Source organism: Bufo gargarizans, chromosome 5, assembly GCF_014858855.1.
Source record: "Bufo gargarizans isolate SCDJY-AF-19 chromosome 5, ASM1485885v1, whole genome shotgun sequence".
Classification (NCBI taxonomy): Eukaryota; Metazoa; Chordata; class Amphibia; order Anura; family Bufonidae; genus Bufo; species Bufo gargarizans.
The window spans coordinates 125,341,738-125,463,633 of record NC_058084.1 but is presented as its reverse complement, the minus strand read 5'-3'; the positions used below and the strand labels follow the sequence as shown (position 1 = coordinate 125,463,633).

At 44.3% G+C, this 121,896-nt stretch overlaps 1 protein-coding gene across 3 annotated transcripts; it reads left to right on the top strand.

Annotated features, from left to right (window-relative positions):
* Nucleotides 1-572: 572 nt before the first annotated feature.
* On the top strand, nt 573-60,280 carry LOC122939164 (desmoglein-2-like). Of its 3 annotated transcripts, XM_044295167.1 has the most exons (16): nt 7,180-7,804; nt 9,213-9,316; nt 41,183-41,218; nt 41,719-41,847; nt 41,992-42,150; nt 42,685-42,829; nt 45,023-45,183; nt 46,868-47,005; nt 47,322-47,507; nt 48,590-48,921; nt 50,744-50,886; nt 52,441-52,668; nt 54,949-55,179; nt 55,816-55,937; nt 57,399-57,746; nt 58,820-60,280. In XM_044295167.1, the coding sequence occupies exons 2-16, from the start codon at nt 9,275-9,277 to the stop codon at nt 59,825-59,827; spliced, it is 3,408 nt and encodes a 1,135-aa protein (XP_044151102.1). In that variant the 5' UTR covers nt 7,180-7,804; nt 9,213-9,274; the 3' UTR covers nt 59,828-60,280. The 3 variants fall into 3 exon arrangements, with proteins under 3 accessions (XP_044151103.1, XP_044151102.1, XP_044151101.1); XM_044295168.1 differs by lacking the exons at nt 7,180-7,804; nt 9,213-9,316 and adding an exon at nt 573-650; XM_044295166.1 differs by lacking the exons at nt 7,180-7,804; nt 9,213-9,316 and adding an exon at nt 23,038-23,167.
* The last annotated feature ends 61,616 nt before the right edge of the window (nt 60,281-121,896 follow it).

Genomic DNA, 121,896 nt, shown 5'->3' with positions numbered 1-121,896 from the left:
TTGCGGACGTGTGAATGGAGCCTTAGACTGTATATGGATACAACCCCATGCGGTAACAGTCAATTTATTTCTAAGTTTCTATTAGCAATAACAGAGGAATGGCACAACACAGTTCTAAATGGAATATTAAAGGAAACTGTAAGTCAATGTGGTCTATTGGTATCCATCTGGATCCATTGGAAAACTGATCTGGCATAGCTATCTTGGCTCGGTTGTAACCAAAGGCCATGAAGCTAATGTGAACAGAGATTAACATATAAAAATCAAATTTATTTTTTATTTTTTATTATTTAGGAAAGAACTTTGCAAAACATAGTCTGCTAACTTAGATTAGTATTACTAGTAGTAGCAGTAGTTGTAATAGAACTTCATTGGACCATTTTCAGTACTTCCAATTGTAACTATTACAGTTCCCCTACGTGACATAAGATCACAGATACAAAGCTTACATGTCATTGTGGTAAATGGTAAGTTCACGCCGCTCAACAGGGAGAGATGGTACTGAGACAGACACATCACAGGTATGATAAGGGTTCTTTGTCATAAACTCTAACTATACAATGTAACTATAGCTTACAATAAAACTAACAAAGCTTTCATCTCTCTGCAGAGACTAACAGGACAGGATGAAAGACAATGCCAACCCTGTGGTAAGTGATGTCCCATGTGTACACAATATATATGATATGTAACATTATGTTATATAGTCTTCTAACGTAAATATTTTTATCTTATTTGAAAGATGTAATTAAAGGGGTATTACGGGGGTATAATATTGATTATCTATCTCTAGGATAGGTCATCAATATCAGATCAGTAGGGGTCCAACTCCTTTTGTTTGAAGAGGCTGCAGTGCTCTGGAGCTGTGGCCTCATCACGGTCATTGGTCACAAGGCCTATCTGCAGCTTCAAGTGAATGGACTTGGGCCGCAATAGACAGCACAGCCTCTATACATACGGTGCTGCGCTTGGTATGCTCTGAAGAGGCCACAGTGCTCATCGGAGTACCACAGCCTCTATACAACGTACGGTGCTGCGCTTGGTATGCTCTGAAGAGGCCACAGTGCTCATCGGAGTACCACAGCCTCTATACAACGTACGGTGCTGCGCTTGGTATGCTCTGAAGAGGCCACAGTGCTCATCGGAGTACCACAGCCTCTATACAACGTACGGTGCTGCGCTTGGTATGCTCTGAAGAGGCCACAGTGCTCATCGGAGTACCACAGCCTCTATACAACGTACAGTACTGCGCTTGGTATTCTCTGAAGAGGCCACAGTGCTCATCGAAGTACCACAGCCTCTATACAACGTACAGTACTGCGCTTGGTATTCTCTGAAGAGGCCACAGTGCTCATCGGAGTACCACAGCCTCTATACAACGTACAGTACTGCGCTTGGTATTCTCTGAAGAGGCCACAGTGCTCATCGGAGTACCACAGCCTCTATACAACGTACGGTGCTGCGCTTGGTATGCTCTGAAGAGGCCACAGTGCTCATCGGAGTACCACAGCCTCTATACAACGTACGGTGCTGCGCTTGGTATTCTCTGAAGAGGCCACAGTGCTCATCGGAGTACCACAGCCTCTATACAACGTACGGTGCTGCGCTTGGTATGCTCTGAAGAGGCCACAGTGCTCATCGGAGTACCACAGCCTCTATACAACGTACAGTACTGCGCTTGGTATTCTCTGAAGAGGCCACAGTGCTCATCGGAGTACCACAGCCTCTATACAACGTACGGTGCTGCGCTTGGTATGCTCTGAAGAGGCCACAGTGCTCATCGGAGTACCACAGCCTCTATACAACGTACGGCGCTGCGCTTGGTATGCTCTGAAGAGGCCACAGTGCTCATCGGAGTACCACAGCCTGCCGAGAGTCACAACCCCACCGATTAGCTATTATTGACCTATCCTGAGGCTACTACATTAGGTGCATCTCACTTTGGCCCAGGGAGATCAAGACTGGCATATGGGAACGCCAGTCTTGATAAATCCCCTCTGTTGTGCACATGCTGCCCAATGAGCTTCCTGACAAGATGAACCACTCAACATAAGTGACAATTAGGAGAGAGTCTGAGAACAATGGCACAACCTGACAGGGCTGCATTCATGTGTGAGGGGAAACAACCCTGCATTTGTAGTTTTAGGATAGAATATTTGCCCAACTGATGACCCTAACGATGTTTACAGGTCAGCTTCAAGACAGCGAAACCTGAATCCTAGGTGTGGTACCTGACAAACAAGCTACAGAAGGCATTACTGACTACAGTGTTAGTGTGGAAATATAAAAACAGGTCTTCATACTATTTTCTGAGACATATTGAGCAGATAGATTTCTTCTATTGAGGATCCCCATTTCTGAAATGCCCAAATGAAACAGGTCTATGCTAGATCACAGGCACTTCTTGTCGGTGCACATACCTTGAATTCAAAAATGTATTCTCCAGCCAAAATTAAAAAAGCAAGATATTAACTTTTCAGTGCATTTTGAAGGTGGAGTTGTGCCAATCAAAAATACCATAATACAAAATCACGATATTAGGTAAATGCATTAACAATACCCCATTGATTATGGAAGGTCTGAGTTTTCATTACAGTTAGGGCTCATGCAGATCCGAAAAACACGGATTCCGGCCGTGTGCATTCCGCATTTTGTGGTACAGAACATCCGGCCCATGATAGAACTGTCCTATCCTTTTCTGTAATATGGACAACAATAGGACATGTTCTATTTTTTTTGCGGAATGGCCATGCCATTACTTTAAAAAGGGTTCTGCACTTTGTTTAAACTGATGATCTATCCTCTGGATAGATCATCAGCATCTGATCGGTGGGGTCTGACATCGGGGACCCCCGCCAATCAGCTGTTTGAGAAGGCAGCGCCGCAGCCTTCTCACAGTTTACCGCAGGCCCAGTGACGTCACGACTAGTATCACTGGCCTGGGTGCGGCTAAGCTCTGTTCCCTTGAATGGAGCTTAGGCCCGCCCAGGCCAGTTGATACAAGTCGTGACGTCACTCAGCCAGCGGTAAACAGTGAGAAGGCCGCGGCGCTGCTGGAGTGCCGCTGCCTTCTCAACAAGCTGATCGGCGGGGTCCCTATCTATCAGAGGATAGATCATCAGTTTAAGCAAAGTGCAGAACCCCTTTAAAGGAAACCTGTCACCAGTTTTATGGTGTCCTAACTAAGGGCAACATAAATAAGTGACTGATTCGCTTAGCAAAATGCTGGGTCACTTTCCTTAATTGACCCAGTCAATCTGCCAACATCATGTATTGAAAAGCTCCAGCTGATAATGATGAGTCCTGAATATTCATGAGCTCCTGACTCTCCCCGCCCACCTGCTGCTAAATGACAGTTTGTTTCCATAGGAATCAGCAGCAGGTGGGCAGGGGAGTGGCTACAGCTCTGAATAAAAAAAAAACGCTGGACTCACTGACATCACGCTGGTCTCAAATCAGCTCATTAGCATACAGTATGTGGCATCTTTCTGTGAATATTATGAGGTAACCATCTGTCACACCAGTAAGTGAATACATCTAAGGCACTTTCTAGTAGTTAATGATTGTATATAATTAGTTAGATTATAATCAAATATCCACATGACAGGTTCCCTTTAATTTACATATTGTAGGTATTCTTTTGATGCAGATGAATGTAAGGGATTTCTTCTGCTTTTAGAATATATGGATTTCAAGAGAAAATGAGCCTGCTGGGACAACACATTTGATAGATGCATTCTGAACAACCAACAAAACCAGCTAAGTCACTTTTCAAGGAGTGTCTCGTCTATCAGACATAGGTGTGGCAGTATCAGCTTTCTTTTATGCTGGCTCCTTGCCATTGCCCTCATGTTATACAGAAATGACGGATAAAGTGATAAGTGATCGGTTTAAAAAGATGATGACATTTGCATTTGTTTCTTAAAGTGCCTATGCATCTTCAATAGCCGTCAGTCAAACATCTCTCTCCTGACTCCCCCCCCCCCCCTCGCATACGCACTCATTTTAGCTGAGCATGCATGTGAGGCTTGGATCACACACAATCCTTCTGTCCTCTGACATCATCTGTCAGAGAAGAGTTAGAGGCTCTCCATATAGATTCTACTGCACTGAAATTGCAATATCAGGAAGGACAAGCTGTATGGTTATGCAAATCGAGGAAATAGCAGGTGCCACTAAGATCTGCAAATAATCACATTTTCAGGCACCTGGCTCCAATCTGTGGCATATGGGAGAGACATGAAACCTCAAAAATTAGATCAATGTGCAATGCCTCCTGTTCATCGACATGCCAGTTATCGGCAGTTGTCACAGAATCAGGGGCGGATTGGCCATAGACCCTACAGGGAAATTTCCCGGTGGGCCGATGCCCCAGGGGGCCACCCAAGTCCTCCTCACTGCCACTGACCGGGTACATAATGAGCTCTTGGCAGTAATTATGCTGTGAGAATCAAGTACTCATGTACCCAGCCAGAGACTGCACATGCCCTTCTGCATTCAACTGCTGTGGCCCACATCTCAACTCTTATGCCATCTGCTCCATAGACAACTGGAGGGTGAGGACATAAGATGGTAGCTATTGATGGCCACCACAGAGGGGTAGTTTATTGTGCTACATTCAGGGGTGTAGCTATAGGGGAAGCAGGGAAGTGGCTGCTTTGGGGCCCTGACCCAGAAGGGGCCCATCCAGGAGGATGAGGACTAAAAGATTTTGTCAGGGCCCGCTCAACAGTATTACACAATGAAATTATATACAGTGGCAGTATAGACGGATGGAACAGCTGCCAGGCCTGGTCTGAGAGAGTGATCTTTACTAGCCACAGGAATTGGGGTGGCATGAAAGGAAGGGGTTGCGAAAAAATTACTGTGGAATGGAGCCCCATTCAATCCAAGTTGATGTGGGGCCCAGTCATTTCTAGCTACACCACTGGCTACAGTGTGTTATTTGGTTCTGCTGGGATGGTATTTGGCACCATGGTATTGCTGAATCTGCCTACTTGTATTGCTCCACCTTCTGTTAATTTGGGCCTGACTACAAAATGGGGCCACTTTTAGTTTTTGTTTCCAGGGCCACTTTAAGTTCCCAGTCCGCCCAGAATCCTTGAACTGAGAGACCTCGGTTTATCACTCCAGCAGATTGCTGCACACCTAGGCTGAGATGTCAGCACTGTTCATTGTTGTGTGTCCCAGTGGTTGGGAGAATAACAGTAAGGGGTGCACAAAGGTGAACCCCTGCAAGGAAAACTATTTCCCGAACTTGGGTTTGGTTCCAAGTGGTACCTTGGAACCGAACCTGAGTTCGGGAAATGTTTTTTTTTTTTACAGTAGAAATTGATTTATGAAGTTAAGACTTTGCAAAGTAATAACTTCGGCTCATAGGGGCCAATACATTCCAATACCGTACGGAGCGCTCGCTCAGATGTTTTACTGTTAAATTCATTAGTTGGGCTGTCTGAAGGTTTGAAGTTTAGTAGCTTCTGTGAGCCCACGAATGCTGATCAAAATTGATCAAACTTGCCCGAAAGGTGTCCATGACCTTGAAAGTCCGATCAGCCTTTTACCTGCATACTCCATAAAATAGTTCTGGAGCACTGATTTCCAGATTGTGCCATTCCATTGTTATCCTCCTCAAAATATAGTAAGAAATTGGCACTGATTGTTACCATTAACCCCATCAACAGGGTGTGTCCTTAAAGCTGTCAGCACCGACAGTGTCAACGTTTATAGAAACGCAGCCTATAGAAAAGCAGAATGGTAAAGCAAAAAGCGTTCTAAAAACATATGATATCAAAACTGCAGAGTGTGAATAAGTCCAGCATATTCTTAGACGTCATTTATCTATTTATTGTTGTAGCATAGGAGATACTCAAAAACCCTCTGTATTCAATAATTTGACTGGGCTGGTTCTTTCTCACTTTAAAATCCCTTGGTGTTAGGCTCCTTTCACACTAGCGTTCGTCGGTCCGCTCGTGAGCTCCGTTTGAAGGAGCTCACGAGCGGACCCGAACGCCTCCGTCCAGCCCTGATGCAGTCTGAATGGAGCGGATCCGCTCAGACTGCATCAGTCTGGCGGCGTTCAGCCTCCGCTCCGCTCGCCTCCGCACGGACAGGCGGACAGCTGAATGCTGCTTGCAGCGTTCAGCTGTCCGCCTGGCCGTGCGGAGGCGAGCGGATCCGTTCAGACTTACAATGTAAGTCAATGGGAACGGATCCGCTTGAAGATGAGCCCATATGGCTCAATCTTCAAGCGGATCCGTCCCCCATTGACTTTACATTGAAAGTCTGAACAGATCCGCTCAGGCTGCTTTCACACTTAGAATTTTTTCTAAGTTATTAATGCAGACGGATCCGTACTGAACGGAGCCTCCGTCTGCATTAATATGATCGGATCCGTTCAGAACGGATCCGATCGAACGCTAGTGTGAAAGTAGCCTTAAATGTATAATATCAGACTGAATGTGAATACCAGAGATTGCATTACATAGAGCAGGGATCAGCAACCTTCAGCACTCTGGGAGTTGTAGTTTCTGAACAGCAGCAGTGCCGGAGGTTGCTGATCCCTGACATAGAGCTTGTGCCACTGCTGTGTGAAATAGCTGCCTACTTACTGACTGCCGCTCCCACATTTAACATTGGGTTGTTAGCATGGCATGAAAAACGTACTTTACAAAAGCATTTTATGCCAGATAGCTAGTCTTTAGGTTTTGCACGTTGATATGATGCACAGAGGGAGCTAGAATATTCTTCTGCAGCAGCACTGAACTATTTTGCTGTATTTAGGCTCTATTTTGTATGGAGCTGTATTACAGCACCTATAGAGGTGCAGGGGGCCTTCCTGCATCAACATATTTCTGACTTCATATATCATACATAGATTTGTAACAATTCCATTCAACATTCCAACAGCAAAAAATGTGTCCGTCATCACATATATTACTGCAAATCTGTTCTCCCCTAGTAGTACTGGTTATAGTACAGTTCCCTCGGAGCATCACACAGCAGCATGCCGAATCTATAGCTGGAGTCACTGGACACTCCGGGGGAGATTCATCAAAAGTGGTGCAAAGGAACACTGGCTAAGGGCGGGTTCGCACTTGCGTTATGGCATTCCGATAGAAGTCTATGGGCAAGCATAACGGATCGGTCTGGTTTCCGTTATGCAGGATGGAAAACAAATTCCTGTTGACAGGACTTTTTTTTTCGGAAGAAACAGATTGGAAAAAAGGATTAAGTTTCACGTTCGTTTTTATGCTGCATTCACATCTACATTTCAGAGATCGGGCAGCCTGAGCTGGAGCAAATAAAACCGTTGCATGCAATGGTTTTTGTCCGACCGAAACCCGCCATTTATGCAAGGATTCGACCGGATCACCGCCAGACCCCATTGCAGTCAATAGGGATCCAGCGGTGAAGTCGAGGATCTGGCAGGCTGCTCTGTGCCGCTACAGCCTGCCGGAGATGTGAACGAGGCCTAAGCGGTAAACAAATAGGTGACATATTCCTTTTAATTTTGGGAGGAGATACTCTTTCGTTTTTAAACCCAACTGTAAGCCAGTCACCAATAACAGGAAACTTGGACATACATTCCAACACATTTATTCAAAAACCAATGCAAGAAACCATGACGTAAAGTCTGTATCTCAAAAGTAGGAAAAAATGTAAGAAAATGATTTGATTTTACAGCCGACCGTTCTGCATTTTTCATTTCCCCCCAGCTACAAAGCAGCAAATACAAAAGAAAACAGCCTGGTTTCTATGGGGACAGTGTGACTCACCGCCACACCTGTGATTACAGTATCTGCAGGTTAGTGCAGCACATCCACAAGCCATCCACCGGCTTTATCTTTATATGGCAGAACAAAGGTCCAATTTAATTCCCCTTTGTGCCATTGCTTTGTTGAAGATAATAGTACTGTGAATGAAAAAGAAGGGCTGGTACAGAAAACCAGGGAACGTCTACCATGAGATTTTATTTAAAAAAGTAATAAAAGGTTTTGCAGCAAAACATTTTCAGGACCATAAAGGAGTTGGGGGAATATTAACCAGTCCTGAAAATTGAGGCTGGGTCCACACTATATTGTCAACATGCCCACAGACTCACGGGCTGTCTGAGTGCTTAATATTGATGACCTGCCCTCAGGATAAGTCATCAATATCAGATAGGTGGGGGTCTGATTCCCTGCACCGCCACCATTTAGATGTTAGAAGAGGCCGTGGCACTTGGTGAGCACTGTAGCCTCTTCCTAGGCCGGTGGTGGTGAACCTATGGCACGGGTGTTCTCTGTGGACACCCACACCCTGAAAAATTCTAACTACTGATGAATGAAAGGTATACCACGGCACTCTCGAAACTTCAGCGTTTCAATATTTATTGACCAATTCTCAGCGATGTTTCGACCAGTGTGGTCTTTCTCAGAGAACGAAACGTCGCTGAGAATTGGTGAATAAATACTGAACGCTGAAGTTTTGAGAGTGCCGTAGTATACCTTTCATTCATCAGTAGCTGTGAAGGGGTGCTTTCAGACACTGGCATCTCACCACTACAAAATCCGACCGTTGTGCTGCTGCACCCTTCTACTTTTTCCTGAAAAATTCTAAGGCGTACCAGTATGGCACAGAAAGAAACAGGCAGCGCACTGAATGTAGACAGGCTATTATAGCTAAATGATAAAGTACATGGGATATATACTATATTGGACTGTAGTATTCAGGTTAAATTGCCGTGTTGGTACTTTGCGATAAATAAGTGGGTTTTGGGTTGCAGTTTGGGCACTCGGTCTCTAAAAGGTTCGCCATCACTGTCCTAGGCCAATGACGTCACGTTTATTAGTCACATGGCCTAGACTCAGCTCAGTCCCACTCACATGAATGGGGCAGTACTAAGCACAGCCGCTATCCAATGGACAATGCTGTGCTTGGTAAACGGCAAGGAGGCCAGAGCTGAGTGACAGTGGTCCCAGGAGTTGGACCCTCACCAATCTGATATTGATGACTGAGGATAGGTCATTAATATTTTAAACACCCCTTTAATAAGTAAACCTTTTTTATTGCAGTCAATGGCAGATGTATGCAATTATCCAGCATGGTATAGTAAGAAATTTGGTGAGACTTTCAAACTGTTCTATATTTCACACAGGTCTGGATAACATACTCTTATTTTGTTGGGATTATGTACATGGCTGTACCTGAGCTGCTTTATTTTCTAAAAACAGGATAACATCTGACCAGAGGGGAAAATAAAAAATCTTCCTAAAAGATTTTCCTACTTCCGCCAATGGACAACCATATTACCCAGGAGTATGTCAGGTACAGCCAGGTAAGAAATACCTTACTTGTAGATTCATGCATGGGGCCATATAACAGTTCTGTCAAGGAACGAGTTGTACGAAACCATAATATGGCATGACGGACCATGCTCTAACCTATCGGAGGGCGTACTTACAAGATGTAATAATGTAATATAGCGCTGTAAACTACATTCTCCCAGGCTTCTTTGGCACAGTTCTTCTGCTGACTTCTGATTTAAAGGGGTTCGTCGGTCATTTAACCTAACCAGTATTTGGTACTAAGGGCACTTTCACGCTAGTGGTATTTTTCTCCGGCATTAAGTTCCGTCCTAGGGGCTCAATACCGGAAAAGAACTGAGCAGTTTTATACCCATGCATTCTGAATGGAGAGCAATCCGTTCAGAATGCATCAAGATGTCTTGAGTTCAGTCTTTTTGACTTTTCAGGACGGAGATAATACCACCGCATGCTGCGGTTTTATCTCCGGCCAAAATTCCGGAACGCTTTCCGGAATGCCGGATACGGCATTTTTCCCCATTGAAATGCATTAATGCTGAATTCAGCCCCGAGTGTTCCTGCAAAACGGATCCGGCACTGAGGTCTGCGCATGCTCAGACCGCAAAAAAAATAAAAAATGAATAAATGCCGGATCCGTTATTCCGGATGACATCGGAGAGACGGATCTGGCATCTCAATGCATTTGTCAGATGGATCAGGATCCTGATCCGTCTGACAAATGCCATCAGTTTGTATACGTTTTGACGGATCTGGCAGGCAGTTCCAGCAACGGAACTGCCTGCCGGAATCCTCTGCCACAAGTGTGAAAGTACCCTAAGGAGAGAGAATTGCTGGAGGAGACAGAAGCCCATAGACTTTCTAATGCTTCATCTCTGGCGGCGAAGAGAGAGAGCGCTATGCAAGCATTTCTCTCCTCGTTTTAGGGACCGCCACCGATCAAAACCTTTGACATGCTGCTGTGACACAGCAAAAGTTTTTTGAAAGTACAGCAACACTTTAACCTTAGCTTTTTCTGTAAAAGGAATCTCACCTCTGCTTCCATCGTATGGCCTCTGCCATAGAGTCAGACTGGCCCACCAGAGGATCCTCTTGTGGTCCCAAGCTCAGACACAGTAATGGGCTTCAATTGAAACACAGCCTCAAAGGTCAACTTGATCTGAATTGATATGCCATAAGTGCAGTCTGTGCAGCTGCACTGGGGCCCTGTAGGGCCCATCGCCATCTAATCAATAAAAATAGCAAAGCTTCAGAATGTATAAGCATGAAAAGTACTGTTAGCTACTAGGTTTTACTGCTATATAACAAGGGGCCCACAAACTTTTCTTGCACTGGGCTCTTCGCAGTCTGTGTCTGAACCAGATATCCTATTGAATCTTACTGATGATACATCCTGCATGTGCAATAACATAAATTACTGTCGTCATACACACGTCCTGTATACATGAAGGGTGGGCCCTCAGAATAATTTCCTCTGGTGGGCCCAAGGAACTTCAGTCCAACACTGCTACGCTATATATGTTTCAAATGGGAATATCCCTTTCATTTATTTATTTAATGCACTTATATAGCGCTACTATATTCCGCAGCGCTTTACAGACATTAGCATCCAACTGTCCCCAGTGGGGCTCACAAGCCATCAGAAAGTTTTGTAGCAAGTCAGGTCTTGTTAACATTTGAAACTGATTAGCAATATGGTCCTTTTTGGACAGAACATAATTTCTTCTCTTGTTTTGGGAATGCATAGGGTCACTTCTATTAAACCAATGTAAAATGAATCTAAGCTTGGATTTTAGTGAACCGCATATACAGCAAATCCATAATCCACTTTTTATATTACCCTCAACAGAGAAGAGGATATCAGTAAAAATACATGGGGTCAAAAGGGGAGCTGAATGGGACGTGGATGTGTTGCCAGGTCCTGTGTCTGTCTCGTCGTGCAGAGCGATCATCAGGTTGGAGGGATGAGTCAGGCGGAAGCTATTTCTCATTTTCGAGCAGGGTGGTTCACACAGTTTGAGACTTGTTCTGAAAACAAAATGCTGACAGGGCAAGGATAATGGTTAGCGATATTTTAGAAAAGGAAGAAAACATGTCTTCTATAGTTGTAAGAGGGAAACATTTGAGGGGTTGTCTCACTTCAGCAAATAACCTTTATCATCTTGGTAAAGCTAATACAAGGCACTTACTAATGTATTGTGATTGTCCATATTGTCTCCTTTGCTGGCTGGATTAATTTTTCCTTCACATTTTATGCTGCTCGTTTCCATGGTTACAAGCGGTGGCCATGCTTGCACACTATAGGAAAAAATGGTGGCCTCTCTGGTGGCTAGGACCGTGAGAGCTCACATGGGCTGGTGCTTTCTCGCTGATAGTTTGCAGGGTGGTCGTAACCATGGAAACGAGCAGCGTATAATGTGATGAAAAAAAATGAATGAAGCCAGTATCAGAGTCAATATGGACAATCACAATACATTAGTAAGTGCCTTGTATTAACTTTCTCTACATGATGAATGGCATTTGCTGAAGTGAGAAACCCCCTTTAAATGGTTGTCCGGGCTCAGAGCTGAACCCGGACATACCCATAATTTCACCCAGGCAGCCCCCCTGATGTTAGCATTGGAGCATTTCATGCTCCGATGCTCTCCCTTGCTCTGCGCTGGATCACACAGGGCAAGGGCTCTTTTATTTACAATAACACAATGCCGGGTGGAGGCTTCCGCCCAGCAGAGTGTTCGGTGACATCACCGGCTCTGATGGGCGGGCTTTAGCACTCCCCTTGCCGTTTTACAGGCTAGGGCAGCGCTAAAGCCCACCCATCAGTGCCAGTGACGTGACTGGGCTCACTGCTGGGAGAAACCCTCCGCCTGGCAGCCCAACGGAGAGCCCGGTACATCACTGGAACTCCAGAAAATGCCTTTGCCCTGCGCGATTTAGCCAGGGCAAGCACTAGGGTCAAGGATGCTGACTATACTACTGACCACCAGGGTCAAGGATGCTGACTATACTACTGACCACCAGGGTCAAGGATGCTGACTATACTACTGACCACCAGGGTCAAGGATGCTGACTATACTACTGACCACCAGGGTCAAGGATGCTGACTATACTACTGACCACCAGGGTCAAGGATGCTGACTATACTACTGACCACCAGGGTCAAGGATGCTGACTATACTACTGACCACCAGGGTCAAGGATGCTGACTATACTACTGACCACCAGGGTCAAGGATGCTGACTATACTACTGACCACCAGGGTCAAGGATGCTGACTATACTACTAAGCACCAGGGACAAGGATGCTGACTATACTACTAAGCACCAGGGACAAGGATGCTGACTATACTACTAAGCACCAGGGACAAGGATGCTGACTATACTACTAAGCACCAGGGACAAGGATGCTGACTATACTACTGACCACCAGGGACAAGGATGCTGACTATACTACTGACCACCAGGGACAAGGATGCTGACTATACTACTGACCACCAGGGACAAGGATGCTGACTATACTACTAAGCACTAGGGACAAGGATGCTGACTATACTACTAAGCACTAGGGACAAGGATGCTGACTATACTACTAAGCACCAGGGACAAGGATGCTGACTATACTACTGACCACCAGGGACAAGGATGCTGACTATACTACTGACCACCAGGGACAAGGATGCTGACTATACTACTAAGCACTAGGGACAAGGATGCTGACTATACTACTAAGCACTAGGGACAAGGATGCTGACTATACTACTAAGCACTAGGGACAAGGATGCTGACTATACTACTGACCACCAGGGACAAGGATGCTGACTATACTACTAAGCACCAGGGACAAGGATGCTGACTATACTACTAAGCACTAGGGACAAGGATGCTGACTATACTACTAAGCACTAGGGACAAGGATGCTGACTATACTACTAAGCACTAGGGACAAGGATGCTGACTATACTACTAAGCACTAGGGACAAGGATGCTGACTATACCACTAAGCACTAGGGACAAGGATGCTGACTATACTACTGACCACCAGGGACAAGGATGCTGACTATACTACTAAGCACTAAGGACAAGGATGCTGACTATACTACTAAGCACTAGGGACAAGGATGCTGACTATACTACTAAGCACTAGGGACAAGGATGCTGACTATACTACTAAGCACTAGGGACAAGGATGATTATATACCACTGACCATTAGGGGATGGGAGGGGAAGGGAAGAAGCTGCTGCCCTACACCTCTGGTAGTGACTGATCAGGATCAGGGATGCAGAAATCCAACATAGCCAACCCATCATGGAAGAGTCTGGTGACCTCATATACATAAGGTGGCCTACTGCTGGACTCACTAGGGCCTTGGATTGTGTCCAGCATGCACTTTTTCAACAATGTGGGGTACAGCAGTATTTCAGTGGGATCTGACCAGGGGACTTAATGTGGTTCTGTAAAAAAATCTAAAAGTGGACTCCTATTGTAAAAGAGTCTACATTGACAGCAGGTGGGGTCAACAGAAGAAGAAGGGTCAGCAAACCATCAGTCATAGCCTTATTAGTGGTAGGTGAGCTAATTTAAATATCCCTTTAAGCCAATAGGGCAGAGCTTACTGACCCTTATATGCAGCTCCATAGTCAAATAAGGAGCCACAGGTTTATCTGCAGTCTACAATGATATATGGAGCCTATAGTCCTATAGTAAGACAAGAAAACTAGAAGTATACATAGAGCTGTATAGTAATATGGAGCGATATTATTATACATAGTATAATAGGACATACTAGGAGCACTATCATGGCTATGCCCATTCTTACACTAATGTAATGTCTGAACGGATGAGGAGCAGTATTAGTGATGCCTAATAGTGTACTAGAGCTGTTGCTCTGATCTAATGAAGAATTTTTAGGAACAGTCAGCCTTATGACATCGAAACCTGACTGGCCCACCGTGTTTTCTCCCTTTAGAATGAATGGCCAATCAACCCAGGATAAGGGCCCATTCAGACAGCCGTATGAACGGATCCACACCTGTTCTGCAATTTTTTGTGGAAGGTCTGCGGATCTATTCATTTCTTTGGGCCCTCAAAAGATCCGGACAGCACACCGTGTGCTGTCCGCATCCGTTATTCCGTACCGCGGCTCCGCAGAAAAGATAGAACATGTCCTGCGGATTCGCAAAGCACTACGGCCGTCTGAATGTGCCCTTAGGCTTATATTAGACAGGCAGATCTTCAAGACGATTGGCTTTCTTCCCAGCAATCGCCTGCTCACAAGCGGAGGAGACCGCTGATATTACATGTAGCGATCTTCTCCTCAGTATGGGGAGGCGCGAACGCTAATGCCATCGCTCGTTACTATACTGAATCACTGTTTGACGGCAGCAGATGGTGATTACACAGACTGCAAATGATAACTTTTCAACCTGCTGGAATCAGCGGCAGTATTACACTGCCAGATCATCGCTAATGAGCATTCATACAAACGCTTGTTAGCGTGGATCTGAACAACTATCTGTAGGTGTAATATCAGCTTAAGGTAGGCTAGCCTTCACTCCTCACCCATGACCCAGTCTATAGTCATTAGGATGTCCTTCCTTGAACCACTTTTAGTATCAACCCACCACTGACTACTGATAATACCTGCCCTGACCCAGTCATCTAGCCATCACAATTAGGAATGTATTGTACAACTTGTGCCAGTTTAATGGTATAAAATATTGGAGCACTGCATTTTTGAGGGGGAAAAACACATGACTTTTTTCAATTTTATGCATCACTCTGCAATTTTCATAAAAAGGTTGTCAGGGCTTAATGGGAGGGGACCGGGCCCAACAGATTTACTTTCATTTGTGCCAAAAACTGGCATAAATTATAGTACAAATCTATACCAGCCCAAAAGCTGGTGTAGATTAGTTTTTCTGATACAACTGACAGAAGTTGCACCAAATTTAATAAGAAGCGTGCTCCTCTTAATAACTCGGCGCATCTTACTCTATGAAACATCTGTGTGGCCGTTACACAAATTATAATTTTCTGTGTGTCCATACTGCGGAAGAGAACAGTCATTTCTATTGATGGGAGTGAGAAAAATGCAGAACGCACACAGAAGGCATCTATATTTTGTGGATCCGTGGTTTGCAGACCAAAAGACGGACATGGCCGCGGGCATGATGCCTTAATAAATGGCGCCTATCAGGTGCAACTCAATGCATCTGCAGCTCAGACATGTAAATTAGATGCGTTTTGGTGTCATTTTGATATCAGTTATGACACTTTGCAAAAGTGAATGAGGATATAAGTAGTTATGCAGCTCTAGCAGAATTTCCCCATTGACATCTACTGGAGTGTGACTGTCCTTTCCCAGGATGAGGAGTCTGGCCGTCTGACAGGACACAATGGAATCATATGGTAGATGATGCAACCCACCAGACCTGCAGGGTATAGCGAAGTGAGGTCACGGTTATGGGCAATCAAGGGTTGCTCACTGTATTGGAGAACCCTGGGCAGGCATGTGGCAGTGAAGGAGAGGTAGACACGGTTCCTCTGGGGCACACTCTGTATGTAGGGACCAGGCCTGATGGTGGATGAGGTGCCCTGGATGTTACGGGTATTTTGAGTGCCTGGGGCAAGGTCCCTTTAAGGATTCGTGACGCCAGTGCCTTTGACGGTGGCACACCGGTTGGTAGTTGGAATGATTGAGGTACACAGGTAGTATAGTGAACCAAACGTTACTTTACTGAACAGTCCAACTTTGTACAAGCAGGTGGTACACAGTCCTTCAAATCACAGTTTCACAAGTAGGCTTTCTCCACAAAATGGCAGGTGTTAATTATGCAAGATACGCAGAGGGTAAATTCACAATGCACTCAGAAGCAGGTTGTACCTTTCCTCAGAAATAGTGTACACTGTTCTTTCTAGAACTCCTGTCTGGCTTTCCTTCCCAAGGCCCGGATGCCTAAAGGGTGGCTTAAATCCTTGGTAACTATCTCTTCCTCTGGTATTAATTAAATCCTTGCTTTACTTTGTAATGCATCTGCCCATCAGGGTTACTTATCTTTCCCTGGGATGTCCTTACTTGGCTGGTGGATGACTGTGGGTTTCTCCCAGGAGGTTCTGTCCTGCTACTGGGGTGACTTCAGAGCTAACTAAGGCTCTCTTGGCTTCAGGCAGGCTGGATCTTCTCACTAGCCTCCTGGTCATAGCTAGCAGCCAGGGCTATCAAGCTGCATGTCAGGAGAAGGCTTTACCTCTGTCTTCTCAGACTCCTGACTCTGCACACCCTCCCCCTGTCTGGGCCTGGACATTTATACTAGGGGCTTCCTATCTCCCTCTAGTGTCTGGGATGTCTAACTACACCCAACTAGGCCTGCTATTGCATCATACAGGGGAACATTGCATATAAAAACACATTAGAACATACATTAAATACACAATTAAATATAACATTTCTGTTCCTTGTGAGTAGGAGTAACGCGCAAACCAATTGACCCTTGTGTAGTGCCCACCCCTACCTAGTGGGACACTACAATGATACTTTACTTCATACAAGCAGAATTCCTTAATAATAACATTAGATGCAGAAACTGAATACTTTACATGTAGAAGGAGCTATTGTATCACCTTCTTTTTAGGCCTCATGCACATGACCATATGTATTTTGCGGTCCGCAAAAAACGGATCCGCAAAAAATAGGCATGACGTCCATGTGCATTCCGTATTTTGCGGAACGGAACAGATGGCCCCTAATAGATGAGTACTATCCTTGCCTGTAATACGGACAATAATAGGACATGTTCTATTTTTTGCGGAACGGAAATACGGACATACAGAAACGCACACGGAGTACCTTCTTTTTTTTTTTTACGGAGCCATTAAAATAAATGGTTCCGTATACAGTCCACAAAAAAAAAACACGGAACGGACACGGAAAGAAAATACGTTTGTGTGCAGGAGGCCTAAGGCTACATGCACACAACCGTTGTTTTGGTCCGCATCCGAGCCGCAGTTTTGGCGGCTTGGATGCGGACCCATTCACTTCAATGGGGCCACAAAAGATGCGGACAGCACTCCGTGTGCTGTACGCATCCGTTGCTCCGTTCCATGGTCCGCCAAAAAAATATATCCTGTCCTATCATTGTCCATTTTGCGGACAAGAATAGGCAGTTATAGTAATGGCTGTCCGTGCTGTCCCGCAAATTGCGGAACGCACACGGACGCCATCTGTGTTTTGCGGACCGCAAAACACACAACGGTTGTGTGCATGTAGCCTAAGTCTGATGTTGCTCGATGAACCACAGACAAGCAAGGTGTCGGGGCAAGGAACCCTACAGAAGTGCTACGGAGTGCTTCAGTGGGGTTCCTCTTCGTGCCTCTGCACCGCAAAAAGATAGAACATGTTCTATTTTTTTGCGGTGCGGATGGATCATGGAGCCATTCAAGTTGAAGTCCCCAATGCACGGAACGGCCGGCACATGTTTGTGTGCATGAGGTCTCAAACGGATGCCTCAGGCTAATGCCATATAGTGGCGTAAAAAAAAATATATATATTTTTTTACCGGACTGTGCAGGATACAAGGACGTGGTGTGCTGGATTTTGGAGTCCTTTTTTTTTCTAATGTATACGTCCATAAAACGTGCTGTGAACCCACCCTAATGTGCATGGTGTCCCTGAAGCCTGATATCAGGGACAGTGTCAGGCTTTAGCACCAGTGATGGTCAGTTCGCTGTGTTCACCAGTGAACACATGCTGGCTGCCATCTTTAGTAAGGTAGACTCACCCGTCCGGCGATGCTCAGGTAAGCCCTTACCTGTGCCATGAGCTGGTCTAAAATAAAATGCAGTCACTGGGAGCAGGCACTTCAGAGAACAGCCCGATGAAGGCCCCAGGCGGCTTTTCTCGGAACTGCCTGCATTTCATTTCTGACCGGCTCCCGGCACAGGTAAGGGCTTACCTGTGCATCGCCATACGGGTGAGTCTACCTTACTAAAGATGGCAGCCTGCATGGCGAATACTGCGAACTGACCATCACTGTTTAGCACCACATAATCCACGCAAATGCTTGGGGCCCCAGGGATCAGGGATTCACAAGCAGATGGCAAAAAAACTGACCAAACCATGGGCAGACATACTGAGGAAGATTTATCATCTCCATTGCACCAGAAAAGTGGCTTTAAAAAGTCACAAAGTGTGTGTTTGCCCCTTTTTAAATGGGACATCGCCCTCACCACTTTTCCAAAAATGGGGGGTGGAAATGGCAGGGAAGGGGCATGGCTACTAGACAAATGTATCTTCATTCACTCCAGCTATGGTAGATTTCTGTTGGGGTACACGGACTGCCGGAGGATGCGCCTAATTTATGATGAGGCCTGCAAAGAGGATGGGATATCAAGATTGGCGCAGTCTTGATAAATCTCCCCCCACTGCCTTTGTAGTCGATTCAGCTACACAAGCCCTGGTGGGAGAGAGGCTTCCCCAGCTGTAGAGCAATAGCAGAAGTGCTGGGCTGCTAAACTGAGGGCGGGGCTTATGGGGCAGAGATTAGCGGGCTGATGGGGGAGGGGCTTTGTGGAGTAAGGGCTCATGCACACGACTGTATGTATTTTGCGGTTCACAAAAAACGGATCTGCAAAAAATACGGGTGACGTCCGTGTGCATCCTGTATTTTGTGGAACGGAACAGCTGGCCCCTAATAGAACACGATGCGGACAATAATAGGACACGTTCTATTTTTTTGCAGAACAGAAATACGGACATACGCCAAACGTTTTTATGCCAGGCACGCGGACTGCCATAGATGAATCTAACGGCAGCGCAAAGGGGGAAACTACGACCGGTGTAAAAAGTAAATGTGCCCCACTGGATTTCAACATCGAACTCCTTTAGATTTCAGGCCATCTGCACGTGCGGCTGATCTGCCGTGTGGATTTCCAAATCTGCGGCATGTCAATTATGTTTGCGGTTTTAGCTGCAGATTTCACCCTTTTCCATCGAAGGGTGAAATGTGCGGCAAAACTGCATCAAATCCGCACCAAAAATTTAAGGCTACCTGCATACAAGGGCGGGTGAACACACGTAAGAACCGCACACGTTTCTGTGTAGATTTACAGACGTGGACAAAATTGTTGGTACCCTTTGGTCAATGAAAGAAAAAGTCACAATGGTCACAGAAATAACTTTAATCTGACAAAAGTAATAATAAATTAAAATTCTATAAATGTTAACCAATGAAAGTCAGACATTGTTTTTCAACCATGCTTCAACAGAATTATGTAAAAAAATAAACTCATGAAACAGGCATGGACAAAAATGATGGTACCCCTAGAAAACACAGAACATAATGTGACCAAAGGGACATGTTAATTCAAGGTGTGTCCACTAATTAGCATCACAGGTGTCTACAACCTTGTAATCAGCCATTGGGCCTATATATATGGCTCCAGGTAATCACTGTGTTGTTTGGTGATATGGTGTGTACCACACTCGACATGGACCAGAGGAAGCAAAGGAAAGAGCTGTCTCAAGAGATCAGAAAGAAAATTATAGACAAGCATGTTAAAGGTAAAGGCTATAAGACCATCTCCAAGCAACTAGATGTTCCTGTGAGTACAGTTGCACATATTATTCATAAGTGGCCGTGGCCGCAGGAGGAAAATTGATGACAAATCTAAGAGACGGATAATCCGAATGGTAACAAAAGAGCCTAGAAAGACTTCTAAAGAGATTCAAGGTGAACTTCATGCTCAAGGAACATCAGTGTCAGATCGCACCATCCGTCGTTGTTTGAGCCAAAGTGGACTACATGGGAGACGACCAAGGAGGACACCATTGTTGAAAACGAATCATAAAAAAGCAAGACTGGAATATGCCAAACTACATGTTGACAAGCCACAAAGCTTCTGGGAGAATGTCCTGTGGACAGATGAGACAAAAATCGAAGTTTTTGCCAAGGCACATCAGCTGTATGTTCACAGACGAAAAAATGAAGCATATCAAGAAAAGAACACTGTCCCTACTGTGAAACATGGAGGAGGCTCTGTTATGTTCTGGGGCTGCTTTGCTGCGTCTGGCACAGGGTGTCTTGAATCTGTGCAGGGTACAATGAAATCTCAAGACTATCAAGGAATTCTAGAGAGAAATGTACTAGCCAGTGTCAGAAAGCTTGGTCTCAGTCGCAGGTCATGGGTCTTGCAACAGGACAATGACCCAAAACACACCGCTAAAAACACCCAAGAATGGCTAAGAGGAAAAAATTGGACTATTCTAAAGTGGCCTTCTATGAGCCCTGACCTCAATCCTATTGAGCATCTTTGGAAGGAGCTGAAACATGCAGTCTGGAAAAGGCACCCTTCAAACCGGACACAACTGGAGCAGTTTGCTCATGAGGAGTGGGCCAAAATACCTGCTGAGAGGTGCAGATGTCTCATTGACAGTTACAGGAAGCGTTTGATTGCAGTGATTGCCTCAAAAGGTTGCGCAACAAAATATTAAGTTAGGGGTACCATCATTTTTGTCCATGCCTGTTTCATGAGTTTATTTTTTTACATAATTCTGTTGAAGCATGGTTGAAAAACAATGTCTGACTTTCATTGGTTAACATTTATAGAATTTTAATTTATTATTACTTTTGTCAGATTAAAGTTATTTCTGTGACCATTGTGACTTTTTCTTTCATTGACCAAAGGGTACCAACAATTTTGTCCACGTCTGTATGTGGTTTCTGCACCGTATCCGCACCAGAATCTGCAGTTTCCAACATCCACTTTGCTGCTGGTATTGCACATAATCTATATGAGGTGCGCAGGCATGGGGGGGGGGGGGGGGGTTCTTATAGGGGTTGGATAATCCCTTTAACAACCCCACTGAAGTCTACACAAAGTGAGGATCGCACCAATAATTGACATGCTGCGGATTTTAAAATCTGCACAACAGGACAATTTCCACACGATGGAAGCTCACCAAGGGCGCATTAGATTTGGTAAATCTCATTCGCTTGGCTGGTACTGGATTACGTTACGGATTTTCCACCCCGGAAATCCACGCAGAAGCCACACCGTGTGTATACACTCTTAGGCCCCTTTCACACGGGCGAGTTTTCCGCGCGGGTGCGATGCGTGAGTGTTCATCTGCACTGAATCCTGACCCATTCATTTATATGGGGCTGTGCACATGAGCGTTGTTTTTCACGCATCACTTCTGCGTTGCGTGAAAATCGCAGCAGAGTCTGCGTTTAGGCCCCATAGAAGTAAATGGGGTTGTGTGAAAAACGCATGCCATCCGCATGTCACACGCGCGGGAAAAACGCAAGTACGCGACGCAATCGCATACTGAACTGACAGCATTCGCATGAAAAATTGCAAGCTTTTCACTGAACGCATCCGGCCAAAAAACATGACGCCCGTGTGCAAGAGGCCTTATAGTAACAGTGCTTTACATTTTACCCAGCCACTTAGGGGTTACAGTATGATACAGGCTATGACATAGAGCCTGGGGGTCAGGGGTGCCAACCGTCCGGAAATTCCTAGACAGTCCGTAAAAATAAGGGACTTTTTTCCAGTGTCCGTGAAAAAAATGAGATGTGTCCGTAATTCTTTTTTTAGGCTGGTGGTGCTTGAGAGGGTCACTTTGTAAGGGCTCATGCACACGGACGTATTTTCTTTCCACGTCCATTCTGTTTTTTTGGCGGACCGGAGCCATTCATTTTAATGTGTCCGCAAAAAAAGTTACTCCGTGGGCATTCTGTTTCTGTATTTCCGTTCCGCAAAAAAATAGAACATGTCCTATTATTGTCCGCATTACGGACTGTTCTATTAGGGGCCAGCTGTTCCATTCCACAAAATAAGGAATGCACACAGACGTCATCCGTATTTTTTGTGGATCCGTATTTTGTGGACCTGCAAAATACAAAATACATATGGTCGTGTGCATGAACCCTAATTCTCAGAATTTTAGAGCTCACAGTAATCATGCACACGAACGTATATATTTTGCGCCGGATGATGTCCGTGTGCATTCCGCATTTTGCGGAACAGAATAGCTGGCAGCTAATAGAACAGTCCTATCCTTGTCCGTAATGCGGACAATGATAGGACATGTTCTATTTATTTATTTTTCGCGGAACGGAAATACGGACATGCACATGGATTACCTTCCGTTTTTTTTTGATCCATTGTAATGAATGGTTCCACATACGGTCCGCAAAAAAAAAAGGAACGGACAAGGAAAGAAAATATGTGTGCATGAGGCCTTAGTGCTGCTAGTGCGCTGATTATTAGTATCTGACTTAAAATATATAATTATTATAGTTCATTATAGTTTTTCAATTTGTCAGTAAAAGATGTCAGCAGTCTGTAATTTTTGGATATACTGAGGTGATGTGTCCAGGACATACATCTATATTATTATATTATTGTGTCCCCCCCCCACTGGCTCCTGACAGTACTGGATGCTCTTCCAGCTCCTTATGACACATCACACAGTAGTCCCTGACGTGATGAGGGTAGTAGTCACCGCGGTAGTCACCAAGGTCCCTTGTAAATAGAGAGTAAAACTTCTGTCAGGAAAGCGCAGTTTCTGACACACCTGTGACTACGACCTGGATGACGTCACGCTGCTGGGCGGGAAATATTTACCTGGAGCACAGCACTGGGGAAAGTGTCGCCCTCCCCTTCCAGGGCCGCCCCTCCCCCCGTGCCCGAGCTCCCCACCCCCAGTCTCTACACCTTTCCTCCCCTCACAGTCAGGGCTCCATTTTCCTCGGGCTCCGGACTGACTCTCGGATTGCTGGGACTTTGTGTGGCCCTCAGTGGAGTTGAGAATGAAGCGGACCCCATCCGGAGGAGGCGGCTCCATGCTGGTCCTGCTAATGGTGAGTGACCACTAGTCCTGCACTTTGGGCTCTGTGTTACCTGTGCGGACCACACCCTGTCACCGGGCAGAGCACGCTGGGAGTAGTAGTCGCACAGCAGCAGGTGGCAGGGTCCTTGGCTCCTAGTTTGCTGTGAGTTTTTCGAAGCTGAGGACAGTGTAACACAGGGAGCTCTGACTACTACCCTCATCATACTCTATCTCCACTTCTCACATACTTCTAGTTGCTGCAATGTCATGGCTACCATCCTGTCCCATCCCCCAATGAGACAGGACTCTGTCTCTTTACAGATCCAATCTATCCTGGATTTCCCGGGCACCTCCTCCTGATATAGGGTGGCATTCACACCCGGATCCGAAGATGATCAATTGGGACTGAAGTTCCTGATCCTTGACATGTAGATCACGTTAATATCCTCCTATTTGTAGCCACAAACGTTTTGTTTACCCTGGGGCCACATGGTGATGTGCCGCCCAAATATTTCTGTGACACTACTACTTTAACAGAACAAAACGGCAGAAAAGTCGCAGTTGAGGCAGAGTTCACCTCACCTCTGTATGTTTCCGTTTATTCTGCTCCAACAATGAAAATAACGGAAGTGCCGGATCCGGGATATAACTGACCGTTCAGAGTCCGTATTTTTTATTTTTTTTCTGCTTGTGAAAAAACCTCTCCATTTATGCTGCATTTCCTTCCAGAACAGCAAATGTCACCCAGTAAAACTGAATGACAAAATCGCCTTAGATTACGGCTAGGGCTAGACGGCGGCGCTGGTCGCAGCCTGGTCTGCTGAGTAACCGTGATCCCATAGATATGAATGGGATCACCATGGCAATCTCAGGAAATCTAGCCATATTGGAATCCTTGCAATCCCGTTCATTTCTATGGGATCACCGCTACCGTGCTATGCTGGCCGCAACGGCTGGCGCGCGACCAGTGTAATCCTAGTCTAACGTAATTCAAGTTTGCGGAGTGCTTTCCCTTGCTGGAAGGAAATACAGATATAGGCCTCTTGCACACAAAGGTATTTTCTTTCCGTGTCAGTTTTTTTTTTTTTTTTTTTTTTTGCGGACCGTATGCGGAATCATTTACTTAAATGGGTCAACAACAAAAAAAAAAGGAAGTTACTCCAGTGTGCATTCCGTTTCCGTATGTCCGTATTTCCGTTCTGCAAAAAAATAGAACATGTCCTATTATTGTCCGCATGGTGGACAGGGATAGGACTGTTCTATTATGGCCAGCTGTTTCGTTCCACAAAATACAGAATGCCCACGGATGTCAGAGCGCAAAATACATATGGTCGTGTGCAAGAGTCCTTATTGTTATAAAAACTGCTTTTTTTTTTTTTTGCTGCATCCAGAACGCAGCGCAGCCGCGATGTGTGGCGGTATCCTAATACGCAGTCCATGTAATGTCTGTTTTATAGTATCACGTCGGTCGGCGCCCGGTCTCTACTTGGACCATTCAGCTGCTTCCTGTGAAAAATGTGAGGAATGCCAGGAAACAAAAGCCTGAGAGGCTGCATTGTCCTGGGCGGGGGCTTCAGTCACTCTGGGGGGGGGGGCTTTATGGTTCCTTCTGTGTTTTTATTATACCCTGGAACAAGTAGAAGATACTGGGATCAGTGAACGCTGGAAAGTCTTCTTCAGGATACAATATGTGTGTGTTCTAGTCCACGAGGGAGGCCGACAACGGACACAGTTTAGTGGCTGAGGTTTTGCTGTTTCTTTTCACGATTCCCATTGAGGTGTTTTGCTCATGGACATTTAAAGCGGTTTTTAATATTTAAAAGGATAAAAAAAATAACATCTTTGGTTACCCCACCCCATCTGCTGACTTGTCCCATGAGTGGGCGGCCAGTCCCTGTGACATCACTACTGCGGGGGACACTTACATCTTTCTACAGAGTTTCCGCTGAGGCTACATGCACATGACAGTATATGTTTTGCTGTCCGCAAATTGCTTATCTGCCCCAAAAAAAAAATATAAATGATGACATCCATTTGGCGGATCCATTGTAACAATGCCTAAGGCCTCATGCACACAAATGTTGTGTGTTTTGCGGTCTGCAAATTGCGGATCCGCAAAACACGGATGGCGTCCGTCTGCGTTCTGCAACTTGCGGAACGGCGTGGACAGCCATTAATATAACTGCCTATTCTTCTCTGCAAAACGGAGCAACGGATGCGGAAAGCACACGGAGTGCTGTCCGCATCTTTTGCGGCCCCATTGAAGTGAATGGGTCGGCATCCAAGCTGCAAAAACTGTGGCTCAGATGCAGACCAAAACAACGGTCGTGTACATGAGGCCTAAAACGGACAAGAATAGAACATGTTTTTTTTTTTTTGCGGGGCTACGGAACGGAAATTCAGATGCGAACAGCACACATCTGTGCTCTCCGCATTTTTTGCGGACCCATTAAAATGAATGTATCCGCATCCTATCCGCAAAAAAACCTGCAACGGACGCGGAAACAACACGTTCGTGTGCATGTAGTCTAAAACGCACAATTTTCATTTTTCTAGAGGGGAAACACCGATTCCCATAACACAAAAAAGAAAGTTGTGATTCTGACTTTATAGGCTAAGTTCACATCTCTGACGGCTTGAGCCAGCATTGCCGGATACTGCCGTTCACCGCCAGTCCCCGTGGACCATAATGGGATCCGTCAGGGATCTGGACACTTTCCGGCATGATTGCCAGGCTTCGTCCAGACTAGGGATGAGCAAATCAACTTTGGATGAAACATAGGGATGAGCGAATCAACTTCGGATGAAACATCCATTGAGTACTGTATGAAGCGAGTGCTCCGTACAGTATTGGGCACACAACCGTATGGCTCTTTCAGTATTTTGCAGTCCATTTTTACATAATTTTTTATTTTTTTTGTTTCAGTAGTGTTTCCGGCTTCCATTCCATCCGTTTGCGTTTGTGATGTGTTTTTCTTTTTTTTTTTTTTTTGCGGAACCGTTGACTTGAATGTTCTATCTTTGAATGGAAATACGGAAACGGAATGTACACGGAGTACATTCTGTTGTTTTTGTGGACCTATTGAAGTGAATGGTTCCGCATACGGACTGCAAACGGAACGGGAAAAAAAAGTTTGTGTGCAAGAGGCCTTAGAATGTATTGACTCCAATGAGCCGAAGGTATTACTTTGCGAAGTCTCACAAGACTTTGCATAACTTCATAAATTAATTTGTACTGTAAAAAATAATTTTCCAAACTCAGGTTCGGTTCCAAGTAGTACCTGAGAACCGAACCCGAGCTCGGGAAATGTGTTGTGTGCGAGACTTTGTGAAGTAATAACTTCGGCTCATCGGAGCCAATACATTTTCTAATACTGTACAGAGCGCTCGCTCCGTACAGTGTTGGAACGAGGTTTCATGCGAGTCGACTTCGGATATTGCAAGTCGATTCGCTCATCCCTAGTCCAGACAGAAACCATTGGATGCATCAGATCACTGGAGATGTAAATAAGGCTGCGGTGACTAGTGGACGCACCGTTTTGCAGATTAAGGGTCCATTCACACGACCATAAGTGTTGCGGATCTGCAAAACACTGGCACCATCCGGTTTGCGGTCCGCATTTTGAGGAAATTACATGGCCAGCCCTATGATAGAAATGCCTATTCTTGTCTGTGATTGCGGACAAGAATAGGACATGTTCTATAATTCGAAATTAATGTATCTGCACCCGTTCCGCAAATTTGCAGAATAGATGCGGACCCAGAAATGTGTTTGCGTGAATGGACCCTAAGTGTCAGAACGCGGGTCTGCAAAAAGTACGGATAAAGTCCATGTTGCATCTGCTTTTTTTGTGGACCCATTGGAACAATGCCTTTTGTTGTCTGTAAAAAGGTCAAGAATAGGACGTGTTCCATCATTTTGGCATCACTGCAGACCAGACATACAGGTTATTTGGGCCTCATTGGAATCAATGGGTCCACATCCCATACAGCTGTGGGAATAGGTCCTTTTAATGTGACTGGTTAGCAGCAGATTTGATTGTGGATTCCGTAGAAGCCAATTGGGAAGCAAAAAACCTCACTCAAAAACTCCACTAAAACTGCCTCTAAAATCACTGAGGATAGGTCATCGGTGTAAATCTCCTGGACAAGCCTCTGACCGTACACTTACAGGTTTAACCACAAGTTTACATACACTATAGAAAAAGACACATGCATGTTTTCTCAATATCTGACATGAAATCAGAATAGAGAATATGCCACACCTGTGAGGTGGGATGGATTATCTCGGCAAAGGAGAAGTGCTCACTAACACAGATTTAGGCCGAATGCACACAGCTGTCCTTTGTGTATGTAGAAAATGTTTCAGATCTTTGAGTTCAGCTCATGCAAAATGGGAGCAAAACCCAAAGTGTTGTGTTTTATATATTTGTTCAGTGTAGTTTTTTCAGATCGCAGGACGTCTCAAAAAATGTAGGTCTTTGTTCCTGTGTCCATTTGCGAACATTAATCTGGCTTTTTTTATGTTTCTTTTGGAGTAATGGCTTCTTCCTGGCCGAGTGGCCTTTCAGCCCATGTTGATACAGCACTTGTTTCACTGTGGATAGTGACACAATCTTACCAGCTTCCGCCATCCTCTTCACAAGGTCTTTTTCTTTGGTTCTTGGGTTGATATGCACATGTCAGACCAAAGCACGTTCATCTCTGGGACACAGAACCCGTCTCCTTCCTGAGCAGTATGATGGCTGGACATTCCCATCTTGTTTGTACTTGTGTATAATTGTTTGTACAGGTGAACGAGGCGCCTTCAGGTATCTTGAAATTGCATCCAAGGTTGAGCCAGACTTGTGCAAGTCCACAGTTCTCTGCTATTACACTGCTTTATGATGTTTTCACTGCCTGGCCCTGTCAAAGTGCAGATGGTGTGTCCGTTTCAGAGAGCGGAGCCTCTAGGTGTAATAGCACCGCCCCTGTTGCTCCTAGAGGTTTATTTGCTTATATTAAAAACGTCATTTTTCTCAGCAATGCGGGCCCATGGGACCAACACAGATGTCTTCAGCTGCCGAGTGCACGTGGAACAGGTCCGCCAGTGTCATAGGTAGAAGTCTGCTGATGGATGTCCTTTAAACACCTCTGGAAGCCCTTAGAGGATTAATGCACGTAAATCAATTGCACAATGCAGTAATGTTTCCTGTGTGCCATCCATTAGTCACGTCCTGTAATATTATCAGTGGACAATATTCTTATACCTGGAATACTTTACAAGTTTATTGCCACGGATACCGGCTGTGTGCATCCCGCACTTTCCACGGGCCCTATCGTAGAAATGCCTATTCCTGTCCGCAAAATGGGCAAGAATAGGACATGTCCTAAAATCTGCGGAACAGTCCCCGGATGCGGACAGCAAATGGATGACATCTGAGTGCTGTCTGCGTTATTTGCGGCCACATAGAAATGAATGGGTGTGTGTGCGGCCCACGAAAAGTCCTGAAGGACTAGTTACACATGAGGATTTTCATCAAGTTCGTGTCGGAGGTGTGGCAGTGATACGGCTGCCAGTGGCGTTGGGTATGCCTGGTGGAGGCTGATCACTGCCATGTTTACCCAGACCACTGGTCGGGAACCAGCATTTTGGCCAGTTATGAACCCATGTAAAATAGCCAGTAGCAGGTAGACCTATCTGAAATGACTCCAATGTTGAGCTCATAGCCCAGAATAGCACCATATGGACAGCAGCGTGTTCGCTGTTAAGGCTACTTTCACACTCGCGTTTGGTGCAGATCTGTCATGGATCTGCACAAACGCATCCGTTCAGATAATACAACTGCATGCATCAGTTCAGAACGGATCTGTTTGTATTATCTTTTAACATAACGGATCCGTCTTGAACACCATTGAAAGTCAATAGGGGACGGATCAGTTTTCTATTGTCAGAGAAAATGGATCTGTCCCCATGGACTTACATTGTGTGTCGGGCAGAGTTTTGGTGTCCTCCTCCAAAGCGGAATCGACATGGAACGGAGGTAGACTGATGCATTCTGAGCGGATCTTTATCCATTCAGAATGCATTAGGGCAAAACTGACCGCTTGTGAGAGCCCTGAATGGATCTCGCAAACGGAAACCAAATCTGCAGTGTGAAAGTAGCCTAACCCAGTCCACACCTTATCCTGCAGAATTTGTTTAAAAGTGGGAGATTTATCAAAACTGATGTGAAGTAGAACTGGCTTAGTCACCCACAGCAACCAGATTCCACCTTTCTTTTTTTTTTTTTTAGCCCCTTTGGAATGTGAAAGGTGGAATCTGATTGGCTGCATGGGAAACTTAGCCGTTCTTCCATTAGCCCAAGTTTGATCAATCTCCCCATAGTGCAGACTGAGTAAAGCACATTTATGACACAAAAGACACATATCGTATTAATAGGATGAAGTTGAACTGTCACTGATGAAATGCTAACACCGCACTTTTTGGGCTCAAGTTCTTACATTTCTCATCAGAGTGGAGGTCTGCGTCTTATCTGTAATCAGGAGACCTGTTTCTGTATCTTGGCAGTGTCTGTACTGGTTTTCAGGCTCTTGCTCTTGTGATATCAGACTACGGGTCCATTCACATGTCCGTAAGGCTGGTTTCACACGGGCGTTGCGGATTGGGGCCAGATGCGTTCAGAGTGCGTTCAGTGAAACTCGCACTATTTTGCAAGCAAATTCAGTCAGTTTTGTCTGCGATTGCGTTTAGTTGTTCAGTTTTTTCCGCGCGGGTGCAATGCGTTTTGATGTGTTTTTCACGCGTGTGATAAAAAACTGAAGGTTTACAAACAACATCTCTTAGCAACCATCAGTGAAAAACGCATCGCACCCGCACTTGCTTGCGGATGCAATGCGTTTTTCACGCAGCCCCATTCACTTCTATGGGGCCAGGGCTGCGTGAAAAACGCAGAATATAGAACATGCTGCGATTTTCACGCAACGCAGAACTGATGCGTGAAAAACAACGCTCATGTACACAGACCCATTGAAATGAATGGGTCAGGATTCAGTGCGGGTGCTATGCGTTCACGTCACGCATTGCACCCGCGCGGGAAAACTCGCTCGTGTGAAAGGGACCTAAGTGTTTTGCGGATCCGCAAAGCACGTACACCTGCAATGTGCGATCCTCAATTTGCGGGCCGCACATCACACTATAATAGAAAATGCCTTTTCTGGTCAGCAATTGCGGACGAGAATAGGACATGTTCTATTTTTCTCAGGAACAAAATTGCGGATCCCGAAAAAACTGATGCAGATCCAGGAAATGTGGATTTGCATCCGTTCCAGCCCCATTGAAAGTGAATGGGTCCGCAAATTGTGGAACGAATGCGGACCCAAATTACGGACGTGTGAATGGACCCTATAGGTGATGAACCTACAGCTCCTATACCAACAGTTCTAAATATTTCATAGCTACCTACCTAACCAGATGTAGGTGTCACTGATATCCAGTGTACGACTAACTAGTCTACTTTCACACTGGCGTTTTGGCTTTCAGTTTCGGAGATCCGTTCAGGGCTCTCACAGGCGGTCCAAAACGGATCGGTTTTGCCCTAATGCATTCTGATTGGAAAAGGATCCGCTCAGAATGCATGTTTGCCTTCGTTCAGTCTCCATTCCGCTTTGGAGACGGACACCAAAATGCTGCCTACAGCGTTTTTCTGTCCGCCTGACGAAGCGAAGTCAAACGGATCTGTCCTGGCACACAATGTAAGTCAATGGGGACGGATCCGTTTTCTATGACACAATCTGGCACAATAGAAAAAAACTGATCTCTCTCCCATTGAATTTCGATAGAGTTCATGACGGATCCGTTTTGGCTATGTTACAGATAATACAAACGGATCCGTTCATGAATAATGCATGCGGTTGTATTATTGTAACGGATCCATTTTTGCAGATCCATGAAGGATCCGCCCAAAACGCGAGTGTGAAAGTAGCCACTCTGCGTCTCCCACACCTGCTGTATAGGGATGAGTGAACTTGTGTTCTTAAGTTCTGCGTACAAGGTTTGGGTTCTCTAAGAATTCCGTTATGGAGTCCGCTATATCTTATAGTCCGTGGTAGCTGAATCCATCGCAGAATTCTTAGATAACCCGAACCTTGTACGTAGAACTTGAGAACACAAGTTCACTCATCCATACTGCTGTACAAGGGCCTGGGATAAGGCAATGTTCTATTTCCTCACAGAAAACCCTTTCTGGAATGAATATTATTGTTCCTTTCTCTTTGTATAGCGATTATTTTCTTCTCCTTTCAATAGGAAAGGATAAAATGTCCTAATTGTCCTAGCATTTTTATTTTTGCTCCCTGTGTGTGTTAGTCCCATGTTCTTATGTTCCCGCATTGCTGAGGAAAAATGTTATGCAAATGAGTTGGCAGCTGAAGACATCTGTGTTAGTCCCATGTTCAGATGTGGCAAATGAGCCTCTAGGAGCAACGGGGGCATTGCTATTACACCTAGAGGCTCAGCTGAGCCTCTAGGTGTAACGGTAACGCCCCCATTGCTCCTAGAGGCTCATTTGCATATGGCAAAACATAATGTTTCTCAGCAATGTGGCCACATCTGAACATGGGACTAACACAGATATCTTCAGCTGCCAAGTGCACATGTAACAGTCGTCCAGTTTCATAGGTAGAAATCTACTGACAGATGCTGCCGCCACAATACAGTAATACACTGGTATGATCTATACCAGTGTATTACTGTACTGTGCCGGCAGCAGGGAGCGCACGGCGTCATAGCAACCAGTGACGCCGTGCGCTCCTGCTCTCAGGAGGGATCCAGGCCGCGGTTCCACGGCCCGCACACGGCTGTGAAACACGGCCGTGTGCATGGGGCCTTATAAGTCCCAGCATGCTTTGGGTGTGACTTTTTTTTTTTACTTTTTCAGACATTTCCCATAGACTTTTTTTTATCGGAACAAAAAGAGTGGCTAAAAGGGAATGTGTCATCAGAAAAGGATCAATTGTGTAAATCATGTTTTTATCTTAAACCTATTTTTAAATCATTTTTGGCAGTTGGTTTGAATTTTCCATGTCAATATCTACTGGTATATAATTTTTTTTTTTTTTTAAATAAAATCCAACTTTTTTGCACTGGCTACTATCTTGCAGGTCACCTCACTGCACTATCACTGTTATCTGCTTATCATTATAGGCAGGGATAGTCTCTCAACATGTTAATAATCATTTGCTGGCGGCAGATTGTACGGTACAATCAGCGCTCTGCTGCCGGCAATGGCATTAGTGATCTCTCCTTCCCATACTGAGGAGGAGATTGCTGCATGTAATAGCAGCGGTCTCCTCCGCTACTGTGCAGGCGATTTGCCCGGAAGGAAAGCCCTCCCGACAACCGCTTGCAGAATCTGTAGGTGTAATGGGCCCTTATGTATAGCCACAGGATCCACCATTTACAATATGCAGTTGGCAATCTTATCTATTCTGCAATTGTGATGTGAACTCTAGTAAAGAGCCCTTTACACGGACCGAGAATCTTAAAGAAAATCGCTAAAGAGTAGTCATAGGAACGCTCGTTGGCCATTATCTGGCAGTGTGAATGTACTGCGGATTACCTGATGAATGAGTGACACGCTCGTTTATAGGGTACTCCGATCCTTTGTAAATGCTTCCTTCCCAATAATCTGCTGTCCTGTTGCCCCTTGTAAAGGGACCTTTTAATGTCCCTCAATGAGTCAACTCCTGTCCATTTGTGTCTATGGGCCATGGTGGCTACTATAAAGCATATCTATAAATGCTGTTAACAGCTCAGGCAAGATGGCCGACCCCCATAATCGTGTTCAAAATTTGGAATGAGAAAATCTGCAATCAGAAAGTAAAAACCTGCGACCGCTTGTCCCCACAGAGAGTCATTGTTTCTGGCAGCCGATCCCTGTTTAGACCGCACATTCTCCTTCCCAGAAACGCCAGCAACAAATGGGTGATCAGCGGCACCTTCACACAGGGCAGTTATCGGGGACGCTGCTTCCCAGTCATTGCCCTGGTTGTCTGCCTGTGTAAAGGGGCCTTTAGAAACACCACCTAAAAAAATCACTTGTAAAAAATGCCAGAAGTGTATGACCTGTTTGTACAAGCCAAAAAAAAAGCACTACGGAAAGGACTTGGTGTGGCAGAGGCCTATGAGAGGTGGCAAGTTTAGGGTAAGAAGGTCTGCTCAAGGTGAGACAAACACCCCTGTACTCAGTGGAAACCTGTTATGTAAGAATTACACTGGTCTGGAAAGGTATGTGACCGCTTGCCTGCGGTGTGGGAGGAAGAAATGGAATTTTGCCGCTGCTAATTTTAGCTGGAAAGTGAGTCTCCAGAAAGTTAGCAAAAATGAAGTACAGCTGAAATTGTAAGTAGAAACTGGTTACAACTAATGGCTGTTATAGACCTGAAGGAAGATCAAGACCTGCTATCTGTATCTACAACGATGAGGGGGACTATAATGCAGGGTCCGTGCCAGAGGTCACAATAGCACCTGTACAAGCGTCGTAGACTCCTGTTCAGGCCATTTTGCTCCCTAAGAAAAGTCTGACGCATACCAATACGCCTTAGGAACAACGGATCCATGAAAAACAGACCGCAAAACACTGAAAAAGCAATACGGTCGTGTGCAGGAGGCCTTAGACTTTTCCTTGCCATCTATAACCGCAGGGCGTGCTGTGAAACGCACGGGCAGCGCAGCGATACTGCTGGTGCCTGAAATAACCAATAACAGAGCTTTGTTAGTGGTTGGTTTGGGCGCGCTGCCAGAGCGGTATTGTGTTATGTATCAGGGGGCAGCAGGCGGGAGCTGTGAGGAGGAGGGGCTAGCTCCCAGGAGTTGCTTTATCAGGAGATTAGGGGGAGCGGAGTGCAGTACAAGGTGACGGCGCAGCAATGTATCGATGGGTGTAGTGAATGCACAGCAGGCTATTATAGACAAGTGATACAGTACAGGGAAGATCTGACATATTGGACTGGACTTCAGCACTTCGCCATAATAGCCTGCTGTTATTTATACTGGTAAGGGTTCCCTCATCTCATACATACCCATTGTTTATTTCTGTTCTGCTCTGTTAGATGAGCAGAACAACGAAAATAACAAAAGTGCTGGATAGGGCATGTAACGGCGGGTTCACATTGTGTTTTTATCATATGTCTAACATACACTAAAAAAGTATACAACGGGTGCCTCAGACTGTGGCATCCGTCACCATAGAGTTCTATTGTACAAAAAAACGTGTATGTTAATGTATATACATTTTTTGCATATGTAGTGTACCACGTTTTTCCATCCTGCAAGTTCAGCAAAAAAAACGTATCCATCTGTCTGAGGCAACCATTAAGATTTTTATTCCCCCCCAGACTGTAAAAGGAAGTTTTGTTTCACGAAATGCACACAGACGTCATCCATGTTTTTTGCGGCTCACAAAATACATATGGTCGTGTGCATGAGCCCTAACTGACGGGAACATTGCTGCGCACACTCCAATGACTATAATTAGTCCTGTTCAGTTTCAGTTTTAAATCCTGTCTTTTTACCAGACCCAAAAATTCCATTAGGCCTTTTTTTTTTTTTTTTTTTTTTTTGCTGGTCTTTTTGACGGAATCTGCAACAGACCTCGAACTGAGCCTCCGACACATATGTGAACGTGCATTTGAATTACTGCAACTTTTGTACTCCTCCTCTAAATACTCTTCAAAAATGGTAAGAGTTTTTTTTTTACTCTTCTGGACCTCTGATCCGTGCACATTGTCTCCTAATCTCCAATGTGGACTTTACTGAACATGAATCTAGGGGGGTGCTCTCTCTACAAGGGTCGAACATTGACTTGTAGCTGCCCTACATCTGGTGGCATTAGAGGTGGAGATTGTTAAGAGCTCATTTGCATTATGATGAATTTTTGTACCCGAAAAGTGGATTTCAACAAAACTGTAGTTTTATTGGGTGACTTTTAACAGTGACTGTTTTACTAATGACTGACCCATCATGAGAAGGAAGTCGGCCATGACTGATAATTTCATCCAGTAGATGAAGGATATATCAATACAGTAGTTTTCCTCATTCTGGTGACGGTTAATGTGTTTGTTAGATGAATATATGGCACTTGCCAATTTAGCCCTTGTTAATATTGGTGCCATTTTCTGTTTTTCGTAAGATATGCCCCCACACAGAGATCCTGTCTGTAAAATGGCTGCTGTCTCCTCCGTTCACATGCATTGCACTGTTGGGGTGTAGTGCAGGCATCCTCAAACTGCGGCCCTCCAGCTGTTGTAAAACTACAACTCCCACAATGCCCTGCTCTAGGCTGATACCTGTAGGCTGTTCGGGTATGCTGGGAGTTGTAGTTTTGCAACAGCTGGAGGGCCGCAGTTTGAGGATGCCTGGTGTAGTGCATTGTGTTTGAAGGAAGGAAGCTAATAGTTGTCTGGTCACATGGCCCTCGATCAGAAGCCATCTTGAACAGGACCACAATGCAGGCAGCACAGAACATTTGCCCACCAATAGTACATGGCTTATGACATACAGCAAACTGTCCAGAATGTCAGCAAAGGCTATGAGTTCCCCTAGTCCTCTTACATACACATCAGCCAACAGTACCCAGAAGGAGACTAAAAGCAATATTTTGTCTGGTGTCATTGAACATGTATGGACAGACTAAACAACTATAATGGGCAATATAGAGCAATAATTCAGGTGATGTCCAACTCCACCAGTGCTGTTCAGTACACCACAGGACTGAACCATCCAGGCACAGCGCTGGCCTCCCACTACACACTGATCTCCAGTCCCTCGCAGGCCATGTGTGAATGGGAACCATTGTCTCATATGTTTATCAAGAAAGTGATGCAAGTCCATAATTGAGCTGTATAGTACGAGCCTCTTTGGAATCCCTTTAGGGTCCATTCACCTGTCGGTAGAATGGGTCCACATCCGTTCCACAAATTGCGGAAGGGGCGTGGATCTATTCATTCTCTATGGGGCAGGAATGGATGAGGACAGCACACAGTGTGCTGTCCGCATTTCTGGAGCATGCCCCTGATCTTCCGGTCCGCGGCTCCGGAAAAAAATACAACATTTCCTATTCTTGTCCGCAATTGCAGACAAGAATAGGCAGTTCTATGGGGGCCGGGCGGGTGTATTGCGGATCTGCAATACACTACGGACGTGTGATTGGACCCTTATTATACCTAAAAGCCATGTTCAGTGTATTAGACTTGACTGTCATCTTTTTTGTTTCTGTAGTAATAACTACTACTTGACCATTCCTCTGAATATTATACGGTCAGTAATGGAAGATGCAAATACCAATACACCTACGGGTTCTCTGCTGGCATCTACTTTTCTTTTTGAATCTTATTGGCGAAACCATGGTCGGAGATGGCCCATCTTTCCAGTAGATGCACCATTTATGGTGATGGCTCCACTGAGGCCTTCGTAGCTGATATACTGTAGATCAGGGATGTCAAACTCGTGGCCCTCCAGCTGTTGCAAAACTACAACTCCCATCATGCCTGGGCATACTACAGCTATCAGGGAATGATGGGAGTTGTAGTTTTGCAACATCTGGAGGGCCATGAGTTTGACATCCATGCTGTAGATCCTTGCTTCCATATACTCTTGTTCTGCACCTAGATTCTCCTTTTTTGAAATTCGTTTTGTGCAATCCTTTCAACATGCTTTGAGTCAAGGATCTGGTTACTCCTCATGTGAAATGAGACGGGTTTCTACAGGCATCTTGGAAGAGAACAGGCTGGTTAGATTCCAGGTAATCTGTAGACAAAGGCCTTGTGTGAGGAGAAGGAGTTAGGCTGGTAACTGTGCAACATAACGTATGGCGGTACAGGACACAAAATAAAACCGTAAAATCCAATAGTAAGCAGTTATTCTTGACACTTGTAAGCTAAAGAACAAAGCAGTGAACACACCCTCACAACCGAGTGAGAAATGAAGGCGAGGGAGTGTGCGGAGCTCAGCGTGCGGTGGGATTCCAGAAGCCTGATCGCATGGGAACACGAAGGGAGGGTGTGTGTCAGCGGGGAGATAAGGGATTAAATTGCTGTCTTATGGTCTGCTCTCACCCTTTAGTCACCCACTTAGTGATTTCTAGCAGCTCGTTCACTTCCTATTGCTTTCCTGAATGGAAGTCTGCTGTGTTCAATGGGCGGTGTATTCAAACTTCAATAGGCAGGGAATCAGCTAAAAGTGAAAATGCAGCCATTCTGGTTCAGTTGGTTCCATAGTGATAATGTAAAAGAAATGAACTCTGACTGCACACTTGTACGAGGCAAACGGCTCCAGAAACCTGCTTTGGGATGTTTCCCTTCTTCCTGAGCTCGGCTGTGTTCACGCACCTCCAAAAAGCAAGCGTGCAGGAAGCCTAATTCTGCATTTGTATGCAAAGTGGTCACCCAGCGAAGAGGGGCTCGATGACCCTTTGATGGCTGCTGTAATTTGTCTACATACTGGAGTATAGTGGACTGAGGCCAGTGCCCCTCAGCGTTGTGTATGTCCCTTTTAATAACACCTATGTCTGAGGTCATTAACAGCCCTTCCTTACTATTAATTAGCAAAATTAGACGAGCAGATAATCGTTAGCATTGGAATCGTAGTGATGGAAGGTGAACGGTTATCGTTTCATGTAAATGTTTCTAACGATTGAGCTATCTGGCCAAAAAAAACGCTCGCTCCACGTCTGTAAAATTGTTAGCGCGAAGTACAATCATCGGCGCAATAAAATGCACAATAATCGTTTTCATTTAAATGCTAGTTGTCTACTAGAAGTTTTAGTGCCTGCGATCGCTTAAGCGATTATCTGCTCTTCTAAATCCACCATTAGACCGTATGCACATGACCGGTTTCTGTGTCCGATTCACATTTTTTGTGGTCCGGATGTCTTTCCAAATCATGTCAATGGGGTGTGCATAAAATGTGGAGCCCATTGTCCCGTCCAGTCCTGTCCATTCTGCAAATTATAGAACTTATGCAAGTCAATGGGTCTGGAAATAATGGTTAACAACATGGCTGTAATTTGAGGCCATACAGAAGTGCAACACATAGAAATGCTGACTCGCAGATCCGTGGTTTGCGAGCCACAAAATGGCAATGGTCGCGTGACTGTAGCTTAAGGCTAGGTCTACACGGCGACATTTGTCGCACTAATGTCGCGCTACAATTTTTATAATGGCAGTCTATGGTGTTGCACTGCGACATGTTGCGACGCGACCGTCGCAGTCGCAGCATGTTGCATGTTGCAGTGCGACACCATAGACTGCCATTATAAAAATTGTTGCAACAAAATGTTGCGCGACAAATGTCGTCGTGTAGACCTAGCCTTATACTCGGTCAGTGTGTTGCATCAGTAATTGTGAACTAGAAGTGAAGCCTCCACAGACATGAGGTACAATGGAAAGATCTGCTCCTGTTCTATATTTTTGACCCGCACCTGGTTTTGGCTCACAATCACTTATGCCAGTCAATGATCACACTGGGGGTCATTTACAACTTCGTTAAATTAGGCGCTCCTCCGGTGGTCTGTGCGCCATGAGCAAAAGCGTTTCACTGGAGTAGTTTTTAGTCCTATTTTACGCCTATTTTCAAGAGTAAATTTGTGAAGTCCTGGCCCCATGCATCAGCATTTACAAAGTCACATGAAGGTGACTGTGACTAAGGCCTAATGGCGCATTTACACTCCCAATTTGAGCAGGCAATGTTCAGGAAGGAACTGTTCCTCCTTGTAAATGAACATGAGGGCCAGCCACTTGTCACGTGTGTGTGTGTGTGTGTGTTTTTGTTTTGTTTGTTTGTTTTTTGCAACAACATGGTTGTTTTTCTTCCAGCGAAGGGTAAACGCACAACAAAATTGAATTCATTACTAAATAGAGTTACATTAATGTAATGTAAGTCTACTGTGTGCTTTGCCTTCCCTGGAAGAAAACGCACCGTAACCGCAGGCATGTTGCTGCAAAAATTGCATGCAGTTTTTTGCCGCATTTAAACTGCAACACAGCTGCTACATGTGCAACTTACACGAGGGATCTGCTGCCCAGAAACAATGGTTTTGGCATTAACTAAGATTGCGGTTGTAGAGAGGTTTACCCTGCTTTCACACCTGAGCATTTCCCAAACGCGCGTTTCTTGTAATAGTAAACGCGCGTTTGTGTCATTGACTGCAGTGTCCTATGGCCACAAACGCGCGTCAAAACGCCCCAAAGAAGCTCAAGTACTTGTTTGAGCGTCGGGCGTTTTACAGCGCGATCGTACGCACTGTAAAACGCCCAGGTGAGAACCATTCCCATAGGGAAGCATTGGTTTTCAAGTGTTGAGCGTTTTACAGCGCGTTTGAACGCGCTGTAAAACGCTCAGGTGTGAACTTAGGGTAAGAGTGGCACTGCAAAATATGTCAGAGACCCCCCCTTCTTAACAACAAATCATCAACCGGGGTACTGGGCGCTACCGGCAGTTTTCTGTCCCACATGTAACCAGGCAGTTACGGCTTCAATAGTGTTGCACAGATAATAGACAAAAGGACGGCACTCACCGCTTATGCGCTGAAACGGATTCTTTTATTCCTGGTAGAGAGCGGACAACATACAAAAGTGCTCCAGCTGAGTTAAGGCGACGGCCGTTTCGCGCCTCAGTGCTTCATCTGGCCCATAATCAGGTGAAGCAATTGACATGCACTTAAAGAGACTCAAGCCGTGACATGATTTTCACAGTGCCCACCAGGTAGCGCGTCCTTGCGGCGCTCACCTATGTGCGTCGGGGAAAGATCACGTCACAGTAAAAGATAAACAATAAAACCAACATGTAAAACAGTACCATAAACAACATAATTATTCTTGTCTATTATCTGTGCATTAACTAAGATTGCATCCGATGAATAAGCGCTTGCACAGTCATTGGGTGATCGGCAGCACATTCACACAGGCCGATGAATGCTCATTCCCGATAATCTGTCCGATAAAGTCCCCTGTAAAGGGACCAGAAGTGTGCCGAGCTATCCATGTCCGTTTTACGGTATGTTCTCACGTGGTGTAAAAGCCGCAGATCTGTATAGGGCAAATCCGCAGTCTTGCAATGCCAGCAAGGTATATGAGGGCTCCAGATATCTCATCCCCACACTGCAGAATTAACCTGCAACGTAAACGCTGTCTGATCGCAGTCTGTGCTTCGAATACCCGCAGCAATTCCTACAGCAGTGTCCCCGCAAAAACCAGCCCATTTCTGCCATCTTTGTGGTGGCAGATTTTAAGGGGTTGTGTCGAGAAGTAATATTATTGACCAAGTGAATGCGATGAACTTTTGAAGAGGAAGCAACGCTTGCCAGAGCTCCGCGACCACTTCAGTCAGCTGATCGGCCAGGGTCCCTGGACCCCTCCGATCTGATATTGAGGAATCTGAGGATATGTCCTCAGCATTGCCCCACTGCACAAACCCTCATGAGAAACCCTCTGCTGAATTTACATGGTGAAAGTTCAGCATCAGTCCTCCTGTGTGACTGTACCAGTAAGCTGCAGACACATACAGTATGCCCAAATAAGGGGTCCGCAACCTTTGGCACTTCAGCTGTTGTGAAACCACAATTCCCAGCATTCATTTCTTTGAGAGTTCTTAGAAGAGCAGAGCAAGTATGCATGCTGGGAGTTGTAGTTTCACAGCAGCTGAAGTGCCAGAGGTTGCCTACCGCCTCCCCTATAGTATATTATTATACAGTTTTAAATAATATATGAGCGAGTTTCATTTCATTGCTGTAAACTGCACATTTGCTCCCAGGGTGTTATCGAAATGCTTTTGTAAGTAATATGAATGTTCCAATGACATATGGGCTCTGAGCTTTGTTCACGCGGAGTACAGGTTTTCAATAAGTAAATGGAGACCCTCATTTTTCTAGTTTTATAGCTGATTGAACAGCGGTACTAAACGGGTCCAATTTTTTTGTTGTCTGTTCCTTTCCTTTTGTGATTTATTGATGTTCTTTGTAATTCTTGCACGCAGCTTAACTCATTGCTTTGCTTCTTGTTTTATTTGTAGGTCATTCTTGGTTTTGGACATGGCCTCCATTTTGAGGTAAGGAACCAACCATGCAGTCTTTGAACAGTTTTCATTTTCTTGGCCTAACCCCCTCCCGGGAACAGGAAGGTAGACCTAGGTGGTCACATGCAGGGCCTGTTGTATCTTGGTGACAAAAGTCATAGGGCGCTGACTTGTTTGAAAGAGACTGCATCCTAGATGATGATGATGATAGTATAACCCTATTAAAATAAGAATGCGTTCATTGAAGTAAATGACTTCATTATCCAGGGTTTTTTTTTTTTGCAAAGGCCCAAAAAATGAGCCTCCTTCTGTGCATAATTGGTTTTACTTTCAGAGATGACTGGGCGCCCTCTGCTGTCTCATCATGCGAAAATGCATATTTAAAAAAAAAAAAAAAAAGCACTTGTCTCGTGCACATCACATTCAACCATTTCAAAATGTATAGTTTAGGTGTGATTGTACAAAACCCTTCTAATATAAATGATAAAAGCCACCGCCATGTTGTCTTCATGACCTCTTTTGCTCCATTAAAGGTGGTGAAGAGAAGCAGAAAACCGGAGGAGGGAACTGTGGAATTGGTGAGGCATAAGCGGGAATGGATCATCCCACCAGTTTCAATTTATGAAGAGCAGGACAATTCTTTTAAGAATCCTATTGCAAAGGTAAGTGACATCTACTGCCTTGTCTTCCACATAGATGTGAAGTTTGGCATAAAAATCCAAAGCGGTGCCTGGGTAACATCTTGTATTGTTTGCTGTAAGTATTCCGTGCCGTTTTCTCATTTATTACTATATTGTCTTTATTAGATACAATCTGACAAGATAGAGCCAAGTCGTAGAATTCGATACTCAATCACCGGACAGGGAGTTACTCAACCTCCACTAGGCATATTTATTATAAATGAAAATACCGGAGAAATGAACGTCACCGGAATCGTGGACAGAGAAGAAATCTCCATGTTTTATGTAAGTTGACTACTACACGGCATAGATTCCTTGTACTCTATATTATAACTGCTTTCTGTGTAAAACAACACTTCTCATAATTTTCAACATTTCCCCTTTTTAATTGAAAGACCAAGAATTACCCTGTTCCCAATTTAAATGTTTTACTTGAGAATGGGTGATAATTCACTAGAAAGCGATTTCTATTGTACCGCAGATTTACTAATGCTGTCTAATCCACTAGATTTATCAATACTGGATGATAAATCTGACGTACGTTTAGCCTGTCTAGTGTAACTTTATAACGCCTATTTGGATTACTTTACACCCATATTTTTGTGCCAAAATGATGGTGCGTTTTAAGACCTGCCCATTTCCCATGATGCCAGACCCCCCTCCGCAGGCAAAGCACAGTGGATTATTCTTTTTGGCTTACTTTCTTCATAGATAGTTCTAAAATGAAATCCACCAAGAATGTCCCAAATTTTGGAGCAGATTACCTCAGAATTCAGGCACAGCCACAATAGTGAATGTGACTTGCTTTTTTTTTTCCAGTTAAAAGGCTATGCCCGAGACCAATACGGTTTGGATGTTGAGCCGCCTATAGACCTCAGAGTAAGAGTTCTTGACATCAATGATAACGATCCAGTTTTTACACAAAACGTATTTGTTGCAGCAGTGGAAGAGTTGAGTCCTGCAAGTAAGTCTGTCGCTTTATCCACATATCCTCTGTCTACTATTTAATATTTCAGAAAATTAACTAAAAATGTACTTGTCAATGTAAGCATGCAAAGGGTAGTATTGTATATGAATTGGAACAAAGGCAACTATGAATGTGCAGGGGTTTTACAGCCTCAGTCACAAAAGTCGCACATTTATTTCTTATATCTCTTTTCAGAATCTGCACAAATGCATTTAGCCTTAGGTTTGCCAATACACTTTTGGGGCAGATTGGGCAAATAGAAAACACCAGTCTTGATCTCCTGTGCTTTGAAGTGAGACTTTTCTAATTTCCGTTGTAAGTTATAGTAAATCTAGTGGAAGGCTCCCACCCCCTCTTTTCACCACTTTAGAAAAGTGGTGAGAAGCCCTAAAAGTTGCACATAGGGCATGCTCCATAATTTACACCTTTTTTAACACCACTTTTGTGACCTAAGAGGCTCTATAAATCTCTCCCCTTTTTGTTTTTAAAGGCACAGTGATAAAAGCCTGATGTGTAGGTCAATTTTTTTTTTGTATAGTCTGATTAAACACTGGGTCTTGCCACAAGAGGGCGTAAAAGTGCTTCCCCCTCTGCCCTATAAAAAAGCTCTCGGAGGCTACTTCTGGGTAGTGTACCTCTTGTTGAGAGATTGACTGCTAGAGATGCCTCCACGACGGACTCTGACATTTTGCCCAATTAACTTCTGACCTAGCTGTTGGCAGCAACAGTTAAATGAGGCCACGCACACATGGCACACAGGCTGCAGACGGCTCGGAAAGACCACCATTAAAGAAGATTGTTTGATCTGCCAACAAGCACAAGCAGCTCCCAAAGTTTTGTTGACCACCGACCAGAAACAGGTGGCACCTTCATTATACACTCCTGTGTCTGCCTAAACCTTTCCAGATGTTTGGCAGAAGGAAATGTCATGCCATTGCCAGCCAGCCACCGTCGTCTTTGTATGCACTTTCACACTAGCATTTTTCTTTTCCGGTATTTAGTTCCGTCCTAGGGGCTCAATATCTGAAAAAAACTGATGCATTCTGAATGGAGAGCAATCCGTTCAGTATGCATCAGGATGTCTTCAGTTCAGTCACTGTATGGTTTTTTTGACGGAGCATGCTGTAATGCTGGATCCGGCATTCATTTACATTGAAATGCATTAATGCCAGATCCGGCCCTAAGTGTTCCGGAAAAACTGATCCAGTTTTGCTGTCTGCGCAGACCTTTAAAAATGTGAAGGATAAATGCCGGATCCGTTTTTACGGATGACAACCGGATCCTGTATTGCAATACATTTGTGAGACGGATCGGATCCATCTACAAATGATACCCGTTTGCATACAGATTTCCGGCTACGGAACCGCCTGCCGGAATCCTACCCTAAGGAGAAACCTGGAATGCTGTCGACTGGAACTATATCCTCTTTACCAACTAGTCCAGGTTCTCTTTGTGATCTGATGATGTTTGGGTTCAGGTATGGAGGCCTCTTGGTGATCGCTTCAGTCTTGCCTTTGCAGTGGAGCTTCACACTGCCCCAACTGCTAGTGTATCTGATGGCTCCTCAGATCATCACAAGAGTCATCCATAGAAGTGATACAAGGGACACTAACAGATCAGGGATATCTTCAGGACATTGTGCAGCCACATGTGTTACCTGTCATGGCAAAGCTTCCAACTGGCATTTTTCAGGAAGATAATGCACACCCGCACACAACAAGCATTTCCCAGGAATATTGCCACCAGTTCAACATTTCCTTGGCCTGAGCAGTCACCAGATTTATAGTCTATTGAGCTTCTGCAACCTACGAGTGTGCAGGATCTACGGGCTCAGTTGCACCATCTGTCGGCAAAAATGCTATGGAATACTATACGGAACCTGTATGCCTTCCATGCCCAACCATATCTCGTCTTGTATCCAGGCTAGAGGCGGCCCAACAGGATACTAGAGCCTCTTTTCAATTGTACAGGTTTCCCCAATAAATGTATCAATTTTCTTATTGTAATCACTTGCATATGTCCTCATTGCATCCACACAGATAAAGTTTCATTCAATTCCATCAACTTTTTGGTGCATTATTTTTTATTTTTTTGTCAGGATAAGGCATAATCATTGGAAAAATAACACCAGCTAAAAGCCATATTTATAAGTAATAAATATTCTAAAATGTTTGTTTTGTCTTTACACAGACAGTATTGTTATGGTGCTAAATGCAACTGATGCAGACGAAGCCAACACCATCAATTCTAAACTTGCCTACAGAATTCTGTCTCAAAAACCTGGATCATATGAATTCATGGTGACTAAGAATGGTGAAGTTCTCACAACCGTGTCTACACTTGATAGAGAGGTAATATTATATTTAAGTGTTATGTTTCATTATGAATGAATACATCAAAATTTAGAGATGACCGAAATAACTTTGGTAATTGATTTATTAAAGTGAAAAGCTTTGGAACTGAACTCAGTTCACATGTACCACTCTGAACCAAAGCAGAGTTCGGTTCCAAGTTTTGAAATGTTTTTTCACTGTAATAGTCAATTGCCAAAGTTATTCAACGAAGTCTTGCACGCCTTTGTCAATAACGGACTTCGCCTCATCAGAGGCAGTACATTCTAATGTTGTACGGAGAAGGATCAACAAATGTTTTAGCGAAGCGGCTTAGTAAGTAGCATCCGAAGCTCGCTTCGCTCATCTCTAGTTGAAATCTTTGGGGTATATTCAAACGCTGTAGATTTGTTTCTGCGACTGTCTCATCGGAATTGTTCGGAAGACTTTTAGAATGCCATGTACTTGCTGCTGTAAAACCCCACCCATATGATTAAAATGGATTTTAAGTTGCAGGAATTTTGGTTTCTAAATTTTCTTTTCATTTGTGAATATATTCTTGGGAGGTAGTAAATATCTCTCCCTCAAAACCCATAGAATTGTGCCGTGTTTTATTACAGTAACTTAAAGGGCATCTGTCAGCAGATTTGTACCTATGAAACTGACTGACCTGTTACTTGGGTGCTTGGCAGCTGAAGGCGTCTGTGGTCCTATATTCTTATGTGCCTGCAATCATGAGAAAAAAATGATGTTTTAATGTATGCAAATAAGCCTCTAGGAGCAATGGGGGAGTTGCTGGTGCAGAGAGCAGAGCCTCCAGGTGTAACTGCAGCGTCTTCTCTTTGATTGACAGGACCAGGCAGGTGTGATGAGGTTTTGCCTGGCCTGGCCCTGTCCATCAATGACGAGGGGGCTCAGCAGTTGCAGAAAAAGTGGAGCCGCTAGGTGTAACAGCAACGCCCCCTTTGCTCCTAGAGGCTAATTTGCATAAATTAAAACCTGCAGCACATCTGAACATGGGACCAATACAGATGTCTTCAGCTGCCAAGTGCACATGTAACAGGTCAGATAGTGTCATAGGTGCAAATCTACTGACAGATCTCCTTTAAAGGTGTACGCCATACCTGACCAAACACTGCTAGATATTTAAAAGATGCAGGGCTCAGTTATTACAGTTAACAGTGTTGTTCAACTGAGGCAAACTACCAACAGGATGTCAACAGTGAAAATGTCTAATATAGAACATAAAAAGCACTAGTTATCACAAACGAAAGTCCTATTAAATCAACTTTTCATGAAAAATAAAATCCAACCAAACTTACACAAGGGTCACAGTGGTTGTCAAAAAACACAATTACCAAGCTGGCAGTGGCATCACAGTAAACCAGAGTGTGGTTTCGGTCAGCAGATCCATATGGATTGAATGCTAAAGTTTTTTTCCAGTGAATATCAAACCTGGTTATTCAACCCATAAGCTAACCCTTATTGCACACCTCAATGGGATGACTCTGACAAGTAACACAAGATTATACCACTATCATGAAGAATAGGATGATCTCTCAAATAAAATGAAGAATGGGAAATGCTACTGTACTTTATTTAGATCATATGTATCTTTTAACAATGGCAATTAACCTGAAAATGTGAATTTTGCTTTGAATGTCCTTTCGCCTTTTTATACAGTCTATGATGTAATTCTGTTTAGACACAAAGCAGCTACTCTCTGACTGTTGAAGTGAGAGATCTAAATGGAGATCTTCAGAGAGGCAAAGCCCATACAGCTACCGTCCAAGTTAAAGTAAAGGACGTCAATGACAACATTCCTGTACTCGAAAAGGAACAGGTATGTGAATCAAATGTTAGACTGATTCCTATGGTACGGCAATACAGAAGGGCTGCAGACATAAGCTTTCTTCATATATAAGATATAACAGGACCTAATTCTGTCCAAGAAGTCGGTGATGTACAAACGGTATGCTATACACTTGACCTACATCCACGCTGTATAGTCCATTGTGCACTGAAGACCTAGTATGGGCAGAACACTGGACGTGGTGTATACACAGCTAGAGGAAAAAATTGTATTTTCCAATCCCTTTTTTTGCTTTCGGTATTATCGGATATTTTATGGGATCTTTTTGTTTTTATCTCTATTTCAGTATGAAGGAGACGTTGAGGAAAATGTTGCCAATGTTGAAATATTACGTATGAAGGTGTTTGATAACGATGAGGAATTCACCGATAACTGGTTTGCTAACTTTACTATAGTGTCAGGCAATGAAGACAACCATTTTGAAATCAGAACGGATCCACAAACCAATGAAGGAGTGCTAATGCTGGTGAAGGTAATAATGGACTGACTAAGCATGCAGCAAATATTTACCATGTACGTACTGACTATCTCGGGCTCTGTTCACACTTGCTTTGAAGCCTCCATCACAAATTTCATTTGAAAAGCTGGACAAAGTCGGATGCTGGTGAAACCTCAAGAGGCTTCATTCTAATTACTGGTGTCTGTCAGGAGCTGTTTCTATAGCTGAGCCGAACAGAAATATTTAGTGCAGATTTATTTCACATCCAGGGCTACTAAAGCTGTGCGTCCTCTGCTGGTTAGAGGATCATTTACACAATTCTATTTGATTCCTTCCCCCTTTTATTGAATACAGTGTGAGAGATCTGTCCTTTTTCAAAGTTTTTCTTTATGTAGTTGTATAAAATGAAAACCTATGCTACTGTGTAATGAAAGGGTTTTCCGGGGGTCAGAAAGGTAATCCGTATCAGGTATGTGGGGGTCCAACGCCCAGCACCAGAGGATCTCCAATATCTGTAGCCTGGACAGCCCTTTTAACTTTGCTGTCAATGAATGGCAACCTTTACTGTTTTATATCCAGAGGCTGAAAACCCGTACAAATCTAATACTTGTCAGAACTGAGCGTTTGCTGCGATTGTATCCAGTCTAGGCAATCCTCTGGGCTCTCTGAACAGTTATTTATGCTGCCTCTGGTGTATCTAGTCACAGAAGATACCCTGTATTAGATCTGTATGATTTCCAGCCCTTCTTTTTTTTTTTTTTTTTTGTGTGTTATGTTACAAGAATGATTCCATTCACTGGAAACGGATGATGTGAGACTGGGGGGGAATTTCAAGAGTTTTATTTACATAGCTCTAGAATTCCCTTTAAGTCCTTATTCACACAAACATAATTTACTTACAGGCTGCACACGTACAGCAGCGGTCAGTGGCACTATTAACACACAGGCCAAGGGTCCATGCTGAGAAGCTTAGGGCATATACTATCGTGACTCATCTCCTTTGGACCGTTATCCTGCATGGACCCACAGATCTAATCACCAGCTCATCATCCCCTTAGATGCTGGCACTTCTGTATCCATAAATTCATCTAATGTTAAATATTTTTTTTGTTCAGGAAGCAGATTATGAAATGATGAAGACTGCTGAACTGAGTGTCGTGGTTTCAAACCGAGCAGAATATCACAGCTCAATTAAGTATCTGGTCAGCGGAGGAGGAGGTGGTGGTGGGGGAGGAGGAGGAGGAGGAGGAGGTGGAGCTGGTGGTGGTAGCGGTGGTGGAAAAGCTATCCCCATAAGAGTGAAGGTGAAGAATGTTCGTGAGGGTCCTGTTTTCAAGCCCAAGAGGAAAATCTTTCCTGTTTCTGAAGGAAAAACTATAATAAATACAGTCATTGGATCATATCAGGCATTTGATGTCGACACGGGGAAAGTGGCTGAACATGTCAAGTAAGTTCTCTACTACTTCAGCTTTCGAAGCAGTCATTTAGCTAAGGCCGAATGCACACGACCGCGTTTCATGGCCGTGAGCGGTCCGTGGTAGCATGGGCTGGATTCCTGCTGAAAGCAGGAGCGAACGGCGTCATTGGTTGCTATAGATCATACCAATGTATTACTGTACTGCGGCGGCAGCAGGAAGCACACGGCGTCATAGCAACCAATGACGCCGTGCGCTCCTGCTCTCGGCAGGAATCCAGCCCATGTTACCACGGACCGCTCACCGCGAAACACGGCTGTGTGCATTCGGCCTAATTCCAATTCCCTACTTTTTTTTTTTTTTTTTTTTTATGTAGCGCTGCACAGACAGACATGAATGGCAGTCTAGCAATGGCTATCTTGCACTTGCTAGAAATTCTTTTTGTATTGGTTAGTGGTCATTTAATCTTCTCCCCTCTGTTTTTGTATTTAAGTCTTCTCAAATACTGACTACATATATTTTGCAAGCAGTCGGAAATATGTGAAATCTACAGCTGTATTAATATTGTAAAGCAGATAATGTTAATCGCTTATTGTTACTGTTTTTTTGCATGTAGTATACATGCCGCATTCCACCCCCAAATAGTGTAGCATGGTGTATGGCAATGAAGTATGCTATATCAGGCATCTGATAAGATGAATGACAGCCGGCCCTGTGGGATATAAAATATCCTAACTTTACTCCAAACCAATTAACGGGGTTTTCTGAGATAGGTCATCGGTATCTGATCAGTGGGGGGAGTCCGACACAAGGGACCCCCACAACCAGCTGTTTTCAACGGCATCGGTGCTCACAGTAGTGCCGCTGCCTTGTCGCAGGCTTAGTCTAGGCCACATGACACGTTCATTGGTCACATGGCCTAGGCACAGCTCAGCCCTATTAAAGTGAACGGAGATGAACTGCAATACCAAGCACAGCCGCCATGCAATATACGGTGCTGTGCTTGGTGAGCTGAGAAAAGGCCACGGTGCTTCTGCCAGTGCTGGTGTCTTCTCAAGCAGCTGATCTGCAGGGCGCACTGATCAGATATTGATGACCTATTCCAAGTAAAGGTCATCAGTTATAAAGTCTCTGAAAAGCCCTTTAAAATCAACCTAATCATGTTTGTAAGAGAGAATTTCTCCATACATTGGTGGTCTAAAGCGTCCTGCGACTTCTTTTTTTTTTTCCCCTTTTACATTTGTATGGGGAAAAAACTATGAACTTTAAAGGGAACCTGTCACTGGGATTTTGTGTATAGAGCTGAGGACATGGGCTGCTAGATGGCCGCTAGCACATCTGCAATAGCCAGTCCTCGTAGCTCTGTGTGCTTTTATTGTGTAAAAAAAAAAACTAAAAAAAACGATTTGATACATATGCAAATTAACCCGAGATGAGTCCTGTCCCTGACTCATCTCCAGGACAGGACTCATCTCGGGTTAATTTGCATATGTATCAAATCGTTTTTTGTTTTTTTTACACAATAAAAGCACACAGAGCTATGGGGGGCTGGCTATTGCAGATGTACTAGCGGCCATCTAGCATCCCATGTCCTCTGCTCTATACACAAAATCCCAGTGACAGGTTCCCTTTAAGGCATACAGAGGTACCGTAGATGCTTCATGAAAGTCCTTTAAAGGCACCATACAAAACTGAGCCATAATATGGCCATGTGCATGGTCCCTCACACTCAGTGATGACATAAACATTTCCATGCTGCGTATGTAGCTGTTGAGCCCCCTTGGCTCATGATTTTATTGGATTTAGACTGTGCTTTTTGTATCGGTTGTTTATTTCCATGCTATTTTGTAACAGGTATGCCAAGGAATATGATCCAGATAATTGGTTTATGATTGATCAAACTACAGCTGAAATAAAACTTATAAAAATGCCTGATCGGGAGTCTATATTTGTAGTCAATGGAACCTATATAGCAAAAATCTTGGCTATTAGTGAAGGTAAGTGTCACTTCCTACACAGCTTTTTTTTCCCCAGACGTAGTTGGGCAGATTTATTAGTTATAGTGTTAATAACGTTACAGGGATATACTCTGTGCCATTTTTATCTTAATGGCACACACAGAATTATTCATTTGATACAACTCAATGGAGATGTAGGACACATTTCTCTCCCTTATACAACTTCATGACTGAAATAGATCTGCTTATAGGGAAAAAAAAGTGACTAAAAAATATTGAGTTTTAGGAATATTCTTAGCTCCCCACATATTTTGCACACACTGCCAAGGAAAGTGTCAAAAACATACATTTGGAACATGATTGATTTTTTTTTATTTATTTTTTGTTCGGGAAGTGTCTGACCAACATATGTATGCTCCTCTCCAATACTCTTATACGATATTGTGACTTGGTAGCAAGAACTGCTAAAATAAATGATTGACTCAGTTACATAATGTTAAAGGGAGTCTGTCACCACATTTTAGCATGTTAGACCGTTAAAATAGGGTTATGTGATCCAGCCAGAACATAAAAACGGTACCTTTGTGGTAGAAAACGGACTTTTCAATTTGCAGAAAACGAACTTATAAGATTATCTTCTGAGCCCTCTCAAGTGCCCAGGGCGGTCTCTCAATCCTCAGAGCCCCAGGCAGGCACCTCCTAAACGGCTGATAACTCCGCCCTCCGTGCGCCTCTGCCCGCCCGTTTACTCCCCTCCCCTGTCCCTTTCCACTGCGGCTGTGCGGTACAAATCGTAGCGGGCGCATGCGCAATGCGATGCCCGCTCCTGGCAGGGCATCGCAATACCTATTGCGCATGCGCCCGCTACGATTTGTACCGCACAGCCGCAGTGGAAAGGGACAGGGGAGGGGAGTAAACGGGCGGGCAGAGGCGCACGGAGGGCGGAGTTATCAGCCGTTTAGGAGGTGCCTGCCTGGGGCTCTGAGGATTGAGAGACCGCCCTGGGCACTTGAGAGGGCTCAGAAGATAATCTTATAAGTTCGTTTTCTGCAAATTGAAAAGTCCGTTTTCTACCACAAAGGTACCGTTTTTATGTTCTGGCTGGATCACATAACCCTATTTTAACGGTCTAACATGCTAAAATGTGGTGACAGACTCCCTTTAAGCACAAGCCAAACGGCAAACCAACAAGGACTGACACCACTCCCAGTTGTAATGTCAATGTCCTCTTTATTAAATATCCATGGTTAAAACACACTTTTCTAGGGGAACTCTATGGAGGCTGCAGTTCACAACACAGCCACTGGGTGGCTGAACATAGGCAGTAGCCACATATAAGATAGAGATCTGGTGACACAATATCACAAAATGTTTGAAGAGCTGGTTGTGTCACACATCTCAGGACATGTCCAGCAAAAAGATTATAAAAAGAAAAATGTCAACAGAGCCAACCTTTGTCATGGAACTGTAAATGTATGTATGTGAATGCATATGGAACCGCCAGTGCAGAAAGGGCTGATCCTTCCTACTTACATACACATGTTCTTTGTCTTTAACCACTGTTGCAAAATATATTTTTTTTTTTTCTTCCAGATATTCCAGGAAAGACTGCAACTGGAACTATAGCTATAGAGGTGGAAGACGTAAATGACAACTGCCCTGTTCTAGTAAATCCAGATCAGACAGTTTGTAATAATGTACCATTCATAAACTTGACAGCAGTGGATCCCGATAGCTTTCCCAATGGTGCTCCACTGAAATTTACGATTGTAGATGAACCTGCTGGGAGCGCTAAGATGTGGTCAATTGGGAAAACCGATGGTAAGAAACAGGTTTTTTTTAAAGAGGTTTTTCAGGATTTTTATATTGATGGCCTATTCAGTAACTTATTGGTGGGGGTCCACCGGAAATAGGCACCAAGACTACACCACTCTATCCACTGTGTAGTAGGTGGAAATGGTTACTGCAGCGCTGATCCCATTTACTTCTGGTTCCAGTGACTATTTCTGGTTCCAGGGCTACTGAAAAACAGCTAATGGGGGTACTGGGAAAAATGATGTTCAATCCTAAGGATACCTGTCATAGCCAACCTCCGGCAGTCCAGCTGTGGTAAAACACACTTAGGCCCCATGCACACGGCCGTGTTTCACGGCCGTGTGCGGGCCGTGGAACCGCGGCCTGGATCCCTCCTGAGAGCAGGAGCGCACGGCGTCACTGGTTGCTATGACGCCGTGCGCTCCCTGCTGCCGCCGCAATACAGTAATACACTGGTATGATCTATACCAGTGTATTACTGTACTGTGCCGGCAGCAGGGAGCGCACGGCGTCATAGCAACCAGTGACGCCGTGCGCTCCTGCTCTCAGGAGGGATCCAGGCCGCGGTTCCACGGCCCGCACACGGCCGTGAAACACGGCCGTGTGCATGGGGCCTTACTTGGCTGTCATCAGAGCTCCACAGAAATGAATGGAGCATGCTTGGGAGTCTTAGTTTCACCACAGCTGGAGTGGTTAGCCATCACTGGATAAGCCATCAATGGAAAGTGGAGATTGCAAGTTTATTATGAGCCATAGTGGTTTTAAATACCCAATGTTTCTTAGATCTGCTTTGCTGACCTTGTATCCTAAAATGTTAAAGGGGTTGTCCAAGTTATATTTATTGATGAACTATCCTCAGGATCGTCGGGGGTCCGATACCCGGCACCCCCGCCGCTCAGCTATTTAAAGAGAGGGTGCGCACTGTGCCAGCGCTGCCTCCTCTTCATTGTTTACCTGCTCGCTGTCGCATTTGCAGTGGTGAGCAGGTATAATTATGCCCAAGCCGTCCCATTCATTTCAATGGGACGGATCGCTCCTATACAATTTTTATTAAATTTTATTTTGTATTTTTATGAATTTTTTTTGTTTTTCCTTATGCACGTAAAACTGACGTTTCTGTACAGCAGTCAGCAGTGTACGGAGTACGTGCTCTAGACATTTTATAAACGGGGCCACAGCAGCAGTGCGTATGGGCAGGAGTGCACCTTGCTTCTCCTGCCTGTGCCCCCAGAGGATTACTAAGGCTACTTTCACACTAGCTGCACGGACCTGCTGCTCCGTCCCCATTGACGCGGAGGCACGGCATAAAACTGACATGTCCGACATTTATTCAGACAGCCTCTCGCCGGAACTCCGCCCCGCGCCCATTATAGTCAATGGGTACAGAGCGGCAGTCCCGGGGGCACACGTCGGAACAGCCTGCCGGAGGTCCGTGTCGCTAGTGTGAAAGTAACTCTTGGCGTAGCACATGGGTGCATGAGCTGCACCTGCTTCCACCTACTATGCTAAGCTAAAAGTCCTGCATGTCAGCTCTTAGCTTAGCGGAGCAGCCACAGGCAGGAGCCGCTCCCATCAGCTAATCCTGGCATAGTACATGGGTACAGAGTGTGTTATGCCAGGAGTTAGTAAACCTCTGGGGGGGGGGCAAGGGCAGAAACGGCAATATGCCTGTACTAACTGCTGCTGCGGCCATATTCATAAAGTGTAATCTCCATACACCGCTGAGCAGTCAGCGGTGTACAGAAATGTCAGTTTTAAGTGCACAGGGAATGGTGCGCTTTAGGTAGGGAAAAAATTAATAAAAGTACAAAATCCAATAATAAAGTATTTTAGAAAAACTTTTTTAGGGCATTAGGGACAAGTTATTATAATTTTTACTCAAAGTTTTAGTTACTCTTTAAATGAATCTTCTTTATTCCACATACACAAATATACAAATGTTATAGTCAAAACATACTAAAGTCCAATTCACGGAGGCAGACAAAACCGAACCAGAGTTCGGGAAATGTTTATTTACAGTACAAATTAATTTCTGAAGTTTATTACCCAAAGTCTCGCGAGAAGTCTCCTGCTCCATACAGTATTGGAACAAAGTTTTTTTGCGAATGGACTTCCGATTAATCCGAAGTCGATTCGCTCATCCCTACCAGTGACCAATTGGGGCCATGCTGGACTTTTCTGACATCTGATCAATGTGTTTGTGTGACAGCCGTATACTATGCTTCTGCTGTGTGTGTACATGTGATAATCCTTCCATACCTACCTAGTAATGTTTTTCTTTCTTAGATGTTAGTGCACAGCTGATCCCAAAAGATATATGGGAGGGGCGACATCAAGTTAAAATTATAGTAACTGATAACCAAGGATTGAGTTGTCCAGAGAAACAAGTTCTGAGACTGGCCGTTTGCACTTGTAATAATGATGGTTATGCATGCAGTGAACTGAGGACTGACACTTCCATAGGCCTGGGAGGTGGTGCCATTGCGCTCATGATACTTGCTTGTCTACTATTACTGTGTAAGTATACAATGATATTACTTGTTTTGTTTTTTTCTGTGCCACATGAGTAGTTCAGTATGGTGAATTAAGATTTCCCACCTATGTACCAACTTTTTGCTAGAGGAACACTAAACTGTCAGTCTGCAGCCCTTTCTGCATGATCCTGATACAAAAATATTACATAGATACACCTGATTCCCTTATACATTTTAATTGTAATGGGACACCAACTAGAACCCAGAAAATGGAGATGAATGAAGAAATTGCTAGAGGTATTGTAGATAGATATAGAGACAAATATAATATAATCTGTAAACTTAAAGTATTGTCTTTTCAAGGAATCTGTCATTTGGGGCACTGTGTGTTTTTTGTGCTGTCTTTTGATGTGGGTTGATTTTTATGTGGCAGATTTTCTAATAAAAAAGATGAATTGGAAATAGTTTAAAAATAGTTATAGTTAGTAACACTATCAAATATTTTATTACCAAAGGGTTAACATTGAGGACACTTGTGATTTATTGAAATCTTCCATTATTTTACACACAGTAATTAAATCATCAAGCAGTTTTCAAGCAATGTGTCTTTAGATTCCATATACAAAGATTAACCTGAGGACTATATTATTATTTATTTTTATTTTTTTAATTTCCCTAGTGGTGCCCCTCCTGTTGCTTTTATGTTACTGTGGATCAGGAGCAAAGGGATTTTTGGCTGTAGATGGCCCCGAGCAGTCCATCCTTATTCAAAACAAAGAAGGTCCAGAACCTGTGGACACAGTGAGTATTGTTCTATTTAGTTTTTAGAAGACTTTGTTAACCAACAGTTTTAAAATGTCCAACTTTTAAACTACACATGGTCTGATAGGTCGCGATTCAGTAAGGCTGAAGACAAATAATGCCATTCTTGCTCAGCACTGTTCATGCTCGGTGCCATAATCTAAAAATGTCATACTGTGGTATTGACTAGTAGTTATACATCACTGATGCTATGAGGTAGTCATGATGCCTTATGGGTATAATTCCATTATGGTTCTAGTCCTTCTGTTAAACCCACTGCTGTCAACAATAAGGCTTTCTGCTAGGAAGCCTATGATTACCCACTAACACATGGCCACATATCATGGATGCAAACCTCGCAGCTGCTAAGGGACCCAGTCCTGGTCTACTGTTCTGCTAAGTGGTGACCACCTGTACAAGACTCCCCTCCTCAGTGTTACTCACCAGGGGTGAGAAATGTATCCTAGAATATTAAAGGCAGAAACCAGCAGTGGACCTTTTTAGAAGGAAGCAAAGGCCAATAAATCTTTTTATTAATAACCATATTATAAAATCCAGCGCTATTAAAACAGCAGACACACTCTACAATAGCGCTAAACAAAGATCCAAGCTCTGCAGTCTCCAGACGATTGGCAGGGGTGCCAGGTCTCGAATCACCACCGATCAGATATTGATGACTTATCCTGAGGGGTGGTCATCCTTACTTGCCTGCTAGAAACCCCCTTTAATAGTACAAATATTGTACATTTTTAGAGACTTATAAAATATATAGAAGGGGTTACTAACTTTTCCAAAAACCAATTATATGTCGGATGTCAAAAATTTAGATCTCTAGAAGGCCTCATGTACACGACCGTTGTTTTGGTCGGCATCTTGGCCACAGTTTTTGCGGCTTGGATGCGGACCCATTCACTTCAGTGGGGTCGCAAAAGATGCGGACAGCACTCAGTGTTCTGTCCGCATCCGTTGCTCTGTCATGTGGTCCGCCCAAAAAATATAACCTGTCCTATTCTTGTCTGTTTTGCGGATAAGAATAGGCAGTTATATCAATGGCTGTCCGTGCCGTTCCGCAAATTGCAGAACGCACACGGACGCCTTCCGTGTTTTGCGAATCCGCAATTTGCGGACTGCAAAACACACAACGGTCTGGTTCATGAGGCCGATCAAGGAGAGTGAAATCCCTGCATATCGTGCTGTCTCCCTGCTGCTGAGGAATGAATCGAGATGGGCTCATAGACATCTCTCCTCATTCTAGAGATTGTGGGGGTCTCAACACTTATACCAAAAGTTTTATATCAATGGGGGTCTGTCTCTGACATATCAAAAGTTTTTTTTTGTACAGTTAGTGACCCTTTAATGAATAACTTTCAAAGAGAGAACAGTCATTTTAAATTGCATTTGTTAATTCTATCTTAACAAAAACAAATGCTAAATTACACTGAAATGTTTTTATTACCCTAGGCAGCTCTTCCATCTGCAATTGGAACAGTTGGTTCTGCTGGACTTGGTGCCGGAACTGGGGTTGGCATGAGAGATGGCTATGGTATGCAATTAATGGATGGCTATGGCTACAGCAAGGATATGTACAATTCAAGTATGGGAGTGGAAAGACATTACGATGAAAACCAGGTTCTTCTGAGTAGAGAAGAAATGACAGCAGGCTCTCTTGGTGGTAACATGAGAATGATCAGCGGTCTGGCCTCAGCTGCTGGGGCCAGAGCAGGAGCTGGATATGGTTATGGTATTGCTGGTGGCGCTGGAGGTCAGGCAGCTCTGAATGAGGGATTCATTAAAGGATATTTTTATGACGTAAGTAACTCTGAATAATGACCGCATTTTCAGCTTGCTATCTGTCCAAAATCATGTGCTGGTTAGCTTCATAATAGATGTACGGATCTTTGATGTGGGTTGGTGCTTGGCATTGCTAAAGCAATCACTCCTGTGAAGCACACAACCCTATATCTGCAGTCACCACTTGGAGGAAGTTTTCTATAACCTCAATAACCTTCTATAACCACAAGAGGTCCGCTCAGATGTGCTACCTTTCGGTCTCCTGCTTATTCTTTTAATATACTTTTAATTATGACCATTTTAGTAAAGATTTAGACCAAGTGCAGATGTGGCAGAAAAATAATCTATAGCATTTCTGCAAGAAAAATGGTCATGGTGCTCATATCTGCAACGTGCCCTGAAATCTCCTTTTTATTTTTTTATTTTTTTTTCCAGCTGTGTGGGTTTTGTAACCCACAGTTAACATGTATTGTATTATACTATAATGTTGTTACGGAGAGACTCCCTCATCTAAATGTGGCCATAAAGAGCACCTGCCATCAGATTCATGCTGCCCTAACCACAGGCTTGGTGAAATTCCATCAATACAACAAGCTTCTTTTTATTTAGAAATCGTGGTTTTAAAAAGAGCTGAGCACCAGTAGATGTGTCCACTAGAGGCTCCCCTCTGCCTTCTCCACAGACCAACTTGGCTTCATTGACAGTTCCCTCCCTATTTGCATGTAGGGCAGCATACACTTTCTGATTTAGGTTCCCTTTAAAGTTTAAAAGAAAAAACTAAAACTTATTAATCCCTGTATAGCCCTTACATATTATTATGGCATATGACTAGGGTTTATTCTAACTGATGGGACTCTGGAAGCTCCATCATTCAAAGAATGAAGGGAACAAGAACATTTTGGCCTTGCACATTGACATTGAAGAACATGGTGCATCAATACAGTACTGGTTTACATGTACCCTTAACGTGATCTAAGTGCTTTCTACTGGCGACCAGAATTTTATCTATTTTAATGCTATAATTTACAGGCAATATTTTTCTATTAAAAAATGCTCTATAATCTAATAACCCTTTACTCTATCATTTTTAGAAAGTCTTGGGGTGTGCTGATGAAGACTTGGCCCAGGCAGCAAAGGATTGTATTCTAATTTATTCACAGGAAGGAACCGGCTCAATTGCTGGTTCGGTTGGCTGCTGCAGTTTAATTGAAAGTGAATTTGAAGGGGACTACCTGGATGACTTGGGTTTCAAGTTCAAAACTCTGGCAGATATTTGTCAGGGTGGAAACAGTGGCGTGCAAATTTCACAGTATAAATCCTATGAGGAGCTTAACCAAGGTACCTTTGAGTCTGAAGCCATTGCAGATATCCGTGCAGTCCAGAATGAAGAGACTGCAGAAAAGCATTACCAGGAGATGGACAATTCTTACATGTCATCAGAATCCCAGGTTCAGAGGTTAAAACCTGAAAATGTGGTTAGAGAGAATGTGGTGGTTGAGGAGTCTAATGTGTCTTCTAGATATGTAAAAGAGCCAGCTCTGCGAGGTAATGTGCTTGTGACAGAAAAATCGTATACCACTGCTCCCACAATAATTCTGGAGCCAGTACGTCAGCAGAATTTACTGGTGACAGAAAGGATCATTCGGCCTGCATCTAGTTTACATAACTTGGTTGATATTCCTGAGGGTGAAAATGTTATGGTAACGGAAAGGATGATCAACAGCGGTTTTTCTGGTTTTAGGAGTGAGCCTCGTGATTCACAGTATATGCTGGTAACGGAGAGGGTTCTTGGCCCCAGCTCTAATCTTAGTTCCACCATAAGCATTCCTGATCAGTCTGTGGGGCAGAACGTAGTAGTTACTGAGAGGCATTACACTCCTATAACCACCATGAATGGCAACGCAGTGATTCCCGTAGAAGTGTCAGGGGCGCAAAACCTAGTAAACGAAAGTGTCTCAATCTTAGATGGAGGAGTCCAAGGCCAAACGCACTTCAAACAGGGCGGCTATTTGGTGGAGGAGCTACAACCAGCAAGTAATGTAGAGAAGTCTGCGAGCAGGGTGACAAAATACAGCACAGTACAGTATACTCGGTCCTAATGGGGGGAGTCTTTGTTCATGTAAAAATACTGCTGCTTTAACTGAATAATCATTTATTATGGAATGTTCATGCCATAGTCATATACCCCCCCCCCCCAGAGGACCCTATAAAATGGTAAATTTCTGACGTCTTCCCTGTTTGTGACATCTGATGAAAATCTATATGCTTGCTAAAATATGTTCCATTAAGCATCCACCTTTGACTGTTTGCACATAGCGTTGAAAGCATTCCTGGTAGGATGGGGATTCATTCCATTACAAGGATATGGTCACACGTGGCAGAACTTTCCCTGGGGTATTAACCAGCCGATTTGTATATGTGTTTTGTTTTGTTTACATATCGGATTTTAGAGAGATTGTATTAAACTGATTTTATTTTTCAATTTTTTTTATTTTCTTGTCTGGTAATTATCACCTTGTGTGATCTACCCTGCCATTTTTTTTTTTTTTTTATTTTTTTTTTTTTATTATTTTTTTTTTTTTTTTTTTTTTAGGTTTCTGCCTAAGCATTCAATTTTCAAATAGTTTTGTCGAGGCCACAACTATGCCTGAATTTATGAACACAAAATTTTGTAAATATTCAGATTACAATCGAGACTAAAGTACTTACTGAGTAAATGTTTCTTAAGTTAGTTTTAACTTCTGGTAATGTAGGTTTTGTATCACATTAGTATTTTTATTTTTTTATCTAGCCTTTTCTCTGAAAGGTAACTGCAAACCTTTTGCGAAACGGCTTAATGTATATGGTGTACATATATGACCTGAACTGTCAGTCACTGGAAACTAGTTTTGGCTATGTCACTTTAATATCTGCTAGTCAAGGCCTCGTTCACATCTCCTATAAGGAGATTCGGCTGTCGGCCAGCATTTATGCCAGAAAGTGGGTGGATCACCGCCAGACCTTATTACAGGCAATAGGCTTCCAGCGGTGAAGTAGAGAATCCAGCAACGTCGGAACAGCCTGCTGGATCTCCATAACAGAGATGTGACCGTAACCTAATATGATTGCAGAGATTTTTTTAAAAATAGATTTTGTAAAAAGAAAAATGGGAGGGAGGGAAAACAAATGTTAATAGCTATAGAAGCTATCTTTATATTTGGAGTGTGTTGTACATTTTTGTTAGAATATTAATTTTGCTTTGACAGAGTTCAAGTAGACTTGCTCATTTCAAAATAAAGCACATATTTTAGGCAGTAGAATAGAAGGCACTGAGTGCACCGACTAAACTGACTGTAAACTGTTAGCATGACAGATATTTTTGTCTGTTAGAACAAACCTCAAACTGCTGCTGAGTGGGTCATAATGCACCCGCCTCCCTCGTATGAGACATCGGGCTTTTCAATTTCTTCATGCGTTTTAGTGGATCATTTAGTGGTAGAGATTTTCAAGGAAGCTGCACTATTAACTTATGTTCCGTTGCGTGTATGACCTATTGCAAGAGTCATACCTACCTGCGACTTCTGCTCTGGTACAGCGTCCTGGCTCCCATTCGTTCATCTTCTTGTCCTCAACATGTTTATTTCCATCTGGGTTATGGTCCTAGTAACTAGGGATGAACGAATCGACTTCAGATGTTTCATCCGAAGTCTATTCGCATTAAACTTCGTTTGAATACTGTACGAAGTGAGCGCTCCATACAGTATTCGAATGTATTGATTCTGATTAGCCGAAGTTATTACTTCACAAAGTCTCGTGAGACTTTGGGTAATAACTATGTAAATTTCTACTGTAAAAAAACCTTGGTACAGAACAGTAGAAAATAATTGACAAAGTTATTACCCAAAGTCTCGTGAGACTTTGCAGTAATAACTTGGGCTCATCGGAGCCAATATATTCTAATACTGTATGGAGCGCTCACTCCGTACAGTATTCAAGCAAAGTTTTATGCAATTCGACTTTGGATAAAGCATCCAAAGTCGATTCGCTCATCCCTAATGGTAATCTGCGCCGCTGCAGCCAGTGACTTGCTCCAGCAGTGAAACATCACAGCTGAAGCCAACCGGAAGTAAACACGTGGGGGGGGGAAGATGAATGAATGGGAGTCAAGACCGGAGTGGGGAAGAGCAGGTAAGTATAAATGTTTCATTAGGTCATACATGATACGGCCATAACTAAATGGTGAATGTCTTTAAGCCGTTTTGGGCTTTGACTTAAAAATAATCTGTTGGCTCCAAACACCTCCCAAAACTAGAGTAAGCGGTGTATAGTCCCAGTGAAGTTGAGTCCAGTAATGTAATATTTATCTTCATACTCGCTTGCATTCTGACACTGTGCTCTTGTAAACCAGCAGTACAATGCATAGAGAGGACTCCTCTTTGAGTCCTCTCCATTATGTCTGTGAGCTCAGGAGTCCTCTCAATGCATTTTACTGCTGGTTTGTTGGGGCACAGCGTCAGAATACAAGTGACTATGAAGATAAAATGATATAACCAAACTCTGCACCACTTACGCTATACACCGCTTACTCTAGTCTGGAGGGTGTTTTGGAGCTGACAGATTCCCTTTTAAAGACGCACACAATGGAAATGCTAAAGGCTTCCCCTGTTTTTTTGAATCCACTCCTGGTTTTGGCATTAAAAATTGCAAAAAAAAAAAAAAAAACCTGAATGTGGAAACCCAGCCTAAAGCTGCCCATTCTGATAAGATTTCAGCAGACCTGTGTAGTCCAGTGTCGAGTGCTAAGGAGTTGGGAGAAAGCATGGTTGCTAGTTAGCACTATTGCCAGTTATCTTAAATGAACAAGAAAATTAGCAGAGGATATAAAACATGGCACCCAAGAAGGGCATGTCATACACATATTTGTCCTCACCAGATCCAGATGCAGCAGGATCTGCAAACATAAATGTAATGTCCATGGTGGTCTTCAGTACCTGCTGGTCTACTGTGACAGAGATTCGCTAAGAGGATCACATGAAAGCAGGTTTTAAAATGCCAAACTAGTAATTGATAACTGTACAATAAAGAATATCTGTGCATAAACAGAACAAGTCTTCTAAAATCTTATTGGCCATTAAAGGGGTTGTCCAGTTTCAGAATGAAACCAGGCAACCCTTGGGATCAACCTGCAGTAAAGAACTGGTGAGTACTTACCTGATAGATGCCACGCCACCTCTTCGGTTCTTTTAACCAGACCCTATTTACCTGGGTGCAGCCATGATGTCATGTCAACAACACGTGATTGGTTGCAGCAGTCATGTGATGTCTCAGCTACAGCTGGATAAATGGAGCCTGACCAGGAGAACCAAAGTGGCGATGTGGGATCTGTCGGGCATATCCCGAGAGTAGTCTGGTTTCATCCAACCCTTTTTAATTCTTAATTCTCTACCTTGCACTTTTTACTTGTTCAGAGCTATATGTTTTCTTTAACATCTGCGTCTGTGTGTAATGCTATAAGCCTGCATTTTATATGGAATTTTTTACATTTGTCTGGTTCTTTTTGCTTTAGGAATGTGGTCCAGTGAATTGTTCACTGTTACTGTCTGACCTTTCTTTCACAAATTTAGAATGTATTCTTTAGTATTTGTCTTGCCGAATAACACAATGCTGGACTTGAGAGTTTATAAATCTTTGAATGACTTTAAGCTGCATTTTTATTACAGAGGATTGTAAAATGGCTACACATTATGCTCATGTGTAAATTACAATGTTTTGCACCATTCTCCACTTTAGGTTAACAAATAAAATTTGTTTTAAAAAAAAAAATATTCTGTGTTTGTCACTGTTTGTCACTGTTTCATATTGGTATACAGCTATGTTTTAACTTTTATTTACTACACTTTACTACACTACACTTTACATATGTGGCTTTTTTTTTTTTAGCAAAGAAACTGCTGTCAGATGTGAGCTGTCAATATGAAATTATTAATGCATTCTAGCATGTGTTTGGATGTCATGTTTTTTTTTTTTTTTTTTTTTGTTTTGTTTTATAATGCAGTATGTTCTAGGTATGTTTTTTTATTTTTATTTTTTTCTTGGGACTAAAATACAGCACAAATAATCTTTTCCAGCTCAAAAACTGCCACAAAAAAACTGTGAAGAAAGCCTTATAATTAATGAAAAGGCCTGTGGTTGGGACAAATTACTCACATTACAACATTTAGGGTGCCTTCGCATGTGGCAAATTTTGCTGCAGAAATTTTTCTGCAACTGGAAATCTGGTAGTTTTGGCAGCAAGCACATGGAATTCAAGCCACATTCAGGTGAATGGAACTGATTTTTCAGTCGTAAAAAATTTCTACAGCGAAACCTTCCAGGTTTGAAGGTGCCCTTATGATGGCTGGAATTTTACTTAAAGGGGTTATCCCATCTTAGACAATGGGATATGCCCCCATTGTCTGATAGGTGCGGGTCCCGCACCTTCAAGGAGAACGGAGCCGGGGAGAGTTGTGGCTGGAGGATCCGGGGTTTCCCAGGGTCTGTCCACCACCAGGTGCAGCTCCCCGCCTCTCCCATTTAAGTGAATGGGAGCGCACCGCACATGCGTGGCCACCACTCCCATTCATTTCTATGGGGCCGACTGAAATAGCCAAGCCAGTGCTCGGCTATTTTCGGCGGCTCCATAGAAATGAATGGAGGGCGGCTGCGCATGCACAGTGCGCCCTCCTCAAGTTTCTCCGCTCTGTTCTCCTTGTAGGTGCGGGTCCTACCTCTGGGACCCGCACCTATCAGACGATGGGATCATATCCTAGCCATATGCCCCCATTGTCTAAAATGGGATAACCCCTTTTAAAGTATCAATATCCTATTTTTATTATAAGGTGTCCTGCACCACATATCTGCAAAATACTGATATCTTTCATATACAATCCAGATTTTTTTTCTCACTCCCCTCACTAGAATTGACTATTGTCTTCCTCAATATGGATAACAATAGGACATGATCTATAATTTGTGGAACAGACATGGAGAATGTGGACAGCTCATAGACATCAATGAGTCTGTGTGCTGTCCACAAAAATGCGGATCAGGCATGGATGATACAGAATGCGGTCATGTGCCCCTAAATAGGTGATAATTCTGAACTATGAATATACACTGCCTGTCCAAAAAGTCACACACACTAATATTTTGTTGGACCGCCTTTAGCTTTTATTGCGGCATGTATTCGCTGTGGCATTGTTTCGATAAGCTTCTGCAATTTCACAAGATTTATTTCCATCCAGTGTTGCATTAATTTTTCACCAAGATCTTGCATTGATGATGGTAGTCTGACTGCTGCGCAAAGCCTTCTCCAGCACATCCCAAAGATTTTCAATTGGGTTAAGGTCTGGACTCTGTGGTGGCCAATCCATGTGTGAAAGTGATGTCTCGTGCTTCCTGAACCACTCTTTTTCACAATTTGAGCCCGATGAATCCTGGCATTGTCATATTTGAATATGCCCGGGCCATCAGAAAAATTCCACCAAGAAAAGATCCATTGATGGAATAACCTGGTCATTCAGTATGTTCATGTAGTGAGCTGACCTCCTTCTTGGAGCACATACTGTTGCTGAACCTAGACCTGACCAACTGCAGCAATCCCAGATCATAGCACTGCCCCCACAGGCTTGTACAGTAGGCACTAGGCATGATGGATGCATCACTTCATCTGCCTCTCTATTTACCCTGATGCGCCCATCATTCTGGTATAGGGTACAGGACTGTTCAGTCCCAATCCCTTGAGTTCCCTTCACATTGCACGTGTGGAAATGCTCTTACTTTCACTATTAAGCATAGCCCTGAGTTCTACTGTTTGTTTTTCTTCAATTTGATTTCACCAAACGTTTAAGTGATCGCCGATCATTCAGGATTATTTTTTTTTCCCGCCACGTTTCTTCCTCAAATATACGATGGGTCCCCACTATCCTTCCAGTTTTTAATAATGCGTTGCACAGTTCTTAACCCAATTTTAGTAGTTTCTGCAATCTCCTTAGATGTTTTCTCTGCTTGATGCACGCCAATGATTTGACCCTTCTCAAACAGACTAAGGCTACTTTCACACTTGCGTTCAGAGCGGATCCGTCTCAGACGGATCCGCTCATATAATGCAGACGGTGGATCCGTTCAGAACGGATCCGTCTGCATTATTTTGTAAAAAAAATTCTAAGTGTGAAAGTAGCCTCAGACGGATCCGTCCAGACTTTACATTGAAAGTCAATGGGGGACGGATCCGTTTGAAAATTGAGCCATAGTGTGTCATATTCAAACGGATCCGTCCCCATTGACTTACATTGTAAGTCTGGACGGATCCGCACGGCCAGGCGGACACCCGAACGCTGCAAGCAGCGTTCAGGGGTCCGCCTGCGGAGCGGAGGACAAACGCTGCCAGATTGATGCATTCTGAGCGGATCCGCATCCACTCAGAATGCATTAGGGCAGTACGGATGTGTTCGGGGCCGCTTGTGAGAGCCTTTGAACGGAACTCACAAGCGGAGCCCCGAACGCTAGTGTGAAAGTAGCCTAACATATTTTCCACTACCAAGAGATGTGTCTTCTGACATGGTTGTTTTAGAAATGAGAAGCAACTCATTGCACCAGTTGGCGTTAAATAACTTGTTGCAAGCTGAAAGATAATCGCCCATGCAGTAATTATCCAATAGTTAGTCTCATAACTATTTGCTTAGTTAAATCCAGGTGATATTGTCACTTAAAAAAGCATCAGAAGGTTTGGGACAGACTCCCCGCTTTTCGAACAAAAATGCCTCTACATCAGGTGTTTACATGATTAAAAATAAGCACAGTACTTCAAACAAATCTCAAGGAGTGCCTGTCTATTTTCTCTGCTTAGCTATATGTGTATGCATTTTGACTTTTTTTTTTTTTTTTTTTTTTTTTAAATGCCAATCTAAAGGCATATTTGGCGTCCCCGTTTACGGATACTCAGATATTCCATTCATTGCCCAACGTGCACAAGTAAAGTTTTTCCCACGGTTTTGTCCCATTGTATTAGGATTAGGTTCATTACTGAAAAGGTTAGGGATTTGGCTGGATAAACCTCTCCAATCCATTGTTAACCCTTAGCATACCGGATATTTTATTTTTATTTTTTTTTGCCTTTTCATTTTCCCTCTTTGAAAAATATTTTAAGTTATGGGTGTTTTCGGACCTGGTGATGCCCACTATGTTTCTATAGTTTTTTTTTATTTTTTATTCTACAGGGTGATTTATAGAGCTCTGCTACATCTGTCTATTTCCTTCCCGATTTAGAACGGTGTCTGAACAGCAGCGTATTCAGCTCTGCTACATCAGTTTCTCTCTTCCACCAGCATTGATGCTGACCCTCCACATATACAGCTCTACTATATCTGTCGATTCCCTTCCCCACTAGAACTATGTCTGAACAGCAGCATATTCAGCTCTGCTACATCCATCAGCCCCCAATTGTTGGTGGTGCATGTAAACAAAATACTCCTTCTGAAGTTGTGTCCCGCTCCTCCGCTGGTTCTCCAACCCTGTCAGGACGTCTCTTCCTCCTACAAACTGTTCTGGCGGCCGCACATGCGCTAAACTGTCTTCCTTTGTGCTGCGTCGGAGCCGCGGCACGAAGGAAAATTGATCTGCGCATGCGCGGATGCTCACGGAATGTAATGGAGGCCGGCCAGGGTAAGTGGTGCGCAAGCGTGGCCCATGGATGCGATTGTTGGCCGTATCCATGGGCAGCGAATATAAACAATGTAATTGGTTTTTTCTATTGTATAAAAGAAATTATTGAGGATCTTAAAAAGACATTATATTTAGGAAAAAAGGCTCAGTGGGGGGGGGGGGGGTATATAATCGAATACAACATGATGACCAAGATGGGAATACCTCTTTTAATAATCAACAGGGTGGTATGGCTCCTGTTAGTACTAGTTACATACCATAAAGTGGTTAATATGAGGAAATATTTACCAGTACTAGCTAAAGATGACCAGATACATGATATTTTACAAGCAGGTGTACTTTTTTGCGGGCGAGGCATTGTACCATTGGTAATAGAATTTCACCTAACATGTATAATGTGAATAGACAATAAACTAGATCAGAAACATGGTTACATTTAAAAGGCAGATTATGCAAGTTTATGTTGAAGATGGATCAAGTTGTTTCATATTCCACTGAATCTCAAGCTCAATGAATTTATTAACTGTACCACGGATTATGTTACATGTGATAGCATGCGTTTCTTGTTGAGTTCAATATTTTGGATCTACTACTGGGCCTCTCAAGAAATGCATAGCTGAACATGTCACACATATCGCTAACCCATCTAATCGCACTCTTTCTGTAGTCTCTACCTATTTCCATCAGATACATCAGGGGAATACAGATACTTCACAGGTCATAGGTTTAGAAAAAGTAAAGGGATGGAGACTGGGAGAGCAAATTACATCTAAGACCCCGATTGCCAAATTCCCTCTGGACATCAGCCAATGCACAGATTTAACATTTTTGTATATATTGTATAACATACAGGGAGTACAGAATTATTAGGCAAATGAGTATTTTGACCACATCATCCTCTTTATGCATGTTGTCTTACTCCAAGCTGTATAGGCTCGAAAGCCTACTACCAATTAAGCATATTAGGTGATGTGCATCTCTGTAATGAGAAGGGGTGTGGTCTAATGACATCAACACCCTATATCTGGTGTGCATAATTATTAGGCAACTTCCTTTCCTTTGGCAAAATGGGTCAAAAGAAGGACTTGACAGGCTCAGAAAAGTCAAAAATAGTGAGATCTTGCAGAGGGATGCAGCACTCTTAAAATTGCAAAGCTTCTGAAGCATGATCATCGAACAATCAAGCGTTTCATTCAAAATAGTCAACAGGGTCGCAAGAAGCGTGTGGAAAAACCAAGGCGCAAAATAACTGCCCATGAACTGAGAAAAGTCAAGCGTGCAGCTGCCAAGATGCCACTTGCCACCAGTTTGGCCATTTTTCAGAGCTGCAACATCACTGGAGTGCCCAAAAGCACAAGGTGTGCAATAGACATGGCCAAGGTAAGAAAGGCTGAAAGACGACCACCACTGAACAAGACACACAAGCTGAAACGTCAAGACTGGGCCAAGAAATATCTCAAGACTGATTTTTCTAAGGTTTTATGGACTGATGAAATGAGAGTGAGTCTTGATGGGCCAGATGGATGGGCCCGTGGCTGGATTGGTAAAGGGCAGAGAGCTCCAGTCCAACTCAGACGCCAGCAAGGTGGAGGTGGAGTACTGGTTTGGGCTGGTATCATCAAAGATGAGCTTGTGGGGCCTTTTCGGGTTGAGGATGGAGTCAAGCTCAACTCCCAGTCCTACTGCCAGTTTCTGGAAGACACCTTCTTCAAGCAGTGGTACAGGAAGAAGTCTGCATCCTTCAAGAAAAACATGATTTTCATGCAGGAGAATGCTCCATCACACGCGTCCAAGTACTCCACAGTGTGGCTGGCAAGAAAGGGTATAAAAGAAGAAAAACTAATGACATGGCCTCCTTGTTCACCTGATCTGAACCCCATTGAGAACCTGTGGTCCATCATCAAATGTGAGATTTACAAGGAGGGAAAACGGTACACCTCTCTGAACAGTGTCTGGGAGGCTGTGGTTGCTGCTGCATGCAATGTTGATGGTGAACAGATCAAAACACTGACAGAATCCATGGATGTCAGGCTTTTGAGTGTCCTTGCAAAGAAAGGTTTTTTTAAGTTGCCTAATTATGCACAGTAATAGTCACCTGCACACACAGATATCCCCCTAAAATAGCTAAAACTAAAAGCAAACTAAAAACTACTTCCAAAAATATTCAGCTTTGATATTAATGAGTTTTTTGGGTTCATTGAGAACATGGTTGTTGTTCAATAATAAAATTAATCCTCAAAAATACAACTTGCCTAATAATTCTGCACTCCCTGTATTTGTATTCTTGTTTTGGGTCTTTTACTATGTACAATGTAATATAGTATGGTTTGTGATTTCTGTTTGTATGTCTGACATTCATGCTAAACCTGTCCATACAGCTACAGTAGCCAGATGGTCCAAAGAATGCCTCGTGGCCTCCATCTGGCTGGTATATGTTGTGTTGGTATACAACAACAATAAAAACGGTATGGAATAGGTTGTACCATATTTTAAAATGGCATAGAGTGAAAAAGTATACATTAAACCTAAGGTTACTTTCACACTTGTGTTTTGGGCGGATGGTCATGGATCTGCAAAAACTGATCCGTTACAATAATACAACCGCATGCATCCGTCATGAACGGATCCGTTTGTATTATCTGTAACGTAGCCAAGACGGAACAGTCATGAACTCCATTGAAAGCCAATGGGAGAGGGATCAGTTTTTTTCTATTGTGCAAGATTGTGTCATAGAAAACTGATCCGTCCCCATTGACTTACATTGTGTGCCAGGACGGATCCTTTTGGCTCAGTTTTGTCAAGTGGACAGCAAAACGCTGGAATCAGCATTTTGGTGTCCACCTCCAGAGCGGAATGGAGACTGAACGGAGGCAAACTGATGCATTCTGAACGGATCCTTTTCTATTCAGAATGCATTATGGCAAAACTGATCCATTTTGGACCGCTTGTGAGAGCCCTGAACGGATATCACAAACGCAAAGCCAAAACGCAAGTGTGTTTTTTGTTTTTTGGGGGGGTTTTTGTACTGTATTATGTCAGGCAGAGTCATCCATTTAATATATACATCCCATTATATACATTATAACAGCGGTCCCCAACCGCCGGGCCCTGGGATATTGTTTGCCGTTGGGCCCTACTTATATTTTTAAGTGCGCATGCGCTGTGCGCTGGAAATCGCATCGCAGAGCTTCCAGGCTGAGAGCTCTGCGCTGCGATTGGCCAGCGCTACAGCCTAGGAGAAGGAGATGCCCAGCAGAACAAGGGCAGACTCCGCCTACTATAACCAAGTTCCCTAAGTCTCCTCCTACCATAACCAAGTCCCGAACATAGTGGCGGACATAACGGGAGAACGGAGCGGCGCCCAGGGATAATAGTAAGTGCAGTGAGATCCCTGGGCGCGCTGTATATGTCATGATACTCAGTTCACAATGTTTGGACCGATGAAAGGTCCTCTTTAAATAATAAATGTAATAGTTATATATTTTAAAGAGATAGTTGTGGAAGATATGGCACTCATATATCCGGAGGACTGCTCAAACAATTAATTTTATTATTTTAAAATGTTGTAATGTACTCCAGGTCACAAATATTAAAAAGTCATAAATCTAAAATGGTCATACAAGATACGTATATTGTACAGAAAATAAAACACACTATAATTAAAACATCACTAAAATGACGATTGGATATGTGAATGACTGGGGTATAAGGTAACTAATTGAACCTATATGCCTAGCAGTGAGTAATAAGTCCACCACAATATAATCTAGGTCATCGAATATTGTTATCGTTATAGCAATATTTAGATCAAATTATCACCACATATTCGATAGCTGCAATATATTCGATAACCGCAATTCGTATGTCCACCACAATATCTTCTGGTTAACAAATGTGATAATCGTTCAGGCCGGATTTTCAATCAGGTGATCACCGGATATTCGGCGTTAGCAATCGCCGTTTAAGTTGAAATATATTTGTGTAATTTTGTGGCTTTTTTTCCCCTATGGTCTCAGTTGTTTCAGCGTCTCTCGTGCTCAAATCCTGGGTTGCTCCAATCAAGGTGGAGTGGAACAATATGACCCAGGCAGTTCTTTAGCAAGCACAGGACAAATCTGTTCTCAACCTGCAGATGGAAAAGAGGTACAAATCCTGGTAGTCTGTAGCGTACGCAGAAATGGTGGTATCGGGGGGTCCAGATTACTCCCAGACACGTTTCGAAGTCTTGTGGGTTCTGACTTCTTCCTTAGTGGTGACCTGGCACCCACCATACCACCTTTTTATATCCCATTTCTGATTGGAATCCAGTAGGAACAAAATCCTGTCTTGGACTGTGATTACGGTCAGGTAGAAAATCTGGCCCGGATTCTTATATACACAGAGCCAATTGTGATGTCATTAGTGTTGTTGATCAAAGTTGTTACATCTGTCCATACTTTGTAGATGTCACACAGATGTAATATGTCAAAATATTGCTTTTGAGCAATCCACCACATTTTCATGCACCCACCTTGCAATCAACCACATTTTCATAACCACATTTTTATATTCATCATGTTCAACTGAAGCCCTCCTATATTACATCTATGTCCGAAAGGTTCAATTTTAACGTTATATGAATGTTTGTTTTTATTTGTTCATGATTATGTGCATTTTAAAATTATTTATAGGATGAGTAATTATACGATGAGGATAATTTTAAACATTTAAAATAGAGGAAATAAGGTTGTATCTTGGGAAAGAATTGAGATAACTCTAAATCCTTTATCCAAGTTGTTAGGAATGCCTTTTCAGCAGCATTGGACAAAAAAAAAAAAAAAACACATGGGGGGGACGCATGAAAACCGCTTCACTACCGCACATGCATTTTTTTGCTCAAAAGCAATATTTTGACATTACATCTGTGTGACATCTACAAAGTATGGACAGATGTAACAACTTTGATCAACAACACTAATGACATCACAATTGGCTCTGTGTATATAAGAATCCGGGCCAGATTTTCTACCTGACCGTAATCACAGTCCAAGACAGGATTTTGTTCCTACTGGATTCCAATCAGAAATGGGATATAAAAAGGTGGTATGGTGGGTGCCAGGTCACCACTGAGGAAGAAGTCAGAACCCACAAGACTTCGAAACGTGTCTGGGAGTAATCTGGACCCCCCGATACCACCATTTCTGCGTACGCTACAGACTACCAGGATTTGTACCTCTTTTCCATCTGCTGGTTGAGAACAGATTTGTCCTGTGCTTGCTAAAGAACTGCCTGGAGTCATATTGTTCTACTCCACCTTGATTGGAGTAACCCAGGATTTGAGCACGAGAGACGCTGAAACAACTGAGACCAGAGAGATAAACAGCCTCGCTTTGGAGGAAAGGGAGTAGTACAGCTCATAAAGAGGTGGGACGCCACCAGAGAGCTGGAACCCCGAATTATTCAAGCTGTGATAACTTGAAATTACACAAATATATTTCAACTTGTTAAACGGCGATGGCTAATGTCGAATATCCGGTGATCACCTGATTGAAAATCCGGCCTGAACGATTATCACATTTGTTAACCAGAAGATATTGTGGACATACGAATTGCGGTTATCGAATATATTGCGGTTATCGAATATATGGTGATGATTTGATCGAAATATTGCTATAACAATCACAATATTCGATGACCTAGATTATATTGTGGTGGACTTATTACTCACTGCTAGGCATATAGGTTCTATTAGTTACCTTATACCCCAGTAATTTACATATCCAATCGTCAATTTAGTGATGTTTTAATTATTGTTTTATCTTCTGTACACTATACGTATCTTGTATGACCATTTTAGATTTATGACTTATTAATATTTGTGACCTGGAGTACATTACAACATTTTAAAATAATAAAATTGTTTGAGCAGTCCTCCGGATATATGAGTGCCATATCTTCCACAACTATCTCTTTATAATAACCCTCTGGTGTGTGGAGTTCACACTGAGATATTGAGCACCACTTCATCCCCATTGATTAGTAGAGCCACCCCATTCTGCCAACATAAGTTATATATTTTAACATGCACCTTGTGGTTTGTTATGTGCGTAAATCAGTCAGTGCCGACCATTAGCCCCCCCCCCCCCCAAGCCCTGCCCGAGAACCCCCACCCCACCAAGTTCCTGGGAAAATTGTCTTGCATGATACTGGTCCTTGGTGCAAAAAAGATTGGGGACCACTGCATTATACGGTGCCTGGAAAGATATTAACAGCCTAATACAGTATGATGTGTAATATTTACAGAATAACATCGTATCACATGTCTATAATAAATAAAATATATATATTTATATACACACACACACACACAACCTTTACGATGGGCTGTTACTGTCCCTTGTATCACTACTAGAGAAGATGGTCATATGCAATGGTTCTCTAGATCAGGCATCCTCAAACTGCGGCCCTCCAGCTGTTGTAAACCTACAACTTCCACAATGCCCTGTTGTAGGCTGATACATGTAGGCTGTTCGGGCATGCTGGGAGTTGTAGTTTTGCAACAGCTGGAGGGTCGCAGTTTGAGGATGCCTGCTCTAGATCATCATACCAGCAGTTGGGGCACTGTATCACTCTATAGCAAAGGCAAGATTGAAGTGCTTACCGCGGGGCCTCCATACTCAAACCCAATTGTCATGAGTTAGGCCGAATGCACACGGCCGTTTTTCCCGGCCGTGAGCGGTCCGTGGAACCAGGGGCTGGATTCCTGCTGAGAGCAGGAGCGCACGGCATCATTGGTTGCTATGACGCTGTGCGCTCCCTGCTGCCACCGCAATACAGTAATACACTGGTATGATCTATACCAGTGTATTATTGTACTGTGGCGGCAGCAGGGAGCGCACAGCGTCGTAGAGGCATGTCTTGCTGTAAACAATCTCTTACCAAAAGGTATACTAGCCAAAAGAAGCCTCTAAAATCAGGTGAACTTGTGTGGCTGTGTGTGTGTGATATATATATATATATATATATATATATATATATATATATATATATATATTATATAGTACAGACCAAAAGTTTGGACACACCTTCTCATTCAAACAGTTTTCTTTATTTTCATGAATATGAAAATTGTAGAGTCACACTGAAGGCATCAAAACTATTAATTAACACATGTGGAATTATATACATAACAAAAAACTGTGAAACAACTGAAAATATGTCATATTCTAGGTTCTTCCAAGTAGCCACCTTTTTGCTTTGATTACTGCTTTGCACACTCTTGGCATTCTCTTGATGAGCTTCAAGAGGTAGTCACCTGAAATGGTTTTCACTTCACAGGTGTGCCCTGTCAGGTTTAATAAGTGGGATTTCTTGCCATATAAATGGGGTTGGGACCATCAGTTGCTTGTGGAGAAGTCAGGTGGATACACAGCTGATAGTCCTACTGAATAGACTGTTAGAATTTGTATTATGGCAAGAAAAAAGCAGCTAAGTAAAGAAAAACTAGTGGCCATCATTACTTTAAGAAATGAAGGTCAGTCAGTCCAAAAAATTGGGAAAACTTTGAAAGTGTCCCCAAGTGCAGTCACAAAAACCATCAAGCGCTACAAAGAAACTGGCTCACATGCGGACCGCCCCAGGAAAGGAAGACCAAGAGTCACCTCTGCTGCGGAGGATAAGTTCACCAGCCTCAGAAATCGCAGGTTAACAGCAGCTCAGATTAGAGACCAGGTCAATGCCACACAGAGTTCTAGCAGCAGACACATCTCTAGAACAACTGTTAAGAGGAGACTGTGTGAATCAGGCCTTCATGGTAGAATATCTGCTAGGAAACCACTGCTAAGGACAGGCAACAAGCTTGGGCTAAAGAACACAAGGAATGGACATTAGACCAGTGGAAATCTGTGCTTTGGTCTGATGAATCCAAATTTGAGATCTTTGGTTCCAACCACCACGTCTTTGTGCGACGCAGAAAAGGTGAACGGATGGACTCTACATGGCTGGTTCCCACCGTGAAGCATGGAGGAGGAGGTGTGATGGTGTGGAGGTGCTTTTCTGATGACACTGTTGGGGATTTATTCAAAATTGAAGGCATACTGAACCAGCATGGCTACCACAGCATCTTGCAGCAGCATGTTATTCCATCCGGTTTGCGTTTTCGATTGAACTCACGGGATCATACAATCCACTCACCCAAAGAGGGAATCGAGATCCTTCGGAAGGCGGGAATTCCATGTGATCATGATCCAGCTCCAGGAGCCGCCTCAGATCCGCAACGTCCAGCCAGGATCTGGACAACGGTGCCCTCGTCTTCGCGGAAGCCGACTTCTGCGCCACCGGCTTAGGTCTGGGACTTCTGCTCCTGATCTTCTAGCCTGCTCTGACGTCCAGACCGTTGTTTTTTTCCCTACGATTTCGATCCATACCCCTTTTCCCGTCCCCAGTGTTGCAGGACACTTTCCTTCTTTTATAGTCCCTTCATTATTGGCTGATGTTTTCCCGAACATTAACATCTAACAGGGACTCGGCGTGAAGGACTGTCATGTTTGCCCCCATGTTTGGGTTCTTTAGGCTGGGTTGGGAGACTTTGTCCTCACCCCGCTCTACAGCACCCATCTACTTTTCTCAAGCCTGTTTAGGCTTAGTTCCATATTGTTTTATATGTTAGCAATTTATTATTTCCTTTTTTTTTTTTTTTTATCATTGTCTGTATCAGGGGAATCGCTTGTGCTGCTTTGGTGTTTGGGTGGCGATCAGAGGTGGCACTCCTGTGGCGGATCGCATGGGCTTACCTTGCCTTCCTTACATCCTCCTTGTTATCCTGCCATGTGTAAGTTGCTTTCACACAATGTGAGGGGATTTAACTCCCCCAGAAAACATATATCAAACTACTTATATCAAACATGCACCTGATGTGATCTGCTTGCAGGAGTCCCACTTCACGCCCACCTCTCACCCCAAATACTTCCATCCACACTATTCACGTTTCTATTCATCTACTTATGTTTCTAAGAGTAGGGGGACTATTATACTATTGCGTAACTCCTTCCCTTTTACTCTGCAGAGTTCCATGGTAGATCCTAATGGAAGATATGTCATTCTTCTAGGCACTTATAGGGAAGAAACCCTGTGTATTGTGAACGTGTATGCACCTACTGAGGACCCTATTCCCTTTTTTGCTTCTATGCACTCCATTATTGCGCCCCTCACTTACCACAAGATACTGTGGTGTGGTGACTTTAATTTTGTACCCAACCCTGTACTCGACCGATCCACCCCCCGGCCCAATCGCGCCCTTTATCCCATAATGTTAAAATTAAACATGTGATGGAATCCCTGTCCTTGGCGGATACCTGGAGGGAGCACAATGGCCCCCAAAGGGGATATACCTATTATTCTCCTTCTCATCAACTTTACACCCGGATTGATTTAATCCTAGTTTCCTCCTCTTGCCTCCCCTCACTAGCCTACTCCAGACATATTGTGTCCTCATTGTCGGACCATGACATGGTCATAGCCGATTTCGCATTCGCCAGTAGCTCCAGTACTCCTCTTGCCTGGCGCCTGAATGAGTCAGTGCTGACCCGTCCGGCTGTGTTTAATGCGTTATTAGATGAACTTAAACAGTTCTTTTTGTTGAATGACACACCAGATACTGATCCTATGAACCTGTGGTTGACCCACAAGGCCTTCATGCGGGGCAAGCTCATTCAGGTGGCATCGAGACTTAAAAAGGACAGATCCTCAGCTCAGGTTACCCTAGAGTCTAGATTGGCTAAACTAGTGAGAGCGCATCAGCAAACCCCATCCCTTTACCTACTGAAGGAAATGAAAGACACTAAGTCACAACTGAATGCCCTACTTTCAAACAATACAGAAAAGGCACTCCGCTGGACCTCCTTCTACTATTATAAATATGCCAACAAACCAGATAAGATGTTGGCTCGCCAACTTAAGGCCACGCAGAGAATAAATCAAGTTTACCAAATCCGTACACGGACTGGTAGAACCACCACTCACCCAGACATCATATATGACACCTTCCAATCCTTCTATAAGCAACTATACTCAGAACACAATGGTGACTCCAGCAACAGGGCGGATGACTTCCTTTCTCCCATTCCCCTCCTTAGGGTCTCTCCTGCTGCACTGGTAGAACTTAATAGCCCCATCACGGCGGAAGAAGTGACCTATTCAATCAAAGCCCTGAAACTGAGAAAAGCCCCAGGCCCAGACGGCTATAGAGCACTTTATTTTAAAAAATTTGCGGACCAATTAATCTCTTTCATTACTAAATACTGTAACCATTTGCTACAGGGCTCCACACCCCCAGCCGAGTTCTTAGCGGCCAAAATTACAGTGATTCCCAAACCACACAAAGATCCTCTCCTCCCCTCCAACTATAGGCCTATCTCACTCTTGAATATAGATAACAAGTTGTTCACTTCCATCCTGGCGCGTAGACTTAATGGACTTCTCCCTGGTCTGATTCACAAGGATCAGGTTGGTTTCATTCCCAGCAGGGAAGCTCCAGATAACATAAGGAAGGTCTTGGGCCTAGTTCATGAGGCGAACAGGACTACGACTCCAGTTGCTTTATTAGCGCTGGATATAGAGAAGGCCTTTGATACAGTTTCTTGGACCTATCTCTGGCAGACTCTCTCTCATTTCAACATCAGAGGCCCTTTCCTCTCCGCTATTCAAGCCCTATACTCTTCGCCTCAGGCTAGCCTCAAATTGCCCTCCTCGCGTCCGTCATCCATGCCAATGTTTAGGGGAACACGTCAGGGTTGCCCCCTTTCCCCAGCCCTTTTCGCCTTAGCTATGGAACCATTAGCGATTAAGATTAGATCTCATCCGGACATAAAAGAGATCTCGGTTGGGGGTGTGGAATATAAATTGAGCCTTTTTGCTGACGATCTTTTGTTAACACTCACCAACCCTGTCATTTCATTTCCCTCCCTTTTGTCTGTTCTCAAGTCTTTCTCAGCTGCGTCCGGCCTACAAGTTAATCAATCCAAATCTAAACTTCTGTTGAGTAATGTCCCCTCTCGGGCTTCCGAGATCCTTCAAAGTGGGTTCCCATTTCTACATAATCTACATTTCCTTTCATATTTGGGCATATCGCTGACCAAAACGCTTGACACCCTATATAAATATAACTATCTACCCATGTTTACTCGGATACGGAAGGACCTGCAGTCATGGGAATCCCTTCCAGTGTCCTGGGTGGGTAAGATACATATAGTGCAAATGGTAGTCCTCCCTCGGCTACTATATCTGTTCCGCACCCTCCCTATCCCAGTCCCAGCGTCTGATCTAAGGGCTCTTCAGGCGAACATCCTTAAGTTTATTTGGGCCCATAAACGAGCTCGTATTTCTAAACTGGTCAGTACCAGATTTAGCTCAATACTACAAGGCAGCTAGATTAGCGCAACTGTTCCTGACGCATCTCTCTGCGCAAGCTCAACCTATATGGGTTACCCTTGAACAGTCGCTGTTCGGCCCGTTCTCCTGGAGAGCCCTTATTTGGACCACATCCCCTCTACCCTCTTCTCTCCGTTCCAAATCCCAGCTCTCCTACTATGCCTTGCTGCTATGGAGATCCATTAGCTTCAAACGCTGTCTCCAATCCAAACCGTCCCCCTTGGAATACCTTTTGGGCAACCCTGCCTTCCCCCCTGGGCTTCAATCTAGGGTCTTTTCATGGTCGGTTGAAAAAAATTGTGCTCCCTCCGGGATTTCCTCGTGCGGGGTAAAATACTAACTATGCCAGCTTTTCTTGAGAAATTCACCCCCCCCAGCTTGTGAGCAATTCAATGTCCGGAGAGTATTCTCCTTCCTCCACTCCCTAAAGACTGGTTCCCACAAAACTGAGTATGCACCTTTTGAAAGGCTAATGTCCTTCTCCCTATATAAACAGGGTCTACTGTCCCGGATATATTCTATCCTCACTGCGCCCCCGGAGGACTCCAAGCTCCGTTATATGTTAGAGTGGGAGGTTGATCTGTCAGAAGAATCCAGTGTATCTAGATGGCACCAGCGCTCCCAGACATTGACTAAAGGGTCATGGCAAACTACTCTGGCGGAGACTTCTATTAAAATACTCCAACGGACATATCTAGTGCCAGCCAAATTGCAGCCAAAACGCTAAATTCAAATTGGCCCAGTTTATCCTGCTTGCAGCTAGGATCCACATTGCCTCTCAGTGGCGATCCTTATCATTGAGCTATCAAGCAGTGATTGATAGAGTCAACAAGATTTACCAATCTGAAAGGCTATCGGCTATTTGCTCGGATACATTTGCTTTGTTTGAGGGAGTCTGGGAGCCCTGGTCGTCCTCCCCCCACTCTACTGATCTTTCCCTCTATCATGAACTCTGATAGTATCATCCTAGAGATGGATGTGAGGTTAAACCCTCTATTTACTAATCGCCTCCTGATACCTAACCTATGTACCCTGAAGCGGTATGTCTATTACCCCTGATTTCATGTTGCTTCTTTTATTTATGCTTAATTTTCTGTATGTCTTTCTGTTCATTATTTTATTTGTTTGGGATGTCCAAATGACTGGACTCCTCGTCCTTTATTTTATGCACATTGTACTGTGTACCTTATTATTGTGAAAACTTAATAAATACCATTGAAACATAAAGCTGTGTGAAGAGCTGCAGTGAATTAATCTTTCTCCTGCTTCTTCCTAATCCACATTTGCTTGGTCAGACAGACTCTTCCAAGTAAACCAATGTGGTTAGCACACACAGAATCATTCACCAGAGTTTATTTGCCCCAGTAGACTCATAACATGCCACAATTGCACACCGCTATGGCGCCAAAGTGCTTAGACATGTACTTCACCAGAGAATATCGTTTTCATTTTGGCCTCACAGAATTCGGAGCTAAATATAATTCTCCATTCCGACTCTCCACTAAGACGTCTAGGCAGAATATCCCTCTAGGGCAGTCTAAGCAAATTGTAACTGGCTGCGGCTATTACACTACTACTGCTAACTAACAGTACAACATTACATTCAACCTCACCAGGGAGTTGCCTAGTGTGAAGATGCGACTTTTTAAAAAGCCACATGTTATAAATGAGACAGGAAAGTGTTCTAATCTGTATTCGCAACCAACTTTTTCAACCTGCGGCCCTCCAGCTGTTGTAAAACTACAACTCCCACCATGCCCTGCTGTAGGCTGTTCAGGCATGCTGGGAGTTGTAGTTTTGCAACAGCTGTAGGGCCGCAGGTTGAGCATGACTGGCTTACCCACTTCACGACCGCCCATTGACTATAAACATCCTATGAACGTTCGTTTATCTCTGAATGGACGTTCTGGAACGTACATTCAGAGATGGCAGCTGCACGCTAATTGTGCAGTAGCCGAGCGGGGGGCCCGCTGTCAGTGACAGCAGGGCAACCCAGAGGGAAGGCAGGGACTATTCCTTGGTGTCCCTGCCTCAATGACCGCAGTGTATACAGATCAGGAAGCGCTACTATATCAGCCCCAGTTACAGGAGAAATAGTGGGGGGAAAAAGTGAAGTTAAATGTCCCCCAGAGGTCTTGTATGACCTTATGGGGGACGCAAAGTCTAAAAAAAAAAGTTTCACATGTAAAAAAAAAATAAAAAAATCCCCAATTACTATCCCCAATAAAAAAAATAATTTAAAATAGAAAAAATAAAATAAAATAGACATGTGACAGCCGGCTCTATAACTATATCACATGATCCACCCCGTCCGATAAACACCATAAAAAAAAAATTGTACCAATAATACCATCACCTCATCCCACAAAAAATAAGTCCCTACATAAGAAAATCGCTCAAAAACAAAACAAAACAAAACTATAGCTCTCAGAACATGGAGACATTAAAACATAATTTTATTGTTTAAAAAATGCTATTATTGTGTTAAAGTGAAATAAATAAATAAAAGAACACATATTATGTATCGCCGCATCCGTAACAACCAGCTCTATAAAAATATCACATGACCAGAACACCGTAAAAAAAATAATAATAAAAACTGTGCCAAAAAAGCAATTTTTTTGTCAGCTTACATCACAAAAATTGCAACACCAAGCGATCAAAAAGGCATATGCCCCCCAAAATGGTACCAATCAAACCGCCACCTCATCCCACAAAATATGAGATCCTAACTAAGACCATCGGTCAAAAAATAATAATATGACTCTCAGACAATGGAGTGAAAAAAAAGAAAATAGACATATTAGGTATTGCCGCATCCGTAACAACCTGCTCTATAAAAATATCACATGACCTAACCCCTCAGGTGGACACCGTAAAAAAATAAAAAATAATAAAAACAGGGCCAAAAAAGCCAAAGTGCAACACCAAGCGATCAGAAAGGCGTGTGCCCCCCAAAATAGTACTAATCAAACCGTCACCTCATCCCACAAAAAATGAGTTCCTAACTAAGACAATCGGTCAAAAAAAATTAAAAAAAAGCTATGGCTCTCAGACTATGGAGACACTAAAACATAATTTTTTTGGTTTAAAAAATGATATTATTGTGTAAAACTTAAATAGATAAAAGTATACATATTAGGTATTGCCACGTCCGTAATGATCTGCTTATAAAAATGTAACATGACCTAACCCCTCAGGTGAATGCTGTTAAAATAAATAAAAACTGCTAAAACAACCAATTTTTGTGTCACGTTGCCTCATAAAGTGTAATAATGAATGATCAAAAAATAATATATGTAGATCGGCAGAAAAAAAATCTGCCGTTAAGAAAATGGAGAAAATTTTATTTAAAAAATGCTTTATTATGTAAAACTGAAACAAACAAAGAAAGTAGACATATTTGATATCATTGCATCCGTAACAACCTGCTCTATAAAAATAGCACACGATCTACCCTGTCAGATGAATGTTGTAAAAATTAAGAAATAAAAACAGTGGCAAAATAGCAATTTTTTGGTTACCTTGCCTCACAAAAAAACTTAATATAGAGCAATTAAAGATTATATGTACCCAAAAAATATCACTAATAAAACTGGCACCTTATCCCCTAGTTTCCAAAATGGGGTCACTTTTTGGGAGTTTCTACTGTAAAGGTGCATCAGGGGGGCTTCAAATGGGACATGGCATCTAAAAACCAGTTCAGCAAAATCTGCCTTCCAAAAACCATATGGCGCTCCTTTTCTTCTGCGCCCTGCCGTGTGCCCTTACATCATTTTACGACCACATGTGGGGTGTTTATATAAACCACAGAATCAGGGTAATAAATTTATTTTGTTTGGCTGTTAACACTCTTTGTTTTCCTTCAATTCTTGTTTGAGTAGCTTGAGGGGTGTAGTTTCTACAATGTGGTCATTTATGGGGGGTTTCCACTATGTAAGCCCCAGAAAGTGACTTCGGAACTGAACTGGTCCTTAAAAAGTTCAAAAGTTCTAAACCTTCTAACGTCCTAAAAAAAAATGAAAATTACATTACCAAAATGATGCCCACATAAAGTAGATATATGGGGCATGTTAATTAATGAATATTTGATGAGGCATCGCTATAAAATTTTCGTTAACTTTTGGATTTTTTTTATTATTAAAAAAACATTGACTCATGAAGTACAATGTGTCAAAAGAAAATGGCTTTGATTAAGTAAAAGCGTTCCAAAGTTATTTCCACATAAAATGACACGTCAGATTAGCAAAATTAGGCCTGGTCAGGAAGAGGGGTAAATGGCCCGGTCTGGAAGTAGTTAAGACCTTTTTACGCCACAAAACTGGTGCAGTAGATTTGATAAATGTCAGGTTAAACAGGTTCAAAGGTGGACAAACAAAATTTAGGCTCTCTTCACATCTTGTTAGAACTTTATCTTAGAAGTATACATTGGGATTATTATTAGTTATGTATCACTCAGATAGAAGGCTCTAACTTGTACCAGTGTATAGCCACAGCGTGGTATATGTCACCCATTGCCCAAACTGTATACTTAACATTTCCCTGCAAAGGTGCACTGCATAGTAGAATGCAGGATGCCACACTTTCCAATACAGTAAAAACAAAAAAGAATAACAAAAGCATATGGCTACAATTGGTATATGTGTGTCAGGAGATGTGAACAAAGACTAGGGCCTCATAGACACAACCATATCTGTTTTTGTGGTCTGCAAATCGCAGGATCCCAAAAATACAAATACGGGTCATGTGCATCCTGCAGTTTCCCCTTCCACAGGTCCCAAACTGCGTTACAAATGCCTATTCACGCCTTCAAAACGGACAAGAATAGGCAAAGGTATGAACATACAGAGGCAGACAGCACATGGTGTGCTGTCTGCATCTTTTGCAGCCCCATTGAAATGAAGGAGTCTGCAACCGATCCGCAAAAATGTGGATCTGATGCGGACAGAAAATACAGTTCTGTGCATGAGCCCTAATAAACAGAAGGGGAAGAATGCAGTACTCAAAAAGATTGCCAAAATTTGTGTGTATTTGTGTGAACATATGTATGATGAAGAAGACATATATGCAGGCTCGGACTAGCCCGCCGGGGATATCCTCGGTGGGCCCCCGAATCAGCAAGTGATGAGTTCCGCCCCCTGTACACAGTAGGATGCATGCTGCCTGCGATTCATCCTAAATAAGAAGGAGGGCTCCACCCCAGTGCCGATTCATGGGAACTGACCAGTTTTGTGTAATAAGCACTCTTGTTCTGAGTAAGGCTGTTTCCACATGATCTGATTTTCATAAAACCGTGGCAAAAAATAAAAACGAGGCATTTGCTGCAATTTTATGTAAATTAGATCATGTGGAAACAGCCTTACTCTGACCAGGAGTGCTGATTGGACTAAAACCTGTCAGTCAATAGCACTGACAGCCTCTCCTCCAATGAGGCAGCTCTGCTAGAAGGACTGCTGCCTGTGTGATCAGTCTGGAGCCCTGTTGCTGCGAGGGGGAGGAGCCTGGTTCAGGACCTGGGGACACAACTAGCAACACAGAGGCCCATGAGGTAAGGAAGGAATCTAGATGTATTATAATTGGTTTAAAAAGTGCCTGCATGTATGACACTGTGTGTATGAAAGGGTGCCTGCATGTATGACAGTGTGTATATGTAAGGGTACATACATGTTTGACAGTGTGTGTGTATATGTAAGAGTACCTGTATGTATGACAGTGTGTGCATGTAAGAGTACCTGCATGTATGACAGTGTGTGTATGTAAGAGTACCTGCATGTATGACAGTGTTTCTATGTAAGAGTACCTGCATGTATGACAGTGTGTATATGTAAGGGTACATACATGTATGAGAGTGTGTGTATGTAAGTGTACCTGCATATATGACAGTGTGTGTATGTAAGATTACCTGCGTGTATGACAGTGTGTATATGTAAGGGTACATACATGTTTGACAGTGTGTGTGTGTATGTAAGAGTACCTGTATGTATGACAGTGTGTGTGTGTATGTAAGAGTACCTGCATGTATGACAGTGTGTGTATGTAAGAGTACCTGCATATATGACAGTGTGTGTATGTAAGATTACCTGCGTGTATGACAGTGTGTATATGTAAGGGTACATACATGTTTGACAGTGTGTGTGTGTGTGTGTGTGTATGTAAGAGTACCTGTATGTATGACAGTGTGTGTGTATGTAAGAGTACCTGAATGTATGACAGTGTGTCTATGTAAGAGTACCTGCATGTATGACAGTGTGTCTATGTAAGGGTACATACATGTATGACAGTGTTCATATGTAAGGGTACATACATGTATGAGAGTGTGTGTATGTAAGAGTACCTGCATGTATGACAGTGTGTCTATGTAAGAGTACCTGCATGTATGACAGTGTGTGTATGTAAGGGTACATACATGTTTGACAGTGTGTGTATGTAAGGGTACATACATGTATGAAAGTGTGTGTATGTAAGAGTGCCTGCATGTATGACTGTGTGTCTATGTATATTCAGTCATCTGTGTAAACGACTGCAGCCAAAAACACTGTATCTCATTAGTGAAATGATTATTCATTTGTCCTCTATATCAGCTTCTTTAGGTGAATTTTTGCTCTGAGATTTTACATCTGAAAAGCCATGTACAGTAAGTTCTAATGGTACATGAAATGTGAAAGTTGTGACGAGTTCATAAACTAGTCAAGAATAAATTAATACCACAAGGAATAGCAAAGAAATACTGAACTGTAATAACTCATCAGCACGATCAGGCTAGCATGAATTCTCTACGGTTATGTACTGAAGGCAATTTGAGTTCTTGCTTTATCACTGCAAAGTTCAGTTACAATATAACAAGCTAATGCAAAATATTCTTTACATCGATCCAAGAACCTCAGTGGAGCATTAAATACTAAATAGAACTGACCTTAGGTCCTACAGCTTAGAAGATATGTTTTATCTGTTGACAATTGGTCTAAAAGCTGGTAAGTTATTGGAAACTTTTTCCAGGGAACCTCACTGACAATGAGGCAGCATCAATGGAGTACTGAGGTCCTGTTTGTTATGCTGATCAGTGGGTGTAATGGGGTTAGAACCCCCAGTTATACCCTATGTGGCCAAAAGTATGTAGTCAGCAGATCATTACATTTGAATCAGCCTCAATTGTCACGGATGGTGTAACAGAAAACAAGAAGTTACAAATAAGGATCCGACTGGCTTGATCCGAAAATAAGGAGCAAAAGGGTGACCCCTATTTAAGCCCTGAAACTCTCCCTGTCTTCTCAGTCCATGCAAAGATCTCTATGATAGAAAATTGCATGCCCTCGTGCCTCGACTGTATGACACCTGAACACCCTATAATAGTGAGGGAACACGACCAACGGCTCCCTACACTTAGTCAGGGTCACCTAGGATCAAGCAAACAGGAAAACACAAATAAATGAACAGACTTATCTGTAGAAGCATCAGTTGTAGCATCCAGCATGTACACACTCCAGGAAGTTGTATAAACCGCAAAGTGATGCAGTATGGGAGGGGATTTAAAGGGATGCAATCAGTGCAACTAGATGACAGCTGAGAGAGGGAAACGAGATGACAAAATGAAAGCAAAACAAAAGAACCTCAAGCAGGAGGTTCTGAAGAACGTCTGTCAGAGCTTCTCAGATGTCTGGCGGTGACATCAATATGGAGTTTGTAACCCCTTTTGTGACTATAATAGCCTTTACTATCCTTGGAAGGCTTTCTACTACATTTCTGTGTCTGTGGGAATTTGAGCCATTTTAGGGTACACCCACATGTGGCGTAAATGCTGTGGAGCCTCTGCAGTGGAATATTTTGCAGAAAATGTGCAGCGTTTACAGTACAAAGTGTGTGAGATTTCAGATCCTATCTACACACAGCGGAAAAAAAAGGTTAATTTATGCTGCGGGTTTAAAACTTTTTCAGCTCTGGATTTTAGCCAAATCAAGTCAGAGCTCACTACTTGTGACCCAGGGGCTTAGCTATAGGGGAAGCAGTTGCTTTGAGGCCCAAACTCAGAAGGGGCACACCCAGGAGGAGGAGGACTAAAAGATTTTGTCACGGTTGCCTCAACAGTATTATACCAGGACATTATACAGTATACAGTGACACTGTAGGAAACGGATGGAGCAGCTGCTGGGCCTCATCTGAGAGATCTATCTTAACTAGCCACAGGAGTGGGGGTTACATGTAAAGAGGTTGCTGAGGGGGACCCCGTTCAAAAATTAGCTGTCAAGCTCAGTCATTTCCAGCTACCCAACTGTTGTGACCATACCCTAAAAAGCGCTTGTGAAGTCAACTACTGACATTGGACAAAAGACTCACAATACCCGTTCCAGTTCATCCCAAAGCTGCTCATTGGGGTTGAGTTATGTCCTCTCTGCAGGACACTCCAGTTCCTCCAGACCAAGTTTACCAAACCATGTCTTTGTGGATGTCTCTTCAAGCACATGGGCACAGTCTTGCTGGAACAGCAAATGTTAAGCCCTAAACTGTTACCACAAAGTTGGAAGAAAGTAATTTTTGTGTCACTTTTCTCAGCTCCAATGTTGCTTTGCCTTTCCGTTTCATCCTGTGACTATCCATTCCTCAATTTGAGTGATTGCTAAGCAGCCCGTAGCACCCACTACTTTTTCTTAGCGCCTTTTGCATGCCTTGGCACCTAATTCATGAAGAGGACATCATTGCCCTGGACAGAGGAATGTTAGGTTATCCTTAGTATGTCATGTATTGTACAACATTTTACTTTATATGTGAATGTCTTTGCCTTTAAGGTGATACCTCTATGTAGTAGTGGGTATGCAAGTGTCCTGAGCCAGGAGTCACAGGTACAGAAGCAGTAGCATTGGAGTTGGGCCTGCTGAGAATAGCACTCATCCTGAGATCTGATTGGGTGGTTATCTCTGCCTATACCATGTGTAACACCCCAGAGTTGTGTTACGAAACTTTCACCCCGCTACAACCTTTTAAGGGCATTAACATTGTCATCTTGTGTAATTTCACATCATATTCCCAGAAATGTGCATTCAAATCCTTGTTACATATATATTGCTGTAATTTCCATGTTCACCAGCAGGTGGCAGAAATGTGTTCAGCAAGGACTTAGCCAGTTTAGTGTTTCTGAACTGGAAAAGTACATTCCAGTTTAGTTCCCCTTTCTATGAGCAGAAGTGGGCTGGCCCATATCCTGCCTCATGGGTGGGGAAGGAAGTTCAGTTAGTGTTGTTGTGCTTTATACCCGACAGTGTGTAACCCACCCCTTTCTAGGGGTAGGGTGTGCATGTTAGGAGCTCCCAGATATAGGGATCCAAGCCAGGATCTTGTCTCGGCTGAGACAATTGATCATCATCCCCAGACTGAGCCTTGCAGCCTCAGCTGGAAGAAAGCAAGCAGCCATCTCCAGTTACAGGAAGAAGCATTCCCTGAGACAAATAACTGTGAGTACCGTCCAGAGACCCAGGAGAAGCCAAATTCCTCCTCAGCTAGTCAGTCCCCAAGACAGCAGAAGATATTCAGCGCAGAAGATAAATTCCTGCCACATTTCAGAGCTACTAAACAGATGTCCTTTTCCTGCAAAAGCTCCAGGGACATGATAGAGCAGAAGATATATTCCTGCCACACATTGCCAATACCTGCTGGGACCTAAGACTAATGCTGTATCTCGCTTGGATGAAAGCTGCAACTAGTAAAGACAAGTTTGAACTTTACCCAAGGTCTGGATCTCAATTACTGCTGCAAATTCCTCTATTACTCCTACTAGCACCACACTCATTTTATTGCAAGTGAGCCAGGATCCAGGAGTCCAGCCGTACCCAGGTAGGAGACACCGTTGACACTACTGCCATTACCACACAGAGATATTACACCACTCTGGCATTTCTAACCTGGTACGTGCGTTACAACACCTTAAAGGGCCCTGTGTTAGTACCCTGAGCACGCTGCAATTGGCGTCACAAACAAAACTATAAACTATCACTTACACCTGACCCAGCCATTGCATATTATTGGCGTCGGAGTGCTAATCCCAATCCGGCTTCACTGCACATGGACCTGCTCTGGTATGCTCTCACTGATTGGGCCTGTTGGAGTGAGAACACCCTGGATATCGTAAGAGGTTACAGACCCCTCCTAGACTAGAGACTGTAGCACAGGTAGTCCTAAACCTTTTACCCTGTATTTTAGCTGATGACCAGAGACCATGACCCAGCCAGCTTGTTAGGCCATGCAACAGCCCACTGTGAGTGTATGGAGCACTGTGTATAATGGCCAAGCTACAAAGAGCTGCACTGTGGCAAGAGACTGTCTGGTTATTAGAAACAACTGCCTGTTACTCGTATGTAGGGTCCTTACTGTTGGAAACTGGCTCTAGAGTTACTTTGCAAACTACCGTATTTTTCACCCCATAAGACACATTCCCCCCCCCCCAAAAGTGGGGGGAAAACGCCCCTGCATCTTATGGGGCGAATACTAATGAGCGCTTCCATTATCGAAGCGCTCATTAGTAGTGGAGGACCGGGAAGCGGTGAAGGCTTTGTACTCACCGCTTCCTGGTCCTCTGTCGGCTGTGAAGGCTGCGCACAGTGTGACTGCACTCTGTGATCTTATGCTGTGCGCAGCCTTCACAGCACAGCCGGAAGACAGAGCGTGCTGGAGGAGAGGATCGGCGGCGTCCAGGAGCAGGAGAGGTAAGTAATTTATATACTTTATTAAACCTGAGGCGCTGGGGGCAATATGAGAGGCCATGGGGGCAACATGAGAGGCAATGGGGGCAACATGAGAGGCGATGGGGGGCTACAGAGGGCTGATATGAGGCAATAGGGGCTGCTGGGGGCCAATATGAGAGGCAGTGGGGGCTGCTGGGGGCTGATATGAGGTCGGATTGGGGTCTGAGGTCTGATTGGGGGTCATTCACATGACTTGTTATAGTCTTATTAACATTGGGGGTCTGATTGGGGCTGTTAACTGAGGTCTGATCTAAAGTGTAATGAAAAATATTTTTTTCTTATTGTCCTCCTCTAAAACCTAGGTGCATCTTATAGGGCGAAAAATGCGGTATATAAGTAGACTGTTCTGTTACTATTGATAGCTGACAAGTGCTGTGGCTCCTATGTGTAACCGATAACCTCTGTGCCGCAATACTGCAAGCATCAAGTATGTCAGCTGTGTGGGATAGCCGCTGGAACTGGAAACTATACAGTGGATGGAGACAGAAGCAGAAGGCTAATACACTGTATAGTTTCCAGTACTGGCAGCCGCCCAAAACAGCTGATCAGTGGGGGTGACAGGTATTAGCCCCTCCACCAATCTCATATTGATGATAGGTCACCAACATCTAAGTATTGGAAAACACCTTTAATCGCTGTTTAGGTTAAACCTTGTCAAATCTGAGTCACTGTGCCATCTTAAGTGGGGTACAGTGTATTGGTCATAGGTCACCTGCATAAGTTTCCTGACCCTCTTATACTCTTTGTGTGCCACTACATTTACAGTTGAACTGTTGGTATGCAATTGTTATCAAAGGGGAGCATCACAAAGGGAAAATACCCCGTGGTGCAGTGCTCTCTTGACTACCTTGATATTCCTTTGCATCAAGTGGTTCCTTGGAGTCAGATTCCATGAGACCTTGCATTCAGAAAAGTCTTCTCTTTCACAGTGCTTTCTATTTTGTAAGTTCTTCACTACAGAACACCTTTCGTTAGCCATAAGTTCTTCTCTACAGAACACCTTTCGTTAGCCATAACTTTTCTGAGGATAATAACCCAGTAGTCTAACCAGTAAAAACCATACACTACATGGACAAAAGTACTGGGAACACATTTTAATCACCGAATTCAGGTTTTTTATTCTATCCCATTGCCACAGGTGTATAAAATCCAGCTCCTAACAATGCAATCTGCATTTACAAACATTTGTATAAGAATGGATCTGTTCTGCCCAGCAGGGTTTGAATTTAATTCTATTTCATGTCAGCTAGGGTTTACTATTGCTGCAGTTATTAGTTTGGTAATAGCACCATCTAGCGGTCTTAAAAATGTACTACACTTTGTTTTTCTGTTAATAAAGATTATTGCATTGTAGGTACTGTAATGCATCCTGGGAAAGAGAAGCCCAGTCTCTAGTCCTCATGTTACAGGACATCAGCAGTGCTGTCTCCTGCATATCTCCTTTTCAAACTCCACAATCCTTGTGCCAGCGTATCTGCTAAGACTTCTACCTTTGTTTCAGGGACATTATGTATGCAGTGCTGTTTAGCTAGGTATAAGTGTTACTCAGGGAAGAGGTTGTAACTGTTAGATGTTAGACATGCATTCCATGTGTAGGCAGCCATTTTGGACATCTGCAGTGTTAATGTAATGTTTTAATACATTCTGTTCTATGCTTTCTGCTAATACATGTTATGCTTTATACTTATACATGCTATTTGTATTCTTATAGTTTTAACAATCAATTGATCACACATCAAATACTCCTGCTTTGCCAATGAGAAAGTTAGACTATAGAAATCAGTCCTCTTATTTGGAAGACAGGAATGGTTTATACTGAATGTCAGACCGCACACTGTGTGAACGTGTATGAAGACAGAACAGTAAAACAGATGCTAGTCACCAGCGATAGTGGATCTGACTCTACGGATCCGCCATCACACACGTGGTCCTGCGTAAAAGGTTGCAGAGGCTGCCAAACAGTCACAAGAAGAGAGAGTGCATCCCCCAGCAAGTGCACGATCCAGACCATGCTGAAGTCCATTTCTACATAGACTGAGTTCGCACAGAGATATTAAGTAGTCAGCAAAAGGCACACAATGTTCGCTAGCCAGGCATCATCATACAGGACCAGGTCACGAGCAAGCTGCTCTAGCAAATCCTCAATAAGAGAATAGGCTGCCCTCGCCAGCGCAGAAGCTGAAGCTGCAAAAGTAAGGTCTGCCTTTGCTGGACAAGAGATGCAAGTGTCACTGGAAGAAGAGACAGCATGCTTGCCAGCGTCACTGGAAAAACTCCCCGCAGAGAAAGAAGCGGAAGCTGCATTAGCCAAAGCAGAGTTTCTAGTAGCCATAGAGTTCCCCGGATCCGAGAAACACAGCAAAGTACTTGGACCAGACCTAGATGAACAAGATCCAGCACAGCGCGTCTCAGAATATGTCCATCAGCATCCCAAGGTAGAAGATGACTATGATGCAGAATATCAGCCAGCCTATACAGAGTGTCAAAGATCCTACTTTGAACCACAGTACCTCCAGCAGGACGGTATGCGACAAGGCGATGCTGACCACAACTACCGCCCTACAGAACAAAAGCTACAACCTTCACTTCGACTTAAAGGGACATTCTTAGTGTCAGAATGGTATTATACTAACTGCCCTAAGCCAGAAACCCCTAAAAGGTATGGTGATACACCACACACGCAGCATAACAACACACCGGGTAGTATTGGCGCCAACCAGGCCACCATGGACTTTTCTCAGTTCTTTGCTAAACGAGAGCTGGTTACCAAAGGACTTATAAAGTTCACCTATCGCCCCGAGAACTACAGGGCATGACGAGCCTCCTTCCAGAATGCCATAAGAAACTTAGATCTTTCCTATAGTGAGGAGTTAGATCTCTTGATAAAGTGGCTTGGAATCGAGTCTGATGAACATGCCAAAAGAATCAGAGACATTAACATAAACTATCCTGGCAAAGGCCTAAAGATGGTGTGGGAAAGACTTGATGAGTGTTATGGGTCATTAGAAGCTATAGAAATACTTTATTTAAGAGAATTGATAGTTTTCCCAGAATAGTGAGTAGGGGTCACCAGAAGCTCAGGGAACTCAGCGACTTGTTAATAAAGATACAGGTTGCTCAGGCAGAAGGAGATCTGCCAGGGCTAGTATTCCTGGACACCGCCAGAGGTGTTAACCCGATTTTCCAAAAACTCCCTTATAACCTACAGGAAAAGTGGATCGCGCATGGTTTCCATTATAAACGCTTTCATAATGTACCATCCTTCCCCCCTTCGTAGTGTTTGTAGACTTTGTTGCTGAACAGGCGAGGATTAGGAATGACTCCAGTTTTGACTTTACATTGTCATGTCCCAGGAACTGTAAGGTCAGTGTGACATGCACAGAATGCGATAGCACAGAACACAACACAGCTTTACACCCTGGACCACCCTGTCAGGTATTATCCCAAGCAGAGGAGCATGTTGGGAAGCAGTTACACACTGACATAAACACCACAGTAGTCACTTCTCACTGTACTGAGATCTGTAAAGGACTTGCAGGAGGGAAGCACTGCTCAAAAATCTGCCTTGTTAGAGTTTATCAGGTCGGCCACCGAGACAAGGCGATCAAGGTATATGCAATCTTAGATGATCAAAGCAACATGTCTTTAGCTAAATCCACCTTCTTCGACACCTTCAACATCATAGGGCCCGGTTCTCCCTACTCCTTAAGGACATGTGCAGGTACCGTTGAGACGGGGAGGAAAGCAACTGGTTACAAGGTGGAGTCTATAGATGGTCAGACCTGCTTGTCACTGCCAATCATACTGGAGTGCAATTACATTCCTGACAACCGGTCAGAGATACCTACACCAGAGGTAGCAGCATATCACCCTCACCTGAAGCGTATAGCTCACCTGATACCAGAACTGGACCCAGAAGCCCCGATAGACTTACTCCTTAGAAGAGACATACTACACGTTCATAAGGTTAGAGGACTGATTAACGGTCCCCAAAATGTTCCATATTCCCAGAGACTTGACCTAGGATGGGTCATCATAGGAGACGTCTGTCTACGAGGAGCACACAAGCCAACCTCAGTCAATAGTATGCTCACTAACACATTTGAAAATGGACGTCCTTCCCTATTCCAGCCATGTCACAGTAGGTTCCTAATAAAATAATTTCCATACAGAGCTCCTATGTCTTGTCCTTTCCCGGATCCCTCCTGTGAAGACCACGCCTGCAATGGTGAGCAAGATCACTTAGGGTGCTCAGTCTTCCACAGAACAAGAGAAGACAACAGGGTCGCAATGTTTATAGAAGACAGGCTGTTCTTGGAGATCATGGATCAAGGAATAGTAAAAGACCAGTCAAAAAGCTGTGTTGCACCTTTACCATTTAAACCCCAGAGACAAAGCTTATTTAACAACAAAGAACTTGTCTACAATTGATTTATCTCTTCAAACACAAACTTCAGAGGACACCAGAGACGGGAGAACATTTCATTACCTTCATGGAAAGAATATTCCAGAACAACCAAGCATAAATGGCACCCACGGTCCAAGATTCCGAGGAGTGTTGGTACTTACCCATATTCGGCGTGTATCATCCAAAAAAAACAGGGCAAATACGAGTAGTATTCGACTCGAGTGCCAGGTGCGAAGGCGTTTCGCTAAATGATGTCTTACTGTCTGGTCCAGACCTCAACAACAGACGTCTAGAGGTACTTCTACGCTTCTGCAGATATTCCGTAGCATTTATGGCTGACATACAACAGATGTTCCACTGCTTCCTCGTCAAGGAAGAACACAGAAACTACTTGAGGTTCTTCTGGTACCACAACAACGACCCCAATGAAGACATTGTAGAGTACCAGATGAGAGTGCACATTTTCGGAAACAGTCCTTCCCCTGCAGTCGCTAACTACGGTCTCAGGCATTTAGCCCAAGAGGGTGATGTACAGTATGGGTCAGATGACGACTGCTTAAAATCCATACCCACGAACGAGACTACAAACAGTCTCATGAAAAGGGCTTAAGAAATGCTTGCGCTATCTAATTTGAGGTTTTACAAAATCGCCTCCAACAGCCATGAGTAAATGGAAGCCTTCTCACCCCAAGATCATTCAAGTGACCTAAAGGACTTGGAACTTAGCACCAACTCCCTTCCCATGCAACAGAGCCTTGGTTTGCTCTGGCATTTAAAGGCAGACACATTCACCTTCCAAATCAGCAAGGAAGATAAGCGCTTCATACGTAGAGGAGCTCTGTCCACCATAAATAGCTTATATGATCCTCTGCGATTCGTAGCACCTGTTACCATCAAAGGTAAAATGATGCTAATGGACTTCACCACAGAGAGGTCTAATTGGGATGATCCGCTTCTCATAGAGAAAAAGGACCTGTGGACAGGTTGGAAGAAGTCTCTCAAAGCTTTGACCAGCCTTCATGTGGCACGACCATATGCTTCCGTGCCATCTACTGAAGTCAAGATGCAAAGACTGTATATCTTCTGTGATACGTCAATCAAGGCAATTGCTGCCGTAGCATACCTAAAGACCATTGATGTCAAAGAAAGATGCCATATAGGATTTCTCATGAGCCGGACCAAACTGGCGCCACTCCGCGAACACATGATTCCCAGATTGGAGCTGGACCTGGAAATTGAAGAAGTCGAGTTTTACACGGACAACAAGGTAGTCCGAGGATATATTTACTATATATTATATACTTGTCCTAAACAGGAGCATTACGTGCCCACGCAGCATAATCCTGTGGACCACGCGACTAGATCCATCGCACCAAGCCACCTTAAGGACACAACATGGTTTATGGGTCCTGCATTCCTATATCGTTTAACCTCTTGCAGCATCGGATCTGACAAATTTGAATTGGCAGACCCAGATACACTTCAGAAGGTTCTCCACCTGGATGTCGCTTGTTTGTGCTATAGCCTGTCTAGTTCATATAGCTCAGTCTTACCAATCGATATTACCTGTGAGCCAGAAGCCTTGCAAAGGTTGGCATCACTGCAACCACAACTTTACCGCTGCTGATCTGGAATAGTCCAAAAACATAATACTTTGCACTATACAATGTAAATTTTATGCTAAAGAAATATACTACCTCAGCATAGGCCAAACAGTTTCTAATGACAGCGCTTTGAAGAAGCTTGATCCCATCATTGACCAAAATGGGTTGATAAGAATAGGAGGCCGTCTTCAAGAAGCCAAAGTGGAATTTGTGGAAAAACATCCTGTAATAATTCCCGGACATCACCACATTACGACTCTGCTCGTGCAACATCAGCACGTTCAAGTGAAACACCAAGACTGATTGTTTACCGAAGGGAATCTACGAGCTGCCGGACTATGGATTGTTAGAGCAAAGAGGTGTGTGAGCAAGTTCATCTTCAACTGCGTTACCTGTCGCAAACTTCGTGGCATGTCCCAGAACCAAAAAATGGCCAGTCTCCCAACCAAGAGACTTAGTACAGATCCTCCATTCACCAACTTTGGTCTAGATGTATTCGGTCCTTGGTCAGTGGCTACACGGCACACTACCTCACGCTAGTGAAAACCGCTGGGTGGTCATGTTTACGTGTATGTCCAGGCAGAGCTGTCCATATAGAAGTGATCAAATCCATGGACACTTCAAGTTTCGTAAACGCACTTTGACAGTTTATTGCCATTAGAGGACCCGTTTCATATTCGTTTGGACAGAGGCACAAATTTTGTTGGAGCAGTTAAATAACTTTAAATTCCTTCCAACTTGGACACTACCAACGTGGAAAGATACTTGAGCGAGCAAGGATACACCTGGACTTTTAATCCACCTAATTCTTCTCATATGGGTGGCGTCTGGGAAAGGATGATAGGGATAGGAAGGAAAATCTTGGATTCCATCTTCTTGCAAGTAGGGTGTACGAGACTCACACACGAAAGCTTGACCACATTCTTGGCGGAAGTCTCAGCCATAATGAATGCAAGACCGTTGACTACCCTTTCCAGTTGCCCTGAAGATTTGACAATCCTCACTCCTGCCATGTTACTCACACAGAAAAACAGCACTCCGAATGCTCCTCTTGGAGAATTTATTGACAAGGAACTCTATAGACGACAATGGAGGCAGGTGCAAAGTCTTTCTAATGCCTTCTGGGACAGGTGGAGGAACCAGTATATCTCTACCTTGCAGTCTAGAAGGAAGTGGCAAACTAACTAATCGAACGTCAGACCTGGGAATGTCGTGCTCATGAAAGACAGCGAATTGCACCAGAATGAGTGGCCACTGGGCCTCATCACCAACACATTTCCAAGCAAGGATGGGAATGTGCGCAAAACCGAGGTCAAAATCTGAAAGCTTGGCGAGTGCAAACTATTCCTCAGGCCAGCAGCGGAGCTTGTTTTGTTGTTTTCACCGGAGAGACCTAGAAGTGGCGTCTGTTGACGCCAGACGAGGAATGTTCTGCCCAGCAGGGTTTGAATTTAATTCTATTTCACGTCAGCTAGGGTTTACTAATGCTGCAGTTATTAGTTTGGTAATAGCACCATCTAGTGGTCTCCAAAAAATGTACTACACTTTGTTTTTCTGTTAATAAAGATTATTGTATTGTGGAAGTGTAATGTATCCTGGGAAAGAGAAGCCCAGTCTCCAGTCCTCATGTTACAGGACATCAGCAGTGCTGTTTCCTGCATATCTCCTTTTCAAACTCCACAATCCTTGTGCCAGCATATCTGGTAAAACTTCTACCTTTGTTTCAGGGACATTATGTGTGCAGTGCTGTTTAGCTAGGTATAAGTGTTACTAGGTATAAGAGGTTGTAACTGTTAGATGCTAGACATGCATTCCATGTATAGGCAGCCATTTTGGACATATGCAGTGTTAATGTAATGTTATAATAAATGCTGTTCTATGCTTTCTGTTGATACATGTTATGCTTTATACTTATACATGTTATTTGAATTCTTATTAGTTTTACCAATCAATTGATCACACATCAAATACTGCTGTTTTGCCAATAAACAAGTTAGACTACAGAGAACAGTCCTCTTATTTGGAAGACAGGAATGGTTTATACTGAATGTCAGACCGCACATTGTGTGAATGTGTATGAAGACAGAACAGGGTCGTTCTAAAGAGAAAACTGAATTTCAGCATGGTGATATACAAGGATACCACCATTACTATCGGTCAGTTCATGAAATGTCTTCCCTCCTAGGTATTCCACCATCAACTGTGAGCAGTATTTGTGCCAAGTGGAAGCGTTTAGGAACCACCCCAACTCAGCTACAAATGGACAGTCCACATAAAGTTACAGAGCGGGGACACCGAGTACTACGGTGCATGGTGCATAAATGTCCCCAATGCTCTGCTGACTTTATAACTGCAGAGTTCTTCTGGTGTTAACATCAGCACAAAAATTTTATACTGCTGCATGCAAGTCTTACATCACATAGTAACGTAGTTTAGATAGCTGAAAAAAGACATCTGTCCACCCAGTTCAGCCTGTTATCCTGCAAGATCCAGAGGAAGGATTGGGCAACCTTGTTAATTGTCATGATTTTCCTGTATAAATCGTTGGTTGTTACAATAAAAAATGTCAGTTAAATATATCATATAGGAGACACACACAGTGATATTTGAGAATTGAAATGAAGTTTATTGGATTTACAGAAAGTGTGCTATAATTGTTTAAACAAAAATAGGCAGGTGCATAAATTTGGGCACCACAAAAAAGAAATGAAATCAATAATTAGTAGACCCTCCTTTTGCAGAAATTACAGCCTCTAAACGCTTCCTGTAGGTTCCAATGAGAGTATCACGACCGGCGTGCCTATCACATACGTGACACAGAGGGAGGGAAAGAGGAAGGCCCTGTCCAAGGGAGAGGGAAAGGTGGTGTACCCCTATCTCACCTTGAGGCTGGCACCTGACTGCCCTGACGTCCTTAGACGGGTTCCTCACCGTACGCCGATCACGTGCCTAAAACCCTGGCTTTCCCTAAGATGAGCCCTAGATAGTGAATAGGGCGGTGGGAACACTAGTCCGCACCACTAGCTCTAAAGGAAAACACCAAGGGGAGGACAGACAATACAGACTAAACATATAATCCCCGGTGGGCGACAACAGAACACAACAAAAAGCCCAACAGGGATCCGGAGGATAACACTCTGGAACAACAACCAGGATTCACAGCTCCAGTGGGTCAGTATAGAAGTCCAGGCAGGAAGCTCTATATCTGGCAACCAGAGAAGTGAGAGAGGAGAATATAAAGAGGTTGGGAGTGACAGACAAGAAACAACTGAGGAGGAGAAGCTACGGATCCCTGAGTGAGACAAAAAGGATTGCAAGGCAAACACAGAAAACTATCATTAAGAAACAACGTGATCTTTAGACATAGAGCGCGCAGCCACCCGCTGCGACTTCCTGACCCCGGGTATAACGGAGTCAGACGTGGCTCTTGACACCCTCGTGACAGTACCCCCCCCTTTCACGAGGGGCCTCCGGACACTCAGGACCAGGTCTCTCAGGATGAGAGGCATGGAAAGCCTGAACTAACCTGTTGGCGTTTACCTCTGACGCTGGAACCCACATTCTTTCCTTGGGACCGTAACCCCTCCAATGCACCAGATACTGAAGAGAGCGGCGGACCAGACGAGAATCAACAATTTTGGATATTTGAAACTCCAGATTACCATCCACAATAACAGGAGGAGGGGGCAGCGGTGATGGTTCTAGAGGTGGAACATACTTCTTGAGTAACGACTTATGGAAGACGTTATGGATCTTAAAAGTCTGAGGTAGCTCCAGGCGAAAAGCCACGGGGTTAATGACGGCTACTATTTTATAAGGACCAATGAACCTAGGACCCAGTTTCCAAGAGGGAACCTTCAACTTAATATTCCTAGTAGACAACCACACATAGTCATTCACTCCTAGGTCCGGACCTGGCGACCGTTTCTTATCAGCCATGCATTTATATTTACCTCCCATATTTTTCAAGTTAGCTTGCACCTTCTGCCATACCTATGAAAGAGATGACGAAAACCGTTCCTCTTTGGGAACCCCAGAAGACCCCCCCTCTTTGAAAGTACAGAATTGGGGATGAAAACCATATGCACCAAGAAATGGTGACTTGCCAGTGGATTCCTGAAGGCGATTGTTTATGGCAAACTCGGCTAACGGTAAATATGATGACCACACCTCTTGGTTTTCAGACACAAAACACCTTAGATATGTCTCAAGGTTTTGGTTGGTACGCTCAGTCTGTCCATTCGACTGAGGATGCAAAGCTGAGGAAAAGGACAAGTGTACCCCCAAACGGGAACAAAAAGCTTTCCAAAACTTAGAAATAAACTGGGTTCCCCGATCCGAAACCACATCGGAAGGGACCCCGTGAAGCTTCACGATTTCACTGATAAACACCTGAGCAAGAGTCTTAGCATTAGGAAGTGTGGGTAACGCAATAAAGTGTACCATTTTTCTAAACCTGTCTACTACTACCAAGATAACTGTTTTACCCGCAGACAAAGGTAAGTCAGTGATGAAATCCATTGACAGATGTGTCCATGGCCTATTGGGGATGACAAGTGGCAATAAAGACCCCGCTGGACGTGTATGAGAGACTTTCGCGCGTTCACAAGTAGAACAAGTAGACACAAAATCCATTACATTCTGGCGCAACCTTGGCCACCAAAAACGACGAGACAATAGCTCCAAGGTTGCTTTACTACCCGGGTGCCCAGCAAGTGCCGAATTATGATGTTCCTTTAATAATTCGAGACGCCCCCTGGGCCTCTAACACCTTCCCCTCCAGAACAGAGTGTACAGCAGAGACAACCACTCCTCTTTGTAAAATGGGTACCGGATCACTAACATTACCCCCTCCAGGGAAGCTACGAGATAATGCGTCTGCCTTGGTATTTTTTGCCCCAGGACGATAGGTGATAAAAAAGTTAAATCTGTTAAAGAATAGCGACCACCTAGCTTGTCTAGGGGTGAGACGCTTAGCCGATTCGAGGTACAGAAGGTTTTTGTGATCCGTAATCACTGTGACGGGGTGGATTGCTCCCTCTAAGAAGTGACGCCACTCTTCAAACGCCAGTTTAATCGCCAACAGTTCCCTATTTCCAATATCATAGTTCTTTTCAGCTGTAGATAACTTTTTGGAAAAGAAAGTGCAAGGACGCCATTTGCCAGGAGACGGACCCTGAGACAATACAGCCCCCACTCCCACCTCTGACGCATCTACTTCAACAATAAAAGGCTGGGAGACATCAGGTTGAATTAGAACAGGTGCCGAGGTAAATCTCTCTTTTAGAGAGGAAAATGCAATTTTAGCAGCGTCAGACCATTTAGAAAAATCAGTCCCCTTCCTAGTCATGTCAGTAAGGGGTTTAACGATCACCGAATAATTTTTAATGAACTTTCTATAGAAATTTGCGAAACCCAAAAACCGTTGTAGAGCTTTAAGGTTCTCAGGAAGATCTCAATCTAAAATTGCCTGGATCTTCCTAGGATCCATACGGAAACCTGAAGCAGATAATAGATATTCCAGGAACTGTATTTCCTGAACGGCGAAGACACATTTTTCAATTTTCGCATATAATTTATTCGTCCGTAGGACCTGCAGTACCTGTCTGACATGTACTTCATGTGTTTTCGGATCAGCCAAATAAATTAAGATATCATCTAGGTATATCACCACAAACCTGCCGATAAGATGACTAAAAATATCATTAACGAAATGTTGGAAGACAGCAGGAGCATTGGTCAGACCGAAAGGCATGACTACATTTTCATAATGCCCCTCAGGGGTGTTAAAAGCTGTCTTCCACTCATCCCCTTCCTTGATACGAATCAGATTGTAGGCCCCTCTAAGATCAAGTTTGGAGAACCACCTAGCACCCGCAATCTGATTAAAAAGGTCAGGAATGAGAGGAAGAGGGTATGGGTCTCGGATGGTTATCCGGTTTAGCTCGCGGAAATCTAGGCCCCCATCTTTCTTTTTAACAAAGAAAAACCCTGCAGCCACGGGTGAAGAAGAGGGTCTGATGTGTCCCTTAGCCAGACTCTCGGAGATATAATCCTTCATGGCTTGTCTCTTGGGACCCGAAAGATTATATAACCTGGTCTTGGGTAATTTTGCACCGGGAATCAGGTTAACCGGGCAATCATAAGGACGATGAGGTGGTAACTTCTGACAACCCTTTTCAGAAGAAACGTCCTCAAAGTCCGAAATAAATGTAGGTAGGGTAGCTATGGAGGCGACTAAGCAATTGCTATTTAAGCAATTCTCTCTGCAATGCTCACTCCAATATCTCCCTGGCCTGCCAATCCACCACTGGATTGTGCGCTACCAACCAGGGAAGACCCAATACCACAGGAGAGGGAAGGCCATCCAGAACGTAACATGAAAGACACTCATTATGGTGGTCCCCTACCCGAAGGTGTAAGTTATGGACAATGTGAGTGAGGTTTCTCTGAGACAGAGGAGCAGAATCAATAGCGAATATGGGAATAGTTCTCTGCAGCGGACAGAGAGACAAACCCATAGTGCGGGCAAAATGGGCATCTATCAAATTTACCCCTGCTCCACTGTCTAGAAAGAAAGAAATAGTCTCTGTCTTAACACCAAAAACAATAACCGCTGGCAACACAAATTGAGATGTTCGTATGGAGGAAACGTATACCCCCCGGCTGACATCCTCCGCACAGCCTGGGGTTAGTAGTTTTCTGACGGTCTTTTGTTTTTGAGAAAGGAGGGACAGACATTAATGAAATGACCCCTCCCCCCACAGAAAAAACAAGCCCCACGCCTACGGCGAGCCTCAGGAGGATGGACCTGATGAGTAGTTCCTCCTAGCTGCATTGGCTTGTCTAAGTCAGTACAGACTAACTGCTGCTTGGGAGAGGTTACCAATTGCTCAGGAATTTTCAATCTCTCCCTAAGACGTCTATCTATTCTGATAGAGAGGGACATAACAGCATCAAGGGAAAGGGGGGTCTCATACAGCGCAAGCACATCCTTAACCCTTTCGGATAACCCAGAGCAGAACTGACTCCTGAGAGCCGGGTCGTTCCACTGAGTATCTGTAGCCCACCTATGGAACTCTGAGCAATATTCCTCTGCTGGCCGATCTCCCTGTAGGAGTCTCCGTAACTTCGACTCAGCCAGGGCGACTCGGTCAGGGTCATCATATATGAGACCCAAGGCCCCAAAAAATTCATCCACTGACCGGAGAGCCTGGGAACCAGGGGGTAAAGAGAACGCCCAGGATTGCGGGTCCCCCTGAAGCAGGGAAGTAACAATCCCCACCCGCTGTTCTTCATTACCAGAGGAGTAAGGGCGCAGCTTAAAATATAATTTACAGGCCTCACGGAACGTCACAAATTTCTTCCTTCCCCCAGAAAATCTGTCAGGAAGAACAACCTTGGGTTCTGCAACAACCTAGTTACCCATAGCAACCGCTGGGCTTGCGGTCTGCTGCATTTGCTGCTGTTGCTGGAGGACCGACGCCTTCAATCCTGCCACCTCCAAAGACAGGCCTTGAAGTTGTTTTGCCAAAGCAGCAATAGGATCCATACTGGATTCTAAATAGAGAGAGAAAAAGAAAAATATATATTATATTTTATTTTTCTTCCCAAAAAAATAAGGGCCAGATATAATATCACGACCGGCGTGCCTATCACATACGTGACACAGAGGGAGGGAAAGAGGAAGGCCCTGTCCAAGGTAGAGGGAAAGGTGGTGACCCCTATCTCACCTTGAGGCTGGCACCTGACTGCCCTGACGTCCCTAGACGGGTTCCTCACCCGTACGCCGATCACGTGCCTAAAACCCTGGCTTTCCCTAAGATGAGCCCTAGATAGTGAATAGGGTGGTGGGAACACTAGTCCGCACCACTAGCTCTAAAGGAAAACACCAAGGGGAGGACAGACAATACAGACTAAACATATAATCCCCGGTGGGCGACAACAGAACACAACAAAAAGCCCAACAGGGATCCGGAGGATAACACTCTGGAACAACAACCAGGATTCACAGCTCCAGTGGGTCAGTATAGAAGTCCAGGCAGGAAGCTCTATATCTGGCAACCAGAGAAGTGAGAGACGAGAATATAAAGAGGTTGGGAGTGACAGACAAGAAACAGCTGAGGAAGAGAAGCTACGGATCCCTGAGTGAGACAAAAAGGATTGCAAGGCAAACACAGAAAACTATCATTAAGAAACAACGCGATCTTTAGACATAGAGCGCGCAGCCACCCGCTGCGACTTCCTGACCCCGGGTATAACGGAGTCAGACGTGGCTCTTGACACCCTCGTGACAGAGAGTCTGGATTCTGGTTGAAGGTATTTTGGACCATTCCTCTTTACAAAACATCTTTAGTTCATTCAGGTTTGATGGCTTCCGAGCATGGACAGCTCGCTTTAAGTCACACCACAGATTTTTCAATAATATTCAGGTCTGGGGACTGAGATGGCCATTCCAGAACGTTGTACTTGTTCCTCTGCATAAATGCCTTAGTGGATTTTGAGCAGTGTTTAGGGTCATTGTTTTGTTGAAAGATTCCAAGTGCCTGCACTGGCCACACAGCCCCACAGCATAATGGAACCACCATCATATTTTACTGTAGGTAGCAGGTGTTTTTCTTGGAATGCTGTGTTCTTTTTCCTCCATGCATAACGCCCCTTGTTATAGCCAAATAACTCAATTTTAGTTTCATCAGTCCACGGCACCTTATTCCACAATGAAGCTGGCTTGTCCAAATGTGCTTTAGCCCACCTCAAGCGGCACTTTTTGTGCTGTGGGCGGAGAAAAGGCTTCCTCTGCATCACTCTTGCATACAGCATATCCTTGTGTAAAGTGCGCTGAATGGTTGAACTATGCACAGTGACTCCATCTGTAGCAAGATGATGTTGTAGGTCTTTGGTGCTGGTCTGTGGGTTGACTCTGTCTATCCGAGACTTTTCTTGGTCTGCCACTTCGAGCCCTAACTTGAACTGAGCCTGTGGTCTTCCATTTCCTCAATATGTTCCTAACTGTAGGAAACAGACAGCTGAAATCTCTGAGACAGCTTTCTGTATCCTTCCTCTAAACCATGATGGTGAACAATCTTTGTCTTCAGGTCATTTGAGAGTTGTTTTGAGACCCCCATGTTGCTACTCTTCAGAGAAAATTTAAAGAGGAGGGAAACTTACAATTGACCCCCTTAAATACTCTTTCTCATAATTGGATTCACCTGTGTATGTAGGTCAGGGGTCACTGAGCTTACCAAGCCAATTTGAGTTCCAATAATTAGTTCTAAAGGTTTTGGAATCAATAAAGTAAATAAACAGTGCCCAAATTTATGCACCTGCCTAATTTTGTTTAAACAATTATAGCACACTTTCTGTAAATCCAATAAACTTAATTTTACTTCTCAAATATCACTGTGTGTGTCTCCTATATGATATATTTAACTGACATTTTTTATCGTAACAACCAACGATTTATACAGGAAAATCATGACGATTAACAAGGTTGCCCAAACTTTCGCATCCCACTGTATACGGCATAGTCCCCAAATGAACCCTGAAATATGAATACGGGTCATTCTACCCTCTGTACCACTTGTTACCGATTGAACAGAAAGAGAGAATTATCTTCCAGTTAAGATTAATACCCCTGCTTTTCTCCCTACTGCTTCTGAGCCGTAAACTTCCCGCAGCCACATCTTCTTCATCCTATGAAAATCCGTTTTTGGGAGATGAGTCTCCTGCAGCAATGCTACATCTGCCTTCAATCTTTTAAGATGTCTCAAGATTTTCATATGCTTATTTGGGTAGCGCAGCCCCTTAACATTCCAACAGACAATTCTCATAGCTCATTGCCGCAGGAAGATCCATGACCATTGTTATATAACCAAGCAAGGAAGGCCCCTATGAGAAGCACCTCCTCCGTGGAACAGTACCTACCAGCGTAGCACCCCCCACATCTCTTAACACACAGAATATGCTGATCTGACACCCCAAGAACTCTAAATACAATAACTAACAATACAATGTGAAACCAAAAAAAAAAACATTTCAGCTTGTACATTTTCTCACAGAAACTTCCTTTTTTCGGGTAATCTTGGCAGGTCCACACCACCTTCTTAATATTCTTCTTTTTTCCTCCTCTGCCTTTTTCTCTGCAGACTATTGTTGTTTTTTTGTTATAAATAACGCGTCACAGTTCCTTGTAAAGTTCAGAGTTTTTTTGTTTTTTTTCCCTTCAATCTAAAGGTCTTTGAGCATTTGGAGATCCCCTGAAGCCAGACCTGTGATGCGATGAGACACGATTTCACGTAGGTAGCTTGAAAGGAATGGTTGAGAGTCTCTGTGTAGGTTCTGCACCTTCACCCTCCGCTTCTTTGTCATCTGGAAGTTGCAGGAATTCCTCGACTTCTCTCGGATTTTCAAATTGTCTAGTCGTACTATCACGATTTCTTATTCTCAACACCGCTGGATATGCTAGTTGAAATCTTATCCCTTTTTTAAACAACTTTGAGCAGATGTCACTGAAGGCCCTGCGTTTTCTAGTGAAGTCCACTGAATAATCCGCAAATAGTAGTACTTTAGCGCCTCTGACCATTAACGGTTCCCGTCTCATCCTATATGCCCTCAGAATGTCTTCCTTGTCAGAATAGTCCAAGTATTTACATATAACTTGTCTAGGTCTGTAGCTGGTATTTGCAGAGGACGCTTTTTGAGGCTCATTCTACAGCCCCACTCTGTGGGCTCTTTCCACTTTCCTTTTGTCTGAGAGATCTAAAGCATGCGGTAGTTCGAGTTCAAATAAATGACGCAAATCCTTTGGCGGTACTGATTCTAGTACTCCTACCATTCTTAAGTTGCTTCTTCTAGATCTGTTTTTTAAATCGTCCACACTTTCTTTCAATCGTTCAGCTAGCTGAGCTAAATCTTTCATCTTAGCAGAGTTCTCCACGCTTTCTTCCTCCATACATGCCACTTTTTGTTCTACCTCTGCTAACCTGTGCTCCTGCTGCGTGACATCTTCCTGTAATTTATTCAGCGCCACCTGTACTGTAGATGCCAGTGAGGCAATGATATCTGGTGCTAACTGCCGTGCCACTTCTATGGCTAGTTGTTTTATATTTACAGGTCCCCCTGCCGTGTCAAACATATCCACCTGTGTATCTGGTGGCCCGGCGTCTCGCTCTCCGCCCTCTGCTTGCGATGTTTTGCATGCTGGAGTCGGCTCCATCTTGTGAAGCACAGCATCCTGTGCGCTCATGTGCCGCCACGAGGAGGTGATTTTCTGCCCGCTCCTTAGAAGGTATCGCTCCATACACTCTCCGGAGCGGTTATTAGAGTCGGAGTGGGCTGGTAGTTTGGCAGTGAGGAGCTGAAGTCCCTACGTCCTCACATACGCGCCAGAACCGGAAGTCTAGTTTGTAATATTATTACACTCCAGAAATACATCCAGGCCCCTCTTGAACTCTTTTAGTGAATTCACAATCACCACCTCCTCAGGCAGAGAGTTCCATAGTATCACTGCTCTTACCGTAAAGAATCCTCTTCTATGTTTGTGTGCAGAGGATATCGCAAATATCTGAAGCAGTGTGTGTTCTCTGGAGTGAAGGATCACGCTTCTCTAAGGCCTCATGCACACGGATGACACCCAGTCGTGCGCATATTTCAGCCTGCAAACAGCTTGAATGGGTTCGCAATCTGGAAGGAGTAGGAGTAGTACAGAATGGAGGCACAGAACCCCATGGACGCACTATGGAGTTACCTGCCGGAACGCATTGTTCCAACTGTTAAGTTTGGTCTGAACTCACAAATACTCTTTTGGTAGAAAGCCTTTCCAGAAGAGTGGAAGCTGTTTTAGCTGCAAAGGAGAAACCAACTTCATATTACTGTATATGGATTCATGATGGGACGTCATAAAAACTCCTGTTGGTGTTATCTCTAGCTGTGTGTACCAATACCCTTGTCCATGTAATGTACCTATTTGTAGGGGGTTAACTGTGAAGAACAGGGCGATTTCTTGGACTTAGGTCAGCATCAAACCGATTCCCGATTAGAGGGTCCATTTCTGTAGTGAGAAATTGAACACACAGGATTACATTTAAATTACCTGATCCTTTTTTTTCTTTGGCAAGTCATTGCTGGTGGATGCAGTCATTGCTGGTGGATCCAGCTGAAATTGCCATTGTCCACTGTGAAAAATAATGTTTATGGTGTATAAAATGATGGGTGTAATTCCATACTGAGAGTTCATTATTCATACCAAACTTTGATATCTTGTTTTGTTGCAACATCCTAGAGAAATATATTATCTCCTTCTTGCTGTATAATCTAAAATATATATGACAAAGTATTATTCACAGACACAAACGAGCAATGTTCTCGCAGACCTTTGAGCAGAAATGTTTTTGATGGGTTTAGCAGAGTTCATTTAAAAAGTAAAACCTGAATGATTCAAACTAATGTATTTAAATGTTTACTAATTAACTCCATTACTAAACATTCATGATGTGATTCATGAGGGAGATGAAATGGATATCTCATTGACTGATGTTAAATATTTCTAGTGGAACATAACTCCATAATATGGCATCTGATGGTACATGCCATGATTTCTTTTAAATTGGATGCATACCCTACAAAGTTACACTAGAGCCTTATAGACGTGCTGCGTCTAAAAAATGGTTCCAAGTTGTACGGCTTATTTAAGTATACTATATAGATAATGTACTATATATATATTGTCACACACAGGGGGTGGGGTAGTGACCACTGAACTCCACCCTCACCCCTGTCCCTGCCTACTTGCCTCGCAAGTCCTAGCGACAAGGGACAACTGGTCGACAAACCCTTAGCTAGGGAAGACAAACAACACATAAACAGAAAGGTCAAACAAGCCGAAGTCAAACCAGGAGAGCACACCAAGACCAGAGGATGAGACGGATGGGAAATCGGTGAGTATCATGCAGGAAAGACCTCAATAACAGACAATCTGTGGCCAGCAGATTGCCTGTTTAAATAGAGCGCTGGTGGAGTCATGTGATGTGGCCAGCGTCACATGACTCCTGAGTTCTGATGCAACCGAGCACTATTGGGGTTGTCATGGGAACGAGATGACGCGAGCGTGCCCCGGCCGTCCCCGCTTCCCAGAACACTGCATCGTGAAAGTACCCCCCCTTTTACGCGGGGCCACCGGACCCAAGGCCCCAGACGACAGCTTCTCAGGATGTTCCATATAAAAAATGTTGACAAGCCTAGTGGCGTGAACATCCTTAGCTGGTACCCAGGACCTTTGCTCCCGTCCATAGCCTTTCCAGTGTACCAGATACTGTAAGGAGTTGCGGACTCTCCTAATATCCCAAATTTTTGAAACCACAAATTCCTCAGAATTATTAACCAATACTGGCTGGCGGAGTGGGCTCTGAAGGAACAACAGGAGTAACATGTTTTTTTTCAGCAGAGACTCATGGAAGACATCATGGATGTGGAACGAATCAGGTAACCTTTATCTAAACGACACTGGATTGATTACCTCCGTAATCTCGTATGGACCTATAAAACGAGGTGCAAACTTTTTGGAGTCCGCCTTAAGAGGCGCATTCTTAGAGGACAGCCACACCTGATCCCCAACCTGAAAATCCATCCCCCTAGAACGTCTCTTATTAGCTTTGATTTTTTGATTATTTTGAGCCTTCTCTAGGTTCGGCTGAACCTGGGCCCAAACTGTGCACAGTTCAGATGAGAACTTATCCGCCTCAGGGTTAGACGAGGAGACAGATGACCCCGAATGAAAATGAGGATGGAAACCATAGTTACAAAAAAATGAGGAGACACCAGCGGAGGAATTAACATGGTTGTTAATCGCAAATTCTCCCAAAGGAAGGTATTTAACCCACAACTGTTGATCACCAGAGACATATGACCTGAGAAATTGTTCCACAGACTGATTAAGTCGCTCCATCTGCACGTTACTCTCAGGATGATAGGTAGACGAGAAGGACAATGAGATTTGGCACCTCTGACAGAAAGCTCTCTAAAATCTCGACACAAACTGGACACCCGTATCAGACACAATGTTCTCAGGTACACCGTGCAAACGTACAATTTGTTCCACAAATACAGAGGCCAGAGTCTGTACCATCTTACTGAATCTGTCGACCACTACCCAAACCACAGTTTTAACCTCAGCAGGTGGCAGATCTGTGATGAAGTCCATAGAAATATGGGACCAGGGTCTACTGGGAATGGGTAGGGGTCGCAGTTCACCAGCAGGACGAGTCCTAGGGGTTTTGGACCTGGCACACACCTCGCAGGCCAACACATAGGACTTGATATCCTTGAACAGGATGGGCCACCAATAAGACCTGGATACCAGCTCTTAGTACTCTTAATACCAGGATGTCCACAGAAAAGAGTCATGACACTCACCCAACAGCCGGAAACTGAACTGTTCAGGAACAAACAACTATCTGTTGGTGTGAGTGCCGGGGCCAGATGTTGTTCTGCCTTAATAAGAGCTGTAAGATCTTGGGACACGGCTGCTAAAAAGACACTAGCTGGCTAGAAAATAAGGCACAAGGCCTTAAATTGGCAAGACTAGTGGGACCTTGAGAGAGGACCAACCCCACTCCATCCTCAGAGGCATCCACCTCCACAATGAAAGGTCTCCATTGATCTGGCTGAATAAAAAATGGGGCGTAGCTGAAAGCCTTCTTAAGTGTCTCAAACGCTTCAGTAGCCTCAACAGACTAGTTCTCCAGGTCCGCCCCTTTTTTTGGTGAGGTTGGTCAAGGGCCTAGCAATTAACGGAATTTTTTTATAAATCTACGGTAATAATTATCAAATCCTAAAAAACGTTGTAAGGCTTTTAAGGATGACGGCCTTACCCAGTCCAAAATTGCCAATACCTTGCTGGGATTCATTTTAAAAGCATGAGGAGTGAGGACATTCCCAAGATACAGAATCTCATGTACCCCAAAAACACATTTCTCCTGTTTGGCTGACAATTGATTCTTCCTCAAAACCTCCAACACTTGTTTCACATGAGACACATAACTCTCAAAAGCAGGGGAAAAATCTAAACATCATCAAGGTAAATAATTACAAATTTACCCAAGAATTCTCTAAAAATATCACTCATAAAGTTTTGAAACACAGCTGGCGCATTGCTGAGTCCAACAGGCATTACAAGATATTCAAAGTCTCCAGCTGGTGTATTGAAAGCTGTCTTCCACTCGTCTCCCTCCTTGATTAGAATCAAGTTATATGCCCCCTTCAGATCAATTTTAGAGAACCAGGAAGCCCCCATTACCTGGTTAAACAAATCAAGAATCAATGGAAGGGAGTATTGATTCTTGATTGTAATCTTATTCAACTCCCGGTAGTCGATGCAAGGTCTGAGGCCTCCATCTTTCTTTTTGACAAAGAAAAATCCCGCCCCCATAGGAGATACAGAAGGCATAATGTGTCCCTTGCTGAGACTCTTTTCAACATAATCTTCCATGTGCAGCCAGCCAGTAGCGCAGGGGCAACACGTGAGGTGCACGGTGGACCGATGAGGGGCCAAATTATAACACACATTTCATCAGTTTACTCACGGTTAGCAGAAAGCCTCCCTGGGCTGGCAGCACAGTGTTGAGGTGGACAGCACGAAATCCTCGAGAGCACGCTCTGTGGTAGGGAAGCATCAGCCAAGATGGTGGTTGAGGTGCCCTTGATGTTAGGGGTGCTTAGGGTGCTTGTTGCGGCTGAGTCCCTTGATGGTTTTTGTTGTGACGCCAGTATCGTTACTGGTGGTACAACCAATAGTGGTAATAATGAGGTAGAGAGTGGTGAAATGCAACTTACAACTTTTACTTTTGATGACTTTGGTTGCAGCAGTACAAAAATGCAGTCTCTTGATGTTACAGAGTTGCTTCTGCAAATCCACTGTTTCTAGGCTTTTTTGGTTTGATTTGGAGCCTAGCAAGATATTTTCTATATCAGTGCAATTTTTGGTGAGGTTGCTGGAGGCTATGGTATCCTTCACCTGAATATCCCAAAGGTCCTTGATGCCTGATTTGTGGCTTTTATCCTTTGGCTAGATAAGTCCTTTTTCCTTGTCCCTTTCTGGACTAAACTTTGATCAGAGCAGAAGTGCTAGATCTGCACTCTCTCACTCTCAGCAGACTGAATAATCAATCAACAACTACTGACCTGTCCCCTGTCCTCTGTCTCACTAGGCCTGAACTAGGTATATATAGAACCTAAGCTTTATCCCGCATCTAGTGGTGGGATGTATAAATTACACCTAATCTGCCTGGTAACAGGGATTTTGCAGATACATTAATACAAAGTACCACAATACAACATAATGCAATTGACAAGGTAAAAAGTGCTTTTAAGCAGTGCCCACACACACGCAGTGGGACGCTGCACATGGCCTTGCGTTCAGTTCTGGAAAGATTATAAATACGTCCCTTGGGATATCTGGCCCCCTCTACCAATTCAATGGCGCAATCATAAGGTCTATGGAGTGGTAGCAACTCAGGGTTCGAGGAGGAGAACACATCCATATATTCCTTTAAGAGTAAAGGCACTGTATTGGAATCTGCTCAGACCCCCACTTGCACTACAGACAAGCACGAGTCGCATTCAACCCCCCATTTCACCAATTCCCCCTTTGTCCAGTCAATAATGGGGTTATGTAACTGGAGCCAAGGCATTCCCAGTACCACCTCTACTGGTAAGTTTTCTAGAATCAACAGGGAACACATTTCAGGGTGACACACCCCCACAGTCAAGGATATCTCCGGGGTAGAATACTTCACAGTACCACCCACCAGGGGGGTGGAATCGATAGCCATGATGTGGATGGGAGGGGGTAGTGTCAAAATCGGAATACCCAACTTTAATGCAAATCTCATATCAATAAAGTTGGCAGCAGAACCTGAGTCAATGAACGCATTACCAGAACATTTGTTAATACCCAAGGAGACAGTAATAGGTACCAATAACTTGTTCTTGACCACATTAGGAAATACCTGGTTCTTAAGCTCCCCAATCTTGGTAGATTTACCGGAAGAAGGTTTCTTGGAGTATTGGTTTATCTAATGGTCTGACTCTCCACAATAGAAACAAGCCCCTTGTCTGGGACGCTGATCTCTACGAGTCATCCCGACCTGCATGGGCTCCTCAGAAGAGAAATCGGCTCTGTTCACAGGATAGACCTCTGACTGGAGCACCTCCTGGGAAAAAAAAGAAAACGTTCCTGCCGTCTCTCCCTAACACGTCTGTCAAGTCGAACAGCGAGTGTCATGGTCTCCTCTAATGTCTCAGGAAGCTGGTAGTTCACTAACAGGTCTTTGAGATTTTCAGACTGGCTTTTTAGGGCTGGTTTATTCCAGCCAGAAGGAACACACCATCTCCTGAACTGGGTACAATACTCTTCGGCAGGTTAGTCTCCCTGTACCAAAGCCTTAAGAGCGGTCTCAGCTACCATGGCCCTGTCAGGTTCATCATGCAAGGTACCTAGGGCTTGGAAGAACCCCTCGACAGAGCTCAGACAACCAGCATCAGCAGGCAAGGAAAAAGCCTAATCCTGGGGATCTCCCTGGATACGAGAGATTACAATGCCCACGTGCTGGCTCTCAGAACCGGATGACAAGGGACGTAATCTAAAATAAAGTTTACAATTCTCTTTGAAAGAAAGAAACTTTCTACGGTCACCTGAGAACGGTTCAGGAAGCTTAATCTGAGGCTATCAACCGCCAGTTGTGTGAGAAGATCTGGCAGACGTTTTTCTCTACCTCTTGTATGATGTTCTTTGTTTTGGTTTCACTTTCTCATCTCCTTTCCTTCTGCCAGGTGTCACTTATTTTGACTAATCGTCTTCCTTTATAATCCCTCCCATACTGCCTCACTTTGCGGTTTATACTACTTCCTGGATGAGGTGTTCACTGCTGGAGGCTGCTTCTTTTTTTACAGATAAACCTTTTACTTTATTGTGTTTCCTTGCTGGCTTGATTCTAGGTGACCCTGACTCCGTCCGTATTAAGTGCACGGAGCCAGTGGTCGTGTCCCCTCACTATTATAGGGTTTTCAGGTGTCACACAGTATTAGGTACGCGGGCATGCAATTTTATACCATACAGACCCTTGCATGTGCATAGAAGTCAGGGAGAGCTCTTAGGGTTTTATAGGGCTCACCTATAAGCTCCTTAGTTTGGGATCAAGCCAGTCGCTCATTTATTTATATGTTCCAGCTATCTGCTAACTTCATCCGTGACAGAGGCTCCATATGATGACTAGATAGATGCGGAGTGGAGGCACTCTGTCCTGACTCATGTAAATGGATTTTCTTCCCTAATTCCTGAACCATCTGAGTCAGATTAGAAACATGCTCCATCAGGGTAACCAAAGGATTCATGATAACAGTTGTAATGTGGGCCTGTTATTCTGTCACACACAGGGGGTGGGGTAGTGACCACTGAACTCCACCCTCACCCCTGTCCCTACCTACTTGCCTCGCAAGTACTAGCGACAAGGGACAACTGGATCGACAAACCCTTAGCTAGGGAAAACTAACAACAGAAAGGCCGCGTAAAAAGAAAGAGAGCAGAACAGGTACCAGAGGAGCAAGCAGAGAATCATCAGGACAAGCCGAAGTCAAACCAGGAGAGCACGCCAAGACCAGAGGATGAGTCGGACGGGAAATCGGAAGCCAAGCAGGAACAAACATGCAGGAAGGACCTCAATAACAGCCAATCTGTGGCCAGCAGATTGCCTGTTTCAATAGAGCGCTAGTGGAGTCATGTGATGTGGCCAGCATCACATGACTCCTGTGTTCTGATGAAGCCGAGCGCCGAGTGATCAGCTCGGCACTCAGCCCTATTGCGGTTCATATATGTCACAGGTAGGAGGTGAATAGTCAGCAGTCCATAAAAATTTATGACTTTTTTTCCTATGTACATTAAAAAAAAAGATGTGAATTTTGGAGGCTGGTGGTATTGACTAGATTATTTTGGTGGTAATTATCATCATTTTACAGCTCATAGTAAATGCAGGTAATGAGTACTTATATGTTAAAAATATGAAAAAATATTGAGCTGTAGACATGGATTACTTACATGTAGAGTTGAGCGAACACCTGGATGTTCGGGTTCGAGAAGTTCGGCCGAACTTCCCGGAAATGTTCGGGTTCGGGATCCGAACTTCGTCCCGAACCCGAACCCCATTGAAGTCAATGGGGACCCGAACTTTTCGGCACTAAAACGGCTGTAAAAAAGCCCAGGAAAGGGCTAGAGGGCTGCAAAAGGCAGCAACATGTAGGTAAATCCCCTGCAAACAAATGTGGATAGGGAAATGAATAAAAATAAAAATTTAATAAATAAAAATTAACCAAAATCAATTGGAGAGAGGTCCCATAGCAGAGAATCTGGCTTTCCGTCACCCACCACTGGAACAGTCCATTCTCAGATATTTAGGCCCCGGCACCCAGGCAGAGGAGAGAGGTCCCGTAACAAAGAATCTGGCTTCATGTCAGCAGAGAATCAGTCTTCATATCATAGCAGAGAATCAGGCTTCACGTCAGCCACCAGTGCAACAGTCCATTGGCATATATTTAGGCCCAGCACACAGGCAGAGGAGAGAGGTCCCGTAACAGACAATCTGGCTTCATGTCAGCAGAGAATTAGTCTGCATGTCATAGCAGAGAATGAGGCTTCACGTCAGCCACCACTGCAACAGTCCATTGGCATATATTTAGGCCCAGCACCCAGGCAGAGGAGAGAGGTCCCGTAACAGACAATCTGGCTTCACGTCAGCAGAGAATTAGTCTGCATGTCATAGCAGAGAATGAGGCTTCACGTCAGCCACCACTGCAACAGTCCATTGGCATATATTTAGGCCCAGCACACAGGCAGAGGAGAGAGGTCCCGTAACAGAGGATCTGGCTTCATGTCAGCAGAGAATTAGTCTGCATGTCATAGCAGAGAATGAGGCTTCACGTCAGCCACCACTGCAACAGTCCATTGGCATATATTTAGGCCCAGCACCCAGGCAGAGGAGAGAGGTCCCATAACAGACAATCTGGCTTTATGTCAGCAGAGAATTAGTCTGCATGTCAAAGCAGAGAATGAGGCTTCACGTCAGCCACCACTGCAACAGTCCATTGGCATATATTTAGGCCCAGCACCCAGGCAGAGGAGAGAGGTCCCGTAACAGACAATCTGGCTTCATGTCAGCAGAGAATTAGTCTGCATGTCATAGCAGAGAATGAGGCTTCACGTCAGCCACCACTGCAACAGTCCATTGGCATATATTTGGGCCCAGCACCCAGGCAGAGGAGAGAGGTCCCGTAACAGACAATCTGGCTTCATGTCAGCAGAGAATTAGTCTGCATGTCATAGCAGAGAATGAGGCTTCACGTCAGCCACCACTGCAACAGTCCATTGGCATATATTTAGGCCCAGCACACAGGCAGAGGAGAGAGGTCCCGTAACAGAGGATCTGGCTTCATGTCAGCAGAGAATTAGTCTGCATGTCATAGCAGAGAATGAGGCTTCACGTCAGCCACCACTGCAACAGTCCATTGGCATATATTTAGGCCCAGCACACAGGCAGAGGAGAGAGGTCCCGTAACAGAGGATCTGGCTTCATGTCAGCAGAGAATCAGTCTGCATGTTATAGCAGAAAATCAGGCTTCACGTCACCCAGCACTGTAAGAGTCCATTTTCATAAATTTAGGCCCAGCACCCAGGCAGAGGAGAGAGGTCCCTTAACAGACAATCTGGCTTCATGTCAGCAGAGAATCAGTCTTCATATCATAGCAGAGAATCAGGCTTCACGTCACCCACCACTGTAAGAGTCCATTTTCATAAATTTAGGCCCAGCACCCAGGCAGAGGAGAGAGGTCCCGTAACAGACAATCTGGCTTCATGTCAGCAGAGAATCAGTCTTCATGTCATAGCAGAGAATCAGGCTTCACGTCACCCACCACTGCAACAGTCCATTTTCATAAATTTAGGCCCAGCACCCAGGCAGAGGAGAGAGGTCCCGTAACAGACAATCTGGCTTCATGTCAGCAGAGAATTAGTCTGCATGTCATAGCAGAGAATGAGGCTTCACGTCAGCCACCACTGCAACAGTCCATTGGCATATATTTAGGCCCAGCACACAGGCAGAGGAGAGAGGTCCCGTAACAGAGACTCTGGCTTCATGTCAGCAGAGAATCAGTCTGCATGTCATAGCAGAAAATCAGGCTTCACGTCACCCAGCACTGTAAGAGTCCATTTTCATAAATTTAGGCCCAGCACCCAGGCAGAGGAGAGAGGTCCCTTAACAGACAATCTGGCTTCATGTCAGCAGAGAATCAGTCTTCATATAATAGCAGAGAATCAGGCTTCACGTCACCCACCACTGTAAGAGTCCATTTTCATAAATTTAGGCCCAGCACCCAGGCAGAGGAGAGAGGTCATGTAACAGACAATCTGGCTTCATGTCAGCAGAGAATTAGTCTGCATGTCATAGCAGAGAATGAGGCTTCACGTCAGCCACCACTGCAACAGTCCATTGGCATATATTTAGGCCCAGCACCCAGGCAGAGGAGAGAGGTCCCGTAACAGACAATCTGGCTTCATGTCAGCAGAGAATTAGTCTGCATGTCATAGCAGAGAATGAGGCTTCACGTCAGCCACCACTGCAACAGTCCATTGGCATATATTTAGGCCCAGCACACAGGCAGAGGAGAGAGGTCCCGTAACAGAGACTCTGGCTTCATGTCAGCAGAGAATTAGTCTGCATGTCATAGCAGAGAATGAGGCTTCACGTCAGCCACCACTGCAACAGTCCATTGGCATATATTTAGGCCCAGCACCCAGGCAGAGGAGAGAGGTCCCGTAACAGACAATCTGGCTTCATGTCAGCAGAGAATTAGTCTGCATGTCATAGCAGAGAATGAGGCTTCACGTCAGCCACCACTGCAACAGTCCATTGGCATATATTTAGGCCCAGCACACAGGCAGAGGAGAGAGGTCCCGTAACAGAGGATCTGGCTTCATGTCAGCAGAGAATTAGTCTGCATGTCATAGCAGAGAATGAGGCTTCACGTCAGCCACCACTGCAACAGTCCATTGGCATATATTTAGGCCCAGCACACAGGCAGAGGAGAGAGGTCCCGTAACAGAGGATCTGGCTTCATGTCAGCAGAGAATCAGTCTGCATGTCATAGCAGAAAATCAGGCTTCACGTCACCCAGCACTGTAAGAGTCCATTTTCATAAATTTAGGCCCAGCACCCAGGCAGAGGAGAGAGGTCCCTTAACAGACAATCTGGCTTCATGTCAGCAGAGAATCAGTCTTCATATCATAGCAGAGAATCAGGCTTCACGTCACCCACCACTGTAAGAGTCCATTTTCATAAATTTAGGCCCAGCACCCAGGCAGAGGAGAGAGGTCCTGTAACAGACAATCTGGCTTCATGTCAGCAGAGAATCAGTCTTCATGTCATAGCAGAGAATCAGGCTTCACGTCACCCACCACTGCAACAGTCCATTTTCATAAATTTAGGCCCAGCACCCAGGCAGAGGAGAGAGGTCCCGTAACAGACAATCTGGCTTCATGTCAGCAGAGAATTAGTCTGCATGTCATAGCAGAGAATGAGGCTTCACGTCAGCCACCACTGCAACAGTCCATTGGCATATATTTAGGCCCAGCACCCAGGCAGAGGAGAGAGGTCCCGTAACAGACGATCTGGCTTCATGTCAGCAGAGAATTAGTCTGCATGTCATAGCAGAGAATGAGGCTTCACGTCAGCCACCACTGCAACAGTCCATTGTCAGATATTTAGGCTCAGCACCCAGGCAGAGGAGAGAGGTCCCGTAACAGAGGATCTGTCTTCATGTCAGCAGAGAATTAGTCTGCATGTCATAGCAGAGAATCAGGCTTCACGTCACCCAACATTGGAACAGTCCATTGGCATATATTTAGGCTCCGGCACCCAGACAGAGGAGAGGTTCATTCAACTTTGGGTAGCCTCGCAATATAATGGTAAAATGAAAATAAAAATAGGATTGAATGAGGAAGTGCCCTGGAGTCCAATAATATATGGTTAAGGGGAGGTAGTTAATGTCTAATCTGCACAAGGGATGGACAGGTCCTGTGGGATCCATGCCTGGTTCATTTTTATGAACGTCAGCTTGTCCACATTGGCTGTAGACAGGCGGCTGCGTTTGTCTGTAATGACGCCCCCTGCCGTGCTGAATACACGTTCAGACAAAACGCTGGCCGCTGGGCAGGCCAGCACCTCCAAGGCATAAAAGGCTAGCTCTGGCCACGTGGACAATTTAGAGACCCAGAAGTTGAATGGGGCCGAACCATCAGTCAGTACGTGGAGGGGTGTGCACACGTACTGTTCCACCATGTTAGTGAAATGTTGCCTCCTGCTAACACGTTGCGTATCAGGTGGTGGTGCAGTTAGCTGTGGCGTGTTGACAAAAGTTTTCCACATCTCTGCCATGCTAACCCTGCCCTCAGAGGAGCTGGCCGTGACACAGCTGCCTTGGCGACCTCTTGCTCCTCCTCTGCCTTGGCCTTGGGCTTCCACTTGTTCCCCTGTGACATTTGGGAATGCTCTCAGTAGCGCGTCTACCAACGTGCGCTTGTACTCGCGCATCTTCCTATCACGCTCCAGTGCAGGAAGTAAGGTGGGCACATTGTCTTTGTAGCGTGGATCCAGCAGGGTGGCAACCCAGTAGTCCGCACAGGTTAAAATGTGGGCAACTCTGCTGTCGTTGCGCAGGCACTGCAGCATGTAGTCGCTCATGTGTGCCAGGCTGCCCAGGGGTAAGGACAAGCTGTCCTCTGTGGGAGGCGTATCGTCATTGTCCTGCCTTTCCCCCCAGCCACGCACCAGTGATGGACCCGAGCTGCGTTGGGTGCCACCCCGCTGTGACCATGCTTCATCCTCATCCTCCTCCACCTCCTCCTCATCCTCGTCCTCCTCGTCCTCCAGTAGTGGGCCCTGGCTGGCCACATTTGTACCTGGCCTCTGCTGTTGCAAAAAACCTCCCTCTGAGTCACTTCGAAGAGACTGGCCTGAAAGTGCTAAAAATGACCCCTCTTCCTCCTCCTCCTCCTCCTCCTGGGCCACCTCCTCTTCCATCATCGCCCTAAGTGTTTTCTCAAGGAGACATAGAAGTGGTATTGTAACGCTGATAACGGCGTCATCGCCACTGGCCATGTTGGTGGAGTACTCGAAACAGCGCAACAGGGCACACAGGTCTCGCATGGAGGCCCAGTCATTGGTGGTGAAGTGGTGCTGTTCTGTAGTGCGACTGACCCGTGCGTGCTGCAGCTGAAACTCCACTATGGCCTGCTGCTGCTCGCACAGTCTGTCCAGCATGTGCAAGGTGGAGTTCCACCTGGTGGGCACGTCGCATATGAGGCGGTGAGCGGGAAGGCCGAAGTTACGCTGTAGCGCAGACAGGCGAGCAGCAGCAGGATGTGAACGCCGGAAGCGCGAACAGACGGCCCGCACTTTATGCAGCAGCTCTGACATGTCGGGGTAGTTGTGAATGAACTTCTGCACCACCAAATTCAGCACATGCGCCAAGCAAGGGATGTGCGTCAAATTGGCTAGTCCCAGAGCTGCAACGAGATTTCGCCCATTATCACACACCACCAGGCCGGGCTTGAGGCTCACCGGCAGCAACCACTCGTCGGTCTGTTGTTCTATACCCCGCCACAACTCCTGTGCGGTGTGGGGCCTGTCCCCCAAACATATGAGTTTCAGAATGGCCTGCTGACGTTTACCCCGGGCTGTGCTGAAGTTGGTGGTGAAGGTGTGTGGCTGACTGGATGAGCAGGTGGAAGAAGAGGAGGAGGAAGCCGAGAAGGTGGAGGTGGCAACAGGAGGCAAAGAATGTTGCCCTGCGATCCTTGGCGGCGGAAGGACGTGCGCTAAACAGCTCTCCGCCTGGGGCCCAGCTGCCACTACATTTACCCAGTGTGCAGTTAGGGAGATATAGCGTCCCTGGCCGTGCTTACTGGTCCACGTATCTGTGGTTAGGTGGACCTTGCTACAGATGGCGTTGCGCAGTGCACACTTGATTTTATCGGATACTTGGTTGTGCAGGGAAGGCACGGCTCTCTTGGAGAAGTAGTGGCGGCTGGGAACAACATACTGTGGGACAGCAAGCGACATGAGCTGTTTGAAGCTGTCTGTGTCCACCAGCCTAAATGACAGCATTTCATAGGCCAGTAGTTTAGAAATGCTGGCATTCAGGGCCAGGGATCGAGGGTGGCTAGGTGGGAATTTACGCTTTCTCTCAAATGTTTGTGAGATGGAGAGCTGAACGCTGCCGTGTGACATGGTTGAGACGCTTGGTGACGGAGGTGGTGGTGGTGTTGGTGGTACATCCCCTGTTTGCTGGGCGGCAGGTGCCAACGTTCCTCCAGAGGCAGAGGAAGAGGCCGAGGCGGCAGCAGCAGAAGAGGTAGCAGGGGGAGCCTGAGTGACTTCCTTGGTTTTAAGGTGTTTACTCCACTGCAGTTCATGCTTTGCATGCAGGTGCCTGGTCATGCAGGTTGTGCTCAGGTTCAGAACGTTAATGCCTCGCTTCAGGCTCTGATGGCACAGCGTGCAAACCACTCGGGTCTTGTCGTCAGCACATTGTTTGAAGAAGTGCCATGCCAGGGAACTCCTTGAAGCTGCCTTTGGGGTGCTCGGTCCCAGATGGCGGCGGTCAGTAGCAGGCGGAGTCTCTTGGCGGCGGGTGTTCTGCTTTTGCCCACTGCTCCCTCTTTTGCTACGCTGTTGGCTCGGTCTCACCACTGCCTCTTCCTCCGAACTGTGAAAGTCAGTGGCACGACCTTCATTCCATGTGGGGTCTAGGACCTCATCGTCCCCTGCATCGTCTTCCACCCAGTCTTGATCCCTGACCTCCTGTTCAGTCTGCACACTGCAGAAAGACGCAGCAGTTGGCACCTGTGTTTCGTCATCATCAGAGACATGCTGAGGTGGTATTCCCATGTCCTCATCATCAGGAAACATAAGTGGTTGTGCGTCAGTGCAGTCTATGTCTTCCACCGCTGGGGAAGGGCTAGGTGGATGCCCTTGGGAAACCCTGCCAGCGGAGTCTTCAAACAGCATATGAGACTGCTGCATAACTTGAGGCTGAGACAGTTTCCCTGGTATGCATGGGGGTGATGTGACAGACTGATGGGGTTGGTTTTCAGGCGCCATCTGTGCGCTTTCTGCAGAAGACTGGGTGGGAGATAATGTGAACGTGCTGGATCCACTGTCGGCCACCCAATTGACTAATGCCTGTACCTGCTCAGGCCTTACCATCCTTAGAACGGCATTGGGCCCCACCATATATCG

What these genes read in the sequence shown, in the direction of transcription:
- LOC122939164 (XM_044295166.1), top strand. Translation starts at nt 23,117, where the DNA reads ATGAAGCGGACCCCATCCGGAGGAGGCGGCTCCATGCTGGTCCTGCTA. An exon ending in CCATGCTGGTCCTGCTAATG is followed by an intron (nt 23,168 to 41,182) that starts GTGAGTGACCAC and finishes TTTTATTTGTAG; the next exon opens with GTCATTCTTGGTTTTGGACA. An exon ending in AATCTTGGCTATTAGTGAAG is followed by an intron (nt 50,887 to 52,440) that starts GTAAGTGTCACT and finishes TTTTTCTTCCAG; the next exon opens with ATATTCCAGGAAAGACTGCA.